General features: G+C 39.1%; 1 protein-coding gene, 1 long non-coding RNA gene and 1 pseudogene across 2 annotated transcripts; 1 reads left to right on the forward strand and 2 right to left on the reverse strand.

Moving 5' to 3' along the window:
- Positions 1–11,478: 11,478 nt before the first annotated feature.
- Positions 11,479–14,631, reverse strand: LOC142175525 (uncharacterized). The gene is made up of 3 exons (XR_012704638.1): positions 14,554–14,631; positions 11,716–11,781; positions 11,479–11,603 (listed from the first exon to the last, which is right to left on the reverse strand). It is a non-coding gene; the product is annotated as an uncharacterized LOC142175525 (long non-coding RNA).
- An 8,009-nt stretch (positions 14,632–22,640) lies between these two features.
- On the forward strand, positions 22,641–59,470 carry LOC107817997 (transcription factor UNE12-like). Its single transcript, XM_075242384.1, has 7 exons — positions 22,641–22,842; positions 27,574–27,613; positions 57,087–57,186; positions 57,859–57,978; positions 58,102–58,167; positions 58,564–58,642; positions 59,172–59,470. Exons 1-7 carry the CDS (start codon positions 22,641–22,643, stop codon positions 59,468–59,470), a joined length of 906 nt encoding a protein of 301 aa, XP_075098485.1.
- Positions 59,471–62,065: 2,595 nt separating this feature from the next.
- On the reverse strand, positions 62,066–65,240 carry LOC107817996 (terpene synthase 9-like; annotated as a pseudogene).
- Between the last annotated feature and the right edge of the window lie 78,939 nt (positions 65,241–144,179).

The raw sequence follows: 144,179 nt of genomic DNA on the forward strand, positions 1-144,179 counted from the left end.
ATGATGGTAAAGCAGTAAATAGTTTTGTATTTCAGTAAGATCTCAATAGTATTTCGTGTGTTTACAGATGGTGAGTTCTTCTCCTTTTATAGCTAATTCTAGGAGAAGATGTAATGCCTTTGTCTAAATGAGGCAATTATGAGCAATAAATGACATTAAAAGAAACGTTACACAATCATTTCTTTTTAAATAAAATATTCTAACGTATTTGATATTCAATGCTGTATTTAGACTCTTTTACGTCATCAAATTCGTATCTTCAATTTCTTCCAATCTTTGGCCTTGGATAGGTACGAGACTCGTACCTATTTTAGTAACGGTCCGCACCTATGTTGCGTTCTTTTTCCCTTATCTGTTGTTGCCCGTGCCTCTTGGCTATTTACTGTGTTTTGACCGTTTGACCAGTCCACGTGTCATGCCACATCACCTACAATGTAAATTCAGTTATTTCCCAATACAGATAGTCCCCCCACTTTCCATTTATTTATCAAGTAAATAATTGGGAAGTGGATTTTCATAAAAAGGGAATTTTTGCCGTAATTAATATTATGACAAATACTGACGCTTCAATTGTCCCTTCCATTTAATGCTTTACATACGTGTCACCTTATGATTGATTCTGCAATTCTACCCCCTTTTTCCGAGACTTCTTCATTCACACTATTCACGAAATGATAGTTGCCTTTATTATAGGCTTTCCTTCATTGCACTTCTAAGTTTGACGGTTGTCATTATAAGCATTTTTAACCCTCTTTCATTTACCTTCTTCTTCATAGATCTTCAACAAGCAATTTCTTACTTACTTGTATTTTCTCTCCCTTTTAGTACATTCTTCTTCAACAATGTCATCTCCAAACCTTAACCCTAGAAAAGTTCCAATTCTTGATCACTTCCCCAATGCCCCTACAAGACATAGGAGAGGCAGAGGAGGTAGGCTTCGGAGCTTGGGCCTAGGGTCCGCTCGTGATGGTTTATCTGGTCCTGCTTCTTCTTCTCTTAGTATCAAGAGTTCTATTCCGAAGACCCTTTCTTCTAAAGGTAAAGAAATCCTTGATTCTTCTCAAGAACCTTTAGTCGATGAAATTGTTCCCAGTGATTTGTCTTTTGGGAGTGATAGAACGTCTCTTCAAAGGCAAATTGCAAATTTAGAAAAAGCTGACACTTATCCTTCATTAGTAACCGAGCTTACAATCCCTACCATCAGAAGGGATTGTAACTGGAGCAATAGTCTACGAATGTCAATTCCTTCCCCGAATCAAAGAATTTCTTCCTTTAGAAATGGTTATTCTTTCGTTTATACTTACCCATTTACTTTGGTTTTTAATCCTCCAGTTGACCCAGTCATTATTAACTTTTGTCGTTTCTTTAAAATCTGTTTGGCCCAAGTCGGTCCCCTAGTGTGGAGAGCAGTGGCTTGTCTGAGATACTTATCTGCCAAAGCCAATGTCGACTTTACCCTTTCTCACCTTATTCATTTATACCATCCCAATTTAATGCGCCATGAGGTTCTTACCTTAACTGCAAGAAGCAAAAAGGTTTTGGTAAACCCTGAAGATGACAGGGATCGTGGATGGTACGCCCGTTACGTTGCTGTACGTACGGTGGACTTTCTTGGTGAAACAAATATTCCTTTCCCTGAGAAGTGGAATTTTGCACGTAAGTTTCCTTTTATTTACCGCACCTATTTTTGAGAATTCTGATTCTTTTTCTCACTTCGTCTCTTTTTGGTTTTTTGTAGCAACCATGGGAGATGTGGAACTTATTCCTGACTTCCGTGGTTGGGTAGATTCAATTTTGAAGATTGCTCCTAAGGATCAAAGAACTTGGAAATCGATTTCTTCTTTACATGGCTGGAAGTTGAAAACACATGGTATGTCCCTTTTTACACGTTTTTTTTACATGCCAAGCACCTTTTTCTCAACGTTGATTATGTATCCTTCTTTTGTTCAGGATTTGGTGTTAGAGGAATGGCAGCTGAAGTAGATATGGCCATTCGCATGTCTGCTAATGCTGCACTTGATTTGAACAAGGCTCGAGCTTCGCTTCCCAAAAGGAAAACTATAGGAGAAAGTTTTGAGAATGAGGAAGAGGAAGATACCTCTTTAATTGCCAGGCCAAGAGTTAGGAGACGAGTCATTGATAGTGATGAAATTGAGGATACCCCTGCTCAAACTTCGTCCACCGAGCCTGTTTTGATTCATTCTGACGAGGACACCGTGCCAAAAGATACTAATGAATTAACTCAGCGTCTTTTTGATAGTGGTTTTAAGAGTGGCGAGCTTGGCCCTGTTTTTGATGAAGCTCCTCTCTCCTCATTCGTTCCTATTTCCTCCATTCATTTGCCAGTTTCAACTGCACATGCTTCCGTTCCTGTGTCGGTTTCTTCATCTTCTCCTTCCATCCCTTCTTTGACTCCTATGGCTCCTGCTGCTGTGTTTTCCTTTTCTACTACTCCTCCTTCCATGGCTCCTCCTCCCTTCATTCAGCATACAGAGGCGGGTTCTAGCAGTAGAACCATGGCTATGAGAAGTGTTACTCTTGAAGTTCCTGCCAACCATAGCCTTTTGAGAAAAACTGGTAGAGCTGATGTTTGGCTCGAACCTCTAATCGGTGATATTGAGAAGAAGAAGATGGAGAGCCACAACTGCCTAACTCTGATGAATGACATAGTTCATTCTACTTTGAAGGTATTTTTCCTTTACCAACAAGTTTTTTGTTTTTGATCTACAAATCCTCATTTCTATGAGTTGTCTTTGTAGGCTAACCTTATTTGTACCGAATTGATGGGAAGAATTCCCCTTCTAGAAAGAAAAACCCGTGAGTCTGAAAAAACCATCCATGAGGCCGAGGAAATAGCCAGGGGAGCCCAGCTTGAAGCAGCTAATTGGAAAGAACAGTTTGAGAATGCTCAGGGGACCATAGAGGAGTTGCAAGAAAGTAGAAATCTCCTGGAGCAGCAAAAGCGTGGTTTGACTTCTGAACTAACGACTGCCAAGGCTTCTTCAAGCCAATTTAAAAGAGATAAAGAGCTTTTGGAGTGCTCAATGTCAGAACAATTATCAAAGGCTAGTGAAGAAGTCAGGGAGCTTAATACACTTTTAGCCAAGAAAGAAGAGTATGTAGGAGAATTAGTGCAAAGCTTGACTCAAGCTCAAGCTGACTTACAGACCTCCTCTGACGAGATTCGAGCTTTGAAGAGTTCTCATGCCTCCCTCGAAGCTTCCCTTGATTCCCATTTAGTTGAACATCAAATATTGAAGAATGATATTGCTATGTGGGAAAGGGAGTATGGACTTCTGGACGAGAACTTCAACATAGAGGTAAGTTGGGCTTTCCTGAAATCTCGCCGTGATGCTTTGATGGAAGCTTCTCAGGAAAGCTTCGATTTGCAATCTGAATTAGCCAAAGTCTTAGACACTATCGAGAAAAGTCAACAACCTGTTGATACTCCTTCTCCTGCACTTGAAGCTCCTGGAACGGAAGAGCTTTTAAATGAAGAAGTGGCTACTGCAGCAATTGGAGTTGCAATTCCTGCTCCCGAGGGTGAAACTTCTATGACACAGTCCATAGAAGCTGAAGCTCCTGTGACTCTTGCTTCCCTCGGTGATTTCAACATTCCAAGCCCAATTAAAATTGCTCCTGAAAATGAAATTGCAACTTCTGATGTTCCAACCCCTTCAGTGACTAGCTGAAAATGAAATTGCTGTTTTTGTTTTTATTAATTAGTGGTGTTATCCCTTGGCAACTTTAAGGGATCTTTTGACGAAGTCCCCAGTTATCATAATGGGGCATTTGTAAAAACAAATATTTTGTTGACTAAGTTTGTACTTAGTCTTTTATACTAAGAAGTTTTTATTGGTACTTCTGTATATTTTATTCTTGCCCATTTATCTAGGGCATATAAGATAGCTTAGCATTTTTATCCTTTTAAAATGCTTTATGATTCTTCTCATGGATTATCAACATGAGGCTTATAAAAGAGGTCCCTTTTATTTTATCGACACTTAATGAAGAAGACGTCTCAACTTTATAATGGTGTTATAATACGATGAAATAAATAGGAATACACACATTTTGTATGAAACAACTTTGGGAAGTTTTTATTCATGAACTTTAACAAGTGTTTGACTATTACATGTATTACAATACATCTACAACTTTCTCGTAACTGTTTTTCTTGTAACAGATTTGTACATAACATAGAATAAACAAGGTTTTTCTTCATAACTTGTTTCAGTACATAGTCATGACCCTATCTTTATATATTAAGAAGGGTTTGAGAGGTGACTTTGTTTATGAGTTTGAGAGATGACTCTGTTGTTCTCATGAATGCTGAAGACTTCGTAACTTTTTTTCAACACTTGCCTCTTTGTGGCCGACTTTTGTTCGATACTCGTATCTGTTTCTCTACACATATCTGTGTATAATATGTAGTCCCCCAAGTGTTTGAGCGGTGAAGTATGAAGCCTCGAGCACTTGTTTATTTCTTTTACTTTGGCCCTTTTCCTGAAACAGAAAGATATACGGGACTCAGAGGTGCGATTATAGATGAAGACTGCCTAACTCGTGTGTATTTCCATCAGATTAATTGTAACCCTGGGCTAGGAAATTAAGAATACTCCATTTTGCCTTGTAGGTTGTGACTCATCATTTGGCACGAGTTAGGGTGTTTGCCTAGCATCTAAAATCATTAGTAAAACATTAATAATTCAAGAGAGAAATTTTAACATGGTGATACCTGACCGTGGGTACTTTCTCAGAAGTAATATCTTTTTAAATGGACGACATTCCAATGTGAGGGTAAAACTTTGCCGTCCATTATCTCCAACTCGTATGCTCCTTTTCCCGCAATGTCACAGACTTTGTATGGTCCTTCCCACGTTGTACTTAGCTTTCTTGAATTAGCAGCCTTTGCCGATTGGAACACCTTTTTAAGCACAAAGTCCCCAATTTTGAAAAATCTGAGGCGTGCTTTCCTATTGTAATATCGTTCAATTACTTGCTTTTGTGCTGCCATTCTTATCAATGCAGCTTCTCTTCTTCCTTCAAGCAAATCAAGGTTGACCCGCATCTCTTCATCATTAGATTCCTCCGTTGCCCGATCGTACCGTGTGCTTGGCTCTCCTATTTCAACTGGAATTAAGGCTTCCGCACCATAAACCATTGAAAATGGTGTTTCTCCAGTGCTTGTTTTCGTCGTTGTACGATAAGCCCATAATACTCCAGGTAACACCTCATGCCAATTACCTTTTGAATCCTGTAACCTCTTCATCAAGTTGTTGATAATGACTTTGTTAGTGGATTCCGCTTGTCCATTACCCACTGGATGGTATGGCGTAGACGTTATCCTTTTAATCTACCAACTTCGAAGAAATTCTGTGATTTGAGCTCTAATAAATTGTGGTCCATTATCACACACGATCTCCTTAGGTGCTCCAAAGCGGCATATTATATTTCGCCATATGAAGTCTTTAACTTCCTTCTCTCGTACCTGTTTAAATGCCCCTGCTTCTACCGATTTAGTGAAATGATCTGTAAGTATAAGTAGAAACTTTACCTGACCTTTTGCTTGTGGAAGTGGACCTACGATATCCATTCCCCATTTCATAAAGGTCCACAGGGCTATAACAGGATGTAGTAACTCAGCTGGTCTGTGCATATTATTGCCGTATCTTTGACATTTATCACATTTGGACACGAAACTGGTTGCCTCTTCTTCCATCTTAGGCCAATAATATCTTGTGCAAATTAACGTTCTTACCAGTGACCTCCCCCCTGCGTGATTTCCACAATGTCCTTCGTGCACTTATCTCATCACATATTCTGTTTGAGAGGGTCTGAGACACCTTGCTAGTGGTCCACCGAACATCTTTCGATAAATATTTCCTTGATATAAACAATATCGAGCAGCTTTTTTGCAAAGCGCGTGAGCCTTTCCTTTGTCATTAGGCGCGGTACCATGCTGTAAAAAGTCAACAATTTCGTTTCTCCAATCCCATGTTAAATGATTAAAATTTACCTCATTTTTATCAGGTTTGAGAACGGATTGAAATAAATGTATGACTGAAGCATTTGTATCGTTTGCTACGTCTGCTGTAGATGCGAGATTAGCTAAAACATCTACCTCTACATTCTCATCTCTTGGTATGTGTACTACTTTCCAAGTTTGGAATTGCTTTATCAACTCCCGTACCTTTGCAAGGTATTCTTGCATTCGCGTCTCCCTGGCTGTATAAGTCCCCATCATTTGATTGACCACGAGTTGAGAATCACTCTTGATTATAATCTGTGTTATGCCGAGTTCTCGTGCCAATTCTAGACCTGCAATTACAGCCTCATACTCTGCTTCATTGTTAGTTATAGAGTGACATTTTATAGCCTGTCTAATAGTCTCACCCGTAGGTGGTACGAGGACTATCCCTAGGCCTGCCCCTTTTACATTAGATGAACCATCAGTGAATAAAACCCAAGTCCCCGGGTTTGCACCATTAAAAACTAGTAATTCTTTTTCTGCTTCTAAATGCATCCCCTGACTAAAATCAGCCACGAAATCAGCTAGTACTTGAGATTTTATAGCGGTCCTGGGTTGATAAATGATTTCGTATTCACTTAGTTCTATAGCCCATTTTGCTAATCTTCCTGAAAGTTCGTGTTTATGCAAAATATTTCGAAGCAGAAAAGCAGTAACTACAATAATGGGATGACATTGAAAATAAGGTCTTAATTTTCTAGATGTCATGATCAAAGCTAATGCTAACTTTTCTAGCTGTGGGTATCGTGTCTCAGCATCCAATAAGGACTTACTTACATAATAAATAGGAGATTGTTTACCTTGGTCCTCACGGACTAAAACAACACTCACCGCGACTTCAGATACAGCTAGATAGATGAGAAGCTTTTCCCCCACCTTTGGTTTTGCCAATAACGGTGGTTTTGACAAATAAGCTTTCAAATTTCTAAGGGCTTGTTGACAATCTTCATCCCATTCAAAATGATCTTGCTTTTTGAGTGCAGAGAAAAACTTAAAACACTTTTCTGAGGATTTGGAAATAAATCTCCTTAAAGCTGCAATTCTTCCCGTTAATCTTTGGACTTCCTTTTTATTAGTAAGAATATCCAGGATTTCTTCTATTGCTTTGATCTGAGAAGGATTTACTTCAATACCACGGTTAGAAACAAGAAAACCCAAAAACTTACCTGATGCAACTCCAAATGCACATTTTTCTGGGTTGAGTTTCATATTAAATTTTCGCAAAATTTCAAATGTAACAGATAGATGAGAAATATGATCATGAGACTGCTGGGTTTTCATGAGCGTATCGTCTATATATACCTCCATTGTTTTCCCTAAATGTTCTTGGAACATTTTGGTGACCAACCTTTGATAGGTTCCCCCAGCATTTTTGAGACCAAAGGGCATTACTTTATTATAGTAAGTCCCTCTGTTTGTGATGAAAGAAGTTTTTTCTTCATCACCAGGATCCATTTTAATTTGATTATATCCCGAATATGCATCTAAAAAGATTAAAAGTTCATGACATGCAGTTGCATCAACTAGTTGGTCTATATGCGGTAAAGGAAAAGAATATTTTGGACAGGCTTTGTTTAGATCGGTATAATCCACACAAACGCGCCACTTACCATTTTTCTTAGGTACGACCACCGTGTTAGCTAACCAATTAGGATACTTTACCTCACGGATCGATCCGATTTTTAATAATTTTTGGACCTCATCTTGAATTACCTGGTTCTTGAAAGCACATTGCTTTCTTTTCTTTTTCTTTATTGGTGTGAAAGAAGGGTCCTCATTAAGTTTGTGAGTCATCACATCCGGTGGTATCCCTGTCATATCAACGTGGGACCAAGCAAAGCAGTTTAGAGTTACCTCTCCTTTTGTTACCATACTTGAATTGTCGAAGCCTGACAAGGTGTGCGCCTTGGGTATCACTTTGTCTTCAGCTTGCATTTCACGTAATACCCTTAGTAGTATAATATTTACGGAACTCCCTGGATCAATCAAAACTCGTTTTACATTAGTATCGTGTACAAGTAAAGATATTACCAGAGCGTCATTATGTGGAGTTATCACTCCTTCGGTATCTGCATCATCGAACGAAATATTTTCATTTTTTAAGACCTGCCGCACCCGTTTCCCGTGTGTAATTGTTACCTTAGAAACCTTGTTGGAGGCTGTGTAGGTTATGCCGTGAATATCTTCTCCCCCACTTATCACATTCACTGTCCTCTTTGGTGAAGGAGGCTTTGGTGGCTCTTGCCTATTTTTCATATAGGTTTGTTTTCCTTTTTCACTAAATAACTCAGTGAGGTACCCTGCTTCAATAGATGATCCACTTCACTCTGCAAGAATCTACATTCTAAAGTTTTGTGCCCGTGATCGTTGTGAAATTCGCACCAATGATCCAGATTGCGTCTATGTGGATTTGACCGCATCTCTTTTGGCCACCGTACCTTATCTCCCATGCTTCTTAAAACAGCCACGATCTCGGAGGTAGAGACATTAAAATTATATCCACCGAATCGTGCCTTTAAACTTCTGTCATCATCTCGTGATTCTTGTATGTTCCGATCATTCCTGAATTTCGAAGAAGAACCAGAGTCCCTGTTCCTCGATTTTTGATCATATTGCTGGCTATCTGTTTTGACCATGGGTCTTTTCCGGCAGGTCCCAGTTTTTACCTGATCTTTTTTCGGCTTTTGATCTTCGGGGACCACCCCTTTCTTCATGATGAAACTTAGGTACGGTATCTTCTTCAATTCGCAGCTTCGTACTATACCTGTTATAAACATCATTCCACGTGGTTGCAGGAAATTCTTGAAGGCTTTCTTTGAGTCATCTCGTGGCTTCAGAACTTTCGTCATTTAAATTACTTGCAAAGGCTATTGCAGCCCAATTGTCAGGCACATGGGGTAGAGTCATTCTTTCACGCTGGAATCGATCAACAAAATCTCTAAGCAACTCCGAATCCCCTTGTTTGATTTTGAAAATATCATCCATTCTTTTTTCAACCTTTTGTGCTCCCAAATGTGCTTTAATAAAAGAATCTGCAAGCTCAGCAAAAGAATTTATAGAATTTTCAGATAAAAGAGAATACCAGGTTAATGCACCCTTGGGGAGTGTTTCTCCAAATTTCTTGACCAGTACTGATTCAATTTCTTGTTTGGTCAAGTCGTTGCCTTTCACGCCTATTGTAAAGGCAGTCACGTGGTCACGTGGGTCTGTAGTACCATCATATTTCGGGATGTTAGGCATTTTGAACTTTTTAGGAATTGGAAGGGGAGCAGCACTTGGCTTCCAAGGTTGTTGTGAGTATTTGTCTATGTCTACTCCTTTTATTACAGGCGGAACTCCAGGGATTTGCTCAATACGCTCATTTTGTTCCTTAATCTGTTTCTGCAAGGTTAGTACTAAATTTTGCAAATATGAATTATTTGAATTACCTGGTCCCCCTTCCTGTGGTTCACTGGTGGTTTCTCCATTTCCAGAATTAACAAGACCAGAACGGGGATTCTCCAATGTATTATTATTAGGAGTTGGTGTGGGTGGTGCAGCAGGCAATCGACTAACTAGAGGCTGAAGAGCTTTGCCGACCTGAGCATCAATTAGCTTTTGTAAAGCTTCATTTATTCCTCCTTCAAAGTGTTCAGATTGGTCTTGTTGATCAGCACGAGATTCAGTAACAATAGTGCCTTCACGAGATTGACGTGGTGAATCTGGAGGGGAGGGAACCACGTCACCTTGATTTTGATGGATTTGATTTTCATGGTTTCCCAACGTGTTATTACTGTTATTGTCGGTGTTGTTGTTTGACATGGTGATAACAATGGATAGGATATAGCTTAAAAGAAAAGATTATCAGTTTCCCGGTAACGAAACTAATTTGTTTAAACAAAAATCTGAGTCTTTGGTCAAAACTAAAAAGAAATTCGGGTTACTGATAATCAGGAGACGAAAATAAAATAATTTTGAGAATGATGGTAAAACAGTAAATAGTTTTGTATTTCAGTAAGATCTTAATAGTATTTCGTGTGTTTACAGATGGCGAGTTCTTCTCCTTTTATAGCTAATTCTAGGAGAAAATGTAATGCCTTTGTCTTAATGAGGCAATTATGAGCAATAAATGACATTAAAAGAAACGTTACACAATCATTTCTTTTTAAATAAAATATTCTAACGTATTTGATATTCAATGCTGTATTTAGACTCTTTTATGTCATCAGATTCGTATCTTCAACTTCTTCCAATCTTTGGCCTTGGATAAGTACGAGACTCGTACCTATTTTAGTAACGGTCCGCACCTATGTTGCGTTCTTTTTCCCTTATCTGTTGTTGCCCGTGCCTCTTGGCTATTTACTGTGTTTTGACCATTTGACCAGCCCACGTGTCATACCACATCACCTACAATGTAAATTCAGTTTTTTCCCAATACAGTAATGGCACTGAGCCGATGAAGTAGGTGTGTTTTGCAGCTAAGGGAAGAAATATATTATTCGTCATAGAATATGATTTTTACTATTCAATCAGATTGGCTCCCTTTTTTTAAGTTAATTTTTTTCAGATTGGTCCCTTTTAATGAGACTCAAGGTTAGGGGTGGGCGTTTGGTATTTCGATTCGGTATTTAAGAATTTCGGTTCGGTATTTCGGTATTCGGTTTATCAATTGTGTATACCAAATACCATACCAAAATATTTCGGTACGGTTCGGTATTTCTTATTTTGGTTTAGTACGGTTTCGGTTTAACAATCAATGAATAATAAATGCTAACAGTGCACATGCACAATTGAAATTTTTACTCTAAAAGAATCTGTTTTCCAATATATAACAATGCACATGGCTGATTTGATGGCACATGCACAATTGAATAAGTGAAAAGCAAAAGCTGAACAAGACAACAACTTCTTTACAATATGCAGTTGCACGCCAGTATATCATATTATACAATATTACAATCTGCATTCTGCACGCCAGTATTAGTATACAAGTGAAAAGCAAAAGCTGGCCAACTGCACAATGCACATTACACAACTATATTAAACAACTTAAACACAGTGCAATACTGCAATCAACTGGCCAACTGCACATTACACAACTTAACACTTAACACAGTACACAATTGAATCTGTACACAACTACACAACACATTACACAACTTAACACTTAACACAGTGCACAATTGAATCTGTACACAACTATACATTACACAACTTAACACTTAAACACACTGCAATAAAAACACAGTGCAACAAAAACAGTCTTAACACTTAAACACAGTGAAACTGGCCAACTACAATAGTCTTAACAGTCTTAACACTTAAACAGTTAAACATAGTGCAAAAAAACAGAGAGGGCATCCCTCAACAAACAGTCTTAATTCTTAAACATGAATTCCAGGAAGACACGCAAGACAACACTTAATATGCTTCCTTAAACCAATTGTTCCATTCCTCTTTGGATTAACATTATATACTTGACCACAATGTTTGCACTCTACTTTGCGAACTTCTCCGTTATCTTCTTTCACCACAAAGTATTCCCAAATATCGGAGCGTTGAGCAGTAGCACGGGGCATGATTGCACTTGAACCTAAAAAAAATATAAATCATAAGTTAGAATATTATATTTTGATGATAATAAAACAAAACTACAAAATATTAAGTATATCATTATCACCAAACAAATAGAGTATTAAACTTACCACTCAAGATGCAAGTTGCAACTATACATCAAACAATGCTAGTAGTGCTTCCATTATTTTCCATATCTAAAGATAATACGACCAAATATGTCATACAAATGAAAAAACATGATATATTATTTTGAATTAAAAAGCTTACCAAGCTCGAGTTCTTCAAGATACTTCAAGTCTTCTTCAACACTAATAGGATTCTTCTCTTCTCTAAGCCAATCTTGAACACAAATAAGAGCTTGCACACATTTAGGAGTCAATGAACTCCTAAATGAATCAAGAATACGGCCACCAGTGCTAAATGCGCATTCCGACGCCACACTAGAAATTGGAATTGCCAACACATCACGAGACAACTCCGAAAAATAGGAAATATAGGAGCATGTGTTTTCCACCAACTCAAGATATCAAATTCTTCACTAAAAGGCTCTTGTTCTTCACTAATGTATTTATCCAACTCCGATTTAGCACCCCCACTTCCATTGTCTTCCTTTTGTTTCTTCAAGCTAAGCTTAGTCCTTATTTTTGATGCACTTATAACACTCCCACTAGGTGTATTAGATGTGTTGTTAGATGAAGTAGAACTAGATGGAGATTGAGGACAAGATTCGGTTGAATACTTTTTTAGATACTCTCCAAACAAAGAATTCATATAAGCATATACCTCAGCATTTATTTTCTTCCCTTTTTCCTCCCCAAAAAGTTCTTCAAGTGCTCCCTCAACATATTCAAATTTGTTACGTGGATCCATGACGGAAGCAATAAAAATCATTTTATTCATCTTTTCAGGCTCACCCCATTACTTCTTGAACTTTTCTTGCATTTGCTGAGCCATTTTTCTCAAATGCTCATCCTCACTAGCTAAACACATTTTCAAATGACAATAAAGTTCAGATACATCCTCAAAATGAGAATTACAAGTGACATAACGTGAACCTGAAACTTTTTTAGTTAGCTCGTGAAATCTTGCAAGAAACTCTATCACATTCCTCACATTCACCCAATCATCAGATTCAAGAGGACCTGCATTACCACCATCTTCACAAAGATGAGAACATTGATAAGCAGAAAATCCATCATATGCAACTTGTCAAAGGCCTTTTCAAAGTGTTGTGCTGTATCCAACATCAAATAGGTGGAATTCCACCTGGTAGGAACATCCAAACACAACGTTTTGGTACATTCTACCTTTACATGTGCACAACACTGTTTAAACTTTAAGGTCCTTGCAGGCGAAGATCTCACATACCTCACAATATTTCTAACACGTGTCACAGAAGCATCAAGTTCTTTCAAACCATCTTGCACAATTAGATTTAGTATATGAGCCATGCATCTCACATGAAGATGTTTACCACTCATCATATTAGTTTTCCACATATCTAACTGTTTAGACAATTCTTTGTCAGTGACATCATTTGAAGAAGCATTGTCCACAATAATAGTGAAAACCTTGTCTAATTTCCATTCAAGCAAACAATCCCTAATAACTTTAGCCATCTCTTCACCCTTATGACTAGTGATAGGGCAAAAATTTAGTATTCTTTTATGCAACTTCCAATCCCTATCAATGAAGTGGGCTGTCAAACACATATAATTTATTCTTTGTAATGAAGTCCAAGTGTCTGTTGTTAGGCAAATTTTTGATTGTGCTTCTCTAAAAGAACTTCTTAGATTTTGCCTCAATTCACCATAAACTTCATAACAATTCCTTGTTATTGTTCTACGAGAAGGAAGACGAAATAGTGGTTGAGTTTTTCTCATAAACTTCATAAAGCCTTCATTTTTTACAAAGCTAAATGGTAGTTCATCAGTAACTATCATATCAATTAAGGCCCTCCTAACCACTTTTTGATCAAATTTCCAAATTGTTCCTTCATCATTTTGGCAAGATTGAAAATTTATCTTTGTTTGACTATTATCTTCTGCAATTTTAAGTGGGTATTCTTTGCATCTAAGAAAATGATTCTTCAATCCTGTTGTTCCATTCTTAGATAAATTAGCAGCATAAGCTTGTTTACAATATTGACACCGTGCTTTCCCAACCCCATTAACCTCAAATTTATCAAAATGGTTCCAAACGTCATACCTAGGTTGCATGGCTTTCCTTTTCTTGGAATCTTGAGTATCAATGGTGTTGGTGTTACTATCTACCGTAATAGGTAAACTTTCACTAGAACCAACATCACTTACTTTACTTGTATCTTCCATCTATACAAAATTAAACAAATATAAACATAAATTAACAATCAACAAATTAACTACCTTGCTATCAGTAATGCTGAGAGAATGTAAATATGAGAGTGCACTTTTAGATTTTAGTTATTTCAAACTAGCTATAAGTAGCTTCAACTACCATGTTTCTGCTATAACAAATTAACAATATCTTTCCAACAGATGCAGCAACAGTCTAATGTAACTGCAGCTAAGCAAAAGCTAAAAAGGCTAAAGAAGCCATTAACAATATCCTTTTCTAGCCATCTATAAATAAATAAAAAACCATGGCCATTACTACTCAAGTGACAAGTCCACAATTATTTAAATCTTTCCAAACTAGCAACCATAAGAATGTCACAACAAAGAAGACTAACAGTGAATTAACTCAACTGTCATCATCCTAAAGTGTCTATCACAAGAAAAATGCAAGGAAAGTTCTAAAAATCAGACCTAAACAAAGTAATCATATGGTAAACCTAACACATAGTCGTGTACTCACAACTGTTATTATACAAGCAAATGAATTAAACAGCATGAACGCGATACAGATCATATTTTCCTACTAAAGGGAAAAGCTCAAAACAACAGTTCATTCAATCAGCAGTACAACCAAAAGAAAACGAAACATACCTTTGAAATTGAAATTGAATCGAGCTCGGAACACTGGAACAGGACAGCAGCGTCTTCGACACTTCGTTTTCCCGGAATTTGTGAGGAGTGAGGAATCAAATCGAGCTGGAAATCGCCGCCTATAACCCTAAATTAGTTTGATGCAAAAAATCAGATATCAAAAAATTTATGCGTCTGAACTCTGAACTAAAAAAGTTCAAAACTTAAAAATATAAAAACTCAGAAGAAACCTCAGAGAGTACTGGGATGAAAATGAGATGAGATGAGACTTACAAAACTTACAATAGTAGTCAGTTAACCGGTGAAGATGAGATGAGACTCGAGCTTGACTGTTGACTGGTCGTAACTCGTAAGTAGTAACTCGTAGACTCGCAGTCGATTCTCGATGATATCCTAAGCCCTAATGCCCTAATTTGATTCAGATGGTCTAAGAGAAGAGAAGAGAAGAGATTAGACTATTAGATTTAGAGAGGAAGAGTAATGGGCTTGGGTATTAACTGACTTGGGTAATTGGGCTTGGGAGTTGGGGGAGCTGAGTGGGACGCCGGGACGGTATGGCCGTAGCCCGTATGGGCTTAGATATAGTAATATATATTATATAGGCAATTGGGCTTAGATATAGTCATATATATTATATAGGTTCACCAAATTTTCGGTATTTCGGTTTACCAAAATTGTAAAATTATAATACCGAGAACCGAACCGAAATACCGAAAATCCAGTACCGAATTAGACCGAAATACCGAAAAAATCGAAACCAAAATACCAAATTAATTTGGTTCGGTTCGGAATTAGATTTTTCGGATTTTATGCCCACCCCTACTCAAGGTACATATATGTTGGCTGAATAGATAATTAAACACCTAAAGTCATTACTATTTTCATTTAGACACCTTAAATAGCTCTTGTTCGGATTGAACACCTATAATAAGCCTAAAATTGACTGTTAAACATTTTTCTGATAGTTGTGACGTGTAGAACGCTCTTTGACTTTTGACTTTTGACTTTATGTTCCTAAATGTAGTTTGCCAATAAATCTACCACAATTAGTAGGTTTTTCTAAGAAAAAATATGAGATGAAAGTATGTATGAACTAAGGGTGTCTAATTGGTGGGCCGGACCGGGCTGGATAGGGAAAAGTTAAAACCGTCTGAGTTTCGAACCGGGCTGGTTACGGGTTAGGGGTTATGGGCTTAACGAGTTTGGGTTCATCCGGGTAAAAAATAAACCGTAAGGGTTACGGGTCCAATTGGCCGGGTTAGTGTTTTTTTATATATTTTATATAACTATTGTAATTTATATTAATATAAAGTAAAAATATAAAGAATACAATAGAGATGAAAAATATTTGCACTTATAAATTGCAATTGCTACATTTATTATAAAATTCAAACTTACAAATTGAAATGTTTATATTTAACAACAAGTAAATTAACGAAAAGAGTAAATTCAAAGGTTTTACATTGCCTTAGACACTAGAACCTTTAAAAAAAATTGAAATCTAGCCTTTAAACTGGGCCGGGCCGGTTAACCGGTTCTACTGGGATTTTGGTTGACCAATAACTGAATGAATTAAAGTGAACGGATTGACCCCCTAACCCCAGTAACCCACCCCACCCTGCCCCTAAGTGTCAGGCCGGTCCGGGTTTCAATCGGCCTGGGTCGGGCCGGCCCTGGGTCTACCCGACCCGTTTGACACCTCTAGTATGAGCATACATTTATGTGTCAAAGATACTCCTAAGGGTTATTTTCTATGATGGATAAAAAAAATTGGGATAAAAATTTAGTACCACTTTATCATTTGTTTGGTTACTAATCTTGGAATAAGTTATACTTGGGTGGAATTGTACTAGGATAACTTACCTGCCATAGGGTGAAATAATAATCGCATGATAAAGCAATAAAATTGACAATCTCAAAATTAATATAACATATTAAACAATCAATAAAAAATAATGCTAATAATGCCACAACAAGTAATCTCAACAAAACTAGTCTCAACATAACTTGTCTTCACTAGAGGACGATGATTTAAAATTTTATCCTTTGTAAAATGAGAAAAGTACCGGGTTTGTTGTTGTTGTAAAACGAGAAAACGAGATTTTGCAAGAAATACAAGTCTGGGACGGGGGCAAATATACCAATTACTGTTATAAAACAAAGACTGTAAAGTAAAGACAAGTATAGAGAGAAACTGATATATTATTCGAACTCAAACTAATGTACATAATGAACTGAAATCTCTTCTACTTATAGAAGAAAGGAAGCTACTCTGTAAGCTGCTACTACAAGCTGCTGTGTAAGCTGCTACTACAAGCTGCAGTGTAATTAAGCTACTATAAGCTGCTGTGTAAGCTGCTACTACAAGCTGCTGTGTAAGCTGCTACTACAAGCTGCTACAAGCTGCTGTGTAAGCTGCTGCTGTACCAGATATGGATAATCTTCTACTGAGAGCAATATTTATCCATAACAGAGTACTGAATGGATAAGATTATTATATCCGGTATGGATAATCTTCTACCGAGGGTAATGTTTATTCATAACTGGGTACTGAAAAGATAAGCTTATTATACCCGGTATGAATAATCTTCTACCGGGGGTAATGTTTATCCATAACTGGGTACTAAAAAGATAAGCTTATTATACCCGGTATGGATAAACTTCTACTGGGGGTAATGTTTATCCATAACCGGGTACCGAAGTGATAAGCTTTTTCAGGAAGCTTATTTCCAATATAGTACTAAATAGATAAACATATTTACGGTGGAATCCCATATGGATAAGCTTCTTTAGGAAGCTTATTTACAACGGAGTACTAAATGAACATCCATAATATAATATATTTATAACACTCCCTCTTGGTTGTTCATTAAAAGATAATGTGCCTCATTAAAACCTTACTAGGAAAAACCACGTGGGAAAAAAAATCCAGTGAAGGAAAAAGAGTACACATATTTAGTAAGATGCATTGCTAGGTGCCTCATTAAAAACCTTATAAGAAAAACCCCATGGGAAAAACCTTAGTAAGGGAAAAAGAGTGCATCGCATATTTTACCCCCCTGATGAAAATCTTGTTTCAAATATTTGAGTCTCCGCATTCCAATCTTGTATACCATCTTCTCAAAAGTTGAAGTTGGCAAAGATTTAGTGAATAAATCTGTTGGATTATTACTTGAACGGATTTGTTGCACATCAATGTCACCACTTTTCTGAAGATCGTGTGTGTAGAATAATTTTGGTGAAATGTGCTTCGTTCTATCTCCTTTTATAAATCCTCCCTTCAATTGGGCTATGCATGCAACATTGTCTTCGTATAAAATTGTGGGTCTTTTCTCACATTCCAAACCATATTTTTCTCGAATAAAATGAATTATTGATCTCAACCATACGCATTCCCTACTTGCTTCATGAATAGCTATTATCTCAGCGTGATTTGAAGAAGTAGCAACAATATATTGCTTTGTGGAGCACCATGATATGATAGTACCTCCATATGTAAATACGTAGCCGGTTTGAGATTGAGCTTTATGGGGATCAGATAAATAACCTGCATCTGCATAACCAACAAGGTCTGCACTATCTTTGTTAGCATAAAACAAACCCATATCAAGAGTTCCCTTTAAATATCACAATATATGCTTAATCTCATTCCAATGTCTCCGTGTAGGAGAAGAACTATACCTTGCTAGTAAATTAACAGAAAATGCTATGTCAGGCCTTGTAGCATTAGCAAGATACATTAGTGCACCAATTGCACTGAGATAAGGTACTTCGGGACCAAGGAGTTCCTCGTCCTCTTCTGGAGGTCGGAACAAATCCTTATTCACTTCAAGTGATCGAACAACCATTGGTGTACTCAATGAGTGCGCTTTGTCCATGTAAAAGCGTTTTAAGACCCTTTCTGTATAGGCAAATTGATGGATAAAGATCTCGTCTGCTAAATGTTCAATTTGCAAACTAAGACAAAGTTTTGTCTTTCCAAGATCTTTCATCTCAAATTCTTTCTTAAGATATTCAATTGCCTTTTGGAGCTCTTCTGGAGTTCCAACAAGATTTATGTCATCAACATAAACAGCAAGTATAACAAATTCTGATGCCATTTTCTTTATAAAAATACATGGACAAATAACATCATTTATGTAACCTTCTTTTAGCAAATATTCACTAAGGCGATTATACCACCTGCGCCCAGATTGCTTTAAACCGTACAAAGATCTTTATAATTTGATCGAGTACATTTCTCAAGACTTTGAATTATATGCTTCGGGAATTTTAAATCCTTCAAGGATCTTCATAAAGATTTATCCAAATAAGTCATATAGGTTAAGACTTGTATCTAAATAGTACGATATCTTCAAGTGTCTGGACTGCTAGTCCGATCCTCATAATCGTTTACAATATTGTGCACTATATTGTATTAAATGTATCGTCGACGATCATTTTGTGTCAGTTCCGAAGTGACATAACTTGTGGAGATCTCATCACTTTCTTTATTTTCAGGTACCTGAACTTTTCCGGGAGTTTCATGAAATGTTATGTTGTGGGCTCTTCTAGAGCATATTTCCTCCTCATTATGATCATTTTGATCATTAGCTCCTACTATTTTTCAAGGATTGTTACCTTTGGAACCGATTGGTCTACCACGCTTCATGCGTAAAGTAAACTCTATCCTTCAGGGACTTTAATTTTAATAGGAGCATTTGCAGCTGAAATATGATATTTAATTTTAAATCAGCAAATGCTTCTGACATTCAACTTGAATTATCTTCTAAGTGAGGATCAGGATAATTCGATTCATATAGCATATTTTTCAACTGCTTATTCCATCCCCCAAATGTTAGAAAAACTAACATATATCCCCAATCATCTTTGGGAAACATATCTTTGTGTATTATGGTAGAGAAATTAATCATATACCACGCAACAAAAGATAGTAAAAATATTTGGTTTCTGATCCTAAACCAATTGTGAAGGGAGGACTTATCATATATTGTTGATCTGATGCATACAAGTGCTGCTATATGCAATTTAGAAAATCTTAGACCAACACATGAAGCTTTGTTCTCATAAGCAATGGTTTAGACATTAATAGGCGGTATTCAATGCTAAACCAGCTTGGATATAAACCAGCATTATCAAGATGAACTGTCTTGATTTCATAATCTGAAAATTATGCTCTTAATCGAGAAAAGCAATTCCAAATGCCAAACTGCAGGTTGACAATAATCACACATGTAACCATCTCATATATGCACCTATAAGTGGTTCACATGATAGGTGAACGGGTCCATATTCACCTTTTATATATTTCAGAATCAGGGGTCTTAGTCCCAACTTTAGTTGGTATAATCAATTCATTATGAGAACAAGCAACACATGAGAATTCCTGAAGAATCTTCTAGTTCTTTAGTATATGCTTATCTGAATTCTCAAATAGCTCATTTAAAAATGGCAAATGAAAACTTCAAGTTTATCATGTCATGTTCTATCTCTTAGTAAACTTCTGGTTTACTATGACATAAACTTTTGCTTTAGTAAACTTCTGGTTTACTGTGATGCATGATATAGTACAAATTAAAGAATAAGGCAGGTAACTTCTCACATACATATTATTAACTCTTCTGGAGGTGAATTGTAATGTATTCACATCAAGAGCGCGTTCATATTTACCCGACTTATTAGTATTGTCACATTCACTTCAGGGAATGGATTAATGTTATCAAAAGTTCTCATCATTCAGGAAATCGAACATAATTATCTGAATGCGCATTAATCACATCAAATTGTGATGCCTCAACCTCTTCTAAAATATTTACTATTTCAGGAGCAAATCGAGGCGTGCATTTAATATAGAGAATATTTATGTAGCTTATCTTCAATTGTAACTATAGAAAGCCTAAATTATCACTTTTGGTGATCATAGACATATACCACTTCTGGTGGTTAACAAAATATAATTACAATGAGATATAGGAAATATAACTACTTCTGGTGGTTGTATATTTCTTGCAAACTCTGCTAGAGTTTAAGTTGATCTAATAATATTATCCATATTCTTTAAAATGACATAAATAAGATATATTATAGTAAACATCATTATCAAATCATAATTTTTCTTTATGTACAACAATTACATAACCATACTATCTATTACAAATAACAAAAATTAAAATATTTACATTTCTACAGATTCACCACCGATTACATGACTTGTTTCTCCTTCTGGGAGTGCAAAGTAATCAGCTACATCCAAATGCATGAAGTCTAAATTATCTTCAGAAATGAAATTTGCTTCAGCATTTTTCTATGTCTTCTTCAGGGAAGCTTGATAAAGCTCAACCAGGTGCTTTGGCGTACGACAAGTACGTGACCAGTGCCCTTTTCCTCCACATCTATAGCATGCATTTTCTACATTTGGCGTTTGCACCGCTTCATGCTTTTGTTCCTTCCTTTTCCACTGCTGGTGGTGAGGAGGCTTCTTTGGTGCATTATTATTACCATGATTGGGGTTTCTTCCCCGACCACGGCCATGACCACGACTGGGGCCACGACCTCTTCCACGTTTAGCTTGGTGGAAGTTCGTCTCATTCACTTCAGGGAATGGACAAGAACCAATAGATCGACTTTCATGATTTTTCATTAATAGCCCATTATGTTGCTCTACTATAAGAAGATGTGAGATAAGTTCAGAATACTTTTTAAATCCCATCTCTCGATATTGCTGCTGCAGGAGCATGTTCGAGGCATGAAAAGTGGTGAAAGTTTTCTCTAACATATCATGATCAGTAATATTATCACCACATAATTTTAATTGGGAAATAATTCTGAACATAGCAGAATTATACTCACTGATAGATTTAAAATCTTGTAGCCTTAGATGAGTCCAATCATAACGTGCCTGTGGAAGAACGACCATCTTCAGGTGGTCATATCTATCTTTCAAATTATTCCACAGTATGACTGGATCTTTAATAGTGAGATATTCCATTTTCAGGCCCTCATCAAGGTGATGGCGTAGGAATATCATTGCTTTGGCACGGTCTTGGTTTGATGCCTGATTTTTATCCTTGATGGTGTCTGCCAGACCCATCGCATCAAGATGAATTTCAGCATCAAGCACCCAAGACATGTAGCTTTTGCCCGATATATCCAGGGCTACAAATTCAAGTTTAGAAAGATTTGACATTATTTAGGAAAAGAAAGTTCTTACCTCAGATACTTTCAAAATATTTGCTCGAGATGATAGAGCTTCGTGCTGATAACGTGTTATAAAACAAAGACTGTAAAGTAAATACAAGTATAGAGAGAAACTTATATATTATTCGAACTCAAACTAATGTACATAATGAACTGAAATCTCTTCTATTTATAGAAGAAAGGAAGCTACTCTGTAAGCTGCTACTACAAGCTGTAATGTAAGCTACTATAAGCTGCTGTGTAAGCTGCTACTACAAGCTGTTGTGTAAGCTACTATAAGCTGATGCTGTACCAGATATGGATAATCTTCTACTGAGAGCAATATTTATCCATAATGGAGTACTGAATGGATAAGCTTATTATATCCGGTATGGATAATCTTCTACCGGGGGTAATGTTTATCCATAACTGGGTACTGAAAGGATAAGCTTATTATACCCGGTATGGATAATCTTCTACCGGGGGTAATGTTTATCCATAACTAGGTACTGAAAAGATAAGCTTATTATACCCGGTATGGATAAACTTCTACTGGGGGTAATGTTTATCCATAACCGGGTACCGAAGTGATAAGCTTCTTCAGGAAGCTTATTTCCAATATAGTACTAAATAGATAAACATATTTACGGTGGAGTCCCATATGGATAAGTTTCTTCAGGAAGCTTATTTACAACGGAGTACTAAATGAACATCCATAATATAATATATTTATAACATAAGAGTCTTTTTTTAGGTACACATATAATAAACTTTAGTGGGGCAAAAGAAGAAAAACAAATTTATCTAAAAAGCGTATCACTTTTAAAAACAAAAGAAGCAAAAAGCCAAAAAGCAAGAAAGACCATAACAGACATAAATTCCATTTTCTAGTTTCCTCTGAAATCTCCGGCATGGCTGGCAATCCACCGGAGGGCTGCGCCGCCGGCGACAATTTTCTCGAGCAAATTCTGGCTATTCCTTCTTACTCTAGCCTCCCGGTAACTGATATTGGTGCCTGTGCTTCATCGGAAACGACGTCGTCCGATTCAGTATCTAGTGCCTCTCAGCTCCAGCAGCCGCCGCAGCCGTTGGGGTTAAGCTTAGATAATGGCCGTGATGACTGTGAGCACGTGATTTTTGTTTCGCACGACAATCGCTCCAAAAGGAAATAAAAAATAATAATTGGCCCTGCTGTACAATTTTCGGATTTCTGTGCTGCACTTTGTTGATTTATTCATGACTTTTACCCATTTTCATTTTTTCTTATTTATTTATTTAAAATACAAAATGTGTGTGTCAGGCGTAATTCGAACCGTAATCCGGTCGTTAAAAAAAAAAGAGAAATCATAAATAGGCATCTTCGTCCGTGATTTTGATTTGTTTGATTTTACCTGTTTTGAAATATTTTAGTGTGTGTGCAAATAATTGTATTGAGTGTGTATTTAATTTTTAATTTTGATTTTTTGCTTAGTTTTGTTTTTAAAATAAAAAAAAAGAAGAAAAAAAATCAGCAATTATTCCGGATTGGGCCAATTTTAATAAATTGGCCCAAACAAACAACGTTCAAACCAAGCCTGCCCGGTCCAGGCCACCTGATGCCCAGGACGTCCAAACGACGTCGTTTGAGTCATGCCTGATCTGGGCCGTTGATCTCAGATTGATCAATGGCCAAGATCAATTCCCCATAACCCACCAATAAACCCGACCCGTCTCACCCAGACTGACCCCAACCCTCAACCCTCAAAACGACACCGTTCCATTTAAGCCTTCAGATCCAGACCGTAGATCTAGATTGATCTAACGGTCGAGGTTCACCCACCCACTAACTATATAAACCATTCACCATACCCTGCCCCCCTAGCCAACACCCCCGCCTTCGTCTTCACCAAACCCATCCCCTTCAAACCCTAGCCGCCCCTGCACACCTTCACCAGAAACCCGGCGGCCTGAACGCCGGTGACCTCCACCTGAACACCATAGAACCCCCATGCCATCCTGAACCTAAATCTACCAACCACACACTTCGAATCCTACCCCACCTGCTCGAATCTTCATTTGAAGATTCGAGTCGGAACCTAATCTACACCAACCAACCCAAGCTTCACACCAGACACTCCCCAGACCCCCCTCGTGACCAAACCATACTTGGTTTGGTCCGAATCTGATCAGGGAAGCCTGAATCCCAGATCTAAGTTTGAAAGTTTTGTGTCCTTCGTCACTGGTTCATACCGGTTCAACCGAAGAGATTAAGGTCTAATGGACTTTAATCAAAGTGTTTCTCATCTGAGAAACACTTCGATTAAAGTCCATTCAGCCTTAAGAAAAGTTTGTCCAAATCCGAGTTCAAACTTTTAACTTTGCAAGCCTTAAGGTGAGTTTGTTTTCTTTCCTTTATTTGTTTTAGTCCGTGTGATTTGTTTTAAATATCTGGTCATGTTTTGTTTCAATTTGTGTCTTTAAATTTTACCACCTTCTGATTGACCACTTTGCCTGAACCACTGTGTTTTGTTTGAACCACTCCTATTCTGATAAGACATGTGTATTGGTTGTATTCCAAATTTGTACTGACTAACTGATTCCTCAAAGTATAATCCTGCTTAATCAGTATAAGTGGAGTCATGTGTCCCATGCTTTTGAATGTCTGATTTGGCTACGTTTGTGTATGTTAATGCTAATATAGTCGAGTCGACATGTGTCGTCAATTAGTTTCAACTGTCTGAACAAAGTTAAATCGATTTGCTTCTATTGAACATTTGCCTGAATCAATTAAGAGCCAGTTTAGTTCACTTATAGCTGTTGGATTGTTTGTGTTTAGATTCTGAATTGGAAGGCATGTGCACTCGTGCACAGCATGTGCATTGGTGCATCTCATGTGCTTTGTGCACAGCCTGTGGCCTGCATAAAGGTCCTTTGTTTAATTTTAAATGGTTTGACAGCATATGCTGTCAATATATTCTACTGCCCATACCCTGCTTTAAGTTTAAAAAGTATTAAACCCTTTAAAAGTAAGTCTGCCAGGGAATGTTGATGGAAGTTATATACTTAAATAACTAATTGGGATCTAAAAAGGTAAAAGACACATGGGAGGGGTACTGTGACATTTTGAAAAACAGGCTGTTAAAAGAGATGGTGTTGAGGCTTATAAAAGGAGGAGGACCTGGGAGATAAAGAGGGAGAAATGGAGGGGAGATAGAGAATTAGAGGCAGAGGGATTAAAAAAAAAACACACACACACTGTGAGGATAAAAAGAAAAGAGAGAGTTGACAGAAAGAGAAAGAGAGCAAGAAAGAGATAAAACAGATTAGGAAATCAGAAATTTGGTCTCGTTTGTCTGAATTTCATCTATTGTCAATACATTAGGCAGTGTTGCTTCTTCTCAAATTCAATCGAGATTATTGTTAGTGTTTTGTGGCATTTGGTATATTCCGGAATTGGATTGTCTGGAGCATTGTTGCCATCACACTGTGTGCTATTGCGTTTGGCTGTTATTTTCCTTCAACTCTAGTTCCACCTCGCATCAGAATCCTTTTCTTTTGTGCTGTTCTGATTGTTGTTGCTATTCTGCTCACTGTTGTTGCTGCCCTGTCCTGCTGCTACTACTAGTCCTGCTTCTTTCTGCTGCTGATTTCCACATCTTCTTCTTCTTCTCCTTTGCATTTTCAGCATTTCCGGGTACACATTTCAAGTCCCATATTGATGTAATTAAAACAGTTGGAAAGTATGAAATGAAAAAAAGGTTGAAGAAGTTCAAGTATTTGTTGTAGTATTCATAATACATTAACAGGCCTGTGAAAGTTGATTTAGTTTATGATTCAACAGTTCGAAAGTATGTATTGATATTTGACTGAGTTTACCCTGTTGTATTTTAACTCTGTAGTTGTTTGTCAGTAGGGGCATGTATATTTCGACTTTATACAATACTGTTTGTCAGTTTAGTTCAACTCAAGAAATGTTCGGATTAGGTATTGCATTTCATCAATCTCATATGTAGTCTTTTGTTCGACTGAAACGTCCTCGCAAGGCATGGCGTTTTTACTTTATAAGTAGTTAATCAGAAACTGACAAAAATCCGGATTAGGCAAAAGCCTATAATTGAATTAGCATGCACCTTTTTCTTCTAGTTTTAAAGACAAATGCATTAGAAATGTAGCCATTTTAGGATATCCTTTTCTAAAATAGAGATGAGCCTCGCCAAATAAAGATGCAAAATTGTGGGGCCCTCAATAAATAACCATGATAATTATTTAGAATTCAAGATAGGCCATTTAATAAATTTCATGGCCTTCTACAAAGATAATAACGCGTTAGACTCTGTTGGCGCGGCTTAATTAAATCACATTCTTAAATTCGGGTGCACATTGATGTGACCCAAATCCGAATCTCAACGAAGTCCAAATGTGTCGACGATCACGGGTGCATTGATTGTGACGTGGTTCGAGATGCATTTTCACGACGTTGCAATTCTATAAAAAATAAGTAATAATAATAAAGCGGTTTAAACTTAATAAAAGCACGTAAGTCATAACATGTATTTAAATCAGATATTTAGCCATTATAACAATTTAAGCGACCGTGCTAGAACCACGGGATTCGAGGGTGCCTAACACCTTCCCTCGGGTCAACAGAATTCCTTACTTAGAATTTCTGGTTCGCAGACTTCATTCGGAAAAGTCGAAAATTTCCTCGATTTGGGATTCAAGATAAACCGGTGACTTGGGACACCAAAAGCCAAACCTTTCCCAAGTGGCGACTCTGAATTAAATAAATAATCCCATTTCGAATATTGTCACTTAAATTGGAAAAACTCCACCCGCGCATCTAACCCTTCGGGGTGGGGGCGCGCAAAAAGGAGGTGTGACAGCTCTGGCGACTCTGCTGGGGATATTTCATAACCCAGAACCACTGGTTCAGGGTTCAAGAATTCGAGCTTAGAATAATTGTTATATTTGGCTTTATTATCTGATCTTTATTACATGTTTTTGCATAACGTGCTAAATGTTGTCTTTTACCGCTTTGATATTATCTGAACTGTATATAAACTGTGCCGAAACCCTTCTCTTCTTACCTCCGGGGAGAAGCTCGCTGGTCGAGACTCCCTATTCTGTTAGTGTCAATGCCCGAAATAAGAAAGAGGACTGATAAGTTACGAAGCCGGACGACCTTTTGGTTCCCGGTAAGTTGCCCCTCCTCGACTCGAGTTGTCCGCTCGGGTACATAGTCTAGAACAAATACCAAGGTTTAAACCTAGTATAACTCGACTTCATGCCGGATCCCTAGTAGGAACGCTTATTTGCATCATGTTGCATTTGACTTAGGGGGCTCAACACAGGGGTTGGGTCCGTCTAGGACAAGCAACCTGAAATGAAAAGACCACCCTGCTGCATCCTATTTGTTTTGCGCATTTATTTGCTTCGGTTCCGCATGCTGACCGGTTTCTAAAAAAAAAGAAAAATAGAAGCGTAGGGAGATAATTACTTATTTTGGAAAAATAAAACCAATGTCCAAGTAGTTGTCGAAACCTCGTCGGAATTTTTCTAAAAAAAAAACTAAAAAAAAATAAAACCAAAAGTCGTCTTTTAGTTTGATTTTAAAAAAAAAATATCTAGATAATTTTAATTTTTGAGTCTAATAAAGTTTATCGCCTTAAATAAATGTGCAGGATGAGCACGATACAAAATGAATCGTTTTCAATAATGACCAAGATCCCTTTTGAGTTGCGATTATGGTGGAACGACTTAGGCAAAGAAGGGCAAGGCAAAGTAAGGAAATATCTACAAAATCTCCCGGATTTACTAGACATTCAACCGCGGGGTGATATTATCAGATCATTGGTCACTTACTAGGATTCGGCGCACAATGTATTCCATTTTTCAGACTTCGAACTCACCCCGACGTTGGAGGAAATAGCGGGATACATTGGGAATGATGAAGCTCCTTTAAGATTCAAGTACTTGATTGCACCTAGGGCCGTCACGGTACACCGATTTTTGGATTTTCTGAAAATACCCCGAACATTTCACCATCCAGATTTTGCCAAAGGTTTCTGCAGTCTCCATCTCATGTATGCTAGATACGGTCATGAGGGCGGGTTCAATAAGCCGGATTTCAAACTATGTAGTAAAGGCAACCGACAAAAATGGGACGAACACAGGCAGTCGACTTTCATGACGGCCTTCTTAGGTCTTATAGTGTTCCCAAGGAAGGACGGCCACATCGATCTAAGAATAACTGGGGTTGTCAGTACTTTGCTTACCCAAGATAAAAGTACTCTGGCACCTATGATTATGGCTGACATTTTCCGGGCTCTCACTGTTTGTCGAGCCAGGGGTGACTTTTTCGAAGGATGTAACCTACTGTTGCAAGTGTGGATGACCGATCATTTATGTCATCGCTCCTCACTTTTGGGTTATGGTTCGCCAGAGAAAACTTGTATTGGAGAATTCTACACGAGAATCAAAGGGCTCAATTTACCTGAGGGAGTCACATCATGGACCTCATTTCTCCGAACTCTCACCGCCAGCCAAATCCAATGGACGCTCGGATGGTCACCTATCGAGGAAATCATATACATGCCGGCAACCCGGCCTCACTTTCTGTTGATGGGACTGAAAAGTATCCAACCCTATGCACCGTATCGAGTTTTGAGGCAACTTGGGAGGTACCAAGTGGTACCGAAAGATGAAGATTTGAGTACCCAGGTGATTGAAATCAGTCCGAACGGCCAGTTCCCTGAAGAAGAAGTTCGCCAAATCTGGAGTGAATGCCAACATCTGACAGCAAACACTTGTGTGATCGATACGGCAAAAGGGGAAGTCGCCCCAGGATATCACGCTTGGTTTAGAGGTAGCCTGTCTTACGAAAGACCGGCTAAGAGGCCGCATCTCAAAGATTTCGTAGAATCATCCCAAGGGTAATGGAACTGGTTAGCAAAAGAGAAGGGTTATCGAGCAGAGATTGGCGATTTGAAGTTACAAATAGATAGTTTGAAATTCGATAACAGCGTACAAATCGCGGCGGATCGAAGCGAAAAGAATAGGTTGATCCAAGAGAATGAAGAACTTAATGCCCAAGTCCAAAAATTGAGATTGTCTCTTGATGAGCAACCCAGAAGTCAATCAGACCAGCGGTTGATAAAGGGTTTGAAAAGAGAGACCACGGAATGGCGAGACAGGTTAGAAGAATCCGAAAAGGTCATGACAGAGTTCAAGGCACGGTGGGAAACAAGAGTAGATAAGCATCGCCAATGTCTGAACCAATTGAAACGTGACCACGAGAAGGCTGTTTCCAAAATAAAGAGGGAGATGCATACACTTGAGTTTAAAGCAGTTAAGCAGGCCAGGGATCTCCAAATGGAGAGTAGATACTGTTACGACTTGTTGGCCCAAATGAAGGAAGAAGTGCGGCAGCTGAGGGATCAGCACGTACAGGACTCACAGGTATTCAAGACGTGCAGTGATCAGATAAGGCACCTACTCATAGAGAAGAAGCAAACCAGAGATAGGATCAAGGCCATTGCCCATGCTATCACCAGACGATGTCTACGATGTGAGAACATGTCCAGCGCTACCGTCCTCTCAGCAGTAATAGGTTATGTCAAGCAGACTATGCACGAGCTGGAGCAACTTGAGAGGGATCTCACGCCTAGGACCGCGGCGAGGCCGAACGATGCCCCGCGGAAACCAATTTTTAAAACCATAATGCATTCATAGGTCAAATCTGTATTTTAGCATCTTCTGCCTGTTTTTTCATCAGGGTGATTCTTAGTCTATTTTTTGAGTCTAGGTTTATTTTCAAAGTTTACTTTTTCTTTTGCAAAATGTAGTTTGTAATAGACTGCTTCAATAATAAAGAGTTTGCTTCTTTTACGCTCATTTGTGTTTTTTGAACTACGTAATGATCTGATTCACGTAAGCATCGTGATACGTAGGCAATCCTCATCGGATTCGGACGCATTTTCTTTTACTACAAAAATAAAAAAATAATAATAAATAAAATAAAAGGAAAACAAAAGAGAAAAAGAAAAGAAAAGAAAAAAAAGAGAGAAATAAGAGGAAAAATACCGGAATGACGCATGCTCTCGTAGCAGACATATAGTAATTCACTTAACTGTATAGGTGCATCATGCCCAACGTGAGATTAACTATCTGTTATTTGCTGCAAATTAACCGTGCGTTGGTCATTGAGCATTTTTCCAGGGTTTTTGAAAAGACGGTTGGTTTGGTGAAAGTCTGGCCTCGCACTCATACTTCACGAGGTCAAGGAAAGGTGTTCAACTACCTGTTGTTAGGACCAGAAGCAGTACTCACACTTACTTCACCAGGTCAAAAGGAAGTTTGGAAATGTCTTCGGAAATTCCATTGCAAACAGTCCCCGTCTCCGAGGAAAGCTCAATCTCAGCCATCCTCACACCTGAATCCACGACTGCGGAAGAAAATAGAATCCTACGGCTCCGCATGTTGGAAATGCTGGATGACTGGAACAATGGGAAAGAGCCGCCAAGTGTCGTCCCCGGATTCCCTGAATTATTCTCCAGGTCAAGTGGTACTTCTAATGTCCCCATAAATTACCCTGCTACCCCATTTGGGTACCCAACCACCTTCGCTTTCTCCGCAGGATCACCTTCTGAGCCTCATCCCCGAATGTCGGCCACTGATGCAAGCATGAACATCTTTACTGCATCGCCTTTCCCAGCTACGGCACAGCCTGCCACATACAAGCCAAGCTTTGACTCATCCTCTTTTACATTCCAAGCACCATCGTTCTCAATGGAACCAACCAGGTTCCTTACCAACACTAATCCTCTACCGCCTCAGTGCGAGCTTGCACCCGGGCAGGATCAGAACTCCAAATTTGCAGAACAAAATGAGATTGCCAAAAGGATGAGAAGCCTTGAACAAAGTCTGAAGAATATGCAAGGATTGAGCGGGCAAAAGAGCGTCTCTTACGCCGACCTGTGCATGTTTCCTCACGTGCACCTGCCAATGGGTTTCAAGACCCCCAAGTTTGAGAAATACGATGGGCACGGTGACCCCATCGCACATCTTAAGAAATACTGCAACCAATTGCGGGGAGCCGGCAGAAAAGAAGAACTGCTAATGGCATATTTTGGGGAAAGCTTAGTAGGGATAGCTTCGGAATGGTATATGGATCAGGAAATGTCCCGATGGCATATATGGGATGATCTCGCTCGAGATTTTGTAAAGCAATTCCAGTATAACATCGACATTGCGCCAGACCGAAACTCTCTGTCGAATTTGAAGAAAAAGCCTTCGGAAAGCTTTAGAGAGTATGCTATTAAGTGGCGTGAACAGGCGTCGAGAGTGAAGCCTCCCATGGATGAAGTGGAAATGGTCACTACCTTTCTCCAAGCTCAAGAGTCTGACTATTTCCAAAACATGATGTCGGCCATGGGTAAGCCATTCGCGGAAGCGATCAAGATTGGAGAGATGGTGGAAAATGGTTTGAAGACGGGAAGGATTTTGAGTCAAGCAGCCATAAGGGCAACCTCTCAGGCCGTCCAAAGCGGGTCTGGAGGAACGACAAGGGGGAAGAAGAAAGAAGAAACGACTATGGCAGCCTCTGAAGCAAGGGAGTATCGTCATCCCAGGCCCCATTTTCCGGAAAGAGCCCCGCGCCACTACTACCCCCACTCAAATTTGGCATATGCTCATCAACCTTACATGGTCATGAATGCCCAACCTTATAACCATCCACCACAACAAACCAACCGAGGCCCAGCTCCACCTCCCAGAAATCAGCCTCCTTACCGCAACCACTATAACCCACAACCCCCACAGAATAACTACCGCCCCCAGGAGCCACCTCGACGGCGGACTTTCACGCCCATCGGTGAACAATACTCTACATTGTTCCCTAAGCTAGTCCAGTTGGGTTTCTTGCAACCAATTCCCCAAACGAGGCAAAACCCGACATCTCCTTCTTACAAAGTCGGAGTCAGATGCGCCTATCATTCAGGGGCCGAGGGACATGATACAAACGACTGCTGGTCATTGAAAAGAGTGGTCGAAAATTTGATAGAGCAGGGGAAAATAGTGCTAAGGGACGAAGAGATCCCGAATGTGACTAACAATCCATTGCCCGCTCACAATAATGGGCTGCTGATCAGCATGATTTGTGAAGACAAAGAGTTCGACCCTGCTTTGAAAGCCATAATTGCCATTGTCGACACAGGGAAGAGGCCTGAAATAGACCAGAAATCAGAAAAGGGGGAGGAGGCCAAGGTTGCAGAGAGCAAGCCTGAAAAGAAGGTGGAGAAGAAAGCGGTACCAGCAAAGGGTGGAATTCTTTACATACCGCGAGGTCAAGCCAAGAAGACGCAGAACTTCGGGATCAAAAAGACAAAACCTATGTACGTGCCAAAAGGGGCCTATGTGGTCCGGGGGACGATTCAACCACCTCGGCTGAATGAGCCAGTGGTTATCGGACGCGTGCCACAAAAGCCAATGACCAACCCGTCCACAGTGCCGTGGAATTATCAAAAGACTTTGGTAATGTACAAAGGTAAGGAGGTCATGGAAGAACTTCCAGAAAATACTTTCGTTAGAGGGTACTCAAATACCCAAGAACTGAACAACGCCACGCAAAGGCGCTTCCCTCCAAAGAAGCCCGTGAGTGTTGAAGAAGCGGAAGTGTTCTTCCAACAAATGAAGATGCCGGATTACGAAGTGATAGATCAGCTGCGCAAGCACCCTGAGCAAGTATCCATGCTGTCGTTATTAATGAAGTCAAACGAGCATCAAAAGATCCTGCTGAAAACCCTGAATGAAGCATATGTACCGGTCGAAACCTCGGTGGAGCAACTAGAGCGGATGACAGAAAGATTCTTCGCCGTCAACCAAATCTCTTTCAACAAGAACGATTTACCCCCGGAAGGAGCAGCACACAACAAGGCCTTGCACTTAACAGTGAAATGCGAGGACTACTATGTCAAGCGGGTAATGCTGGATGGGGGATCAGGTGTTGACATTTGCCCGCTCTCCACGCTACAAAGAATGGAAATTGGGGCAGGAAGAATCCGACCCAACAACGTCTGCGTGAGAGCTTTCAACGGCATCAAGAGAGATACCATGGGAGAAATAGACCTGTTGTTGGTCATAGGACCAGTCGAATTTCGAGTAACCTTCCAGGTGATCGACATGGACACATCCTACAATTTCCTCCTTGGCAGACCTTGGATCCATGCGGCAGGAGCCGTGCCTTCCACTCTTCACCAGATGGTGAAATTCGAGTACGAAGACCAAGAAATCGTTGTCCATGGGGAAGACGAGCATGCTATTTATCGGGACCCATCCATCCCATATTTTGAACCGAGAGAAGGGAGCGAACATACAGTCTATCAAGCTTTCGAGGTTGTGCTGGCAGAGCAGCACGAAGAGGAAATGCCTTGCCCCCAGCCTTTCTTGTCTAACGCTTCGGTAATGGTGGCCAAAGAGATGATCCGGCACGGATTTAGGCCAGGGAAGGGACTTGGACGAACCCTTCAGGGAATAACAGAGCCCATTACTTTACCAGTCGTCAAGAAACCTTTTGGACTAGGTTTCAAACCTACTCCGACAGACGAAAAATGGGCAAAGAAAAGGAGAAATGAGGGCTGGAAGTTGCCTCAACCACTGCCGGGTTTATATGCGACTTTCGTCAGGCCAAGGTACGCTGAAGAAGAAGATGATGAGGTCTTCACAGCTGAGGAAATCGAGGAAATATGTGGGGCAATGAGGGAAATGCTTTACGAGGTCCACATGGTTCAACCAGGCGAAGGCACAAGCACTGCTGAGATGATGTACATGGGGCCAAACGCCAAACTCCAAAACTGGGAGGCCACGCCATTCCCGACTAGACGGAAGTCCGGGTAGACCTGTCCTGCCACCTTTCCTGTATCACAAGTTATCTCCGGGACATAACTTGAACGTTTTCTTCTTTTTAAATTGTTGTTTTGAATTCCTAGTTGTAAACATAGTTGTCTTACAACTTTCCAAAGAAAATATACAAAATACAAAAAAAAATCATCATTGCTTTCCTATTCCTTCTTTTGTTCTGATTTTTATTACTTTTCCTCTTATCTTTCTTTTCAGTCCTAATAATGCGGCTTTAAATATGACATGCTTGCGGACTTCACGCCCAGATCACAATGAGTTATTTAACTGCGAATTAATGAACCCAGAACCAGAATATGATGCGGAAGAGGCTTTTAGGGAGATAAACCGAGAGTTGGAATATTTTGAGAATAAACCTAAGCCGAATCTGAATGACACTGAACCGGTAAATTTAGGAACCCCGGAAGAAATCCGGGAGACCAAGATAAGCATTCACACGGACAAGAAAACGAGAGAGGCGATAATTCAACTTCTTTTTGAATTCAAAGACGTGTTTGCTTGGTCATATGATGACATGCCGGGACTAGGTGTCGATCTAGTGGTTCACAAATTGCCGATTCATCCTGATTGTCCTCCAGTTCAACAAAAGCAACGAAAGTTCAAAACCGAGGTCAGTGACAAGATTAAAGAGGAGATCACCAAGCAACTGAAAACATGAGTGATCCGGGTAGTCCAATACACAACATGGTTGGCGAATGTGGTTCCAGTACCAAAGAAGGACGGGAAAACTCGAGTATGCGTAGATTACCGAGATCTGAACAGAGCAAGTCCTAAAGATAATTTCCCGCTGCCCAACATCCACATCCTCGTTGATAATTGTGCCAAACACGAGATACAGTCTTTTGTAGATTGTTATGCTGGGTATCATCAGGTACTGATGGATGAAGAGGACGCCGAGAAAACCGCCTTCACCACGCCTTGGGGCACCTACTGTTACCGGGTCATGCCATTTGGTCTGAAGAATGCTGGGGCTACTTACATGAGGGCCATGACTGCCATTTTCCATGACATGATGCACCAGGAAATAGAGGTGTACGTGGACGATGTAATAGTCAAGTCCAGGACGCAGGATAATCACATCCAAGACTTGAGGAAATTCTTCGAGAGGCTAAGGAAGTATGACTTGAAGCTAAATCCGGCCAAATGCGCTTTCGGAGTTCCGTCGGGCAAACTTTTGGGTTTCATCGTAAGAAGGAGAGGAATTGAGCTAGATCCAACTAAGATAAAATCCATCAGATCTACCTCCCCCGAGAACGAAGAAAGACGTGATGAGTCTGTTGGGCAGGTTGAACTACATCAATCGGTTTATTGCCCAGCTGACAAGCACGTGTGAGCCCATATTCAAGCTGTTAAGGAAAGATGTGGCGATTAAGTGGACAACGGAGTGTCAAGAAGCCTTTGATAAAGTCAAAGAATACCTTTCGAATCCCCCAGTCTTGGTCCCTCCAGAACCAGGGAGGCCACTTTTCTTGTATCTAACAGTCTTGGAGAACTCTTTCGGTTGCGTCCTCGGGCAACACGACATAACCGGAAAGAAGGAACAAGCAATCTACTACCTGAGCAAGAAATTCACCAGCTACGAGGCCAAATACACTCTGCTGGAAAGGACATGCTGCGCTCTCACATGGGTTGCTCAAAAGCTGAGACATTATCTCCAAGCCCACACTACATTCCTCATAAGCAGGTTGGATCCCTTGAAGTATATATTTCAGAAACCAATGCCTACTGGGAGACTGGCTAAATGGCAAATCTTGCTTACGGAATTCGACATAGTTTATGTCACTCGCACGGCAATGAAAGCCCAGGCGTTAGCAGATCATTTAGCCGAAAACCCGGTCGATGAGGAATACCAGCCATTGGATACCTACTTTCCAGATGAAGTGGTAAACACCGTAGAAGTGATCTCGGAGGAAGCTCATGTTTGGAAGATGTTCTTTGATGGAGCCGTGATTGCCAAGGGTATAGGGATTGGGGCAATTTTGATCTCGCCTTCCGGTCAGCATTATCCCGCCACAGCTAGACTTCGTTTCTTCTGCACAAATAATATAGCTGAGTATGAAGCCTGCATTATGGGCATGCATATGGCAATCGATCAGGATGTCGAAGACTTACTGATTATGGGAGATTCTGACCTGATCATCCGGCAAGTCCAAGGTGAATGGGAAACTCGGGATGTCAAACTTATCCCATACCGACAACATGTGGAGGACCTCAGCAAGCGCTTTACCTCAATAGAGTTCAGGTATATTCCGAGGTGTCACAATGAACTGGCAGATGCACTTGCTACTCTGGCTTCTATGCTACCCTACCCGGGCAACGCCCACGTCGATCCTTTGGAAATCCAAATCAAGGAAAGACACGGTTACTGCAGTGTAATCGAGGCGGGATCAAATACGCAGCCTTGGTACCATGACATCAAGAGGTTCCTGAAGACGCAAGAATACCCCGAGCACGCTACTGGAGATCAAAAGAGGACCATTAGGCGACATGCAAGTGGTTTCTTTTTGAGCGGTGAATTGTTATATAAGAGGACTCCGGACCTCAATCTCTTAAGATGTGTCGATATCGAGGAAGCAAGAAAGATCATGCACGAAGTACACGCAGGTGTGTGCGGACCTCACATGAACGGGTATGTCTTAGAGAAGAAGATCCTTAGAGCAGGTTATTACTGGATGACCATGGAAAAGGATTGCTTTAGCTTTGTCCGGAAGTGTCATCAGTGTCAGGTGCACGGTAATTTGATTCATGCACCTCCCACGGAACTGCATCCCATGTCCGCACCTTGGCCATTTGTCGCTTGGGGCATGGACGTCATTGGACCAATTGAACCAAAGGCTTCGAATGGACACAGGTTTATACTGGTTGCCATCGATTACTTCATAAAATGGGTAGAAGCTGTCACTCTCAAGTCGGTCACCAAGAAAGCTGTGGTGGATTTTGTACACTCAAATCTTATATGTCGCTTCGGTATTCCTGCGACTATCATTACGGATAACGCAACAAACTTGAACAGTCACTTGATGGGAGATGTGTGCGAGCAATTCAAGATAACACACAGGAATTCCACTCCTTATCGGCCAAAAGCCAATGGTGCCGTGGAAGCGGCAAACAAAAACATCAAGAAGATTCTAAGGAAAACGATCCAAAGTTCCCGACAGTGGCATGAGCAGTTACCTTTTGCATTGTTGGGGTACCGCACTACAGTACGCACATCGGTGGGAGCGACTCCTTATCTTTTGGTTTATGGGACCGAGGCTGTAATACCGGCAGAGGTAGAGATTCCTTCGCTTCGAATCATTGTCGAAGCAGAAATCGAAGACAGCGAGTGGGTTAAGGCTCGACTGGAGCAATTGACGTTGATTGATGAAAAGCGAATGGCCGCAGTTTGTCACGGACAGCTATACCAACAAAGGATGGCCCGTGCTTACAACAAGAAAGTCCGACCCCGAAATTTCGAAGTAGGTCAGCTAGTACTGAGGTGTATTCTGCCGCATCATGAAGAAGCAAAAGGAAAGTTTCCCCCAAATTGGAAAGGTCCATACATCGTAAGGAAGATATTGCCGAGAGGAGCACTGTATTTAGGTGATATCGAAGGAAATGACCCCGACACAGCAGTGAATGCAGATGCAGTCAAGAGATACTACGTCTAGATCATACTCCGAGTGGTCCTGACACATTCGAGAATGGCGAAGGTTTTATTCCCCACTACTTCCAAACACTACCCAATCCTCTCTATATATAAAAAAAAAAGAGAAAACAAAAACAAAACAAAATTTGATTGAGGCCTGAACTACGTTTGACTTGATTCCGAAAGGATACGTAGGCAGCCTCTCCCTGAGGTTCAGTCACACCAACAATAAAATCCCATCCACCCTGAAATTGAAAACCGGGGCACGTCGAGCAGTTGAGAAGTTAGTATCACTACCTCTCTTTACCAAGCACAAGCCTTCAAATCAATTACCAAATATGGTGGGGAATCAATAAGCGTCACAAACGAAGACCATCACACTCTAAATTGAGAGAGATAAAATGAGAGAGTCTCGGCGGTGAAAACCTTCGGGCACCACGAGGCGACGGGAGAAGAGAAACCAAAATGAGAGAGCTTGTTTAGTAAAAACTCGCAAAGAGTGCTATCAAGCGATGACAGGAAGAGAAATGAGAGAGGTCAGCCAGCGAAAACTCGCAAAGGGCGCTGTTGACCGAAAAAGAATGATGCCATCCCAAGAAAGTTTCGGCAGAGTACCGCCATTTTGGAATCACAGATCCGTTCTGGTTCAGGAAAACGCAAGCTCTTAGAAGGTCAGACGTCCAGTCCAAAAAGCATGTCATGTCATTTAAAGCCAGCGTTATCTTCCTCAGATAAGTCTTTCTCATCCCGAAAAGGGTATTCCTTTTCTGATTTGTTTTCCCCTTTCTTTGTTTCTTTTCGAATCCCTTTTGCATTTTAACCCCGAGTTCAGGACACACCGGAAAGGACAGGTGGCAGGTTTGTTTGCACGGAATCCCGTCTCATGAAGGAAAGCACCTCATCTCGTTGATATGATTACCCAAGCATGATGAATCATGACGTTTGATGGTGTTCCGGAGTAAAGAAGAAAGAGAGGAATCTTGAAATCTTCCCCCAGCAAGTCCACCTTCGGACAAATCCCCACAGAGTCTCCCCCTGTACAAAACCCCACAGAGTTTCTCTTTTTGTACAATTTCCCACAAAGTCTCCGGTATATATATATATATATAAAAAAAAATCCCCGTTGGAATTTCATCAGCACATCCCCAGCGAGTCCTTCTGTAAATATTCCCCAACAAGCTTACCCCAACAAACCCTGGGAAACTCATTTTTTGAAATAAATCCCCAGCCCCATTGTACAAAAAATCCACACAAAGAATCCACTTTGAAAATATTCCCCACAGAGCTTCCGTTGTTGTACAGAGCTTCCTTACGAAGCAAGTCATCACAGAATCCGGAAATACAAGCCTGTGCAGTCTAAAGGTTTCACCATTCGAATCAAATCAATGGCGGGACTTCGCAACAGAAGTAAAGATGCAACGAAGCAATTGGGAACGATCAAGGTCACCGAACCGACCGTCATTTCCGAACTAACAATTGTTCTTTGTCTGAGAAGTTGAAACAGGTTTTAATCCAAGACAACCGTGCAAGAAGCAGGTGTCGCCCAAAGAAGAAGGTACACGGGTATACGAAACATTTTGGCAATAAGGAATTCACTCAAAAGGTAAGTTCCCGCAAAACTCTCTTTTATCTTCTATTAAAACAAGAAAACTCAAAAATAGATCATGTAGTATTCTCGAGCTTTATCCCCAGCCAATCAGCATTAGGGTTTTAAACCCTAAACTGAATTTTTCTTTTGGTCAGCATTAGGGTTTTAAACCCTAAACTGAACTTTTTTCTTTTAGCCAGCATTAGAGTTTTAAACTCTAAACTGAGCTTTTCCATGCAATCAGCATTAGGGTTTTAAACCCTAAACTGAATTTTTCTTTTGGTCAGCATTAGGGTTTTAAACCCTAAGCTGAACTTTTCTTTTCAGCCAGCATTAGAGTTTTAAACTCTAAACTGAGCTTTTCCATGCAACCAGCATTAGGGTTTTAAACCCTAAACTGAATTTTCCTTTTAGTCAGCATTAGGGTTTTAAACCCTAAACTGAACTTTTTCTTTTCAGCCAGCATTAGAGTTTTAAACTCTAAACTGAGCTTTTCCATGCAATCAGCATTAGGGTTTTAAACCCTAAACTGAATTTTCCTTTTAGTCAGCATTAGGGTTTTAAACCATAAACTGAACTTTTTCTTTTCAGCCAGCATTAGAGTTTTAAACTCTAAACTGAGCTTTTCCATGCAATCAACATTAGGGTTTTAGACCCTAAACTGAGTTTTCCTTTTAGTCAGCATTAGGGTTTTAAACCCTAAACTGAACTTTTTCTTTTCAGCCAGCATTAGAGTTTTAAACTCTAAACTGAGCTTTTCCATGCAACCAGCATTAGGGTTTTAAACCCTAAACTGAATTTTCCTTTTAGTCAGCATTAGGGTTTTAAACCCTAAACTGAACTTTTTCTTTTCAGCCAGCATTAGAGTTTTAAACTCTAAACTGAGCTTTTCCATGCAATCAGCATTAGGGTTTTAAACCCTAAACTGAATTTTCCTTTTAGTCAGCATTAGGGTTTTAAACCCTAAACTGAACTTTTTCTTTTCAGCCAGCATTAGAGTTTTAAACTCTAAACTGAGCTTTTCCATGCAATCAGCATTAGGGTTTTAAACCCTAAACTGAATTTTCCTTTTAGTCAGCATTAGGGTTTTAAACCCTAAACTGAACTTTTTCTTTTCAGCCAGCATTAGAGTTTTAAACTCTAAACTGAGCTTTTCCATGCAATCAGCATTAGGGTTTTAAACCCTAAACTGAATTTTCCTTTCAGTCAGCATTAGGGTTTTAAACCCTAAACTGAACTCTTTTCTTTCAGCCAGCATTAGAGTTTTAAACTCTAAACTGAGCTTTTCCATGCAATCAGCATTAGGGTTTTAAACCCTAAACTGAATTTTCCTTTTAGTCAGCATTAGGGTTTTAAACCCTAAACTGAACTTTTTCTTTTCAGCCAGCATTAGAGTTTTAAACTCTAAACTGAGCTTTTCCATGCAGTCAGCATTAGGGTTTTAAACCCTAAACTGAATTTTCCTTTTGGTCAGCATTAGGGTTTTAAACCCTAAACTGAACTTTTTCCTTTCAGCCAGCATTAGAGTTTTAAACTCTAAACTGAGCTTTTCCATGCAATCAGCATTAGGGTTTTAAACCCTAAACTGAATTTTCCTTTTAATCAGCATTAGGGTTTTAAACCCTAAACTGAACTTTTTCCTTTCAGCCAGCATTAGAGTTTTAAAATCTAAACTGAGCTTTTCCATGCAATCAGCATTAGGGTTTAAAACCCTAAACTGAATTTTCCTTCCAGCCAGCATTAGGGTTTTAAACCCTAAACTGAGCTTTTCCATGCAATCAGCATTAGAGTTTTAAACCCTAAACTGAATTCTTCTTTTGTTCGGCGTTAGGGTTTTAAACCCCAAACCGAACCTCTCCCCAGCTAGCCGGTGTTAGGGCTCCAACCCTGAACTGAGCATGCATATCCTCTTTCATCAATTTTATGAACTTCTTGGTGAATAATTAACGAAATTTTCCTAGTGAAACTGGGGCAGAAAATTTTGTTCGTTTGTTTGTTTTTCCCGCAGGTCTAACCTCGAGCCACACGGATCGAAATGACCCACGAGATGAGTCTCAACTCAAAATCAAAGAAGAAAAAGAAATGTCCCAAGATTCGAAGTAAATGGAAGGCGGATTGACTCCAGCATTTAATTGAGGTCTTGAACCCTGCCAATCGCGCCTCACTCAGTATCCCAGAGATTAAACAGGTCACCACAACTCGCAAGCATCAAGATTTAGATCGGAGTCTACAAGCAGAATCAGCTAAGACCCAAGATCAAGTCGTAAAAGAATCATAGATAGGAATCTTGTAACTAGCAGTTGACATACACATAAGTAGTTAGCTCAGTTTCCAATTTCCATTTGGTTGTAATAAGGCGGTCAGTAACGTAGCAGTGACAACAGCAGCAGCAGTAGCAGCAAGCATCGCAATCCCGTGGTAGTCCCAGCTACCAAAACTTCTCGAACTACATTGACCTGATTCCTGTTTAGCCCAGGATATGTAGGAAATCTTTGAAGCAAGATTCGGTCAGATCTTTCAAAAAAACACATGCTTCATACGGAGTGGTCTATAGGCAAAAATCGCTCATACACGCTCACTTTATCGCTCTTTCCGAACAAAGAGGGGTAGCTGTGAGCACGTGATTTTTGTTTCGCACGACAATCGCTCCAAAAGGAAATAAAAAATAATAATTGGCCCTGCTGTACAATTTTCGGATTTCTGTGCTGCACTTTGTTGATTTATTCATGACTTTTACCCATTTTTATTTTTTCTTAATTATTTATTTAAAATACAAAATGTGTGTGTCAGGCGTAATTCGAACCGTAATCCGGTCGTTAAAAAAAAGAGAGAAATCATAAATAGGCATCTTCGTCCGTGATTTTGATTTGTTTGATTTTACCTGTTTTGAAATATTTTAGTGTGTGTGCAAATAATTGTATTGAGTGTGTATTTAATTTTTAATTTTGATTTTTTGCTTAGTTTTGTTTTTAAAATAAAAAAAAGAAGAAAAAAAATCAGCAATTATTCCGGATTGGGCCAATTTTAATAAATTGGCCCAAACAAACAACGTTCAAACCAAGCCTGCCCGGTCCAGGCCACCTGATGCCCAGGACGTCCAAACGACGTCGTTTGAGTCATGCCTGATCTGGGCCGTTGATCTCAGATTGATCAACGACCAAGATCAATTCCCTATAACCCACCAATAAACCCGACCCGTCTCACCCGGACTGACCCCAACCCTCAACCCTCAAAACGAAACCGTTCCATTTAAGCCTTCAGATCCAGACCGTAGATCTAGATTGATCTAACGGTCGAGGTTCACCCACCCACTAACTATATAAACCATTCACCATACCCTGCCCCCTAGCCAACACCCCGCCTTCGTCTTCACCAAACCCATCCCCTTCAAACCCTAGCTGCCCCTGCACACCTTCACCAGAAACCCGGCGGCCTGAACGCCGGTGACCTCCACCTGAACACCATAGAACCCCCATGCCATCCTGAACCTAAATCTACCAACCACACACTTCGAATCCTACCCCACCTGCTCGAATCTTCATTTGAAGATTCGAGTCGGAACCTAATCTACACCAACCAACCCAAGCTTCACACCAGACACTCCCCAGACCCCCCTCGTGACCAAACCATACTTGGTTTGGTCCGAATCTGATCAGGGAAGCCTGAATCCCAGATCTAAGTTTGAAAGTTTTGTGTCCTTCGTCACTGGTTCATACCGGTTCAACCGAAGAGATTAAGGTCTAATGGACTTTAATCAAAGTGTTTCTCATCTGAGAAACACTTCGATTAAAGTCCATTCAGCCTTAAGAAAAGTTTGTCCAAATCCGAGTTCAAACTTTTAACTTTGCAAGCTTTAAGGTGAGTTTGTTTTCTTTCCTTTATTTGTTTTAGTCCGTGTGATTTGTTTTAAATATCTGGTCATGTTTTGTTTCAATTTGTGTCTTTAAATTTTACCACCTTCTGATTGACCACTTTGCCTGAACCACTGTGTTTTGTTTGAACCCCTCCTATTCTGATAAGACATGTGTATTGGTTGTATTCCAAATTTGTACTGACTAACTGATTCCTCAAAGTATAATCCTGCTTAATCAGTATAAGTCGAGTCATGTGTCCCATGCTTTTGAATGTCTGATTTGGCTACGTTTGTGTATGTTAATGCTAATATAGTCGAGTCGACATGTGTCGTCAATTAGTTTCAACTGTCTGAACAAAGTTAAATCGATTTGCTTCTATTGAACATTTGCCTGAATCAATTAAGAGCCAGTTTAGTTCACTTATAGCTGTTGGATTGTTTGTGTTTAGATTCTGAATTGGAAGGCATGTGCACTCGTGCACAGCATGTGCATTGGTGCATCTCATGTGCTTTGTGCACAGCCTGTGGCCTGCATAAAGGTCCTTTGTTTAATTTTAAATGGTTTGACAGCATATGCTGTCAACATATTCTACTGCCCATACCCTGCTTTAAGTTTAAAAAGTATTAAACCCTTTAAAAGTAAGTCTTCCAGGGAATGTTGATGGAAGTTATATACTTAAATAACTAATTGGGATCTAAAAAGGTAAAAGACACATGGGAGGGGTACTGTGACATTTTGAAAAACAGGCTGTTAAAAGAGATGGTGTTGAGGCTTATAAAAGGAGGAGGACCTGGGAGATAAAGAGGGAGAAATGGAGGGGAGATAGAGAATTAGAGGCAGAGGGATTAAAAAAAAAACACACACACACTGTGAGGATAAAAAGAAAAGAGAGAGTTGACAGAAAGAGAAAGAGAGCAAGAAAGAGATAAAACATATTAGGAAATCAGAAATTTGGTCTCGTTTGTCTGAATTTCATCTATTGTCAATACATTAGGCAGTGTTGCTTCTTCTCAAATTCAATCGAGATTATTGTTAGTGTTTTGTGGAATTTGGTATATTCCGGAATTGGATTGTCTGGAGCATTGTTGCCATCACACTGTGTGCTATTGCGTTTGGCTGTTATTTTCCTTCAACTCTAGTTCCACCTCGCATCAGAATCCTTTTCTTTTGTGCTGTTCTGATTGTTGTTGCTATTCTGCTCACTGTTGTTGCTGCCCTGTCCTGCTGCTACTACTAGTCCTGCTTCTTTCTGCTGCTGATTTCCACATCTTCTTCTTCTTCTCCTTTGCATTTTCAGCATTTCCAGGTACACATTTCAAGTCCCATATTGATGTAATTAAAACAGTTGGAAAGCATGAAATGAAAAAAAGGTTGAAGAAGTTCAAGTATTTGTTGTAGTATTCATAATACATTAACAGGCCTGTGAAAGTTGATTTAGTTTATGATTCAACAGTTCGAAAGTATGTATTGATATTTGACTGAGTTTACCCTGTTGTATTTTAACTCTGTAGTTGTTTGTCAGTAGGGGCATGTATATTTCGACTTTATACAATACTGTTCTTGTTTCATTTAGTTTTTTTTTGTTTAGTTAAGACTAGTCCACATAAGTTTAGTTAAGTTCAACTCGAGAAGTGTTCGGATTAAGTGTTGTATTTCGTTTAGCTCGTACATGATTCCTTGCCAAACTAAAGTATTTTACTTTGCCAGTTATCCTCTAATCTAGTCCAAATAAGTTCAGTTTAGTTCAACTCAAGAAATGTTCGGATTAGGTATTGCATTTCATCAATCTCATATGTAGTCTTTTGTTCGACTGAAACGTCCTCGCAAGGCATGGCGTTTTTACTTTATAAGTAGTTAATCAGAAACTGACAAAAATCCGGATTAGGCAAAAGCCTATAATTGAATTAGCATGCACCTTTTTCTTCTAGTTTTAAAGACAAATGCATTAGAAATGTAGCCATTTTAGGATATCCTTTTCTAAAATAGAGATGAGCCTCGCCAAATAAAGATGCAAAATTGTGGGGCCCTCAATAAATAACCATGATAATTATTTAGAATTCAAGATAGGCCATTTAATAAATTTCATGGCCTTCTACAAAGATAATAACGCGTTAGACTCTGTTGGCGCGGCTTAATTAAATCACATTCTTAAATTCGGGTGCACATTGATGTGACCCAAATCCGAATCTCAACGAAGTCCAAATGTGTCGACGATCACGGGTGCATTGATTGTGACGTGGTTCGAGATGCATTTTCACGACGTTGCAATTCTATAAAAAATAAGTAATAATAATAAAGCGGTTTAAACTTAATAAAAGCACGTAAGTCATAACATGTATTTAAATCAGATATTTAGCCATTATAACAATTTAAGCGACCGTGCTAGAACCACGGGATTCGAGGGTGCCTAACACCTTCCCTCGGGTCAACAGAATTCCTTACTTAGAATTTCTGGTTCGCAGACTTCATTCGGAAAAGTCGAAAATTTCCTCGATTTGGGATTCAAGATAAACCGGTGACTTGGGACACCAAAAGCCAAACCTTTCCCAAGTGGCGACTCTAAATTAAATAAATAATCCCATTTCGAATATTGTCACATAAATTGGAAAAACTCCACCCGCGCATCTAACCCTTCGGGGTGGGGGCGCGCAAAAAGGAGGTGTGACAATGACGTCATCAACTCCGGAGCTTTTGCAGTGAAGCACGTAAGTGTAGTAAGTACTAATTTGTTAGTGGAGTTTTAGAATTTATGCTTCTTCCATCCTAATCTGTATGGCAGGTGTACTTAGCTGATTTTAGGAACCTACATAAAACTTTAACTTCAGACCTGAGGTCTGGTGAAGTATACAAATATCTGTTTTAGAACCTTATTTATAAATTCTTTAAAGTTTAGTTGCCGCATAATCAACTTCAGACTCGATGGTCTAAATTTGAAATCGCGCCTGTATTGGGAAAAAACTGAATTTACATTGTAGGTGACGTGGCATGACATGTGGACCGGTCAAACGGTCAAAACACAGTAAATAGCCAAGAGGCACAGGCAACAACAGATGAGGAAAAAATAACGCAACATAGGTGCAGACCGTTACTAAAATAGGTACGAGTCTCGTACCTATCCAAGACCAAAGATCGGAAGAAGTTGAAGATACGAATCTGATGACGTAGAAGATTCTAAATACAACATTGAATATCAAATACGTTAGAATATTTGATTTAAAAAGAAATGATTGTGTAACGTTTCTTTTAATGTCATTTATTGCTCATAATTGCCTCATTAAGACAAAGACATTACATATTCTCCTAGAATTAGCTATAAAAGGAGAAGAACTCACCATCTGTAAGGACACGAAATACTATTGAGATCTTACTGAAATACAAAACTATTTACTGCTTTTCCATCATTCTCAAAATTATTTTATTTTCGTCTCCTGATTATCAGTAACCCAAATTTCTTTTTAGTTTTGACCAAAGACTCAGATTTTTGGTTAAACAAATTGGTCCCGTTACCGGAAAACTGATAATCTTTTCTTTTAAGCTATATCTTGTCCATTGTTATCACCATGTCAAACAACAACACCGACAATAATAGTAATAACACGTTGGGAAACCATGAAAATCAAATCCATCAAAATCAAGGCGACGTGGTTCACTCCCCTCCAGATTCACCACGTCAATCTCGTGAAGGCACTCCTGTTACTGAATCCCTTGCTGATCAACAAGACCAATCTGAACACTTTGAAGGAGGAATAAATGAAGCTTTACAAAAGCTAATTGATGCTCAGGTCGGCAAAGCTCTTCAGGCTCTAGTTAGTCGATTGCCTGCTGCACCACCCACACCAACTCCTAATAATAATACATTGGAGAATCCCCATTCTGGTCTTGTTAATTCTGGAAATGGAGCAACCACCAGTGAACCACAGGAAGGGGGACCAGGTAATTCAAATAATTCATATTTGCAAAAATTAGTACTAACCTTGCAGAAACAGATTAAGGAACAAAATGAGCGTATTGAGCAAATCCCAGGAGTTCCGCTTGTAATAAAAGGAGTAGACATGGACAAATACTCACAACAACCTTGGAAGCCAAGTGCTGCTCCCCTTCCAATTTCGAAAAAGTTCAAAATGCCTGACATCCCGAAATATGATGGTACTACAAACCCACGTGACCACGTGACTGCCTTTACAACAGGCGTGAAAGGCAACGACTTGACCAAATAAGAAATTGAATCAGTACTGGTCAAGAAATTTGGAGAAACACTCACCAATGGTACATTAACCTGGTATTCTCTTTTATTTGAAAATTCTATAAATTCTTTTGCTAAGCTTGCAGTTTCTTTTATTAAACCACATTCGGGAGCACAAAAGGTTGAAAAAAGAATGGAAGATATTTTCAAAATCAAACAAGGGGATTCAGAGTTGCTTAGAGATTTTGTTGATAGATTCCAGCGTGAAAGAATGACTCTACCACGTGTGCGTGCCTGACAACTGGGCTGCAATAGCCTTTGCAAGTGATTTAAATGACAAAAGTTCTGAAGCCACGAGACGACTCAAAGAAAACCTTCGAGAATTTCCTGCAACCACGTGGAATGATGTTTACAACAGGTATAGTACGAAGCTGCGAATTGAAGAAGATACCGTACCTAAGTTTCATCATGAAGAAAGGGGTGGTCCCCGAAGATTAGAAACTGAAAAAAAGATCAGGTAGAAACAGGTACGATCCATATATGGGACCTGCCGGAAAAGACCCACGGTCAAAACAAGATAGCCAGCAATATGATCAAAAATCGAGGAACAGTGACTCTGGTTCTTCTTCGAAATTCAGGAATGATCGGAACATACAAGAATCACGAGATGATGACAGAAGTTTAAAGGCACGATTCGGTGGATATAATTTTAATGTCTCTACCTCCGAGCTCATGGCTGTTTTAAGAAGCATGGGAGATAAGGTACGGTGGCCAAAAGAGATGCGGTCAAATCCAAATAGACGCAATCCGGATTATTGGTGCGAATTTCACAACGATCACGGGCACAAAACTTCAGAATATAGATTCTTGCAGAGTGAAGTGGATCATCTATTGAAGCAAGGGTACCTCACTGAGTTATTTAGTGAAAAAGGAAAACAAGCCTATATGAAAAATAGGCAAGAGCCACCAAAGCCTCCTTCACCAAAGAGGACAGTGAATGTGATAAGTGGGGGAGAAGATATTCACGGCAAAACCTACACAGCCTCCAACAAGGTTTCTAAGGTAACAATTACACACGGGAAACGGGTGCGGCAGGTCTTAAAAAATGAAAATATTTCGTTCGATGATGCAGATACCGAAGGAGTGATAACTCCACATAATGACGCTCTGGTAATATCTTTACTTGTACACGATACTAATGTAAAACGAGTTTTGATTGATCAAGGGAGTTCCGTAAATATTATACTACTAAGGGTATTACGTGAAATGCAAGCTGAAGACAAAGTGATACCCAAGGCGCACACCTTGTCAGGCTTCGACAATTCAAGTGTGGTAACAAAAGGAGAGGTAATTCTAACAACTTTTGCTACGGGTATTGTTAAAGAAACTAAATTTCAAGTAGTTGATATGGAAATGGCCTACAATATGATCATGGGGAGACCATGGATACATGATATGGATGTTGTCCCATCAACTCTATATCAAGTTATTAAATTCTCATCACCATGGGGAATTTGCCAAATTCGTGGGGATCAGCAGACGGCTAGAAGTGTCAACGCTGTAACAGGTACGAGCACCGTAAATAAAGAAAAATAGCAATTATAGGAAACAGTTGAAGGTGCAAAAAATCAAACTTCAGCTGAACAAGAAAAGACAGATTTGGACTCGAGGCCTGATACAATTTAGGAACCTGAAGAAAATGAAAGCATCAAAACAACAATTGAAGAGCTCGAGGCAGTGATATTATTTGAGCAATGGCCTGAACGGAAGGTTTATGTCGGAGCCAATTTAAGCTCAGACATGCGAGGTATGATTATTGAATTTTTAAAAGCTAACATAAACTGCTTTGCTTGGTCCCACGCTGATATGACAGGGATACCACCGGATGTGATGACTTCCAAACTTAATGAGGACCCTTATTTCACACCAATAAAGCAAAAGAAAAGAAAGCAATGTGCTTTCAAGAACCAGGTGATTCAAGATGAGGTCCAAAAATTATTAAAAATCGGATCGATCCGTGAGGTAAAGTATCCTAATTGGCTAGCTAACACGGTGGTCGTACCTAAGAAAAATGGTAAGTGGCGCGTTTGTGTGGATTATACCGATCTAAACAAAGCCTGTCCAAAAGATTCTTTTCCTTTACCGCATATAGACCAACTAATTGATGCAACCGCAGGTCATGAACTTTTAAGCTTTTTAGATGCATATTCGGGATATAATCAAATTAAAATGGATCCTGGTGATGAAGAAAAAACTTCTTTCATCACAGACAGGGGGACTTACTGTTATAAAGTAATGCCCTTTGGTCTCAAAAATGCTGGGGCAACCTATCAAAGGTTGGTCACCAAAATGTTCCAAGAACATTTAGGGAAAACAATGGAGGTATATATAGACGATATGCTCGTCAAAACCCAGCAGTCTCATGATCATATTTCTCATCTATCTGTTACATTTGAAATTTTGCGAAAATTTAATATGAAACTCAACCCAGAAAAATGTGCATTTGGAGTTGCATTAGGTAAGTTTTTAGGTTTTCTTGTTTCTAACCGTGGTATTGAAGTAAATCCTTCTCAGATCAAAGCAATAGAAGAAATCCCGGATATCCTTACTAATAAAAAGGAAGTCCAAAGATTAACGGGAAGAATTGCAGCTTTGGGGAGATTTATTTCCAAATCCTCAGAAAAGTGTTTTAAGTTTTTCTCTGCACTCAAAAAGCAAGATCATTTTGAATGGAATGAAGATTGTCAACAAGCCCTTAGAAATTTGAAAGCTTATTTGTCAAAACCACCGTTATTGGCAAAACCAAAGGTGGGGGAAAAGCTTCTCATCTATCTGGCTGTATCTGAAGTCGTGGTGAGTGCTGTTTTAGTCCGTGAGGACCAAGGTAAACAATCTCCTATTTATTATGTAAGTAAGTCCTTATTGGATGCTAAGACACGATACCCACAGCTAGAAAAGTTAGCATTAGCTTTGATCATGGCATATAGAAAATTAAGACCTCATTTTCAATGTCATCCCATTATTGTAGTTACTGCTTTTCCGCTTCGAAATATTTTGCATAAACATGAACTTTCAGGAAGATTAGCAAAATGGGCTATAGAACTAAGTGAATACGAAATCATTTATCAACCCAGGACCGCTATAAAATCTCAAGTACTAGCTGATTTCGTGGCTGATTTTAGTCAGGGGATGCATTTAGAAGCAGAAAAAGAATTACTAGTTTTTAATGGTGCAAACCCGGGGACTTGGGTTTTATTCACTGATGGTTCATCTAATGTAAAAGGGGCAGGCCTAGGGATAGTCCTCGTACCACCTACGGGTGAGACTATTAGACAGGCTATAAAATGTCACTCTATAACTAACAATGAAGCAGAGTATGAGGCTGTAATTGCAGGTCTAGAATTGGCACAAGAACTCGGTATAACACAGATTATAATCAAGAGTGATTCTCAACTCGTGGTCAATCAAATGCTGGGGACTTATACAGCCAGAGAGACGCGAATGCAAGAATACCTCGCAAAGGTACGGGAGTTAATAAAGCAATTCCAAACTTGGAAAGTAGTGCAGATACCAAGAGATGAGAATGTAAAGGCAGATGCTTTAGCTAATCTCGCATCTGCAGCAGACGTAGCAAACGATACAAATGCTTCAGTCATACATTTATTTCATTCCGTTCTCAAACCTGATAAAAACGAGGTAAATTTTAATCATTTAACATGGGATTGGAGAAACGAAATTATTGCCTTTTTACAGCACGGTACCGTGCCTAATGACAAAGGAAAGGCTCACGCGCTTCGCAAAAAAGCTGCTCGATATTGTTTATATCAAGGAAATCTTTATCGAAAGATGTTCGGTGGACCACTAGCAAGGTGTCTCGGACCCTCTCAAACAGAATATGTGATGAGAGAAGTGCACGAAGGACATTGTGGAAATCACGCAGGGGGGAGGTCACTGGTAAGAACGTTAATTCGCGCAGGATATTATTGGCCTAAGATGGAAGAAGAGGCAACCAGTTTCGTGTCCAAATGTGATAAATGTCAAAGATACGGCAATAATATGCACAGACTAGCTGAGTTACTACATCCTGTTATAGCCCCGTGGCCCTTTATGAAATGGGGAATGGATATCGGTGGTCCACTTCCACAAACAAAAGGTCAGGTAAAGTTTCTACTTGTACTTACAGATTATTTCACTAAATGGGTAGAAGCAGGGGCATTTAAATAGGTACGAGAGAAGGAAGTTAAAGACTTCATATGGCAAAATATAATATGCCGCTTTGGAGCACCTAAGGAGATCGTGTGTGACAATGGACGACAATTCATTGGAGCTCAAATCACATAATTTCTTCGAAGTTGGCAGATTAAAAGGATAACGTCTACGCCATACCATCCATTGGGTAATGGACGAGCAGAATCCACTAACAAAGTCATTATCAACAACTTTAAGAAGAGGTTACAAGATTCAAAAAGTAATTGGCCTGAGGTGTTACCTGAAGTATTATGGGCTTATCGTACAACGACGAAAACAAGCACTGGAGAAATACCATTTTCAATGGTTTATGGTCTGGAAGCCTTAATTCCAGTTGAAATAGGAGAGACAAGCACATGGTACGATCGGGCAATGGAGGAATCTAATGATGAAGAGATGCGGGTCAACCTTGGTTTGCTTGAAGGAAGAAGAGAAGCTGCATTGATAAGAATGGCAGCACAAAAGCAAGTAATTGAACGATATACAATAGGAAAGCACGCCTCAGATTTTTCAAAATTGGGAACTTCGTGCTTAAAAAGGTGTTCCAATCGACAAAGGCTACTAATTCAGGAAAGCTAAGTCCAATGTGGGAAGGACCATACAAAGTCTGTGACATTGCGGGAAAAGGAGCATACGAGTTGGAGACAATGGACGGCAAAGTTTTACCCTCACATTGGAATGCCGTCCATTTAAAAAGATATTACTTCTGAGAAAGTACCCACGGTCAGGTATCACCATGTTAAAATTTCTCTCTTGAATTATTAATGTTTTACTAATGATTTTAGATGCTAGGCAAACACCCTAACTCGTGCCAAATGATGAGTCACAACCTGCAAGGCAAAATGGAGTATTCTTAATTTCCTAGCCCAGGGTTACAATTAATTTGATGGAAATACACATGAGTTAGGCAGTCTTCATCTATAATCACACCTCCGAGTCCCGTATATCTTTATGTTTCAGGAAAAGGGCCAAAGTAAAAGAAATAAACAAGTGCTCGAGGCTTCATACTTCATCGCTCAAACACTTGGGGGACTACATATTATAAACAGATATGTGTAGAGAAACAGATACGAGTATCGAACAAAAGTCAGCCACAAAGAGGCAAGTGTTGAGAAAAAGTTACGAAGTCTTCAGCATTCATGAGAACAACAGAGTCATCTCTCAAACTCATAAACAAAGTCACCTCTCAAACCCTTCTTAATATATAAAAATAGGGTCATGACTATGTACTGAAACAGGTTATGAAGAAAAACCTTGTTTATTCTATGTTATGTACAAATCTGTTACAAGAAAAATAGTTACGAGAAAGTTGTAGATGTATTGTAATACATGTAATAGTCAAACACTTGTTAAAGTTCATGAATAAAAACTTGCCAAAGTTGTTTCATACAAAACATGTGTATTCCTATTTCTTTCATCGTATTATAACACCATTATGAAGTTGAGACGTCTTCTTCATTAAGTGTCGATAAAATAAAAGGGCCCTCTTTTATAAGCCTCATGTTGATAATCCATGAGAAGAATCATAAAGCATTTTAAAAGAATAAAAATGCTAAGCTATTCTATAAGTCCTAGATAAATGGGCAAGAATAAAATATACAGAAGTACAAATAAAAACTTATTAGTATAAAAGACTAAGTACAAACTTAGTCAGCAAAATATTTGTTTTTACAAATGCCCTATTATGATAACTGGGGACTTCGTCAAAAGATCCCTTAAAGTTGCCAAGGGATAAAACCACTAATTTATAAAAACAAAAACAGCAATTTCATTTTTAGCTAGTCACTGAAGGGGTTGGAACATCAGAAGTTGCAATTTCATTTTCAGGAACAATTTTAATTGGGCTTGGAATGTTGAAATCACCGAGGGACGCAAGAGTCACAGGAGCTTCAGCTTCTATGGACTGTGTCATAGAAGTTTCACCCTCGGGAGCAGGAATTGCAACTCCAATTGCTGCAGTAGCCACTTCTTCATTTAAAAGCTCTTCCGTTCCAGGAGCTTCAAGTGCAGGAGAAGGAGTATCAACGGGTTGTTGACTTTTCTCAATAGTGTCTAAGACTTTGGCTAATTCAGATTGCAAATCGAAGCTTTCCTGAGCAGCTTCCATCAAAGCATCACGACGAGATTTCAAGAAAGCCCAACTTACCTCTATGTTGAAGTTCACCTCCAGAAGTCCATATTCCCTTTCCCACATAGCAATATCATTCTTCAATATTATATGTTCAGCTAAATGGGAATCAAGGGAAGCTTCGAGGGAGGCATGAGAACTCTTCAAACCTCGAATCTCGTCAGAGGAGGTCTGTAAGTTAGCTTGAGCTTGAGTCAAGCTTTGCACTAATTCTCCTGCATACTCTTCTTTCTTGGCTAAAAGTGCCTTAAGCTCCCTGACTTCTTCACTAGCCTTTGATAATTGTTCTGACATTGAGCACTCCAAAAGCTCTTTATCTCTTTTAAATTGGCTTGAAGAAGCATTGGCAGTCGCTAGTTCAGAAGTCAAACCACGCTTTTTCTGCTCCAGGTGATTTCTACTTTCTTGGAACTCCTCTATGGTCCCCTGAGCATTCTCAAACTGTTCTTTCCAATTAGTTGCTTCAAGCTGGGCTCCCCTGGCTATTTCCTTGGCCTCATGGATGGATATTTCAAACTCACGGGTTTTTCTTTCCAGAAGGGAAATTCTTCCCATCAATTCGGTACCAATAAGGTTAGCCTACAAAGACAACTCATAGAAATGAGGATTTGTAGATCAAAAACAAAAAACTTGTTGGTAAAGGAAAAATACCTTCAAAGTAGAATGAACTATGTCATTAATCAGAGTCAGGCAGCTGTGGCTCTCCATCTTCTTCTTCTCAATATCACCGATTAGAGGTTCGAGCCAAACATCAGCTCTACCAGTCTTTCTCAAAAGGCTATGGTTGGCAGGAACTTCAAGAGTAACACTTCTCATAGCCATGGTTCTACTGCTAGAACCCGCCTCTGTATGCTGAACGAAGGGAGGAGGAGCCATGGAAGGAGGAGTAGTAGAAAAGGAAAACACAACAGCAGGAGCCATAGGAGTCAAAGAAGGGATGGAAGGAGAAGATGAAGAAACCGACACAGTAACGGAAGCAGGTGCAGTTGAAACTGGCAAAGGAATGGAGGAAATAGGAACGAATGAGGAGAGAGGAGCTTCATCAAAAACAGGGCCGAGCTCGCCACTCTCAAAACCACTATCAAAAAGACGCTGAGTTAATTCATTAGTATCTTTTGGCACAGTGTCCTCGTCAGAATGAATCAAAACAGGCTCGGTAGACGAAGTTTGAGCAGGGGTATCCTCAATTTCATCACTATTAATGACTCGTCTCCTAACTTTTGGCCTGGCAATTAAAGAGGTATCTTCCTCTTCCTCATTCTCAGAACTTTCTCCTATAGTTTTCCTTTTGGGAAGCGAAGCTCGAGCCTTGTTCAAATCAAGTGCAGCATTAGCAGACATGCGAATGGCCATAACTACTTCAGCTGCCATTCCTCTAACACCAAATCCTGATCAAAAGAAGGATACATAATCAACGTTGAGAAAAAGGTGCTTGGCATGTAAAAAAAAACATGTAAAAAGGGACATACCATGTGTTTTCACCTTCCAGCCATGTAAAGAAGAAATCGATTTCCAAGTTCTTTGATCCTTAGGAGCAATCTTCAAAATTGAATCTACCCAACCACGGAAGCCAGGAATAAGTTCCACATCTCCCATGGTTGCTACAAAAAACTAAAAAGAGACGAAGTGAGAAAAAGAATCAGAATTCTCAAAAATAGGTGCGGTAAATAAAAGGAAACTTACGTGCAAAATTCCACTTCTCAGGGAATATTTGTTTCACCAAGCAAGTCCACCGTACGTACAGCAACGTAACGGGTGTACCATCCACGATCCCTGTCATCTTCAGGGTTTACCAAAACCTTTTTGCTTCTTACAGTTAAGGTAAAAACCCCATGGCGCATTAAATTGGGATGGTATAAATGAATAAGGTGAGAAAGGGTGAAGTCGACATTGGCTTTGGCAGATAAGTATCTCAGACAAGCCACTGCTCTCCACACTAGGGGACCGACTTGGGCCAAACAGATTTTAAAGAAACGGCAAAAGTTAATAATGACTGGGTCAACCGGAGGATTAAAACCCAAAGTAAATGGGTAAGTATAAACGAAAGAATAACCATTTCTAAAGGAAGAAATTCTTTGATTTGGGGAAGGAATTGACATTCGTAGACTATTGCTCCAGTTACAATCCCTTCTGATGGTAGGGATTGTAAGCTCGGTTACTAATGAAGGATAAGTGTCAGCTTTTTCTAAATTTGCAATTTGCCTTTGAAGAGACGTTCTATCACTCTCAAAAGATAAATCACTAGGAACAATTTCATCGACTAAAGGTTCTTGAGAAGAATCAAGGATTTCTTTACCTTTAGAAGAAGGGGTCTTCGGAATAGAACTCCCGATACTAGGAGAAGAAGAAGCAGGACCAGATAAACCATCACGAGCAGACCCTAGGCCCAAGCTCCAAAGCCTACCTCCTCTGCCTCTCCTATGTCTTGTAGGGGCATTGGGGAAGTGATCAAGAATTGGAACTTTTCTAGGGTTAGGGTTTGGAGATGACATTGTTGAAGAAGGATGTACTAAAAGGGAGAGAAAATACAAGTAAGTAAGAAATTGCTTGTTGACGTTCTATGAAGAAGAAGGCAAACGAAAGAGGGTTAAAAATGCTTATAATGACAACCGTCAAACTTAGAAGTGCAATGAAGGAAAGCTTATAATAAAGGCAACTATCATTTCGTGAATAGTGTAAATGAAGAAGTCTCAAAAAAGGGGGTAGAATTGCAGAATCAATCATAAGGTGACACGTATGTAAAACATTAAATGGAAGGGACAATTGAAGCGTCAGTATTTGTCATAATATTAATTACGGCAAAATTCCCTTTTTATGAAAATCCACTTCCCAATTATTTACTTGATAAATAAATGGAAAGTGGGGGGACTATCTGTATTGGAAAAAATTGAATTTACATTGTAGGTGACGTGGCATGACACGTGGACTGGTCAAACGGTCAAAACATAGTACATAGCCAAGAGGCACGGGCAACAACAGATAAGGGAAAAAGAACGCAACATAGGTGCGGACCGTTACTAAAATAGGTACGAGTCTCGTACCTATCCAAGACCAAAGATCGGAAGAAGTTGAAGATATGAATCTGATGACGTAAAAGAGTCTAAATACAACATTGAATACCAAATACGTTAGAATATTTGATTTAAAAAGAAATGATTGTGTAACGTTTCTTTTAATGTCATTTATTGCTCATAATTGCATCATTAAGACAAAGACATTACATCTTCTCCTAGAATTAGCTATAAAAGGAGAAGAACTCATCATCTCTAAGGACACGAAATACTATTGAGATCTTACTGAAATACAAAACTATTTACTGCTTTACCATCATTCTCAAAATTATTTTATTTTCGTCTCCTGATTATCAGTAACCCGAATTTCTTTTTAGTTTTGACCAAAGACTCAGATTTTTGGTTAAACAGCGCCCAGCCAAAGCCTAACTTGCCTAACTTCAGAGATCAAGTCTAAAGTTTGAATGTAGTTTTCTGTCTGAATTTAGGGATTTTTACATAAATTGTTTTTCAACCAACAACCAACAGAATAGAAGTTCCGTTCTTGCAAAACTACTGTTTGGTTATAAAACAGTTTTTGGCAAAAAATTGGCATCACTTTTTTGGCTGAAACTCTTCTTCAAATTTTGAAGCAAACGTCACCTAAATAGTTCTAATTTAAGAAAAGTATCATTTTTTTGGATGGACTAAAAAGAAATAAGTGCTAATCAAAATTGGGACTGAAAGAGTAGTATGTATGATGGGAAACGAGGAACTGGATATTTGTGTCAATGGGGCTAAGCTTGAAGTGTAATATGGTCGTTTTGGTATTCATGTTCATTTACGGGAACGAGAAGCAATGAACATGGGAAATTTATATCCAGGTCTAGAACATTTGCAATCTCATGCAGTTCGCCACACTGTCTCCCAAGTTCACCGAGTTCAGGTTACATATTCCTGTTTTTTCACTTAATTGAAGGTGAACAATGGAGCAACAATAAAGTTGTCTCCATGTGACCTAGGTCAAGCCTGATAAGTTTGATTTAAATACTTTATCTAAAGTAACTGTTAAGATTTAATCCCTAGTATATTTGCATGAAACTCAGTTTTGCCGGTGATTTGATATAGGCCCTTGTAGTAAGATTACTATTGTTTCTGACGTTTTAATTCGATGATGACGAAGGAAACAGAGTGAGTTGAACAACATAATAACTTGGCAAATATGGAAATGGTGGAATTGTCTTTAACAAGCATCAACTCGCTCCTGAATCTTTTTTCGCCTTCCTTTATCATATTCTTTTGTTGTTCGCTGTTGCGCATATGCTAGTTTTTATAATCTTAGTAGTGGTGCAACTTCAACCCAAAATTGGTTGACTCGCCCAACTCTCATAGTAAAACTGTAGTTAGATGGGTTAACATCAACCCATTGAGAATGCATACTGTTTCTGAATATTTTTATGTATATCATTTCAAAATCCAGTTTAATTGCATGCCGCTGGCTTCATATAACTTATGTGGATATGTTTTTTTTTTTGAAAAAAATGCCTCTTTGTCAGATTAAGGATTTACTACCTCCTATTCACTAATCGATCTCCTAACTTCTCTTTGGTACTTGCAGCCATTTCAAGGCCAGCCAACATCAAGCACAGCGGTAACTGTACCACACCCACCTGCAATTCGTCCTAGGGTTCGGGCACGAAGAGGACAGGCCACGGATCCACATAGTATTGCTGAGCGGGTAATATGATCGGTATAAGTAGATAAGTTTGTTAGGACAACTGTAAATTCTGTTGTAAAATGCAAGGGCTGTGGAAAAGGCTCTAGAAACAAGTGCCTGAGTAATGTATTGTCTCTTTTACAGTTAAGAAGAGAAAGGATATCAGAAAGAATAAAGGCTTTGCAGGAACTTGTCCCCAGCTGCAATAAGGTGTGTTCTATTTTCTTGTTGCCACAAATTCTTTTGATGAGGATTCATTTTTTTGTTGCGACAAATAACAATTCAGGCACATTAGTCTTAAAGTTGCATGCTCAAAATAATGGGAATATTAACTTTATTCTGACCCATCACTTCATGATGATGTTAAAATGCCAATGCTTCAAATTGAAAATAAAAAGTAGTAATCTTCTGTATGCTAACTTTCTGTTGCAGTTGAGTGTTGCCTAATGGATTCTAGTTACTATTTATTAGAAATAGTTGTGATTTTCAAACTAGTAGTTACGAAACCTCATTGAAATTGGTATTTTTAGGAATGCCTCTGTAATTGATGCAACTCAAAACATGTCGCAGCTTGCGGTATTGATGTATTTCTTTCTGTCTTGCCAGACCGACAGGGCTGCGATGCTTGATGATATATATGTGAAGTTCCTAAGGCTTCAAGTTAAGGTAATAAGACGGTCAACTAGTTTTTTTTTCCCTTTCCTGTGTGATTCCGCTCTGGTTTTGGATCATGGGAACGGGTCTAATGGCATGGAAACACAATAAGCCACTAGTCCCACCCGACAAATAAATAAAACAAAATACAGTAAAAAAATAGTACTGTTTTAGTTTAAGAGTATTATTAGCTGATTGTAAATAACTGATAAGTTTGAAGGGGTGAAAAACATTTTTAAGTGCTAAAACTAATTTTTTAAATAAGCATTTACGTGTTTGGATAGACGTGCTGAAATTGATAATAAACAGTTGATGTGTTTGGTAGAAAAGTGCTGATAAGCTATTTTTTTTGTTAAAATGACCAAATTAGCTGTTAAGAATTAATCACTAGTATATTTGCATGGAACTCAGTTTTGCCGGTGATTTGATATCGGCCCTTGTAGTAAGATTGCTATTGTCTCTGGAGTCTTAATGTGATGATGACGAAGGAAGCAGAGTGAACACAATCACTTTTTCTTGCTTCTTACTTACTGAACATCATTGAAAATACCTTTATACAGTCTCTGATAGCTCAACTGTAAGATTGTTTCATTTGCTCCAAGACTTATTTATTTCGTCAATATCTATGGGGGACAGTGGTGAAAGTCGATCCAACCAGCATGTCTGGGAAAAGTGGTCCAATGTCGAAACAGAAGAAGAGGTAGCAAAGTTGATGGAGGAAGATGTTGGAGCAGCCATGCAATACCTTCAATCCAAATCACTCTGCATCATGCCCATTTCACTTGCCATACTTATCTATCCTACTCAGCAAACGGATAACCAATCAGTGGTCAAGCCGGAATCATCAGCCCTACCATAGACTCCAAACTTATTGCACGTGCCATCGCGAACTCCTTATGGCTTTGCGGCCAACCCTCCTTTATATCTGTACCTATAATCTCTTGTATTACACTCTAAAATCCATGGCAAATAAAATCAAAGTCAGATGCCACAATTTTTGCTTTTACCTCAACCATTGGCCCCTTTATCAACTTTCTGGAGTTTTGTCAACCAAGGCATGATGCCATACCTTGAACAAAGGCAGCACTTAAGAAAGCATTCAGTCCATTTGTAACATTTTAGGGCGAATGTAGTTTGACTCGACACGGAATTTAAGAAGAAAAAAAAGACTTTTGAAATTTGTGGTTTTAAAAACTTAAGGGGTAAAAGCTTTGTGGGGGCATGACATTTGCACGATAATAAAAGTTTCTCATTAAGGGTAAAATGAAGAGTTTAAAATTGAATTATTTTTACAAATTTAGAAATATGTCATTTATTTTGGACCAGACTAAGTGGCGATAGTTTGTTCACCGTAAAGTCCTTTTACAGAGTATGTTGGTGAGAGATGAGACCACTTTTCCATACTCCTCGATCTGGATTCCTAAGGCACCCATGAAGGTGTGGTTTTTTTACATGGCTAGCGGCGAGGGGAGTGATTTTGACTGCTGAAAATTTGCGAAAGAGAGGAATTACACTTGTTAGTTGGTGCTACATGTGTAAAAACTCAGGGGAAGAAGTTGATCATCTTTTGTTGCATTGCCCTGTGTCCTCGGCTTTGTGGAGGGCAATCCTGAATCTTTTTGGTGTTCAATGGGTGATGCCAAGCACTGTAAAGGAGATGTTATATAGCTGGGCAGGTTTTCGTAGAAGAAGAAAGCAAAATGCGTGGAAGTTCACCCCGTTAGCTTTCATGTGGATAGTTTGGGGGGAGAGAAATATGAGAGCTTTTGATGGGATTGAGTCTCCTTTTTTCTGATAAGGTAAAAGTAAAGGTAGAGGATCTGGTATGAATCGGGAGGATTGAACCCGGCGAAACATTTCATAGCATCAATTGATTCTCCTTTTTCACATCTTAAGAATAATATTTTATCTTTGATCGCTTTTTGGTGCACTCATATAGTCCCTTCTTGTATAGAAGATTGTGCATCTTTTGTATACTTCCTGCTAGGGGTGTACATGGGCCGAGTTGGTTCGGTTTTTATCAAAACCAAACCAACTATCTCGGTTTGGATTGGTTCGGTTTTGTCGAATTTTTCGAGTTTTTCGTATTTTTTGTTACTTAAATATTATTTCAATCTTACTTTGTTAAATTTTTGATAAGTAAATATATGTTTAGTAAAAATATAAAAAATTGACAAAAATTATCTATTAAAATATTTTATGAGAGAATTTTCTTAGTAACATATATTAGTTATTTTTTTAGTCGTCTGATAATAATGTTTCGTTAATGTACTCTTTCAAGGTTAACCGAATTTAGTAATTAAACATAAAAATCAATATGATACCTAAATAATAATAATAATAATAATAATAATAATAATAATAATAATAATAATAATAATAATAATAATAATAATAATAATAATAATAATAATAATAATAATAATAATAATAATAATAATCACTTTACATTCGAAAAAGATATAACAATTTAGTAGATCTTAACATATGATACGAATATGGAAGAACAAAGAGATTGACGCATTTCAGTAACACTTGATGAGAAAGTGATCACACAATCCATTATTTAAGGTAAATAAATATGGAACACTTCATATACTATTAAATATTATATCCCGCAAGATAATCCTAAATATTTCTAGACATTTTTTAAAGAAAACTCTATATAAAATCTTAAAAGTATATATTTATATGTCAGTTTGGTTCAGATTTTTTTACTCAATACCAAACCAAATCAGACCAAACCTAATCGGGTTTTTAGTCGGTTTGGTGCGGTTTTCCGGTTCGGTTTGTACACCCCTATTTCCTGTTCCTGTATACAAAAGTTTTCTCTTTTTTGATTAATACAATTTACCTTATCAAAAAAAATGGACCAGACTAAAAAGGAAAGTACCTCATCTAATTTGAATCGGATGAAGTACGATCTATGCCTCTGCTATGCTTTTTGTCTCGGGTGCATTCGAATAGCACATGGAGGTTTGAGTAAAATGATGGAACTCAATTGTGTAATTTGGAAAACAAAACAATTGCAGAAATATGATACTTTTTGGGTAGTTTTTAACATTTGACCCCGCTTGCCCTGTAGGTAGAATAACGTTCAAAATCACACTTTTGGCCTAATTAAATGTCAAATGTGTCAAGTCAAATAACATAGGAATCAAACCTGGAAACAAGACTCATGAATCAAATCAAGTATTGTCCCTTCTCAACATAACTAACAGCGAAATAGTAAAAAAAAGGCAGCTGAGCGCACAAAGCATCCTGCATTCATGCAGAGTCAGGGGAAGGGTCGCACCCTAATAAGTATGATATAGACAGCCTACCCTAATGCAAGTATTAATGGATGCTTCCATGACTCGAACATATGACCTATAGGTCATACAGAACCATACAAAATGCTTCCATATTTGCTCTGAATACTCGGTTGAAGGTGCATCTGCATTGTTATATATCATCATATGTCGATAGATTCGACAAACAACAAAGCAATCATGTTTTTAACTTTGGATTTGGGATTTGTGTAACCATCATCATCTTTGAAAAATGTATCAACCAATCTTGTATAATTTAAAGTTCGTTCGAGGACAAACATTGGTACTGCAGTAGAGCGCGCAGGAGTTCCTTATTTATGTCTTTCCACGCATTTGTGATCTTTTTCCACATCTCAACATATGCTTCTTGCTTTGAAGTTCCATATTCTTTCATGTAGTACTCAACAAATGAAGCAACATGTCCTCTTTGTTGTTCAACCTACAACATAATATATTTCAATATCTTCATTAATATTATACAATATTTTACCATTTTAATCAGTCGTTTCTAAAGTTCCATAAATCACTTTATGTAAATGTGCTCATTGAAGTTGTAATTTATCAAGCATGTCTATTTATTATATCATGCAAAAGTGCCACCTAGACTCGAAATCAGATTGAGAAATGTTTTTTTGAGTCGAGGGTCTATCGGGAACAACCTTTCTACCTCCACAAGATAGGGTAAGATCTTCATACACATCTCTCTGCCCAGACCCGTACTATAGGAATACACTGGATATGTTGTTTCTGTTATTGTAGTTGTTTTTGTATTGTATTTAGGGACAAAATTTGCGAATTAGGATGACTAATTGTTATATAAAATGGAAATTATATTGTTATACTTAATTCATGATCAACAATATCATCCATTAATCTGCGGATTGTTGATGAAGCTCGAAGAATCAAAGGTTCATTTGCCAACCATTCAAAAGTCTCTTTTGTTATAATTTCCTCCATAACAACCAAAGAAATTGTTCCATACATCATACCGGTACAACTTACAACTCCATTTTTCATATACTCCTCACATTTTGGAATGTAGTTAGCATTCAACCATTCAACTTCCTTAAAATAGGCTGCCACCAACTTTTTCATCTAAAAAAGTAACAGAAAAAGTACTAATAGTTCAAAATTGTGATTCTTCCCTACAACTTGGTTTACTTAATTAACTTATTAAGTAGTAATTAATGTAACTTAATCAAGGATTACCTCTTTTTTTTTTTGCATAGTAGATGCGATCTGCTTTACCTTCTTTGGCCATTACTTCTTCCATTTCATTGAAAACGTCGAGAAGGCCTTGATAAATAGGTCTCAAATATGCCGGTAATGAATCCATGGCACCTACATCCCATCTGCAAAGTCTAAGTTGTCATAATATATTTCTCTATAACAACACTTCAAATAGCATCTTAAAAAATTATCAGAACAAATGACGTTGTTATAGAAAGATTACCTTTGGATCGCATCCGTGAAAAGCATAAGCTCATCAAAAGTTGCAAAAGCATCATAAGTGTCATCAATGATGGAGTTCATTTTGACTACTTGTGTTATCATTCTTCTTGAACGACTATATTGAGGTTCAAAATATATTCCCACCATCCAAAAGTAAGCTTCTACCAATCTGCCCTTTGCATATGGAAATTTGTTTGCAAAATCCAAATCTTTCCACCAGCTATAGATAACACAACAACATTAACATACTTAAACTTTAGGTGTTATTAATTAGCGCGAGTTACCATCAAACATCTCTATAATAGTCTCAATTGTTTCGAAATTTTTTGGTAACATAAAAGATTAGTTCTAAAGAAAACATGACCGTTATGGTGAACCGTTGTTATAAAGGATGGATTTTATAGAGAGATCTGACTGTACCATAACTATGAAGATGATAAGAATAGTAGATGTACCTTGTTAGCTCGTTAAGCTCTTTTCGATGAAGCTTTTGTAACATGTTAAAGTCCAACTTTGCAAATTTCAAAAGCAAATCATTATGTGTTCCAATGTTTTCATATATGTATATGTATTTCCTTGATCCCACCCTCGGTATAGTTTTGCGAATAGGTTGGTTTAAGGCTTCAGTAACTTGTACCTTAAGCGAGTTGCTCAAATTTGGGATCATGGACTCGAGATGAGTGGTGGTAAAGATAAGAGCTTCTCTAGAATTTCCTCGTCGTGCACTCTCATATGTGTTGCTTCATACAAACTTAGTAATCCTTGAATATCATTAATATGATTTTCCTTGAATTTTCCGTCATGGTTAGTGAATTGCTTGAACACATCTGGTTGAACACCATGTTTATAGTTTGAAAGAACTGAATTTCATCAGCATCAAGAAACTAAACCCTAAGTTATTACAACAACAACAACAAAAAAAAAAATTCAATGAAATCCTACAAGTGGGTCTGCGGAGTATAGTGTATGTAGACATGTGATTTTTGACCCTCCCCAAGATTTTTCATTTTTTAGCGCGTAAATATTTAATTTAGGCATAATATAGATATTTCAAGTAATTTTGGCTCTTTTACTTTATTTTATTACAAGAAACAAAAATCAAAAAATAGGTTCATTAATGTTTTGTAGTCATTTTTTATCTAAAAAGAAAATCTAAAAACAATATATGCAAAAATAGTATCGTATTTTTATTTTAATATGATATTTGAAAATATCAAAAATATATTTGTTTTGATGGTTAGTTTTATTTTAATAATTATTTGAATAGTAGGAATAATTAATAAATGTGCTCGAATTTTTAATCTTGTTCGCAGCGAAAAAATAGAACTTGGGCTCGAGCAACCCATTTTTAGGCATAATTTTGGACCTAGCCCACAATTGCCAAGCCCATAATTCCTAGGCTCATACCCCTTAACCTAAAAACCCTACCAAAACCTACAATATAAAAAGAAGGATAGACTAAAGAAGAGAAAAAAACGGACAAAAAAGGCTAAAAAAGGCTGCGCCAAAAGGACCCCCCATCGGATCTCTTTCTTCACCAACAAAGAAAGCTTCTTCGTTTAAGAAGCTGGAACGAAAAGCAGCAAAAGCTGCTATGGAGGATAACGAAGGAGGCTAAAAAAAAGCACAAAAGCTGCGCAGTTTTCAGAGAACAACCCCGAGCCCCCTTTTTGAACCTGGAACGATCATCTTCTTCATGAAGATTGAAGACGTTAGCTCTTCATCTGTCTAACACCAAAAACGACCCCCCTTGTATTCCATCTCCTTCACAACCCTAGTTCCAGTCGCAACGCCAACCAAAAACACCTCCTTGACCAAGAAAGCCCTCCATCGTCGTAGCTTCCCATCTACAACACACACGCACATAGCTGCAACGGGAGGGCAGCAACAGCGAAAGCAGCAGGAGTGAAAGGGAGGCGACGAGTGGCGTTCGAAAATTCGATGAAATAGTAGTCTCGATATAGGTTCATCTAAGCTGTCCGTCTGCGAATCCGAGGTGCCGATGCAAGGTCCGTCGCTGAATGTTGTCACGTTTCCGGCGAAGTTTCCGGCGAGGCTTCGATGTCGAAGCTCTAACTCATAGATTCAGTTTTTAGGTCTGTTGAATCCTTTTCTGTTCTTGTACGTGTTGACTTTGATCATCAATAAAATTTGTTCGACAATTGTATTTTCTGGTGTTGAGACTCGAAGAAAATTTGAAAAAAAAAAATTCAGTATCTGAGATTGATTTCGAAGCTGCGTAGCCTCGTTTCGCTGTTGGAATTTCGTTGGTTTGAGTCCATTTTGGAACTTGCTCGTGAGATCTGCTCTGAGCCAGTCATTGAAGTCTCGAGGTCGTTTCATCGAGGGCCGGTCATGGTTCGATTTTCGTACAAATTTCCATCGGAGCTTGCCGTTGCACTTTCATTTGGCTACCGTGAAAGGTCCGTTTTGATTCATCTCATTTACATGACTTTAAAGTCTCATGTGTTTTGGCTGAAATTTCTCTTTGGTTTCATAATCATACTTTCTTGTTGTTGTTTCTAAAATGAAATCTGGCATGGATTAATTTGAATATTTGTTTAAATTGAAGCTCAAAACCTTTGAAATCAAAAAGGGCACGTGTAATTGAGCAAGATATATATACATGATATTAGTTGCTGTTTCCAATTGACTTTGTATGGTATTGAAGTTTAGTTATAAGTTTCTTTCCCTCTGTTTCGTTTCATTGGATAGTTATTTGGCATTTTGGTTCCTTCTGTTTTGATTGATGTTTGTCTTAATAGGTGTTTATACTTGTTCAACGATTTTGTTAATTTTAATTCCTCAAGTATTTGGTCCGATTGATTCACATGTTAATGGGTTGTGATGGATGTGCCGATTTGAGCATTAAATGGGCTGAACTATAGTTTTTGTTGTTTAATCAAACTATTATAATTATGGACACGTTCGCGTGACACAATTATGATTTCTTTAAAAATAAATCGGAGTATACGTTCGTGTAACTTCGACTAAACTTTCTTAATAATAATAATGCGTTATTAATTGTGAACACGTTCGCGTGACATGATTTTTTGACGCGCGAAATGGATGGGTACACATACGCGTGACTCATTTCGAGATAATTTTTCTTTATTAAAGCGTTGTATAAGGTAAAAGCACATAGGTTCCGAAATCAGTAATTAGACAATTTAGTCAAGCCAAGTATAATCAAAGTGACCTGCTAGAACCACGGAGCTCGGGAGTGCTTAACACCTTCTCCCGGGTTAACAGAATTCCTTACTCGGATTTCTGTGTTCGCAGACATTATTACAGAGTCATTCTTTCCTCGATTCGGGATTTGAACCGGTGACTTGGGACAACATAAATCTCTCAAGTGGCGACTCTGAATAATAAATAAATAATCTCGTTTCGATTGTCACTTAAATTGGAAAAACTCCCCTATACCCCCTCGGGTGGTAAAAAGGAGGTGTGGCAGCTCTGGCGACTCTGCTGGGGATCGAACCCAGAATCTCTGGTTCAGGGTTCAGAATTCGAGCTTGTTAATATGATTTTATTTAGCTTCATTTATTCTGTATTCTGTGAAGTTTTTGTGCTAAATGCTATCTGTTTACCACTTTAATATTATTTGAATTGTATATAACTGTCTTCTTACGCCACCCATCTGACTCTTCTGGAAATGGTGCATATGTTCGCGTAGCCCGCTTTTTCTGTAGAAATTATACCAAATAGAACGAGGCTGGGCAAGCGACAAGGTCGGGTAGACTTCAGTGCTCCCGCTACGTCGCCACCTCCTCGGCCCCAGTTGTCCGCTCGGGTACCCCAAGTCTAGACCAAAACCCTAGGATTTAAACCTAGAAAAATACAGCCTCATGCTGGATTACTAGTAGGAACGTTTGTTTGTATCATGTGCATTTGACTTAGGGACTCAACACAGGGGTTGGGTCCGTTTAGGACAGGTGTGCCCAAAATAACAGACCATCCTGATACATTTTATGTGCTATGTGAACATTTATTTGTTTCGGCTTGCATGTTAACCGACTAAGGAAAGAAAAACAACAGAAAAAAAACAAGAGTGAGGTAGGATAGAGAATTCACCTGGTTCTGAAAAACCCGGTATTCGAAAATGCCTTGAAACTTTGCCCAAATTGTTTGAAAAAAAAGAAAAGGAAAATGTATTTCAAAAAAAAATGAAAGGGAGACAATATCATGTTTTTCCAATTATGTCAAAAATGGCGAACTACGCGAGTCTGATTCTCACCGGATGTGAGATACGTAAGCAAATCTCATCGGTTCCGGCCCACCATTTTCAAAAAAAAAATATCCAAAAATATTTTCCTTTACTTCATTCTTTAGAAAAGTCTTTCTTTAATACCCCAATTTTTTAAAAAAAACAAAAATACAAAAATATTTTTATTTAATCTCTCTCAAAATCCAAAAATATTTTCATTCTTCTTTCGATAATTGAAAAGAAATTTTAAGATTCAAAAATATTTTCTTTTTTCTTTAGAAGTATTTCTTTCATAAATTCAAAATAAAAGTCCGAAAATCCAAAAATATTTCCTTTCTTCTATAGAAGTTTTTCTTTCGAAATTCTAGAAAAAAAAGAGGAGTCGAAGTTCAAAAATATATATATATATATATATATTTTCTTTCTTATTTAGAAGTTTTTCTTTCCAAAATAAATAAATAAATCGAAATCCAAAAATATTTTGTTTCTTCTTTTTAGGTCTTTCTTTCGAAAAGTCCAAGATCCAAAGAAAGAGTTAGTTTATTCACTTTATTCCCGATCTTCCCGAACTACGCAAGATCTGATTCATGTTCCAACATGATAAGTAGGCAACCCACATCAGGGTCGATCACCATTAAAAAGAAGTGAAAAAATGAAGAAATGAAAAAATATTGATTATAATAAGGACCGACTGAGTCCATTCTAACATGTTTTGTTTTGAATTATGAAGAAAGTTGAGGTGGTCGGTTTGTGGTAATCCGGAAACACAAGATCCAAGGAAAAATGATAACTGACATCGAAGCTATTACAAGTGCTCAAGAGACTCAGGGTGATAGGGTTCAACAAGAGTCTACTGTGTTTGAGAAAAATAGAATACTGAAACAGCAAATGACCGAAATGTGTCAAGCATGGGCCGGTGGTCAAGGACAGCCTCGTCATGAGTCACAATTCGCTACACAGCAAGAGCAGTACCACTCTCCTGAGTACCACTCGTACTCGTTTGATCTTCCTGCAAACATTGAGAAGCCTGCCCGAAAGATGGTACAGGAAGAAATGACCCAAAGAGTGAAAAGCTTAGAACAACGGTTAAAAAACATGCAAGGGTTGGCAGGTCAAAAGAGTGTTGCCTTCAAAGATCTATGTATGTTCCCCGATGTCCACTTGCCACCTGGTTTCAAGACTTCCAAATTTGAAAAGTATGATAGACATGGAGACCCCATAGCCCACCTGAAAAGGTATTGCAATCAACTGAGAGGTGTGGGAAGAAATGAAGAATTGTTGATGGCTTATTTTGGGGAGAGCCTTACGGGAGTAGCCTCCGAATGGTTTATGGATCAAGACACGTCTCGCTGGTATGTCTGGGATGACATGGCACATGACTTTGTCAAACAGTTCCAATACAACATCGACATTGCCCCAGACCGCATTTTCCTTTCAAACCTGAAGAAGAAACCAAGTGAAAGTTTCAGGGAATATGCCATTAAATGGAGAGAGCAAGCAACTCGAGTTAAGTCATCCATGGATGACCACGAGCTAATCACTGTCTTCCTTCAAGCGCAAGAGCCAAATTACTTTCAAAACATGATGTCCGCAGTTGGCAAATCCTTCTCGGAAGCAATCAAAATGGGAGAAATGGTAGAGAATGGTCTTAAGACAGACAAAATTATAAGTCAAGCAGTTTTTAAAGCCGCAACTCAGGCTGTCCGGGTTGAATCTGATATTTTTAGCGACACAAATGAGAAGGTTGAAGAAATCATGATGACATCAGGGTCGAGAAGAGGTCCCAGGAGAACATCTCGAAGGTATGAGCAACCTCCTCAAGTTTTCCATGACTCCCCTGAGCATTTTTATCCACCTCAGAACCCACGATACTCTGTCGCTCCACATCAGTATGTTGTCTAGCCACCAAAACACCCCAGAAGGCGAGCACGAGCATCACAAAATCTCCACCAGCCTCTACAAAATTTTCAAACGCCCTATAACCCACATCCAAGCCAGGGGTATAGAAGGGAACAAAGATTAAAAGATAATTTTACACCAATAGTAGAGTCCTATGCAAACTTGTTTGAGAAATTAAAGTAGTATGACATGATTGCACCTATTCCTCCAAATCATGTGGACCCACGTGCAAGAAGCTTTGACCCTTCTAAAAGGTGTGAATACTATTCCAATACCCAGGGGCACAATGTTGAAAGCTGTCGGGATTTGAAAAGAGAAATAGAAAGGATGATCCAGGAAAAACGGATTGTGATCCAAGACAGTGGCGCCCAGAATATCGTGCAGAATCCTTTACCTGCACATGATGATGCACACTTTGTGGGGATGATGCGCGGTGACATGGAGTATGAGAATCCTCTCGGGAATTTGCTAACTGAAGTTAATGATTTTGAAATTGGAGAAGGCTATGCTGATCCTGATGAGCAAATTTGTGGCTAAATGTCAAGCTAAGCAATTGAAAAGTCATTCTCTCCTCACTAGGAAGGAATCTTGGTAGTTTGTTTTGATGTTTTTTCTATTATCTGGGTTATTTTAGGGTTGTGATCCAGATTTTATTTATGTTATTGAGTCAAACCCTTCTATCCCTCCATTTTGTTTGTGTTAGTCTTGTCTTTCCGTTCTTTTGCTATTTTCATTAGTCGGGTTATTTAGGGTTGCAACTCAGATTTTAGATTGTTTGTCTTGTTGTTTACTTAATGAAATATAGTTGTCCTTTTGTGTCATTCCATGCTTAGATCTTTTCCCGCTAGTCTTAATGACATGATATGCATGCGGAAATTTTGGCCAAATCTTATGAACTGATTTAATCTAGAATTTGATAACTAAAAAAAATAATACTTTTGAGGCTGAATAAAGAGTTGGAATACTTTGGAACTAAGGTCGAGTAAAATTCACCTTCAAATTATTGTGAAGATCGGTCTTGAGGATGTTTAATCAATTGAAGTTTGTTGGAATGTTTGTCACTAAGGTATGGAGAAATGTCTTGTGACCACGACACACAAAAGGGACATACATGTTCGTCAATGCTGTGATAGCGAAGGATACTATGTTTAGCGTTCTCAAGGCTGGGAGACCCTTTTTCATCTACCCAAACACTTTATACCCTTTGTCACCCCTTTTGAGCCTGTGTTATTTTCTTCGACTAACTTATTTTGGAATCAAGTTTAGAGTCAAAAAAAAGAAAAAAGAAAAAAGTCTATGTCCCAAGTGTACAAACTGGGGCAACTCTTTGAAAGTACAAGTGCAAAAAAAAAGAAGAAAGAAGAAGAAAAAAGAACTGTCAAAGGTTCATGCCCTCAAAACTAGAAGCTGGGGCAAAAAAAAAGAGAAAAAAGAAAAAGAAACAGAAAGAAAGATGAAAAATAGTTTAGGTCAGATGTTTGAACTACGTTAGACCTGATTCCTTTAAAAAAAGGATACGTAGGCAACCTCACGGTTCGGTCCAACCAAATAAGACCAAAAAAAAATAATCCAAACATCCCCAGTATCTAAAACTGGGGAAAAGATTTTATTTCATTTTTGAAAGAGTCGATTCCAAGAGTTGTTAGTCTACACCCCCTCGTTCCGAGTTTATTTTGAGCCTTCATGCTGTCCTTTTTGTCCAACCCTATCCAGAAACCTTCCAAATAAAGACCCCCAATATGCCTTCAAGAATGACAAGAGAAGCATGCAATGAGCAACAGTTGTCACATGACGTAGAACACTGTCAAGTTGCCCACACAAGAAAGCAACAGAAAGAAAAAGAAAAGAAAAATGAGAGAGTCTTATTAGTGAAAACCCTCACGGGCACAGTAAGACGACGGTGAGCAGAGATGAATAAATGAGAGAGTCTCGTTGGTGAAAACCCCTCGGGGCACCACTAGTCAAAAGTGAGTCGTGAAGCTGATGCAAAGGATTAGCACGGATAGGCCCGACTTCAAAGGTCATAAGAATAGTAAAAGGGAAGAGTGAATTAGTTTGATAGATTGGCCACTAAGTCCAATATGCATGTCATGACCATTAAGGCTAGTTAGTGAAAAAAAAAGTGAAAAAAAGAAAAAGAAAAACTCTTCCTTCTGTCCTTCCAACAGGGGCATTTTTTGTTAATAATTGTTTCTTTGCATCATTTTGTCCTTCACTCCGAGACGGTCCTTGTCAAAACAAGCAAGAAAAGATTTCAAAATCTGCTAACAACTTTTCAGTTGTACAAAGTAAATTTGTCCAGCACACTCGGTTGTTACTGTCTACGAGCCTTGAGGATTCATACAAAGGTTCCCCCTAAAAAGACTCTTGTCAGCCTACTTGACGCAAGCAAAGATGAATAGTGATTCTCTTTGACAGACAAATTGCTCAAAAAGCAGAAAGTCATTCAAGATATCGGAAAGGATCACCTAGGCAAAGATCTCCAGTTGACATAAGGCTGATTGAGCCGCAAGTACAAATGATACTAGTTGTGAAACAATTAGGGTTGATGTATAGCAAAAGTCTCTTGAGGCCGACTCAAGCTGATTGAGCAGAAGCCAAGCTGCCCAAGTCTCAAGGCCACAAACCGAACACCATTTTCAAAACTGATAAATTTTTCTTTGTATGAAACAAGAACAAAGCGGTGCAAGGAAAGTGATTCAAAAAGAGAAAAAATGAAAAAGAAAAAAAAACAAAAAAAGGAGAAGAAAAGGGAAGACGAGAGGAGCCGACATAGGGAAGTTTCTCAAATTTTTGCCTTTTTCTATCTTGCTCATGTGCATAAAATTTTGTCATTTGGTCGTCACATTTTGCCTGCTAGGATAAAAAGTCCTAGTCTAATGGATTTTTCTCCCAATAAAATCTTAGTCTGATGAATTTTTCTCCTAAGATAGAAGACCTAGTCTGATGAACTTTCTCCTAGGATAAAAATCTTAGTCTGATGAACTTTTCTCCTAAGATAAACAACCTAGTCTGATGAATCTTTCTCCTAGTATCAAATCTTAGTCGGATGAATCTTTCTCCTAAGATAATAAATAAAAATCTTAGTCGGATGAATTTTTCTCCTAAGATAACAAAAGGGACCTAGTCTGATGAATTTTCTCCTAGGATAAACGTTTTAGTCTAATGAATCTTTCTCCTAAGATAGAAGACTTGTCTGATGAGTTTTCCCGTAGGGTAAACGTCTTAGCCTGATGAATCTTTCTCCTAAGATACCAAAAATAAAAAAAATAAAAAAAGATAGAAAACCTAGTTTGATGAATTTTCTCCAATGATTAACGTCTTAGTCTGATGAATCTTTCTCCTAAGATAGAAAACCTAGTCTGATGCATTTTCTCCCAGGATATTTTGAAAAAAAAAAGAAGAGGAAGTTTGGATTTGAAAAATGGGTCAATTTTTTAGTTTTCTTAAGAATATCAATGTTTACTTTTCCTAAAATCAAGGGGCCCCGCCTGGAGAATAGGGTTAGTCTTTACTTTGGTCAAGCTTAGTTTATAGTTTTCCTTGTCTATTCTTTAGTTTACTCTCACCATTGCATCAATAGTACAAGTGGTTTACAATTTTGCTAACAACTCACAAATCTTCCTAGTGCAAACTAGGGCAGAAAAAATCTCTTTTGTTTTGTCTGTTTTGTTGTAATCAGGCGCCCACCTGGAGAACAAGGGAAGACAACTCGAGTTTCAAGGGAAAGCAGTTTCGAAGGAAGACAGTTCAAGTTTCAAGGGAAAATGGTTCAAGGGTGCAAGAGAAAACAATGTCAAGTAACAAGAAAAGACGGTTAAAGTTCAGCAATCAGACGCCCGCCTGGAAAACAAGGGAAGTTATTTCAAAATTCAACTCAAGTTAGAAGTAGCAGAAGCTCGCTGCAAGAATGCGAGTCAACAATCCAAGATGATCAACATAAGTTAGTCACAATCCAAAATAATAATAATAATAATAAAGAAAGACAAGAAGTGAATCCGAATGCAGAAGTTAATAAAAGGTGAGCTGCTCAAGACAGGGCTGAGGTCACAAGCTCTGCATGTCCCGTTTTGGTCTGAAAAGTTGAAGAAGAACGAACTAGCACATGCAACTAGCAAGCGTCAAGGTTCAAATCCAAAGTCCGTATGAAGAACCATTCAAAACTCAAGATCAAGCTTCAGAAGACTTATAGATAGAAATCTTGTAACTCTTAGTTGGTAGGCTTAGCTAGTCTTTTCTAATTCTTGATTTTTTTGATGTAATAATGGGACTGCGGACCGGAACCTCGCCGGAACGACACCTCAACCGGCTCTTCAACTCGGCATACTCCATCATCTCACCCACCTCTGAACTACACATGGCCTGATTCTTTTATAGCCAAAGATATGTAGCCAGCTCAAATACCAGGGCTCAGTCACATTCCCCTTTTCTCTTAGTTTTAGTCTCTCCAAATAAGGGTCGGGTCAAAAAACCTGTCTAGCTAGTTTTTGTCTGAAAACTCTGTACGTTTCCAGTCAAAGAGAGGCAGCTGTATACATGTGATTTTTGACCCTCCCCAAGATTTTTCATTTTTTAGCGCGTAAATATTTAATTTAGGCATAATATAGATATTTCAAGTAATTTTGGCTCTTTTATTTTATTTTATTACAAGAAAACAAAAAAATCACAAAAATAGGTTCATTAATGTTTTGTAGTCATTTTTTATCTTAAAAAAATTCTAAAACAAATCTATGAAAAAATAGTATCGTATTTTTATTTTAATATGATATTTGAAAATACCAAAAATAAATTTGTTTTGATGGTTAGTTTTATTTTAATAATTATTTGAATAGTAGGAATAATTAATAAATGGGATCTTATTTTTATTCTCGTTCGCAGCGAAAGAATAGACTTTAGGCTCGAGCAACCTATTTTTAGGCTTAATTTTGGACTTAGCCCACAATTGCCAAGCCCATAATTCTTAGGCCCATACCCCATACCCCTTAACCTAAAAACCCTACCAAAACCTACAATATAAAAAGAAGGCTTAAGACTAAAGAAGAGAAAAAAATGGACAAAAAAGGCTAAAAAAAGCTGCGCCAAAAGGACCCCCCCATCGGATCTCTTTCTTCACCAACGAAGAAAGCATCTTCGTTTAAGAAGTTGGAACGAAAAGCAGCAAAAGCTGCGCATGGAGGATAACGAAGGAGGCTAAAAAAACGCACAAAAGCTGCGCAGTTTTCAGATAACGACCCCGAGCCCCCTTTTTTTTAACCTGGAACGATCATCTTCTTCATGAAGATTTAAGAAGTTAACTCTTCATCTGTCTAACACCAAAAATCGACCCCCCCTGTATTCCATCTCCTTCACAACCCCAGTTCCAGTCGCAACACCAACCAAAAACACCTCCCTGACCAAGAAAGCCGTCCATCGTTATAGCTTTCCATCTACAACACACACGTACATAGCTGCAACGGGAGGGCAGCAACAGCGAAAGCAGCAGGAGTGAAAGGGAGGCGACGAGTGGCATTCGAAAATTCGATGAAACAGTAGTCTCGATATAGGTTCGTTCGAGTGTCCAGTGTTGGGGAAGCTTACACCAATGTTTGGGAACATTGCTCAGGCCCACAAGGGTGACATAGGAAGGACCACCTGCATTGGTGGAATATATTTGGAATCTATGCTGAAAGTAGAGGATTACAAAGCCTATCTTGGCGACATGCAAATGAAGTTGGTGGCAACAAGAAAAGTTGCGTGAACATAGTTGAAGAGGATGGCGAGTTACAAGTGATCGCATGCTATCGAACTTAGATGACGAACCAAGCAGAGGGGTCAAGTTTGCTAGCAAGGCTGGGACCACAGAAGGCAGCCAAATAGGGAGTGGAATCATGGGCTCGATGCTTTAGAAGCTGCTAGACTTGGTCGACTCATCGGGAGATTCAGTCCAAGAGCAAGGAGAGGCATCCGATGGGCGGAGGATCAAGGCCATCATTACTAGCTGCCTAAAGTACAAACGGGACGGGAAGAAATGTGACCCGTACCTTCTGACATGAGAAGATGAATCGCTTCGTACAACATCATGGCTAATGGACAAAGATCTCCAACAATGTCAAGGCGAGATGCACATATACGTGTCGATGCTTTGTGTCAAGGGCGGTAAAAAATTAGGTGGGGGGAAGTGTCATGGCCCTTCACATCATGATGCCACGTAGGTGCCACTTAGCATATATATTTTCCATATGGAAAGCTTACTTATGAAATAGACTAACAATTTAAGAAGGTTCTAGAGAAATATGGAGATTTCTAATGGAACACCTTTGAACCCTATGTAATTGTTAGGAAAGTCCTCAAAAGATTCTACCTATATGGAAAATTCTAGAGAATGGACTTACTTGTAAATAATAAGGGCCTTGTATAATAATAATTATTTACTCACTACTCCCAGGAGACTAGTATATAAAGAGGGCAGTTCATTCGTAACTCATCAAGCAAAACAATTCAAGTTCTCTCTAATACAAAGCTTCTTTTAACAATTCTCTTGTGTTGTTTCTAACATTCCCTTAGCGATCTTGAGTATAGTAAGACTGACTTGATATAGCAATAATATGAGCAAATTATACTAGATCGTGAGCGAGTTGCCAAGTGCCACACATGTACTTAGTTAACAACTAAGGACGTGACATAATACTCATAAAATGAGGGGTCAATTGGTTGGTGAGCCATTATTGTTTTTAGTTTTATTTTAGTGCATCCAAGAGATACACAAAAAGAAACTTAAAAAAAATACAAAAAATATTTGCAGGCTCATTTTTTTCCCTCTCCCTATAATTCAGTTTCATATCATCCCAAAATATTTGAAACCAAATGAAATCGAGCATATAGTAATTTTTTATAAGATTATAGATCATCCCTAACAATTCTTTTCATTTCTTTGTGATTGAGTAGTCAATATTGAGCCAATGTTGTTCTTGACTAAAACATCGTCACACAAATTAATTCAAATTCTTAATTAATTATATTGTCAATAAAAAAAAAGATACACTATGATATTCACATAGTATAAAGTTAAATAAAATATTTAAGACCTATTTGGCAATAGATTTGCCAAAATATATTTGGATTTGTTTTGGGTAAATACATGTTTGTTCACAAATTTTATCCATATTTTGGCAATTTCCCAAAACCTTAAACTGGTTTTGGACCAAAATATTACTATTACATTTTTTAAAAATTGCTCCAAATTTTTGTATTTTATAAATGAGCCCACCATTTATTATTTTGTAATAATGCTGCTTCGTTTTCTTGGTCATCTGATAGTGCATTATGTAATTTATTATAAAAATGATAATTTTGTACCAAATTTATTTATGTTCAAGACTGTGGTTTACGATAATATACTAAATGTTATTGATGAAGGTACTGTTGGGTATTTGTGATAGTTTTTGCACTTGTGGGTATAACATATGTTTCATCTTTTTTCAGCAAAAAAAAGTGATATATGTTATGAAAACTGATGTCCAAACACATTTTCATCTTCAAACCAAACTTCACCCAAATCAAATTTTTTAAAACAAAATTTGGGAATTTATGGCCAAACACTAGCTTATCGAACGTTAAAAGTATATTGAAATACAAACTCGCACTTTGATGAACTTAAACTATCTCAACACTTTCACCTTAACCTGTTAATTAACCACTATCAAGACTCTACATATTCTATTATGTTTGTTTACCCTCAAAATTAGATAACAATTGAATTTATAAGTGGTTTTAGGATACATAAATTAATTTGACACAAAGCGATAAATTGAATTATAAATAAAGCAAACAATAATAAAGTAAATCCAAACCGTGTGACTTGAACATTTATAACCTTGGATAAGTCTCACTCGAACTGGGTATGATTCAAATGACGTCAAATACAATACAGCAGTAGCTTGCAGAAAGAAAATAATATTATAATGCTTTGGGATGCGTGTTACATTGTGTTTTGCAAATTATCAGACGCTTTATATAGTAGGGGAGTCCTACTTTAGGTACAATTCTATAAAAGGAAGAAAATCCCATGATTTGCTAATGAGTCGGCCTCTCATTAATATGTGCCGAGATTCCTACTGTGATATCCGACCGGTTACGAATATTTCGGCCTTCCGTTATTTTTTCTTACAATGTTTCCTCGAACTCATTTGGAATTGGGGTCGATTCCGGAGTCACAGACTCGATGATCTTGAAGACGTATGTTCTAACCTCGTACCTTGGTTCGATAGAACTCGGGGTCAATCTTCAATCCTTTACGTTTCAGTCCCGATCTGCTATGCAATAGAAAAGCTCGACTTCAACTGTATACAGATAGTCCCCTTATTTTTCAGAGAGTAAACGATGAGAAATGATATGAGCCTTCGATCCTCGTCGCGATGCTTCGTGTCGGAAACAACAAAATGGACAAAATATCGCCAGTCACGTCTTAATGGCATTAAATGTTCGTCAGTTACTAGTCAGCCACTACAAGTTTTGAACCATCGTTTGAAAATTATAGATGCCTCTTCCTTCATTCATTCAAACTTTACATCCAATATTTTCCTACTCTTTCTCTTAAAGAATCTTTGCATTTTCTAGTACTTATACCCAAATTTTATGAGAGCTTTGTAAGGATTGTCCTTTGTTTGAACTATTAAGCAAACTCTTTTAACTCCTTCTTATTTATCTATATTCAAGAAATGGTGAAGACTTCTAAAATAGTTCCTCAAAAAAGAAACTGCTTCTTCATCATGGTGGGCCATTGAGGAACAACAGCGGAGCCTCATCTTGAGGCATTTATTCCTGGCAGGTGCTCGGTGACCGCCGATTTTAAAGTTGAAAAACTTTCACTGGTTCCGGCCCGGGGTGAAAAGGTATCGAGATATATTTGCTCGATCACCTAAAAGACCCTCCCTACAGTCGTAAAGGACTGCAACTGGGCTGGAAAAGACGTGGTGGTGCCCGGCATCGAAGAAGATATCACTACCCACGTTAAGGGATACTTAAGTGCTTACACTTATCCCTTTACGTTGGGCTTGTTGGACCCAGTGATCATCCAGTTCTGCAAAAGGTATGAGATATGCCTTGTTCAGATCCACCCCTCATTTTGGAGGATAGTCATTCTCCTCCGATTCTTCGTGAGCAAGATCAACGGATGCTCATTCACGGTTGACCATCTGATGCACATGTACAGTCCCCGATTCTTCCGGGGGGACTGATTAAGCTTGCGCACCGGGCCTCTATAGCCCCGTTCTCGAGCATCGATGAAGATCGAGACCGAGGTTGGCTAGGCCAATTTTGTTCGAGCGAGGACCTCGAACCTGATCCCGACCAAAGACATGTCGTTCCTCGAGGAATGGAACACAAAACGAAAGTAAAGTTCCGTTTTTTCCTAGAATTTTATTTTTACTCTCTTTTCCCCTTTCTAATCGATGTTCGATGTTGATACAGTTGTTGCTCGGGTTCCAAATACGGTTCCTCAACTCAAGGAATGTGTTAAGGACATTATTTCATAGAAAACATATTCCGAGCATGCTTGGCATAAACTTTCGAAGGGCCGGTGGGAGGCCCGTTGATAGGTTACAAGTACTTTGGGTATACGTACTTTAATTTATGTTTTGATGATCTAACAAACTTACCATGTAGAACTAGATACAGATCCTGTTACACATTTACATGGACCTTTAGATCACAAAGTTCCAGGTTGGGATCCAGCGTGGGATATAACTCAACTTTTAAGAGTGGAAGGAACAGCTGAGGGAACAGGTCCCTAGCAGTTCCTGAGGAGACTGTATGAAGTCAACTCTCCAGCTAGAAAGTTGCTGCCTGTACATACTACTGTACAAGAACAATGCAGCAGTCAATTTTCTGTGAAAGACTTTTTACCTACCTTGCCTACATCATTGTAAGTGATGTCACACATGTATAAATACAATCAAGGAAGGTAAAACAACTTACTTCATTAGAGAACAAGATAAGCAATCTGATACAATTAAGTTCCCTTGCATTCCGAATAACTAGTCAGATGTGTCTGGTTTAATTCTCAATTAAATCAGACAAGAAAATAGCAGAGGGACCATATAGGAATCAATTTATCTCATCATTGTACAGTCAACTCTACAGCTGTAAAAGCTGTTGCACTGTACCTTCTGGCAGACTGCTGCATTGTACAGTCCAGTAGTAGTACAGCAGCACAACTGTAGCTTACTAAGGCCAAATTAAAGGGCACCTTTATTGCATCATCCTTTGTGACATCACACACATATATTATTAACATGAGGTAAGGGATTTCATCTCTCTAACACTTGCAAAAAAAGAAAATATTCTCTCAAGTGCTAGCCACAACCTCTCTCAAGAACAAAGTTGTTGCAACCTCAAGGACCAGATCCAAAGATTGAAGATATCTTAAGTCCTTAGTTTGTTGAGTCTTTGTTATTTGTTCTTCATTTGTAACTCCTACTTAGCTTAGTTAGAAGCATTGTGTAGGAACCCCTTTGTAAAGCCATAAATTTTTTGAGTTTGTGTTGTGACTAGAGTTAGTCATAAGTTGAAGTCTTTGTAACTAGTGAGTGAAAAGTGGCTTGTGGTAAGTGCATCACAAGTTAGTTAAGTTGAAATCTTTGTAACTAGTGAGTGACAAAGTGACTTGTGGTAAGTGTATCACAAGTTAGTTGAGTTGAAGTCTTTTTAATAGAGTCATTACAAACTGGCTTGTAATAGTGTGTTTACAAGTTAGTGAAGTTGAAAGCCTACAAGTGTAGGTCGTGGTTTTTGTCCCCTTGAGTTGGGATTTTTCCACGTAAAAATTCTCTGTGTTCTTTATTTACTGCCGAGTTACTATGAGAACAATTAGAGAACCTGATTCCCTATACTGGTTGGTTTTACAGTCTATTGCTTACAGCGGGAACTGATAGAGAATCTGGTTCTCTATACAGTCTAGTGGACTCTTAGTTTCTATTACCCGTTCTCACTGTGAGATTACTTTCTTGAGTGAGCAACACTCGGGTCCCCTTTATGATGTTGAGTTCTTACTTTTTTTCTTTGCAGGTCTTTCCAAGGATGTTGTTATGAGGCCTCCATTTGGTGACAAAGACGTACCCGCCGAGTCCCCTACTCCGAGTTAGGGTGATGAGAAGAAAAGGAAGAGGGCCCCGAGTTCCCCGAGCTCGGAAAAGAAGAGAACAAGAAGAAGCCTGGTGCGAAAATCTAAGGGTAGCACCAATGCTCGGGCACCCTCTTAGCACTCACTTCTTCGGCTGAGGGATGAGTTAGAAGAAGAAGAAACCTCCAAACTGGTGGCCCGCATGCGGTTAGGGTTTGAGGTATGAGGGGCTTCCGAGTTAGAGAGAGGTGGGGACAATCTGCCTCGAGCTAGGGACATCAACAAGGAGATTGTGGCCAAGGCCGGTGTTGAGTCCATGATTGAGGCCGATGCGGAGGCCGGGGTCGGGGCCTCTCGGGATGAGGGCAGAGCCTCGAAAGATGTACTCGGTGTGATAAACATCACCGAGTCGCCTTTATTCACTGAGTCAATGATCAACGAGGCTCAGGCAGGGAAACCTCTCCCTAGCGATGGGCCCCATGGGGTGGAAATGTTTTTCAATGATGTAGACTCTACCGCTTCGGAGGACGACATCGGGCTGGCGGACTTACCGGTACCAAAGAAGAGTCCATCTTCGAGAACCAGTGGGCTTTCTCCGAGTCCGAAACTAATAAGCTGATTCCCAGCTCCCAATGCAGACCCTGGCCGGAAGTGAACAATTATTATGTCCATTCTGGAGGATGCCCGAGTCCTCTCAGCCCCTGTGAGGGTTGCAAGTTACCTTTAGTGCTTGGTAACCGAAGAGGATCAAGTGAAGATGAACGGGGTGGAAGCGCCTACCTATTTAATGAAGCCCAACATGCGTTAAACATGGATGTTTTTAATTATGTACTTAGATTAAGTCATAAAGAATCATGACCCTTTCCTTTGTGCTTGTAGGCCTCGATGCTCTATCATGAACCTTTTCTTCGATACCGAGAGAAATTAAACCACCACTAGGCCAAGATTCGGGAGCTCATCAAGAAGAGGGACACATACAAGCTTTTCAGTAAACAACATGAGGGGGATGTCAAGAAACTCCAAGCTGAGCTGGAGGCGGCCCGGAAGGAGTATGCTGACCTGGTCAGGTAGGTATGAATAGTCTTTGAGGATAGTGACGATGAGTCAGATATGGTGGCTAATGGCTCGAACATACAAGTCCAACAAACGCTTGACCAGATCGGACAAATTCAGGTAGAGGTAGACTCGGTAAAGGATGAGCCAGAAGAATGGAAAAAGAACATGGACCACATAGCCTCAGAAAAGGAGACCGCCCGAGCACAACTGGCTTCGGCTGAGGTTCAACTTGAGGTGTAAAGGAGAAGTCCTTGACACGGGCCAAGAAGATCGGGGAGCTCCAGTCCCAGCTGAACTCGGCCATCTCTGATCAGGAAAATCTATCCAAGGATCTCTAAACGGTCAAGTTAGAGGCCAAAGTTATTAAAGTTGATGCTGAGGAAATGGTGGCCGTTTATAAGACCGACGCTGAGGCAGCTCAGGTCCGGGCAAAGGTCATCATTGAGCATGCTAAGTGGTAGTCTGGAAGGGAGTCCCTCGAGGAAATTCACGCTCGAGGTCTCGACTTGTCGGTTGAGATCAAGAGTGCCAAAGAGATCAAAGCCGAGGCCAAAAAACTGGCCTATTCCAAAGACGACGAGGAGTTCGAAGATTTGGGCGAGTTCGAGGGCGGTAGAGACCTCGGAGGTGATGATGTTTCTCTTAACGAAGACCAGGACACTTAGGCCTTTAGGTGTTTTCGTTTTTTCTATTTTTGTTGAGGCCTTCTGGCCTTTGTAAAAATTTTCTTCGAGCTGTTTGGCCCTTGTAAAAAGAAATTTTTGATCGTGAATATAAGGCCTTTTCCCTTCAACAACCTTCGAATTTTCTCTTTGCCTTATTTACTTTTATTTGTAAAGATCTAAATGCCTTAAGATGAAATAGATGTGTTTTGTCAGAGACTCGAAGAAACCTTGCCTTCAACTTTATTTTGTTTTAAGGCATTGTGGAGGTTCGGTGTGACCGATAGTTTTTTCCCCAAAGTACAGAGACTTTTTTAAGTCGTAGTCTGCCGAGGGTAGACTTTACAACCGATTTAGAAATTTTAAGGCCTTGTTGTCTTTGTTAAGGGTCCTCAGACGCCTCTGAGCCATAATTTGGCTGCAGCCCTTTTAGTTTCGGTGTTGCCACGAGTTATCCGGGATTTCCTAGGATAAAAGTTCCCGAGTGGGGATGGCCGTGGCCTTTAAGATTCGGGCATTGCCTGATAGGTCTTATGCCATCGAGCTCTGATAGCCCAGACCATCCGAGTTTGTTTTCCGACGGTAGTCCCTGAGTGGGAGTGATTGTTCGAACTCAGATTAAGGTGGCCCTTGGGCTCGATACCTTTAGGGCATTGGATATAGGAAATTCCTTGATAAATGTAAAAAATATTTTAAAAGGACAAAACATTTATCCGCAAGGGAAAGACTTCTTTTTATTCTTGTATAAAATAGATATACATGCGTACATGCTTTGTGCTATGGCTCAAGCAATCTACACGGACACAGTTCTTTTGACCGCTTGACCCTTACAATATATTCTACCTATCGAGATGCTTCCATTACAAAGTTTCTTTCCTTGCTATAGCCGATATCCGAGGGTAATGCCCCCAGTATTCAAGGTTGATCATAGAGAGAAGCCTCAGATACTATTGATGCGATCCTTAACACTGATTCATGATCGGCCTTCTATTCGAAGTTAGCACGATCCATTATTGCCTCGTTAAAAACCTTGCTAGAAAACCCATTTGGGACAAAACCGGTTCAAGGGAAAAAGAGTGCAACACGTGCTTTCAGACCTAAAAATATGTACCGCTTCTTGTTGGTTACCTGCAAGTGTTAGTTTAAAAATAAGTAAAAAGGAAATGAATGGGCTCGTACCTTATCAATAGTATCACTTCAAGTGATTTATGTTCTAGTTATTCAGTAGCCTTTCACTGTTCGTTGCTTCGAGTTTGTACGATTTTTTTTCGGCGATCTCAAGAATTTAGTACGGTCCTTCACAGTTAGGCCCTAACTTCCCTTCATTCGGGTTCTGGGTGTTTAGTGTGACCTTCCTTAGTGCTAAGTCCCCAATATTGAAATGTCAAAGGTTGGCCCTTTAATTGTAATACCGCTCGATCTGTATTTTTGGGCGGCCAACTGGACGAGGAGGATTCACGCCTTTCATCTAATAGCTCCAGGATCGTACTCATGGCCTCGTCATTCGTTTCCTTTGTTGCATATTAGAGTCTGATACTTGGTTCACCGACTTCGACCTGTATTAGAGCTTCGGCACCGTAAACTAGCGAGAACAGGATGGCCCCGATGCTGGACTTTGAGGTCATGCGATATGCCCATAGGACTTCGGGTAGAATTTCCTTCCATTTTCCTTTAGCGTCGGTTAACCTCTTTTTGAGGTTGTGGAGTATGGTTTTGTTGGTCTATTTTGCTTTTTCTTTCCCACTAGGATGATAATGTATTGACATGATCCTTTAGATATTATGGTCTGGTCACTTTGCTGTCGACAAATTGTTTCCCATTGTCACATAATATTTCGGACGGCATTCCGAATCGACATATGATGTGGTCCCAAATTAAGTCGATGACTTCCTTTTCCCTGACTTTCTCATATGCCTTGGCTTCAAATCACTTAGAAAAATAGTCAATCATAAACAATATAAATTGAGCCTTACCGGGTGCCCATGGAAGAGGGACAACGATGTCCATTCCCCACTTCATGAATGACCATGGTGACAAGACCGAATGCAGTAGCTCATCGGATTGGTGAATCATCGAAGCATGTCTTTGGCATTCATCACATTTACGTACAAACTCCTTTCCGTGTTTTCCCATATCAATCCAGTAATAGCCGGCTCTGATTATCTTTCGAACCAATGATTCGGCACCTTAATGATTTCCGTAGGTGCCCTCATGGACTTCCCTCAGAATGTACTCGGTATCTCCTGGTCCTAGATGTCTCACCCCCTTTTAACCCTTTTTGATGGGAATTTCGGGTTTCGATTCATGGGGAGAATAACTCGTTTCCTTTTGGGAATTGGGTATTTAAAGAGTCGCCACCTAACGGATTATGGTGCGTTAGGGCACCTTGAGCAATTAACTCGTGGACTAGTTTGCATTACCAGAGATCTAGGGTGAGGGCTAGAAATAACCTTGAAGGAAAGGTGTTAGGCACCCCCCGCGGTCCATAATGGTGGGTTCCGACCAAACTTAAACTATGTGAATTAGTCATTTTAACAAATAAACACATACTAGCAAGTAAAGACATGTCTTGACATTCTAAGCACATGTATGATTCAAATAATTAAACAAGGAAAAAGGTTTGAAAAAATTTCACATATATAAAGAAAAGTAAATTCATTTAAACAATGGGAGTTGGGAAAAATGGGTCTTAGGTTGATTAGCCTACAAGATCATACCCACACAATGTATGGTAAACACTCCTCAACGAGGGTCTACACGTGACATTAGCGCGTAGTCATCATATTCCTTACTATCCAATCCCCTCCCTTGGTCATAGCCTAAAGCGTTTTAGCAACCTTGAAAGATATCTTATGCGTGCACTATCCATCCCTTCCTTGTGGTCCTGAAGGTATTTAGGACCTCCAATTTAGGTAGTTCTAGACTATCCTGAGGTATTTAAAGGAGAAAAGTATAAGCATCAATGAGGGAACAATTAAAGGCTCACATTTTACCTCCACAAACAGAACAAATAAGTACATGTCTCAAACAACAGTTTTAGGTATTTAAGAGAAAACTTTAGAACATAATATCTAGGTAAACAGAAAGTAGACATTATTGAATTAGGCCAAAGTGTCAAAAACTAAATCCTACTTGCCTACTGATTCCTTTAAACCTGTTGAATGTGAGTTGTCTCAAATAACAAGGTGCAGTTTTATAGTTTGCAAAATTTTAATTGCCCAACAGGCTTGCCTAGGAGTATAACAGTAATGTCCTATAAGCATGATATCTATTATTGATTAAGAATGTAACTAAACAACAAACAGTTTTAGACGGCAGTTTGGGTCCTATAGGTATGCTTTCTAGCAATATTATTTAAGGCAACGTTGAAACTTATTAAAGAATTGGTCAGATTAGTTGATTAAACCAATTCAGAATAAATAAACATGAATTAAACTGATTTTTTAACAAAACTAATTTTAGCCCTATAGGGATGATTCCTAGATAAACATAAGGTGGAATAAACAACATTCATTTAATCAAAGTGAAACCCCTGTAGGCATGATTTCTATTAAAGCTGATTTGAACTCCTATATGCATGATTTCTAATTGAGAATAAGGTGAAACAAACAATATTCATTTAATCAAAGTGAAACCCCTATAGGCATGATTTCTATTAAAGCTGATTTGAACTCCTACAGCATGATTTCTAATTGAGCATAAGGTGAAACAAACAACATTCAGTTAATCAAAGTGAAACCCCTATAGGCATGATTTCTATTAAAGTTGATTTTAACTCCTATAGGCATGATATCTATTTGAGCATAAGGTGGAACAAACAACATTCATTTAATCAAAGTGAAACCCCTATAGGCATGATTTCTATTAAAGCTGATTTGAACTCCTATAGGCATGATTTCTAGTTATTAAAAGCTGATTTAGATCCTATAGGCATGACTTCTAATTGTGTGGAAGTAAAGCAAACTGAACTTATTTTAAACTAAAGCAGATCCTATATGCATGTTATCTAACAAACACATTTGAATCAACATGGATCCTATAGGCATGGTATCTATCCAATTTTACAATATATAACTACCCTCCCCTTTTCACTAATCACCCTATTATTTGTTTATAATAATTATTACAGATCGATGAATTGAATAAAAATTACATAAACCGAACAGAAATTAATCTATAGGGAGCCTGAAGTAGGCCCAAATAATTTCCAATACTCCATTAGTCTCAAATGCCCAAAGTTCATAGCCAATTTTATGTATAGGTGTGTCAGAGTTCCCTAAGGACCTCAAGGATCCCAGGCAGTGCTCACACCTAGACCTTTCTCAAATAATAACTGATTTAGTTGCAGTGTGGAAATGCCTGCCCTAACATGCCAGAGTTCAGAGAGATCTCAAGGGTCTCAAGGCAGTACACATATCAAAGGGGCAGGACCTAGTATTCTAAGAGTAAGTAGAAGTGCATGATAGTTTGAAAGAGTTTAATAGAAAGGTCTTAGGACTAAAAATAACTTCTGAAAACCATTAGTGATAAAACAGTTTGAGGGAAATTGTAAAGAAATAATTTTGCAATCAGAACACAAGACAGAGAACAAATAAACTTTAGGAAGTAACTTTGGCAAGCAGCTTTCACACAAGGGAAGAGAGATTAGGAACATAGAGAGTACACCTTATTGGAGCACACAGACAATAAAATACATAGAGTTTTGAGGTGGTTCTATAGAACCAGTAGGTAGAATGCGGGTCATGCAGCAAAGATCACTACAGAAACATGTTGAAGCCATTCTAGGGAGAGTAATTAACTTAGCAGGAGTGAGGCATAACATGCAAAGACTTAGGTGCTAGGCAAGTATTAACAGGTGAAGGCATGCTAATTACACAAAGGCAGAGTCTATGGATGTTATATAGACAGAAGTTAGTCAAACAAGCTTAGTTTCATAAGTAGACATAGAAAACATGCAATTAAAGTGGAAACATGCTAATTACAAATTTGAATAGGCAGTATTAGGCATGCTAGGTAGGCTGTAAATAAAAAATCAAGAATGGACTCAGGCCACATGAACTAAAGTAGTAAGTAAACACATAGGTTTTGATTCTTAAAATTAATCAGAAGCATACATAGTTTAAAAAAAGAAACACAAGATGTGAGCAAGGTATTGTGCAATTCCTAGCCTTGGCTTGAAGCCGGCTAGAATAACAGGGATCACAAGTAGCAAAGAGAGCAGAGATAGCAAATAGAGAGCCTTTTAGTTTGTAAAGTGATAGTTTTTGAACTATTGTTCTTGTCTTGCAGTTAAAATAAAAGGGAGTTTATATAGTAACCAAGAGTTAAACAAAATAAGTCAAGGGATCAATTATGTAGCAATTAGGGAAATTCACAGAATCAGTCACATACGTAAAATCAGTAAGTCTTCCCCTTAATCAAGGGGTAATCAAATCAATGGTAAAAGCATGATAGATATTTAAGGGAAAGAATCAAGTAAGGTTTGGGTATAGAGTAGGTAATTAGGGGTAAATGAACAGAATTTTCAATTAAGGAAACAATCAATAAGAATCAACAAATAACAAATAAGGCAAGGGAAAAGCTAATTAAGACAATGAGTTCAATCAAACCGAGTAAAGTAGTAAGAATCAAGGACTTTGTTAGGGAAAAAGGCTCAATTCAAACCGAAAATAAGAACTTCAGAATAATCAAGGGTCTAACTAAAGAGAAAATCACGTAAAGAGTAAGCAAATATCGCAGACAACTTAAATAAAGCAAGAAAAAATAGGCAGAATGAACATAAACATATAGAATCAGTAGAAAAGTTGAACCAAGAACTTAGGATAAGAAAATCACGAGACATCTAAATGGCTAAAGAGAAATCACCAGAACCAAGGCAAGAACAAAGGCAGTACGGAGAAGTAACTCAGAAACCAAACAAAAGAGTCGAAAACATCAGGGTTTTTTAGTATAAACGAGTTGAAGTTAGGGCAAACCTAACGAGTTGAAGTTAGTGCAAACCTAACGAAATCGGTTAAAACATATAGAAATAGAAGATTAAACACCCAAATCATCAAATGTTTTTGGAAAAAGGAATTTCTGAAAACCCTAGTTTAGAGAAAAATGAGAGATCGTTAAAAAATCAGGCGATTATCGTAAAACATCAAAAGGTTATTGTAAAACTCATACGAAATAGGTCCAAACCATCTTAGATCTGTACAGATCTAAGATGTTCAGACTGAAGAAATTAGAGTTTCGAGAAGAACAATCACATAGATGAAGAAGCAAGCATAGAAACCCCTAGATTCATGACGATATAGGAAGATCTTACTCGGAACCAAACCAGAACAACCTGAAACAGGAGAGAAAGGGCCATAGATGCAAGCGGACTGACCCTGGTTCCTCGAGGACCTTAGAGATGGCAATACCAGCGTGGGGGAGGCCATTAGAGGCCTGGTGGTGGTGGGGAAACACCATGAAAGGCAGCAATCGTCCGACAATGGGGGTAAATTATGGTTAGGGCTTGAGAGCTTTTGGAGAGGAAAGGGATTTCAGGGCGGCGGATGGTGTGGAATGAGAGGGTTTGGGACTAAAATAGGAAGGGGCTAATTGTGGCCGTTGATCTCTATGATCACGACCAAGATTAAATGAGATTGCGGCCGGGTCGGACATTATGGTTTGGGCTAGGTAGGTTTAGGTTGAGATTGGGTTGGGTATTGGGTCAAAATTAAGGCCAAAATTGAAATAAAATAAGGCCAGATTTTAAATAGTCACTTTTAATAAGTAAATAATTTATAAAAAATAATAAATGAGTAAAAAAAATATCTTTGGGTACTAAAATAATTTAAAATAGTTATTTAATATTTTAAAAATATAAAATACCATTTTGTGCATAAATAATGTAATTATACATTAGTAAGGGCTATTATTGCAAAGATTTACAATTTAGCTTTAAAAATGTAAATATAATTACAAAAGATGCACTAAAAATATTTAAGCACTATGTTGGCATAAATAATAAATTTAAATGGCTAAATCACCACAAAAGTAATTTGAAGGATAATTATTGGACGTTTATATAATAAAAAGAGAAGAAATAAATTGATTTGGAGCTTTTAAAACTATAGAGAAAAATTATAAAAATACTTATGCATGCTTATAACTGCATATGTGCTATTTTGAAAGTATATATATGTGTTTAAAATATGTGACGAAAAATTGGGTATCAACACCAGACATATTGTTAGTGGGCTATCGAACATTCTTCTAAATAAGGTTTCGTCTTCGGACAAGCTGAATCGGGCTGCCTTTGTGCGCAGGGTCCTCGATTCTTTTGGATCCGAGGGTAGTTTCCTAATCTTCAAATATTCTACATATTTGTTTCTCCAATCCCAAGTCAAGCTTGTAGAGTTTATTTCGGCGTGACCTTCTTTCACTACCGACCTCATGAGTTGTACGACTGCCCCTGAGTTGAGCTCATCATATTTGACTGATGACCCTAAGTATGCAAGGGCATCGACCTTGCTATTTTTATCCCAAGGTACGTGCTATAAAGTCCACTCCTTGAACCGATGTAACGTCACCTGCAAGTTATCTAGTTACCTTTGCATTCGTTCTTCTCTGACTTCGAATGTCCCATTAACTTGGTTTACCACAAAGAGGGAGTCACACTTAGTTGAGCTCATGAGTTGTACCGACCTCCGCCCCCAAGCTTTTGGCTAGTTCGAGACCTGCAATCATAACCTCATACTCGGCCTCGTCGTTAGTCAATTTTACAACTCTAATAGATTGTCTAACTATATTACCTATGGGTAGTTTCAATACGATACCAAGTCCGGACTCTTTTGCATTCAAGGTACCTCCGTAAAGAGTGTCTGTATTCCCGAAAATGTCCCCAAGTTTACCAACAATTCTCTTTCAACCTCGGGTATTAGGACCGACGTAAAGTCAACCACGAAGTCTTCCAAAATTTAAGATTTATTGGTTGTTCGGGATTGATATTCAATATCATACCCGCTCATTTCTATGACCTACTTGGCTAACTGTCCTGAGAGTTCAGGTTTGTGCGTTATATTTCACAATGGTTAAGTAGTCACAACACATATAAGATGACACTGAAAATATGGTTTCAGTTTCCTAGAGGCGCTTAGCAAAGTGAGCGCTAATTTTTCTGGGTGAGGGTATCTAGTTTCGGCCTCACCTAGATCCTGCTAACATAGTAAATTGGAACTTGCATACCGTTCTCTTCCCAAACCAGGACTCCTCTTACCGCTATCTCCGATACTGCCAAGTACATGTATAGTTGTTTGTCTGCCTTCGGCGTGTAAAGCAAGGGCAGGCTTGGTAAATATTGCTTGAGTCCTTCTAAGGCCCGTTGGCATTCCAGGGTCCATGAGAAGTTGTTTTTCTTTTTTAGTAACGAGAAAAATTGGTGGCTCTTATAATAGGACCTCGAGATGAATCGCCCCAAGGTGGTAATGCGTCCGATTAGCCTTTGCATGACCTTTACATTGTCCACGACCATGATATCCTCGATAGCTTTGATCTTATCGGGGTTGATCTTGATTCCTCAGTTGGTTATCATGAACCCAAGAAATTTACCTAATCCGATTTCGAAGGTTCATATTTCCGGATTCAACTTCATGTTGTACTTCTTCAATATACTGAAGATTTCCTGCAAATGCTTTAAATGATCCTCTGCTCTCAAGGACTTAACCAACATATCGTCAATGTAAACTTCCATGGATTTCCCTATTTGTTCTTTGAACATCCGGTTTACTAGGCGCTGGTGCGGCGTTCTTTAACCCAAATGGCATCATGTTATAACAGTATGTGCCATATTTAGTGATGAAAGAGGTTTTTTCCTGATCATCCGGGTTCATCCGTATTTGGTTTTACCCGGAGTAGGAATCAAGAAAACTGAGGATCTCGTGACCGGCCGTGGCATCGATCATGCGATCGATATTGGGCAAAAGGAAAGAGTTCTTGGGACACACATTATTTAAATTCTGATAGTCTACGCATATTCTTAATGTGTTCCCCTTTTTTGGGACTACCACTACATTTGCTAAACATTCTGGGTATTTCACCTCCCGAATGGACCCTATTTTAAGTAGTTTAGATACCTCGTCTTTGATGAAAGCAAGGAACTCTCGAAGATGCCCGTTGTTGAATAATCGGGATACTTCCTCCCTTAACTATCGAAAATCCTCGATTTTGTGGTCGTGAGTTCCATAATATTTGCACATCCATTTCGGATCCCTTTGGGCTGGGTCAGATTGTAGAGGTCAAGGCCATTTGGTGTCTTTGATGCATCCGATAGCTTATACAATGGATGCAACATCGACGTTAAAGTTATATTCCGATAACCTTGGTGCTTCCTTAGACCCGATAGGCCTGTCAAAACCATTATTGCTCATGAGTCCCCGGCTATTTTGACCACGATCACTTCTCCTTTCACTTCACACAAAATTTTGCCTGGATCCATTGCTTCTTCGATCTTCATTGTAAGGCTGATACTGGTACTTGTTCGACCTTGGTTCACGGTTGATATCTCTCTTGACTCTATCGGCAGATCTAACAGCATAAACGAACCTAGAAGGAGCCCCCAATTAATCATCTTCGACTCCAATTTTCGATTGATATCGATTATGCACATCAACCCAAGCAATGGCCGGATACTCTATCAGATTCTGTTTCAATTTATGTGAAGTCACCAAACTTCGAACATTGAGTCCTTGGGTGAAAACTTGAATGGCCCAATCATCAGAGACCGGTCGTAAGTCCATCCGTTCCATTTGAAATGAGACACGAACTCTCTAAGCATTTCATTATCCTTTTGTATTACTTTGAAGAGGTCAGACTTCCTGGTCTTGACCTTGATGGCCCCAGTGTGCGCTTTCATGAAAGAGTTTGCAAGCATAGCAAATGAGTCAATTGAATTAAGAGGTAAGTTGTGATACCATATCATTGTCCCTTTGACAGTGTTTCTTCGAATTTCTTTAGCAAGACAGACTTGATCTCATCATTTTCCAAATTGTTTCCTTTGATGGTGCATATGTATGAAGTGACATGCTCGTTCGGGTCAGTCATTTTGTTGTACTTAGGGATCTCGGGCATGCAAAATCTTTTAGGGATCGACTTTGGAGCCGCACTTGAAGGGAAAGGTTTTTGCACTAACTTCTTGGAATCCAAGCCTTTTCGTATCGGCGATGCTCCGAGGATCTGGTTGACCCAGGAATTGTAGGTTTCCACCTTTTTGTCATTTGCTTCGACTTTCTTCTCCCCTAATTCTATCTGTCTCGTCAACTCATCGAGCATTTTTATAATCTCGGGGTTAGTCCCTGACTCATCTCCATTCGACCTCTCCCTACCGGTTCTTCCCTGCGGGTGATTTCCCGGGATGAATTGGGTTCAATTCTGCTCAGTGTGTAATTTTGGTTTTGTAACTGAGCTAACGATGCATGTTGAGCCTGTAATATTTTAAAGATCATCCATAGACTGATCCAGTCTTCTCTATTGTTTTGAGTATTTTGCGCTGTCGATTGGGTTCAACCACAGATGCTATTCTCGGGGTCGGTAGCCAGGTTTGTATCGATAGCCATATGCGAGTTGGTGTCCAACAGGTCTGCGACTGGAGTTCTGATGGGATCTACGGGAAGTACCTCGTTAATGGGCGCTATGTTGTTATTTTCACCGTAATGATCAGACTCATTGTCAACAGGTAGGAGTGAAAATTGTGAGTTTGACATTTTGAGCTTTAACCTGAAATCAGAACACTTCAAAGAACAAGTGTAAAATAGTGTGTGTTATGAAAATTTGTATCAAATAACCACTATTATCCTTAGACCTACGCTGGACGCCAAACTGTTTACCCTCGAAATCAGATAGCAATTGAATTTATAAGTGGTTTTAAAGATTTGTGGATTAATTTGACACAAAACGACAGATTGAATTATAAATAAAGCAAACAATAATAAAGTAAATCCAAACTGTGTGACTTAAATAGTTATAACCTTGGAAAATAAGTCTCACTCGAACTCGATTTGATTCAAATGATGTCAAATACAGAAGAACAGTAGCCCGCAGAAAGAAAATAATATTATAATACTTTGGGATGCGTGTTACAATGTGTTTTGAAAATTATTAGACCCCCTTTATATAGTAGGGGAGTCCTACTTTAGGTAGAATTTTATAAAAGGTAGAAAATCCCATGATTAGCTAATCAGCCGGTCTCTCATTGATACGTGCTTCCGTGATATTCGACCAGTTACAGATATTTCGGCCTTCCGTTATTTGGTCTAACAATATTTTCTCGAGCTCATTCGGAATCAGGGTCGGTTCCTGATTCACAGACTCGATGATATTAAAGACGTATGTTCTAACCTCGTACCTTGATTCGATGGAACTCGGGGTCGATCTTCAATCCTTTACGTTTCAGTCCTAATCTTCCATACAATAGAAGAGTCCTGCTTCGACCGTATATAATTAAAGTTGTTTTTGTATTTTTTCTCTGTTATATATTTACATATTTTTTGCAGATTTACCCTATTACAAACGACATTCAGGAGGGAGCTTAGCCTCAGAGACAAATACCAATCTAAGATTTCTGTAGTATGGGTTTACCACTGAAGAAATGAGAAAAAAAATATTAAGGGAGAATTGATCCGTGTTCCTCTAGGTAAACAATTTTGTATTCAACCAAGTGCACCATTCAATCTTTTTAGAGCAGAGGACCAACAAATAATATTAGATTAATTTTATAAAATATGTATATATCAATTTTAATTATATACATAAAATATTTAGTTTAACGGAGAGACTATGGGTCACATATCCTATATTTATGCAGTAAATTCGCAGTATCATGGAGTCTCCTCTATCTTTTGTCTATTATTACTTCAATTCCGACAGTATTTGTATTGTGATGCAGACAACTATATTGTTTATTCTATCTTAGAAGCTCATGATTAATTTTATTAGTTCCCGGGGGATTTGTATTGATTTATTTTTGCATTCTATTACATTTAGTACCACCTATTTATCCTATTTTGTCAGACTTTATTATTATTATTATTATTATTATTATTATTATTATTATAATATATATATATATATATATATATATATATATATATATATATATATATATATATATATTTCCTTCTTCCTGGGTTTCGATATGAGGGGTTCCTGGCCTCGGTTATAATCACGACGATCCATGCTTCCTCTTCGTTCTCTCATCGAAAAATCGGGAAAAACTTTACCCCTGATTTTACCCGTACACAGATAGTCCTCTCATTTTTCGGAAAGTAGATTTATAAAGTGACAGGAAGCGACAAATTAACCCCGATTTCTTCTTCCGTACGTTACAACTCAGTTGATGGGTCATCGAAACATCACATCAGATGTGTTGTTCTGACTTTGGACACGTGTCAGCCGCCGATTGACTGTCCTTGAATGCAAAATGTCACGTATTGATTATCTTTCCTCTATAAAAGCTCCGACCTCTTTTTCACATTTTAATTTCTGACTCCAGAGCTCTTTGATTTACCCTCGAATTCTCCACTTAACTCTAACCCCTTCAAATCTTCATACATTGCTTTCTAGATCTTCATATCTTCATCTTCAAATCTGCATATTTCTTCTTCAAATGTGACCTTCATACCTTCATCCCCACCTTCAAAAATCTTCATCCTCATCATCAAACCTCCTTATTATTCATTAAAATTTCATATTTTCCAGAATCTGATGGCAAAAACTTCCAAATTCGTGCCACAACAAAACGCCTATCCAACTTCCAACCCGGCCACAGATGCAGAGATGACCGCTTCTGAGGTAGTCCTCAAGCCTCATTTAAAGAGTTTCGTTCCCTGGGGCTGTTCTATTGAAAACGACTTCAAAATCGAGAAGTCCTCCAATCAACTGGACTGAGGCCAGGGAGTATGAAGGTACATATGCTCCATTACTGAGGACACACTCCTAACAATTTGGGTGGACTACAACTGGGAGGGAAAGGAGGTGGTCGTTCCCAGACCCAAAGAAGACATCTAAGTGTTTACACTTATCCCTTCGCGCTCGCCCCGGTGGACCCTATAATCCTTGGCTTCTACAAAAGGTACAATGTTTTTCTTGGAAAATTCACCCGTCCTTTTGGAGGATCGTAAATCTCTTCCCTCACTTCGTAAACAACACCGAAGCACCTCAGTTCACCCTTGACCACCAGCTTCATCTTTACATTCCTTGAATCTTCCCAGGGGGGCTCATCAAGCTCGTTCGTCGAGCAAGTAAAGCTCCTTTCTCGAGCATCCATGAAGATCGAGATCGAGATTGGCAGGGGAGGTTTGTTCGGGTGAGAACCGAATGTCACGACCCAAACTGGTGGGCCGTGACGGGTGCCCCAGTCCTACCTGTCAAACACCCCTAAGTATGCGTCTAAGATATAAACTTGAATAACATCTACTGAATTACGAGAATAATGTACATGAAAGAAATCTGTCCAAAAAGGCATACATACATATACGTACAACATACGTAGGGCGAGCCGACAAGGCTGCTATAGAAAACTATACATCTCAAAACTGGAAGCCGGCAAGGCCACATACTATCCAACTAGACATAATGTCTACAGACCTCTAATAGTAACATCACTGTACAAAGACGGGAATGAGCCACGTAATATCCATATATAAACATATCGTACTAAAATAAAAAAAAACTCCAGATCAAGTGGAACACACCAACTCTCACTGATTAGGGATCCTAACAAGGGGGATCGTTATCTTGCCTACCTGCACCTGCAGGCACGAAATGCAGGCCCCATGAAATAGGGCATCAGTACAAAAAATGTACTGAGTATGTAAAGCACAAAAATTAGTACGTAAAAGACATAGATGAAACATGGAATAAAGAAACACGTCTTTAAATCTGAATAACTTTGTAAATTCTGAAACATTTATAATGTCAAGCACGTGCATATAAATGTCTTGCCATGCATAGGTATGGGTGTACATAACATCGTCAAGCTACTGAGGGCTTCCCATCATATCGTCTCGGCCACTGTGGGCAACATCATCAACATATACTAACTGATCAGGTGGTGGTGTGTATATAACGCCGTAACCTTTTCCCATATCCCATGTGCATATATTTACATATATACGCATATATAACGCCATCTGGTCATGGGTTAATGCATATGTATAAATGGGTGAAATGCATGAAAAATACGTAATAATCCCAATATTTCTTTCGGATAAACTTTTTCAACTGCGTATTATTCTGAGACCCATGAAGAGAAGATAATAAAACTTCTCATGGGGAATCAAGAATATAGACACCCCTAATATCTCTATGAGTAGAGTAATTTATGGAAACTATGTGTTTGCTCGTTTCTTCAGTATATTTTTGACCATGCCAAAAGAAAGAAGGGATGACCTTAACATACCCGGAGTAGGAAAAACTCCATACAATATTTCGTTGGAAACCTTCGTGGATTGCACTTAGAACCAAAAAATGGATTAAGCTTCTGCGTTTTGAAATTGATGAACGAAATCTTGCTTTTGATTCTTTGAAATTTGAACGAAATTGCTTCTGATGAAGCTTTTTGTGAAACGAAATCTTGCTTCAGCTTCAAACGTTTTTTGAAGAGAAATGATATATCACGAATATTATCCACGTTCTTATCTTAACTAGTAAGACTTATAATCAAGCCTTACTTGGTTGGGTTTTTAATGAACCCTTACATGGCCACATGGCATAATGACTAATGAATCATTTTTTTGTCATGGTGGCTTTTTGCCATATTTTAGATGGGTATATTTTACAAATTTTTATCCATTTATTAGTTAATTGGGTAATGTCTTATTACCCGGTAATTAATCAATTACCCGCATAATTTAAAAATTGTCTCAAATTACTTAAAATTCTATTTATTTTTAATATACTTTATACATCATACTACCGTGGTCATATAGTACCTTGCATGGTGCTAGTCAATAATTATCGGATATATCGCTCAACTCATATTTTATATCAAATTGGCCACTTTCAACGAAACTCGTTTTCTTTAATCCCTTTATCCTTCATGACACTTCTTCGCTTGTTATAAATAGAGTAAATGTTTTAATGTCAAGATAATCTCATCCCTAAGTCTACGTCAATTAATTGAAGAAGAAACTTTTGGTAGGGTAACATCCTTCCCCCTTTATGAAAATGCGAGATGTAACATCCTTCCCCCTTTAGAAACATTTGTCCTCGAATGTTCAACTCCCCGTGATCTATATAACTTTGGTAGGGTCGCCTTTGTAACAACACTACTACTAACTCTCCCTATAGAAGCTTAATAATCCTACGCCATACAGGACCACAATTATCAATAATGACAATGGCCTCACACGACCAACGACAATAACAATAAAAGAATTTGTACACGTACCTTATGGTTATAATGTCTCGGTTGGACCCTTTTCTCGAAGAGGAAATACGTAGGGATATCTAGAGCTCATGTATTCCTCGGCCTCCCAAGTCATTTCTTCCACATTGTTGTTCCTCCAAAGTACTTTCCATAGGCTACCTCTTTATTTCGTAGCTTGCAGATTTGTCGGTCTATGATGGAAACCTGAATTTCCTCATATGACAAGTCCTCTGTAATCTGTACATTATCTGTGGGCACCACTCGGGTAGGATTTCCAATATGCTTTCGTAACATAGATACGTGAAAAAATGGATGGACATACTCCAACTCCAAGGGAAATTCTAACTCATAAGCTACTTGGACCACTCTCCGAATGATCCTATAAGGCCTAATATACTGTGGGCTAAGTTTGCCTTTCTTGCCAAATCTCATCACACCCTTCATAGGTGACACCTTTAAGAATACCCAGTCATCAACCCCAAACTCTAAATGTTGTCGCCGTACATCAGAATATGACTTCTGACGACTCTGAGCTGTCAATAGTCGATCCCGGATCAACTTCACTTTTTCTATGGCTCGCTGAATTAGGTCTGACCCATGTAATTCAGATTCTCCAACATCGAACCACCCTATAGGAGACCTACACTTCCGTCCATAATGAGCTTCGTATGGAGCCATCTGAATGCTGGAATGGTAGCTATTATTATATGTAAACTCAATAAGCGGCAGATGATCATCCTAGCTACCTTTGAAGTCTATTACATAAGCTCGTAACATATCCTCCAGTGTCTGAATAGTACGCTCAGCCTGTCTGTCTGTCTGTCTGGGGATGAAATGCTGTATTAAGACTTACTTGGTCCCCAATCCTTTTTGGAAGGACCTCCAAAAGTTAGCTGTAAATTGAGCTCCTTTATCCGAGATAATAGATAATGGGACACCATGCAGTCAGACTATCTCCTTAATATAAAGCCTTACATAATCTTCTGAGGAATATGTAGTTCTAACGGGCAGAAAATGGGCTGACTTTGTAAGCCTATCAACAATCACTCATATTGAATCGAACTTACACTAGGTACGAGGTAAGACTATGATGAAATCCATATTGATTACTTCCTATTTTCAAGTTGGAATCTCCATAGCTTGCAATAACCCACCAGGTTTCTGATGCTCAATCTTAACCTGCTGATAGTTAGGACACTGAGCAACAAACTCCGCTATATCCTTTTTCATTCCATCTCACCAATACACTTCTCTGATATCATGATATATCTTTGTTGCTCCTGGATGGATAGAATAATGAGAATAGTGAGTTTCTCCCATAACCTGCCGCCGCAGCCCTACAACATTAGGTACATATAATCGCCCTTGATATCTAAGGACCCCATCTTCTGTAGTTTTAAATGGTGTTTTCTCCTTCTAAAGGGTGGTATCCCTATAATGAACTAATACAAGATCCTCGTACTGGAGTTCCTTTACTTCAGTTACTAAAGCGAATGTTGCCGTATCCTGAATAGTGATTCTCATATCACCTGAGTCCAGTAACCGAACTCCAAGACTAGCTAGATGGTGAACCTCATGGGATATTTCCCTCTTTTCTAGCTGTAAATATGATAGGCTACCCAAGATTTACGGCTGAGGGCATCAGCTACTACATTCGCCTTCCCCGGATGGTATAAAATATCAACGTCACAGTCTTTAAGTAGATGCAACCATCTGCTTTGATGTAGATTCAATTCCTTTTGCTTGAAGATGTACTAGAGGCTCTTATGATCCATATAGATATCAACATGAATTCCATACAAGTAGTGCCTCCACATCTTTAGTGCATGAATTACCGCGGCTAACTCTAAATCGTGGGTCAGGTAGTTCTTCTCGTGCTTCCTTAGTTGTCTAGAAGAATAAGCCACAACCTTACCATGCTACATCAGCACACAACCCAACCCAACACCTGAAGCATCACAATAGATAACGTAATCATCGGTCCCTTCTTGAAGCGTTGGAATTGGTGCTGACATTAATCTTTCTTTTAATGCCTGGAAACTCCGTTCGCAAGAATCAGTCCATTAAAACTTTGCTCCCTTCTGAGTCAACTTTGTCAAAGGTGCCGAAAAGGAAGAAAATCCATCTACAAATCTCCTGTAATAACCTGCCAAACTGAGGAAGTTACGAATCTCCATCGGTGTTATGGGTCTAGGTCAAGTCTTCACTGCCTCAATCTTTTGTGTATCCACCCAGATGCTTTCACTCGAAATGATATGCCTAAGGAAAGCTACAGAGTTTAACCAGAATTCTTATTTAGAGAATTTTGCATACAACTTCCCTTTTTTTAGAGCTGTGAGCAAAGTACGCAAATGATCTGCATGTTCAGCCTCTGAATGAGAATACACCAATATATCGTCGATAAATACAATTATGAACAGATCTAAAAAGGGATTGAACACACGGTTCATCAAATCCATGAATACCGCTGGGGCATTGGTCAAACCGAATGACATAACCCGAAACTCAAAGTCCCCATATCTAGTCCTGAATGTTGTCTTCGGAATATCTTCATCCTTAACCCTTACATGATGGTACCCGGACCTCAAGTCTATCTTTGAAAAACACTTGGAACCTTGTAACTGATCAAATAAATCATCAATTCTAGGGAGCGGGTACTTACTCTTGACCGTCACCTTATTTAGTTGCCTATATTCAATACACATTCGTAAGGAACCATCTTTCTTTCTCACAAACAATATAGGTGCTCCCCACAGTGACGTACTAGGTCTGATAAAACCTTTTTCAAGCAAGTCTCTTAGTTGTTCCTTTAACTCTTTCAGCTCTTTAGGGGCCATTCTATAGGGGTGAATAGATATTGGATGAGTATCTAGTAGTAGGTCAATGGCAAACTCAATTTCTCGCTCTGGCGGAAGATCTGAAAGTTCATCGGGAAAAACATTAAGAAACTCATTAACCACTAGGATGGACTGAATGGTTGGTAACTCCACTTCCACGCCCTGAACCTGAACTAAGTGATAAAGGGGTTACCTTATTGGAAGGAACACTAGTTATGTGCGTGCCACATAAGCACATAAGGCCCTGAACCCGAACTATGCTACTCAATGGAGGTCAGAAGCAGCCAAGGTCAGAACAACATTAGACAAGGAACAGATGATTAAGTTCTTCATCCAGGAATAGAACCTACAGTATTACGAAAGGCTAATGGTTATTGACATTCATAAGTTCTCCGACATCATTAAACTCAAAGAAATGATTGAAAAAGGCATTAAAAGTGGGATGGTAACAAATTTTGAGGCATTGCAGGCCACGAATAAAGCATTGCAGTCAGGGGGTATATCAAAGAAAAAAGACGTAGGGGCAGTAATGGTGGCCCAATGCCCAAAATCTCCACTCACATACCAAACCCCCCCACCAACATACCAAACCTCACCTCCCAGACATTCTCAACCCACCACCGCCTATCACACCTATAACACCCAACTAGCCTACTATCATTCACCTCCAACCCATCCAAATTACCAGAAACCCAGACCCAACTTTGATCGCAAACCTCCCAGAAAATACACTGCCATTAGTGAACCCATCGACTAGTTGTACGAAAGATTAAAGGCTGGTGGCTATGTCAACCCTATTATCGTTGTGGTCATGGAAAACCCATCACAATGGGTCAACCCAAACAAACATGTGCATATCATTCCGATATGAAGGAGCACACCGTTGATGTGTGCCGGACTTTGAAAGATACGATTCTGACATTGATTGATAACAAGGTCATTCAGGCGAAGGAAGCTATACCCAATGTACACAATAACTCCCTCCTAGATCATAGGGTGAAGGAGTACATGTGATAGAAACTGTCGAAGAGTAGGATCCCGAGGGATTAATTGGATTTATCAAAGAGGGTGACAACCATAAACCTACAGTCACGCTCAATCCTATCGTGGTGCAGGTACATCCTCCAGCTGAGGTTGAGGTAACTGCTTTGGTTCCATTTGAGGTAGAAGTAACACCACCTACAGCCACACCTATTCCATTTGAGTTAGAAGTGGCCACACATTTCATAATAACAGTAGCGACCACACCCTCTTTCCAGTCCAACACCATATCCTGGAACTATGTTGCCGAAGCCAGGAGAAAGGGAAAAGCAAAGATGGAAGAATTTGATGCTGCACAGGGGATGACCAGAATTGGAAGGGTCTATAAACCTGAAAATTTGGGAGGATCAATCAAGGAGACCGCTACCAAATAGCTTGTCATTGAAACTAGTCCATATGACTTTTGGAGGAAAGTACAAGCAAGAGAATACTATGTCATCGATCATTTGAACAAGACTCCCACTCAGATATCCATCCTGTCACTATTAAATAATTCTGAGATGCATATGAGTGGTCTGATGAAGGTATTGAGCGAAGCTTATGTACCCAACAATATCACCAGTGGAAAAATGGCCAATATGGTAGGGCAGGTACTAGAGTCTCACAAAATCACCTTCCACGAGGATGAACTGCCACCTAAAGGATTAAGCCACAATAGGGCACTGCACATCACAGTGCAGTTTAAAGATAAATTCATTTCTAGGATCTTAATAGAAGGGGGTTCAAGCCTCAATGTTTGTCCACTGACCACTCTGAACTGGTTGGGCAAAGGTTTCCATAAGATACAAGCAGGGAGTATGAACGTGAAAGCATTCGATGGGTCTCAAAGGGTCACAATTAGGGATATTAGCCTCTGCCTGCAGATGGGCCCGACTTGGTTTGACGTCGAATTCCAGGTGCTAGACATATCTGCCTCTTATAATCTGCTATAGACCTTTCTAATCATCTTTCTTGACTTGATATGGTAAATGAATCTTCCTCTCGGCGATGCCGTATTACCTTTCCACTCCAAAAGTGGCTCCCCTGGAAATTGAAATCGGACTATCTTTGATCTACAATCAATGTTGGCATGACAAGAAGCCAACCAATACATACCCATTATAACATCAAATTTTACCATATCTAACTCGATTAATTCTTCTACGGTAGATCGATCATGAACTACTATTATACAACCCCTATATACTTGTTTAGCTATCACTTAGTCCCCCACAAGAGTAGACACCTCAAAAGGTTTAACCAATTCAAGTTTATTTCAAACTTACGAGCAACTAACGGAGTAATGTATGATAATGTGGAACCTGGGTCAATCAATGCATATACATCATATAAGGAGACGGATAATATACCTGTAACAACATCGATTCTGAGGATTGCTCGAGCTAGATGCTCCGCCTCTACCTCTATCACGACTCATTGATGCTTGTGGACCTTGCCCGGGGGGCATATTGATGATGACGAACCAGCTGCAGATCCCGCTGGCTGAGCTATGCTTGCATCACCTCTCATCGGACAATCCCTCATCACGTGGCGTGGGTAACCACAAGTATAACAAACACCTAATCCCATATGGAATTGCCCGGTATTCTGCTTACCACATTGAGCACATCATGGCAAGGGCGACCTCATCTGATTTGACTCACCCCTATACTGAGAACCTGAGACCCTGAAATTCTGACCAGACCCTGAATATGTGGAACGATCAAATCTCTTACTGCCAAACTAAGGGGGTGAGCTAGCGAATGGATGGGCTGGATACCTCGGGTACTGCTGCCTCTGACCACCTCGAAATTCACCAGAAAAACCCGAAGACCTCGCTCTCTTATTCTGGGCCCTATCATGCTCACGATCGACCCTCTATTTCTGTTTATGCTCCTCTACACCCTAAGCGTATGCCTGAATACGAGAAATATCCATGTCTGGCTAAAGTGAGACTGACATACAATTGTTAAGCAAGTGAGGCTCTAATCCCATCACGAACCGGTGAACCCGATTATCCATCTTAGATACATTAGTGGGTACATACCTAACCAACGAATCAAACTGAAGACTATACTCCCGAACACTCATGTTACCCTGCCAAAGGATCAAGAACCTATAAACTCTGGCCCGTCTAAGCTTTGGGGGTAGATAATTACGAAGAAATGCTTTTGTAAACTCTTGCCATACTACTGGAGGGCATCCTCACCTCTGGACAATTCCCAAGACTCGTACCAATTAACTGCAACATCTCGGAGTTTATAGGAAGCTAGCTCAACCGACTCAGTCATAGTGTCCTTCATTAACGTCCTCTGCACTCTATCAACAAATACTTGAGGGTCCTCGTTCGGATCTTCCCCAGTGAATACTGGGGGGTCTAAATAATGAAGTCATAAATCTTCGCACTGAAGGACCTATCTGCATGACCAATACCTATTTCTTGATACCGAGCCTGCTCGACTACTAATCGGGTTAATAGCTGAATAACAACTATCATCTCCTGACCCAGTGCATCCGGCTGAGGTGCTGAATGTACATGAGCGGGCGCTGGAGCTGGTGCCCCTCGGAGCTCTTCTGGAAAAGGTGGGGTATGTGAAGTCTGAGATAGAACCTCAACATGAGACTCTCTGAAAGGCCTAGTAACTCGTGGCGCTCGACTAGTAGTCTCACCAGCCACGGACTTTCCCTTCTGGGCGGTCGTACTCTTTGGAGGCATCGCTGAAAATATAACATATCGTTTGGAACATCAATTCTTGTATCTCACGATCTGAGATAAAAAGATAGGATAATATCCTATATGTCTTGTAGCCTCTTATCTATAAGTGTGGTGCACTACACACCCATAAATAAGACTCTACTAGACACGGTTTGTAGACATCCCTAGAATAGAACTGCTCTGATACGACTTTTGTCATGATCCAAATCGGTGGACCACGACGGGTGCCCGAGTGCTACCTGTCAAATACTCTTAAGCATGCGTCTAAGATATAAACCTGAATAACATCTGTTGAATTACCATAATAATGTACATAAAGGAAATCTGCCCAAAAGGCATACATACATATACATACAACATACGTAGGGCGAGCCGACAAGGCTGCTATAGACAATTATACATCTCAAAACTGGAAGCCGGCAAGGCCATATACTATCCAACTAGACATAATGTCTACAGACCTCTAATAGAAACATAACTGTACAAAGACGGAACTGAGCCAAGACATACCCATATATATATATTTATAAACATATCGTACCAAAATCAAAAGCAGCTCCAGATCATATGGAGCACGCCAACTCTCGCTGATCAGGGATCCTAAGAAGGGGGACCATCAGCTTGCCTACCTGCACCTGCGGGCATGAAACGCAGGCCTTGTGAAATAGGACATCAGTACAAAAAATGTATTGAGTATGTAAGGCACGAAAATTAGTACGTAAAAGACATAGATGAAACATAGAATAAAGAAACACGTATTTAAATCTGAATAACTTTGTAAATTCTGAAACATTTATAATGTCATGCACGTGCGTATAAATGTCGTGCCATGCATAGGTATGGGTGAACATAACATCATCAAGCCACTGAGGGCTTCCCATCATATCGTCTCAGTCACTATGGGTAACATCATCAACATATACCAACTGATCAGGTAGTGGTGCGTATTTAACGCGTAACCTTTTACACATATCACATATACATATATTTACATATATACGCGAATATAATGCCATCTGGTCATAGGTCATTGCATATGTATAAATGGGTGAAATGCATGAAAAATATGTAATAATCCCAATATTCCTTTCAGATAAACTTTTTCAATTGCGTATTATTTTGAGACCCATAAACAGAAGATAATAAAAATTCTCCTGGGAAATCAAGAATATATACAACCCTAATATCTCTATGAATAAAGTACTTTATGAAAACTATGCGTTTGCTCGTTTCTTCAGTATATTTTGGACCATGCTAAAAGAAAAAAAGGATGGCCTTAACATACCCCGAGTAGGGAAAACTTCGTATAATATTCCGTTAGAAACCTTCGTGGATTGAACTTAGAACCCAAAAATCAGATTAAGCTTCTGTATTTTGAAATTGATGAACGAAATCTTGCTTTTGATTCTTTGAAATTTGAACGAAATTGCTTCTGATGAAGCCTTTTTTGAAATGAACGTTTTTGAAGAGAAATGATATATCACCAATGTTATCCACGTTCTTATCTTAACTAGTAAGACTTATAATCAAGTCTTGCTTGGTTGGGTTTTTAATGACTCCTTACATGGCCACATGGCATAATGACTAATCAGTCATTTTTTGTCATGGTGGCTTTTTGCCACATTTTAGATTAGTATATTTTATAAATTTTTATCCACTTTTTAGTTAACGAGATAATATCTTGTTACCCGGTAATTAATCAATTACCCGCATAATTTAAAAATTATGTCAAATTACTTAAAATTCTATTTATTTTTAATATACTTTATACATCATACTACCGTGGTCATATAGTACCTTGCATGGTACTAGTCAATAAGTATGGGTTATTATAGCTCGACTCGTATTTTATCTGAAATTTGTCACTTTCAACGAAACTCATTTTTTAAATTCGTGTACCCCTTTATCCTTCATAACACTTCTTTATCACTTGTTATAAATAGCGTAAATGCGTTAACATCAAGATAATCTCATACCTGAGTCTACATTAATTAAGTGAAGATGAAACTTTTAACGTACGAAAACGCAATATGTAACACCGAAGACCTCATTCCCCCCAAATTTCTACCGTTCCCTGAAAGTTGTGTTGGGTCCAAACGCACACACAAGTATACACAGTCGTCAAGTAATAAAGTGACTAAAAGTTGAATGTCGAACATATGAGGACTTGTGACTAACTATTAACTAAATTAGATAAGCAAGAATTAAACCTAGAAATATATGGCTCTAATCTGATTATATTAAACCTAATATGATAAATCAAAATCAATATACAAATAAAATAGTCATGAAAGAACCACAACCCTAGTACGTCAAGTTTAACTTCACATAGACAGGCTAGCCAAACAACAAATCATACAAATAAATATAAAAATTACTAAGATTGGTGGAGTAAAGATAGAATCTGATGAATTCCGGCCTCCACGGCGGCTTCGTATTCTCTTCTCGTCAAAAGTTACTCTTAAAAACGTCCTCTCCCCCAAAAATAGGTTTAGCACCCCTTTTATATGAGTTGAAACCGTCTTGGGTCAAAATAACCAAGTCCCGGGTGAAATAGGACAAGTTCCCATTACCAGCGCCCAGGGTAACATGAGGCGCTAGCCTTGGTGCTGGGAATTTTGAGATGCTGGAATTTGGGCCATAGTTAGCGCCCCATGCTAGCCTGGGCGCTACAATGTGCCAATTTTCTATTTTGTTCCCTTTTTGCTTCAAATCATGTACTTTTGTCCCACATTACCTCCGGATGATTCCTACACATAAAAATACCATGAATTAGCACAAATTATTACAATACACATTCTAGTTTTACGAAACACGAGTAAAATATGAGGCAATATACACATAAATATACATATTTTAAGCCGAATATTAACACCCCACACTTAACTTGCTCGCCCTCGAGAAATGAAACTATAAGCTATGCCCAAACAACGTACATCTCAACTAGGGAATAGCAATTCAATTTTTCAATCATACACTCTACCTTTGACGATAATCGATATCGACAATAAAGCATGGGCACACAAAATTCACATTCTTCCCATTTTAAACATGCCCAAGTATACACAATGCAATTTAAACAATTCAAACAACCTATCCACAACCACCCTACCTCAAGAGCCGACTTGTACTACTAAACACCCTCAATTCACGCACTCACCAAACAAGAGAAGTTCACAACATTACCAATCCGTCATGAGATCATGTTACCTCACCAACAAACAAGAGAGTGAATATAGAAATAGTCAACACACTCAAATATGACTTTGAACATAAATTAAGGACATCACACAATTGAACAAAAGTCGCTCACTCTCACAAAAAAAGCGTGCGCTTCCGTGGTCGTACCATAAGCTTTCCCATAGCGTACATCTCTACTAATCTAAGCTAGCCAAGTCTAGAATCAATTAGGACTTTTTTGGGTTGTAATGTAGGCTAAGGGATGAGTTAGACACAATTAGGAATAATGACTAACCCTCCTAAGAACTTTAATACACTACAGTCAATAATCGAACACGTATTCTTCTCAATCAATTCATTCGCCACAAACCATACAAAATATAGTCCTTTCTTCAATTAAGCACTTCTACATCCCCATTGGCACAAATTAGTAAGATTAGGAGGTATGCGTTTTTCTTCTTTTTGACTATCAACATTATTTGTCTATTTTTTTTTCTAGTAATTTTTTTTCTCTCTTTTTTTCTACACACACTCCATACATTAAGGTTCATCGACTAGTGATATTTTTTTACAACTTTAGTGTACCTTATGGGCGCTTCCATGGTTCCACTCAAAAGCTATTTCCCAAATTTCTCACCTTACTTCTTTTAGCGCCTAAGTCCCTTCGGAGGTAAAGGTTCAACAATCTCAAATTAAGAATAAAATAGGGATACGACATGTGTATGGGTGCCAAAGAAAAGGTCTATAGGCTCAAAGGGGCTAGAAACGGGAAAATTTTATTTGTAAGTGATAAGAACATCTACGATCAAGCAAGAAATGCCTACGTCATCTCCTAGACTAACACAAATTAACGATTTCACTACGATTAGCACATAGGGCAAGTTCTAGACTACATAGAATAGTACAGAACAACACAAATTCTCTCTCACACACACACATTGCATATGACTCAATCAAGACGGTTCTATTCAAATCTCAAGTCAAGTAAGCACATATAGTTGATAACTTTTAAGCAATAATGAACTAAGTGACATATAAGTGAAACAACTGAGAAAAAAGGTATCACAAAGTAGGCTATTTGTTTTACTTAAGCATCACAATTCAAATCAAATATAACAGGAAAACAGAGCACATGCCATAGCCTAATGTACCAACACCAAATATGTCAACATGTATCTCAGAGAAACTCCATTTTCTTCCTATCCTACTCCCAAAAAGAAAATATCCAATTCAAGCTACACCATTGGAAAAGAGCTGACGTCCAAAGAAAAACCAAGGGATACTACCTAACTATCCAAAAAAATAAAAGAAAATCTTTTTGGTATTTCTAATCGGACTTTAATCCCTCAAGAAAACTATCCAAAAGATCCATCATCGGAAAAAGTCTGAGCTTTTTCTGATTTTTTTATTTTATTTTCGTTTTTATGTCTTCTACTCTAAACTAGACTATTTCTAACTATGGGTTCTAAAATAAAACTAATAAAAATTAGTTTTATACAATTACTAGTCAGAAACCCACCCACAATTATGATATGCATAGTCCTCGATGCATGATCACATAGAAAAATATTAAAACAAGGATAAAAAATACTCCATGAGACCCTCTAGGGCCTAGCTAGAACATGATCCTGAATATTAAGGGTCAGGATGACCCCACACTTAAGCTCAACTTGCTCCTCAGCTTCAACTTCCAGTACTCAGATTTCCCCTAATCTGCATAATAAAAACAAACAAAACACAACACTAAAATTAATGCATGCTAGGTTGCCTCCTAACAAGAATCTTATTTATAGTCGTGGAATGACTCTGCTACTCTTCTCAGACTGGGCGCTTTTGCTTCCTTATCTTTCCATGGAGTTTTGCCTTCTTGCGGGATCTAGGAGGATCTCCTCTTTCCTCTATTATCCATTTCTCTTTTACCTTTACACATTCAGCTTGCAAGACCACCTCTTCTAACTCGATATTCTTTTCCATGCCAGTAGGATCCATATAAGAACCTTGCTCTATCAACTTTAATTCTACCATGGAGATCATGCACAAATCCTTATAATGCTTAGGAAGGTTGAGCGCCTTGTACACATTAAATGTGATTTCTTCATCACGCACTCTCATCTTTAGCTTGCCCTCCCTTACATCAATAATTGCTCCTCCAATGGCCAATAATGGCCACCCCAAAATAATTGGAACCTCCTCATCGGCCATGTAGTCAAGAATAATGAAATCTGCGGGAAAGATGAACTTCCCTACTCGCACCAGAACATCTTCAATAATTTCTTAAGGCACTACTAATGACCGATATGCTAGCTTTAGAGTTATAGTAGTAGGTGTGGGGGATAACATTGATAGTGACATCAAATTAATGCTTGCTCCCAAATCGCACAAGGCTCTACTGACCTCATGTTTTCCAATCTCTAAGGGGATTGTAAAACAACTGAGATCCTTTAACTTAGGCGGGAGCTTATTCTGTACCCTAGCACTATACTCCTTAATAAGTGTCATTGTCTTAAACTCTGTCAACCTCTTTGTTATCCACAATATCTTTGATTTACTTAGCATATTTTGCGATTTCACGTAACACATCAACCAATGGGGGATTCAATTGACTTTGGCTCAGCATATCAAGAAATTTGTTGAACATCCAGTCATCACTTTTCTTCTTTAATATTTGTGGGAGAGGAGGTAGTGGCCTTGCAATTAGAGTCTTTTCACTTTCTTCAATTTCTTTCTCAGCTTCTCCCATTGTTTTGGGGAGCAGTTCACCCTTACAAGTGACTTTTTCTTTCTTTCTTTTTGGCACTTTTTTCTAATTTTCTGTCATTTCTCAAAGTTATAATATTTACCTGAGGATTATTGTCTGTATCGCTAGGAAGGGAACCTATAGGTGAAGTATTTTGTTGCGCAACCAACTGCCCAATCTGCCTCAATATATTTCAAAATTCAGTCCTCAATTACTGATTATCTATTCGAAGTTGTTGATTATCAAGTAACGACTTTTTCAACATATGTAACGACCCAACCGGTCGTTTCATGAGTTAATGCTCCATTTCCCCTAATTCTGCTTCTTTATTCTTTGTTTATCCGTGTTATGTGGTATAGGGTTAGTCGATTCAAATCCGGAATGATTTTGGTAAGGTTTGAGACACTTAGTCTCTTTTGAGTAAGCTTAAGTTGGAAAGTCAACCGGAAGTTAACTTGTGTGGAGGAGGGCTCGGATGAGAGATACGATGGTTCAGATAGCTTCAGGAGATGATTTGGGACTTAGGAGTGTGATCAGAACGTGTTTTGGAGGTCCGTAGTAGATTTAGGCTTGAATTGACGAAATTAGAATTTTGACATTTTCTGGTTGATAGGTGAGATTTTGATATATGGGTCGGAATAGAATTTCGAATGTTGTAGTAGGTACGTTGTGTCATCTAGGATGCGTGTGCAAAATTTCAGGTCATTCAGACGTGGTTTGATAGACTTTTTGATCAAAAGTGTAATTCGGAAGATTTTGGAACCTTAGGCTTGAATCCGATGTGTTTTGGTTGATTCGGTGTTGTTTGAGGTGTTTGGAGGGTTGGTATAAGTTTGAATAGTAGTATATGGCTTGTTTATACTTTTGATTGAGGTCCCGGGGGCCTCGGGGTGATTTCGGATGGTTGACGGAGAGTTTGAAGTTTTGGAGAAGTTGCAGAATTTTTTGATTCTGATATTTCCGCACCTGCGGATTGGGGACCGCAAGTGCGATACCGCAGATGCGAATAAAGGACCGCAGATAAGGTCAAGGACTCAAAGGGCAGGAGCCGCAGATGCGGCAGGCTAAGTGCACATGCGATGGCGCAAGTGCGGTTATTCGATCGCAGATGCGGAACTTGGGACGTTAAGTGAAAATCGCAGATGCGGTGTCTTGGGTCACAGAAGCAGTAAGGGGATCGCAGGTGCTAAAAGCCTGGGCTAGAAGGTATAAAAGACTTCCTTCATTATTTTTTAGTTATTCTTCATTATTTTCATACGTGTTTGAGCTTGAGGGAGTTGTTTGAAGAGGGATTTTATTGAGGCAAGGATTTTGGACCCTAAACTCGTTTGTATGATGTTATTTCACTGATTTGACTTGAAAATTAAGGGTTAAATATTGGTAAAACTAGGGCTTGATATTGGACACCTTTGAGCAAGGGTTTGGGGGGTTATTTGTGGTTGGATTTTAAAACTTTTGATATGTATGAACTCGTGGAGAGAGAAGGAGTCTATTGATGTAAATTTTGTCAAATTCCCAGACTTGAGCCCGGGGGTCGGGTTTGGTTAATTTTGGGATTTGTGTGGTATTTTGATTACTTTTGAGTGGGATTTGTTCACTTAGGATATTTTGATGGTTATGTACTAATTTTGGCTAGATTTGTAGCATCTGGATGACGATTCGAGGGGCAAAGCCGCTGCGAGCTAGAGCTTGGACCGGATTAAGGTGAGTAATGGTTGCAAATGTTGTCCAGAGAGTATGAAACCCCAGATTATACATCGTTGTGCTATTTGGAGGTGACACACACACTAGATGACGAGCGTGGGGTCATGCAACGTTGGGGATTGTGACTTAGTCCATCCCGAATGACTGTTTTAACTAAGTATTTGATTTAAAACTGTTTGCTATCATCATGTTTTGGGATGAATGCCATATTTGGGCCTCGCGCCAACTGTTTGGTCCCTTAGGGGATCTTTATTGCTATTTTCTCACTGTTTTAATTTTTGTATTTGTACTTAGTCATGCTATGTTCTACAGTTTTCATAACTCAGCCATGTTTACTCTGTTTTAACACCTTAAGTGATATTTTGGGTTTAGAATCATATTTTACTATGCTCGAGTGGCTTTTAGAGATTTCTCACTAAGTAGGGCTGAGGGCCTGTGTTGTGAGGATTATTATGGATGGGGTTGTACGCCACAACAATATTGTATGAATTTATGATTATGAGGTCAAGGGCCTGAGTTGTTATGCCATGAGGTGGCTTGATATGAGGCCAAAAGCCTATTTAATTATACCACGAGATGGATTGATATTGCTCTTGGGTCGTAAGGGGCCCCACCTTGAGTCTGTACACCCCTAGTGAGCACGGGTACCCACTGTGATATGTGATATAGCCCGAGGTGCTGATGTTGTTCTATGTTATTGCCCGAGGGGGTGATTCTATTGATATTATGCCCGATGGGCTGATTTTATGTGTTTATATGTTCTCGTTGTTTTATCATTCACTTGTTTAACTGTTAAAAGATTCTTTAAAGAGGTTTTCACTAAAATAAGGTGTTTTCTTACAAGTTTCACTGTTTTATTGTACTGTATTGATTTTATACTACCTCTGTGTAGCATCTTGTTGTATTTTACGTGTTTTCTTATTACTCAGCTACCTTTACTTTTATTACTCACTAAGTTGGTGTACTCACATTACTCCCTGCACCCTGTGTGCAGATTCAGGAGCCTGGGGCTACGCTAGTGAGGGTTGATTGCTTCCAACAGGCCATTCGGAGTCCACTAGGTAGCTGCTCGTCGTTCGCAGCCCAGTGTTTCTCCCTCCTATCTTACTTTCTATTTCTAGTTCTATAATAGACTATATAACCTTTTTCATACTCTTAGACTTAAGTTTGAAGCTCATGACTGGTGACACCCGATGTTGGGCTGTGTTGTTTCCGCAAATTGTTCTATTCCACGTATATTTTGGGTTTTATTGCATGTTAATGACTTGAATTATTATTATAGCTGTTAAATTAATATTGGGGGTTTGTGTTGGGTAGCTTTGTTTCACAATAGGTGCCATCACGATCGTGTCCGGATTTAGGGTCGTGACAAGTTGGTATCAAAGCCTAGGTTACATAGGTCTCACGAGTCATGACCAGGTTTTGTAGAGTCTCGTGGATCGGTATGGAGACGTCTGTATTTATCCTCGGGAGGCTATAGAACCTTTAGGAAACTTCATATTCATGAAATTCTTGTCGTGCAAATCTATTGATCCAAGTACTAAACTTCTATTATTCTATTCTCTCACAGATGGTGAGGACACGAGCGACCGGTCAGGATGGATGACCACCAGTACCACCAGCTATGGCCACTAGAGGCCGAGGACGTGGTCTAGGCCATGGTAGGGGCAGGGGTGTGTCCCACACAGCAGCTAGTGCAGCACTTGCAGATCTACCAACCGCCCCATTTCAGGATCAGGTCGCTATTGTGGATGATCCAGCAGCACCAGCTGTGCCCATTGTGATTCTGGGTCTTCAGGAGGCCTTTGCTCAGATTCTATCAGTATGCACTGGCCTAGCTCAGGCAGGTCTTAGTACTACATCCATAGCTATTTCTCAGGCCGGGGGAGGCACTCAGACTCCCCCCGCTCACACACTTGAGCAGGTCATGTAGAGACTTCAGACATTGGAGGTGCATCCATCCCAACCAGTTACAGCTGTTCAGGACTATATAGCTCCTATTATGCCAGAGGATGAGCATCGCATGTTGGAGAGGTTTGGTAGACTTCAACCTTCAACTTTCAGTGGTGCAGAGGCCGAGAATTCCCAGGGTTTCTTGGACAAGTGTCAGAGGATTCTTCGTATAATGGGTATTATGGAGACCTACGGGGTCGCTTTCACTACTTTTTAGTTTTTTGGAGCTGCCTTTACTTGGTGGGATACTTATGAGAGGTGTAGGCCTGTTGGTGCAGCACCCATTACCTGGCAGCAGTTATCCGTTCTCTTTTTAGAGAAGTATGTGCCACAGTCTTGTAAAGAGGAGCTGCGTAGGCAGTTCGAGTGGTTGCGACAGGGAGAGATAACTGTGATGTAGTATGAGATGAGGTTCTCGGAGTTAGCTCGTCATGCTGTTTGGTTGGTTCCTACGGAGAGAGAGAGGATCAGAAGGTTCGTTGATGGCGTCACATATCAGCTTTGTATTCTCATGACCATGGTGAGGGTGTCTGGTGCTAATTTTGAGGAGGTTGTTGACATTGCTTGCGAGATTGAGTCAGTTCGTCGCTAGGAGCGAGATGAGACGGAGGCCAAGAGGCCTCGGGGATTTGGTAGTTATGGTGGTTCTCCTTCGAGAGGTCAGTTTCAGCATGATAGAGTCCATCCATTTAGACATGCTCAGTCAGCTCGCCCAAGTTATCAATGGGCGTCTTCAGGTCATGGTTCTCACAGTTCTCATCAGTGCCAGTGATTACTCAGTGCCCTTTCTAGCGTAGAGTTCGTCCCGTGCTCCAACAGTTCAAGTTTCTTCTATGCTAGGTGCATTTTCTAGTCATTCTGATGCTAGGGGTTCCCTTCAGTCCCCGTGTCCAGCACCTAGGAGTTGCTATAAGTGTGGAGAGTTAGGTCATATGTGGAGGTAGTGTCCTCGTCATCTTGGGGGTTCATCTCAGCAGAGGAGTTAGCCATCGGCTTCAGCGCCAGTTACTTCACCACCACCCATCTAGCCAGCTAGGGGTAGAGGTCAGTCATCTAGGGGTCGATCAAGTGGCGGTCAGACCCGTTTCTATGCACTTCCAGTTAGACCCGATGCTATTGCTTCAGATGCTGTGATCACATGTATTATCTTAGTATGCCACAGAGATGTATCTGTATTATTTGATCCCAGTTCCACTTATTCTTATGTGTCATCATACGTTGCTCGTTATTTGGATACGCCCTGTAAGTGTCTTGTTTCATTTGTTTGTGTATCTACTCTGGTGGGCGATACTATTGTTGTAAACCATGTGTACCGATCATGTATGATGACTATTAGGGGTCTGGAGACCCGAGTGGATTTGTTGTTGTTATGTATGGTAGACTTTGATGTGATATTTGGCATGGATTGGATATATCTGTGTCATGCTATTTTGGACTGTCATGCTAAGACCGTGACTTTGGCTATGCCGGGTGTGCCACGGATTGAGTGGCGAGGTTTGACCGATTATGTTCCCAGTAGGGTGATTTCTTTTTTGATGCCCAGGGTATGGTTGGGAAGGGTTGTATTTCATACTTAGCATTTGTGAGGGATGTCGGTGTAGAGACTCCCAGTATTGATTTTTTGTTCCAGTTGTGAGGGATTTTCCCAATGTGTTTCTTGCATACCTGCCAGGCATGCCACTGGACAGGGATATTGATTTTGGTATTGACCTGGTGGCGGCCACTCAACCTATTTCTATTTCACCGTATCGTATGGCACCAACGGAGTTGAAGGAGAAGCTTCAGGAGCTCCTTGATAAGGGGTTTATTTGGCCTAGTGTGTCGCCTTGGGGTGAACCAGTTATATTTGTGAAGAAGAAGGATGGCACGATGAGGATGTACATTGATTACAGGCACTTGAACAAAGTAACAATCAAGAACAAGTATCCTTTCGTATTGATGATTTGTTTGACTAGCTTCAGGGAGCGAGAGTGTTCTCTAAGATTGATCTTCGTTCAGGTTATCACTAGTTGAAGATTAGGGAATCAGATATACTTAAGACAACTTTCAGGACCCGATATGGTCATTATGAGTTCCCGGTGATGTCTTTTGGGCTGACCAATGCCCCAACAACATTCATGCATTTGATGAACAACATGATCTGGCCATATCTCGACTCGTTTGTCATAGTTTTCATTGATGATATTCTTGTGTATTCGCGTAGTCAGGAGGAGCATGCAGAGCATTTGAGAGTTGTGTTGCAGAGATTGAGGGAGAAGAAGCTTTATGCAAAGTTCTCCAAGTGTGAGTTTTGGCTCAGTTTAGTGGCATTCTTGGGGCATGTGGTGTCCAGCGAGGATAATCAAGTTGATCCGAAGAAGATTGAGGCTGCTCAAAGTTGGCCCAAATCGTCCTCAGCCACAGATATTTACAGTTTTCTTGGTTTGGCGGGTAATTATCGCCGGTTTGTTCAGGGATTTTCATCTATCGCATCGCCCTTGACCAAGTTGACTCAGAAGGGTGCTCCTTTTATGTGGTCGAATGAGTGTGAGGAGAGCTTTCAGAAGCTCAAGACTGCCTTGACCACAACTCCAATGTTAGTATTGCCATCAGCTTCAGGTTCATATACCGTGTATTGTGATGCTTTAAAAGTTGGTATTGGGTGTATGTTGATACACCAGGGTAGAGTTATTGCTTATGCTTCTCATCAGTTGAAGCCTCATGAGAAAAACTATCCTGTTTATGAGTTGGAGTTGGCTGCCATTGTTCACGCGTTGAAGATTTGGAGGCATTATTTGTATGGTGTGTCTTGTGAGTTATTTACAGATCATCGTAGCCTCCAACACTTATTCAAGCAGAAGGAACTTAATTTGACGTAGTGGAGATGGTTGGAGTTGCTAAATGATTATGGTATTACTATTTTGTACCATCCGGGGAAGGCCAATGTGGTGGCCGATGCTTTGAGCCAAAAGACGGTGAGTATGGGGAGTTCAGCATATATTCTTGTTGGGGAGAGACATCTTGTAGTTGATGTTCAGGACTTGGCCAATCGGTTTGTGAGGTTAGATATTTCGGAGCCCAATCGGGTATTGGCTTGTGTCATTTCTCGATCTTCGTTATTTGATCGCATCAGTGAGAGCCAGTATGATGATCCTCATTTGCTTGTCCTTAAGGACAGAGTTCAGCACGATGATGCCAGAGGTGTGACTGTTGGTGATGATGGGGTATTGATGATGCATGGCCGAATATTTGTGCCTAATGTAGATGGGCTTCGGGAGTTGATTTTGGAGGAGGCCCATAGCTCGCGGTATTCCATTCATCCGGGTGCGGCAAAGATGTATCAGGTTCTGAGACAACATTATTGGTGGAGATGAATGAAGAAGGACATTATGGGATTTGTAGCTCGATGTCTTAATTATTAGCAGGTGAAATATGAGCATCAGTGAAAGTGCAGTGAAGAGGTCGGCCCATGGAGGAGGCTACCTGGGAGACCAAGTAGGAGATACAAAGAAGATATCCTCACCTATTTGAGGTTTCATGTATGTTTCTTAAACTGTTCGAGGATGAACGTTTGTTTAAGAGGGGGAGGATATAACGACCTGACCGGTCGTTTCATGAGTTACCGCTCCGTTTCCCCCAATTTTGCTTCTTTATGCTTTGTTTATCCATGTTATGTGGTATCAGGTTAGTCGATTCGAATCCAGAATGGTTTTGGTAAGGTTTGAGACACTCAGTCTTTTTTTGAGTAAGCTTAAGTTGGAAAAGCCAACCGGAAGTTGACTTGTGTGGAAGAGAGCTTGGATGTGAGATCGGATGGTTCGGATAGCTTCGAAAGATGATTTGAGACTTAGGAGTGTGATTGGAACATGTTTTGGAGGTCCGTGGTAGATTTAGGTTTGAATTGGCGAAATTGGAATTTTGGCACTTTCCAGTTGATAGGTGAGATTTTGATATATGGATCAGAATGGAATTTCGGAAGTTGCAGTAGGTCTGTTCTGTCATTCGGGATGAGTGTGCAAAATTTCAGGTCATTCAGACGTGGTTTGATAGACTTTTTGATCAAAAGTGTAATTCGGAAGATTTTGGAACCTTAGGCTTGAATCCAATGTGTTTTGGTTGATTCGATGTTGTTTGAGATGTTTTGAGGATTGATATAAGTTTGAATAGTGTCATATGGCTTGTTTGTGCATTTGGTTGAGGTTCGGGGGCCTCAGGATGATTTCGGATGGTTGACGGAGAGTTTGGAGTATTGGAGAAGTTGCAGAATTTTCTGCTTAATGATATTTCTGCACCTGCGGATTGGGGACCGCAGGTGCGACGCCGCAGATGTGAAGAACGAACCACAGATAAGGTCAAGTGCGCGAAGGGCAAGAGCCACAGATGCGGCAGACAGAGCGCACTTACGATGGCGCATGTGCGGTTATTCGATCGCAGATGCGGAACTTGGGACATTAAGTGAAAACCGCAGATGCGGTGTCTTGGATCGCAGAAGCGGGACAACAGAAGCGGTAAGGGGACCGTAGGTGCGAAATGCCTGGGCCAGAAGGTATATAAGATTTCCTTCGCGATTTTTGAGTTATTCTTCATCATTTTCATACGAGTTTGAGCTTGAGGGAGCTATTTGAAGAGGGATTTCATTGAGGTAAGGATTTTAGACCCTAAACTCGTTTCTATGGTGTTATTTCATTGATTTGACTTGAAAATTGTTGGAAGTTAAGGGTTAAAAATTAGGAAAACTAGGGCTTGAGATGTGAGACCTTTGAGCAAGGGTTTGAGGGGCATTTGTGGTTGGAGTTTAGTACTTTTGATATGTATGAACTCGTGGAGATAAGGAATCTATTGATGTAAATTTTGTCAAATTCCGAGACATGGGCCCGGGGGTCGGGTTTGGTTAATTTTGGGATTTGCGTGGTATTTTGATTACTTTTGAGTGGGCTTTGTTCCCTTAGCATATTTTGATGGTTGTGTACTAATTTTGGCTAGATTTGGAGCACCCGTAGGCCGATTCTAGGGGCAAAGGCATGGCGAGCAAGAGATTGGACCGGATTGAGGTGAGTAATGATTGCAAATGTTGTCCCGAGGGTATGAAACCCCGGAGTACACATCGTTGTGCTATTTTGAGGTGACACACACGCTAGATGATGAGCGTGGGGTCATGCACCGTTGGGGATTATGACTTAGTCCATCCCAAATGACTGTTTTAACTGCGTATTTGATTGAAAACTGTTTGTTATTATCATGTTTTGGGCTGAATGCCATATTTGAGACTCGCGCCAATTGTTTAGACCCTTAGGGGATCTTTACTGCAATTTCCTCACTGTTTTGATTTTTATATTTGTACTTAGTCATGCTATGTTCTATTGTTTTCATAACTCAGCCATGTTTACTCTATTTTAATACTTTAAATGATATTTTGGGCTAAGCATCATATTTTACTGTGGCCGAGTGACTTTTAGAGACATCTGACTGAGTAGGGCCGAGGGACTGTGTTGTGAGGATTATTATGGATCGGGCTGTATGCCGCAACAGTATTGTACGGATTTATGATTATGAGGACGAGAGTCTGAGTTGTTATGCCACGAGGTGGCTTGATATGAGGCCAAGAACCTATTTTATTATGCCACAAGATGGCATGATTTTGCGCTTGGACCGTAAGAGGACCCTCCCGGAGTCTATACACCCCCAGTGACCGCGGGTACCCACTGTGATATGTGATATAGCCCGAGGGGCTGATGTTGTTCCGTGTTATTGCCCGAGGGGCTGATTCTGTTTATATTGTGCCCGAGGGGATGATTTTTTGTGTTTATTTGTTCTCGTTGTTTTATCATTCACTTGTTTAACTGTTAAAAGATGCTTTAAAGAGGTTTTCACTGAAATAAGGTATTTTCTTACAAGTTTCACTATTTTATTGTACTATGTTGATTTTATACTGCCTATGTGTAGCATCTTGATGTGTTTTACATATTTTCTTATTGCTCAGCTGCATTTACTTTTATTACTCACCGAGTTGGCATATTCACATTACTCTCTGTACCATGTGTGTAGATTCAGGAGCCTTGGGTCACGCCAGTGAGGGCGGATTGCTCCTAGCAGGCTATTCGGAGCCCACTAGGTAGCTCTTCACCATTCGCAACCTACTGTTTCTCCCTCCTATGTTACTTTTCCTTGTTCTAGGTTTGTAATAGACTATATAACCTTTTTCATACTCTTATGTTAGAAGCTCATGACTGGTGTCACCCCGTTGTCGGACTGTGTTGTTTCCGCAAATTGTTCTATTCCACTTATATTTTATGTTTTATAGCATGTTAATGACTTGAATTATTGTTATAATTGTTAAATTTATATTGGGGGTTTGTGTCATCTGGACTTGTTTCACGATAGGCGCCATCACGATAGGATCCGGATTTAGGGTCGTGACACTGTTGTGGTGGCCTTTTGGGCTGATTGTAGTTTCCTTGGGGGTCTATATTGATTGTGACTAGCCTGATTTCAACCCCAAGAGAAGTTGGGACGATTTCCTAGTTTTAATTGTAAGTGTCCCGATACTGAGTATTCTGGTTAATCAAACCCTTGTTGTGCTTCCCCACATGATAAATGGATTCAAGATTCAATGGACAATAGTTACTCGTGTGGCTTTTTCTACACATCTCACAATATGTATACATTTGTTGCACCTGCTGCATTTGCTGTGCTTGTTTCATCATCATCTTATTTACCTGCTTGGCTAACTTTGTTCTATCTTCTCTCATGGTTGAGAGATAATCAAGCTCAATAACACTTGCCGCCTTCTGTGTAAGTGCTCTCTATGGTTCCCCGTCTCTTTGCCAATTGTTATCGTTAGCTGTGAAATTGTTCAGCACGATTTGGATTTCAGTGTACGGCCTAGCCATTCAACTACCTCCATATGCTGAATCAATATTCATCTTGGATGCTTCATCTAACCCATCAACAAAAGTATGACCCGTGACTTCATCAGTCTGACAGTGATGTGTGCAATATCTGTGTAGCTTTTTATATCTCTCCTAGGCTTGGCGTGGAGTCTCAGCATATTTTTCTTAAAACCCCAGATTTGGCTTTTCAGTGACTTTGTTTTCTTTGTGGGAAAGAATTTGATAAGGAATTTTCGTGCTAGATCCTTGTAACGACCCGACTGGTCGTTTTGAATATTTGCACTTCGCTCGGTAGTTTGGGGGCACGAGTAGCTCCGTATAATGTATTAGAACTTTTTTACAATATTTGAGTTCATTTCGAGTTGATTTGATATGTTTCGGCGTGCGTTTTTGGAAGTTGAAAGTTCGAAAATTCATTAAGGTTGATTTGAGGTGCGTTTCATCGTTTCGATGTTGTTATGCGTGATTTGAGTCATCAAGTAGGTCCATGTTATGTTATGGGACTTATTGGTATGTTCGTACACGGTCCCAAGAGGCTCGGGTGAGTTTCAGATAGGTTTGGATTGTGTTGCGCTCGTTTTTTCTTATATTTCGACGTCGTTTCTTCAAGCATAAATGGTACCACATTGAACAAATGAGCTCCGTTTTATATTTTGATTGAAGTATTAGGTCTGTATCGTAATTACGGAGCCATAACAAAAGAATCGTCAAATTTGAACATTGTATGAGGATTTTATGGTCATTTTACCAAGAATTGGATTGGCAGATTTTTCAGATTAATTACAAAATTTTCACTCACTTCGTATTTAAAAATCTGCACCATTTCCAAATATTGAAACCAACATATCTCCTTCAATATAAGGTCAAATGGAGCGATTCAAGAGCTTAACTTGACCAGAATTTTACAAGGAATCCATTGTACGGATCAATAGCAAGTTTCAGGATCGTTAGGAATAATAAACGAGGCAGAACAATGTTAAATCGAGAGTTTTATTCATTTAACATATTTTTAGTTAGAAAGCTCTGATTTAGGCAATTTTTGGAGGCGATTTTTACCATATGGATTGGGGTAAGTGTTCGATACTCAATTTTGGTTATATTTCATGAATCCATCTTCGTCTTTGGCATTTGATTGATGATTTCAAAGTGAAATTTGGGGGTTTTGTCTAACAATTCATAAAATGAATATTTGAATTTTGAACACCGATTTAGAGTCATATTTGAGTGAAACTAGTATGGTTGGACTCGTAATTAAATGGGTTATGAGATATTATGAATTTTGTCGAGTTCTGAGGTGCGGGCCTGAGTTTGACGTTTTGGTCAATTTTCGAATTTTGATTAAAGATTCGACCTTTATCGATTGAGTTTGTTTCCTTTGGTATTATTTGATTTATTTGAGTAGCTTTTGGCTAGTGTCGAGCCATTCAGAGGTCGGTACGCGTGGGGTAGCATTTTTGGCTTGCTCGGTATTGGAATTAGCTTGTTCGAGGTAAGTAACACTTCTAAACTTGATGCTGAGAGTATGAAACCCCGAATTACATACTATATGATTGGTGTTGAGGTGACTCACATGGTAGGTGACGGTCGTGTGAGAGTGCACTATGTGAATTGTGACTGCGTTATTTCTGTGGTATTGTGTAGTTACCTGATCTTACCTGTAATCATGAAATTTCTACGTACTTGAGCCATTGAGCTGTGTTCCATATTAGAAACCATTTCTAGGCTACATGCTTATCCTGTTGGGACCCACTGAGATCATTTCTGTTGTTGAGTTATCTGCTTTCATTGCTTTATATACTTAGTATACGCATTCATATGCATATCATATCTCAGTCTCTGCTACCATTTATTGACACATCATATCATCATTTTGGGCAAGTTTCATGGCATTGTGAGCACAAAAGACTAGAGAAATTGATGACTGAGTGAGGCCGAGGGCTTGATTATGAGTGACATTTATGGGATCGAGCTGCACGCTACAACAATTATATTGATTTATGATAGCACATAGGCTGAAGGAGCCCCTCCGGAGCCTGCACACACCCCTAGTGAGCGCGATTGATTATATTGAGGGATCGATCTTCCCTAGACATGGATCTTATTCGAAGCATTTAAATACCTAAGGATGGATCTTCCCCACATGCTGGATTTGGCCCTACTCAGTACTGAGTGACTAATGGTTAGTTGATGTATATATTCTGGGATGGATCTTCCATGGACCGGATTGGCCATATACAGTACTGAGTGATTGAGCATGATAAGAGGGAAGTGTGAGATAGTGAAATTGAGTACTCTAAGAGTATGCGTACATGAGTTCATCTTTGAGATACATTGCATTGATATGCATACACGACATACAATAATAGAGATACATTCTCCTCATGTTGTACGGTATCACATCTTTCCTGACTTCTAACACATGTTGGCATATAGGCATAGAGATGTATTTCCTCATGCCATTTGAACATGAAACATTTACTTGTTGAAAGATTTTGGGAAAAATTACAGTTTTCAAACTTACTCATATTTTTGACAATTTCAATAAAAGATTTGGATTTTCACTAATTTACTTGAAAAGTAGACCTATTTTCTGAAACTGTGAACCAACTGAGCATTTTATCTCTGCTTTTGTTATATGGTTTTGAATTGTTGTTTGCTATTGGTTTTGGACTCCGGCCTATGTTTCAACTCGTCACTACTTTCAACCTAAGGTTAGGTTTGTTGCTTATTGAGTACATGGGGTCGATTGTACTTATACTACACTTTTGTACCTTGCGTGCATATGTTGGATGCAGATGTTGTTGTGATCGACGTGAGCTGGAATTGAAGACGTACATGTGATCTAGTTGTATCTGCCTCTTATTAATAATAGCCTTTGTAAATTCTACTTTTAGAAGCTCATGATTTGTACTACCAGTCCTTGGGGAACGTATTCGATTTAGATATTTTCTTTTATTTAATTGTCTTATTAATTTCATTGTAATTGGATTACATAGCGGATTGGGTTAGGTGCTATCACGATTAGTTGGATTTTGTGGTCGTTGTCACACCTTCTTTTTCACCCGCGCTACCGTGAAGGGACGTAAAGGGAGTTTTTCCAATTAAAGGACAATCGAAACGAGATTTATTATTTAATTCAGAGTCGCCACTTGGGAGATTTATGGTGTCGCAAGTCACCGGTAGAATCCCGAATCGAGGAAAAGATTAACTCTATTTAACAGTCTACTCACCAGAAATCCGGATAAGGAATTCTGTTAACCCGGGAGAAGGTGTTAGGCATTCCCGAGTTCCGTGGTTCTAGCACGGTCGCTCAATTGTCATATTCGGCTTAATTATCTGATTTTTATACAATTATGAACCTATGTACAAATTTTAACTTTTAACCGTTTTTATTATTATTATTATTTTAACAGAGAATTACAACGTTGTGAAAATGTATCTCGAACCACGTCACATCAATGTACCCGTGGTTATCGACAGATTTCGGCTCCGTTTAAATTTGGATTTGGGTCACATAAATGTGCACCCGAGTTTAAGAAAGTAAATTATTAAAGGCGCGCCTAAAGCGACTAGCGTATCATCATTTTGGGGAAGGCCGTGAACTTTTACTAAACGGCCCATCCCGAAGTCTAAGGAATTTTACAAACACTTATAGAGGGCCCCACAGCTTATGTATTTTGTTTGTTGAGGCTCGTCTCATTCATTGTTTAAAAAAATAATTGCAACGTCATGGAAATGCATCTCGAACCACGTCACAATCAATGTACCCGTGATTATCGACATATTTCGACTTCGTTGAGATTTGGATTTGGGTCACATAAATGTCCACCCGGGTTTAAGAAGGTAGTGTTTTTAAAGTACGCACCTAAAGAGACTAACACGTGATTATTTTGGGGAAGACAATGCAATTCGCTAAACGGCTCACCCCGAAAACTAAGTATTTCAAATATACATTTGATGAGGGCCCCGCGACTTATGTGTTCTATTTTAGCGAGGATCTTCTCATTTCATTTATAGGTCCATTTTAAAGCGAACTAAGATTTTCTAATTAATTTGTCTCTAAAATATGGAAAAATCCTAATCGATTTTGTCAAGGGCCTAAAACAATAATTGCAAACCATATATGTCTTAGGGCTCGAGGATAAGCCCGAAAAATATGAATTGGCACAACCAAAAGCCGGCCTGACGTAATCTTCGGCTGAGGCCCCTGCGAGTATACAAATAAGGTAAAACTCGGGCCATTCCTTAAAGCGCTAAAGCTCAGATGGCCTGGAATTAGGCTGACCACTAGACCGACGCAGCTTCAGTTGAATCACATCAAGTACCCATCGAAATTACTGCGCCCTTTTACTCAAATGAACAGAACATGGTTTGAAGATTAGATTATTTTAACTACTTAACTACTGGTCCGTTTTTACTAAAGGTAAAAGAGCAAATTAAGAGGTAGCTTTGAGTTCGACAACAAGATTGCATATCAAGCCTTCAAGAATTAGACTATTGGTCATACACTTATACCAACGCTAGTTAACACCTATATATTAAGAACTAATTTGCATGATATGAGTTACTGCAATACAATACATGCTCAACTGGACATCAAACTCGATTTCAAATCCAACTGTTTCTGACTTTTCTTTTTTAAACACAAATGAACACTAAACCACACATACACCCATTGTACTGAATTGTAGTAGATAATCACAGATTTGAATTGGTTCGAAGTAGTTTAAAGGCAGTTTATTACAAGCTGTAGATTCAGCCATTCCAAGTTACTTAAATAAACAATCCTAATTACAATTCAAACCATTACATTCAATTATAAGGAAGATATAGTAGCTACTGAAATTTTCCAATGAAGTTAGGTTTCCATTTCATTTTATTTCAACCAAACTCTACATGATGTGGAGATTCAACATGTACCTGGATTGGAAAAGAGGACAAGAAGAAGGAGAAGTCAGCAGCAGGTAAGCAGCAGACAATACAACAACAATGGGATTCAGAACAGCTCCAAAACCAGTTTTAAAAAGCCAGAATAACACTCAACCACAACCCAGAATGAGTTTATCAACCAACAGCAATACAAACACCCAAGACAGAACAAACTGAGCTCGGATAAGTTCATAAGCAGAATCAATAGACTGCCAAATAGATTCAACAATCAAAAAGGGCAAGAACCAGTGCTTGGAATCTAAATTCTTCCTAGAACTCAATGGAATAGTATATTTTCTCTTATACTCTCTCCTAGAACTAATTCAAGACTCAAAAATATTCCGCTCAGATTCACTTTTTCCTCGCTTCAGGCCTCTTTCCAGATTTTTTAGAATCCTCCCTTAAATCTATCCTAAGTAACTCTATTTATAACCAAACACTGACCCTGCCCCCTCTATCCTATCAGATTTTCTGCCCATGATATTCCCTTACATCTCATTATCAAGTGTCATGTGCCCAAAGGTATGGACAACTCATAATATTCAATTAATCCCCCATGCTTTTATATTTTGTTCCCTACTAATACTAAATAATTCATTAGTTTAATGGTACTTTAATACTTAGTGGACAGAACACTCAAACTACCTATTTCTTCATGTTTTCAATTCCCAAATTACCCCCTAAAGCCCTGAAATTACTGTCCTACCCCAACCCCTTTCAATCCGTACCAAATCCATCAGTTATAACCAATTCAACTAAGTTAAGAATCCTAACCATTGACTAAGCTAAGGCTCAAAGGTGAACTCAAGTTCAATTCATATCAGACTCCAAACATTGTTATTTAACTCAGCAAACTCAAACAACAAATGAATTCAAACCAGATCAAAACAACATTGAAACAAAATGAAGGACATGGTGATTCAGGGAATAAACTAAACATAATTCCATGTTAAACCTAAATACGAACAACACTGTAAATACATTAAATGAAAACACTGAATTCATATACAAAGTGATGGGCAATCACAGATGACATACTTTAAACTTATAGTAATAGCGAGCAATTACGGGAATAGCTACAGTTTATACAAATCTTACTAATACTGACGGATTCGAATCATTCAGGAAAACAAAGAAAAAACAAAATACAGAGTAAGCACAAAACATTCGAATTTAACAAAAAATAAGAAAGGAGTAGAGGATGAATTTACTGAACAAAAACTAATAGAAAAAGAAAATAAAACGAACCTATCAATTAAACGGGGCCTGGGTTCGAACATCCGATGCCTTTTGGACTTGGGGCCAAGACGGACCCTAGTCGAGTGTTCCTGAACGAGAACACATTCGACAAAGGTCCATTTTTACCTCAGTCTCTGAACTAGCTTCAGATCGCCATTCTGAAACCCTTGATTCGAGACTTCCCTGGGTGATTCGACGCAGACTAAGGGTGGTTTAGGAACGAGGGAGGTCAGGGGGTGGCAGGGTGTGAGTTTGGTGTCATATGAATGGATTAGGGTTTTGGTCGATTCCTTTGACCTAAGATTCGAGGAGCTCGGGGGTGATTCGAAGGAAACTGAGCATGAGACTGGAACAAGGAAGTCTTGGGGAAGCTGTGGTGTGAAATTGGAGGCTGTTGGACGAGATAGGGTTCCGGCCTGATTTTCGATCTAAGATTCGAAGCACATGGCTGGGATTCGAGGGATAAACGTTAGGGATTCGAAATGGGGAGGTCAAGGGGAATCAATGGTGAAAAGGTGGGGTCGTTTGGACCACCGGAACCGCCATGAGGCGATTTTCGGTGGGCGGTGCACGGTGGCAAAAGGCGGGGGATCTGTTTGGTCTTTGAAGCTCAGAGACAAAGAAGGGTGGGGTTTCGTTTGGGGGGGCTGGGTAGGATTTAGGAATATATACGATGTGAGGAGTTTAATCCCAGCCGTTAGATCAATTAAGATCAACGACTAGGATCCAGGAGCTAATCAAATACGGTGTCGTTTGGTTTAGTGTTGGGGTCGGGTTAAAACGGGTATAGAGAATGGGTCAAAAACGGGTTATGAAAGGGGTGATCTGGACTGTTGATCAAGTGAGATCAACGACCCTGATCAGGGCTTCCCCAAAACGATGTCGTTTGGGGTGTCTTTGAGATGGACTAGATCGGGGCGTTTGGGCCTGTTTGAACGGGTAAAACAGGGTGGGCCTAAGCCCAATCCGACTTTTTTTTCTTTTTCTGGTTTTATTTGTTTCTTTTTCTTCTTAAACTAATTTTCCAAATTAAAAATCCTACATTGATTTATAAATCAAATTAACTTAAAAAAAATGCTAATTAATTATCATACATAATTGACTAACAAATGGGAAAACAAAATCGCACAATTGGACATCATATGCTAAAAATGCACAGTACATCATTTTGTGATTTTCGTTCTTGCAAAGACAAAATAGTTTTAATTAATTCCTAATTGTAACACTAAATCCTAAATGCACATGCAACACATATTTTTGTATTTTTCTTAACTAAAGTAGAAATAAACATGCACAGACAAAAATACAAATAAATCACAAACAACACAAAACCATTTTATTTTGAATTTTTGGGAGTTGTTCTCATAGGGCAAAATCACGTGCTCACAGTCGTGATAAGTTGGTATCAGAGCTCTAGGTTCATAGGTTCTACAAGTCATGAACAAGTGTCTAGTAGAGTCTTGCAGATCGGTATGATGGTGTCCATACCTATCTTCGAGAGGCTACAGGGAATTTAGGATGAACTTCCCATCTTTCTTTCCTTATCTTGCGGTATTGATTCAGCTTGAAGCATAACTCCTTGCGGTATCAGCTGTGCTTCGACGTCTTGTGATTCCATGGATAAGGTGCGAGATGTGATTTCTCTGTGCTGATAATGGGCTAGTCTGGAGGAATTGAGGTCGGGTTTTGGTTGTAGCTTGAGCACAGGTATTTCGGTTGTGTGAGGATGTGCTTTTGGACTTATTAGTTCGATAGTGACCTTACAAGTGGAATTTATGGCTCGATGAGTGGTTTGATGGCTATATGGTGAGTATATTATGATTGCAGGAAGTTTTTAGATGGATTTAATGTTACGAGAAGAGTTTGCTTGAGATGTAGAAAAGGCTATTGGGTGTTTGATTTCTGTCTTGATTTGATGTATAGTCTCGAGTTATGGGTGTGCTGAAGGATATTTCATGTTGTTTAATTGTGGAGTGAAGTATATTTTTATGTTGTGTTATGAGTTCAAACTCAGGAAGATTAAGTGATGACATAGTAGTTGTGGCTGTGGAAGGTTATTAGAGAGATGTCAGTTTGAGACAAAATAGGTGGATTATCTCATGCGGGATGTCCTGAGTTTGCGTGATCCCTATGTTGTTTTTGTAGGGAGTTATCCTTTGCCAGAGATGTATATATGTTCCAATTTGAGTTTGGTCCGCTTGTGGAAGTTGGCTTAACTGTCATGAGGATGAATGTGAGATTTACAGATGATTTGAGGTATTAGATGGTTTGTGTTACATAAGCTTAAGAAGGATTATAGTTGAATCTCACTGCGGTATTATAGCAGTAATGAGGTATGGTTATTGTAAGTTATCAGATGTTTTATTCCATGGCATTGAGCCAAGTGGGGGAGTCTTTTATCGGGGAGTTGATTCCATGGTTTTATGTTGTATTAGTTTCGGTTTGAGGTATACTTATGAATCAATTATGACTTGCAGAGGTTGAGGTCGAGGATGACTCGAGTAAAGGAATTTTTGGATACAGGTTGTATTACACTCTAGGGGTATATGAAAATTGAGTGGTTATTCGTGAAGGATGTAGTGTGCATGTAGTAGGAATTTGTTTGGTTACATTAAAGCTGGGTTACTTCTTTGGGTGTTGGTGTGCTAATGGGGCATAGGTCGTTCGGTCTGTTTGGTCGGTTTAATTGAGATTTGATCGTAGTGGAAGACTCTCGATAATGGTTCTAATGGATGTAAGATTTAAATGTAGCAATTGGGAATTTGTATATGGCTAGAAACTGAGATTTTCATTGGAGGGTGTCGAGACTCGCGGTATTTCTATATCATTATAGCTTCTACATTTCAGTATCAGGAAGGGGAAGAAAGCGACTTTAGATTCACGGAAGGTCTTTTTAGAGTGGGTATCTCGGCTGTGGTACTTTTGGGGTGCTTAAGAGGTCTTCTGAACCTTAGGGTGGTGTGGTTCTATGCTAGATTATGTGGGGCGAGTTTTGGTTAAGGATCGTAGTGTTCTAGCAAGGAGAAGTGTCAATTTGAAGGCAATTCGGGAGGAATTCGGAGAATTAGGACATCTTGGTAATGGGTTGGATCAGCATGGTAATGGATGTGATTGGCTCTTTTGGTTCTTATGATGTGGTGATTCTCTATAGGTAGTTTGTGACAATGCCATTGGGTAGTTGGTGACCTGCATGGCTTGGTTGAGTTAGGGAGATTTAGTTTTGATGACTTGGCTATGTACAAATGGGTTCCAAAGTGTTCTCAATGGTTTCCACCACGGTTCGAGATGTATATTTCCTACTGGTGTGTGTAACATGTTACATATTGGGATTTTCTCCTAGATGAGATCAAATGGAAGGTTTTTGACTGATTGAGTATGTAGTTCACTATGAATCAGCGTGGATTATGAGATTTTCATAGTTTTCATATGATGGTGGTAGATGTGGTGTGTTGTGTGGAATCGATATTTGCATGTGCAAGGTCACAGGTCAGTTTTGAAGGGAAGATCATGAATTATTAGGCAATATGGATGATTGCAGATGATTAGATGAATGATATTACTACTTGGTATTGCCTAAGAAGGGTGCGTATTTTAAAAGGTGCACATATTTTGATTTATAGATACTTCATTGGTATTGTGGAACTCTCCTGGTAGATCCATTGTTGATTTTCAGATATTTCTATATGGCACGGTAGAATTAGATAAGTATTCCTCATGGGATAATCATTCATGAGAGATGTGTTAGGAATCCGGGCGATGGAGTTGGGATCAGATATGGTGATTCATGCATTCTATGGATTTGGAGACTGGGAGTTCTCAAAAGCAGGTTGTTTCGTGGTTGTGGACTATGAAGATGCGGCGAAAGCTAGCCAGATGATAGTGTGTTATGGTTAGGTCATTGCGGACCTTAGAAGGGTTATTTATCTAGTTATGGATGACTAGGGTTGATTTGGGGGCTCATTGGTAGGTCTAACGAGGATGTGTATTCTATATCGGGTCGGATTTGTTGAGTCTGAACTGCTATTGTTGAGGGATGAGCCATTCGGTTAGATTTGATTTTATTTGTATTGGATATGTTCTATGTGTTAATCTTCCATGCTATGAAGGGTTGTGATTCGTTGGTTATATGTACAGACGGTGCAGTTCTATTTGGGCCTTACAGCAAAATTCGAGCGAGATGGTTATTGGGGTGTGGAATGGTTGATTTTCCTTAGTTATGGTATCACACCCCAAACTCGGGGAGCGCGACTGACGGTCAACCGAGTAAACCTGGCCAGGCAAGCCTGTTAGATACTTTCTACCCAAACTCACTTATGAACAAAGAGAAGACATATTTTCATTAATTAGACAATAGGGAGATCGAGTATACAACACCAAGTCATTTTCATTATCTACTTCATTTTTAATGCCTCAAAATACACACTTTCATAGTGCAAAGTGGAACAAGTGATTTACACATAACATGAATTTTTTGACTCTTCCCAACACCGACATCCAACCCACAATATGTCTATGGAGCCTCTAATAGATACAAAAGAGTATAATGATAGAGTCAGACTCCGGCTAGACCTCAAAACGTGATAATATAATGAACAAAAAATACATGACCCCGGAATGAAGTGGGGCTCACCAAGTCTGCTGGGAGGAGGATGTGCTATTATCACTGATCAATGTTGTCTGCTATAAAACCACCTGCATCCATTAAAAGATGCAGCGCCCCCGGCAAAAGGGACGTTAGTACTGTCAAATAGTGTTAGTATGTATAACTAAACACCATCTCAATAGAATGAATAATAATGCAGGCGGAAACATTCATGGAATCAATAGAAGCCTCAAGCAATACCAAAATATCATGTTAAGAACCACATAAGTTTTCTAGTAAATTTCCTTGTTTTTAGGTTTGGAGATCTTTAGTACCAATATACCATCATTCACAATTCCACCATACTATTATACGGAGTCCGATCACGACCCAATCGGCTTGGCCATCTCATTTGAGACATCAACCGCAATCACAATTTTAGTTACAATTTCCAGCACAATCACCACCATGTGTGTGGCATGGGTCCGATCACGGGCCGATCGGCTAGGCCGTCTCACCCGAGACATTACCTTTTTCTATCAATCATTTCACTTCATACTTCTTTCACATCTTTTCAATTCATTGGGACTAGTGGCCAGAATTTTAAAGTCATTCTTGGCTCTTGGCCGTATTTCATAATTCAAGTTGCCTTTTCCACATTCAAACATCATTATCATCAACAACAACAATAAGGCTTTCCATTCAAGACTTTAAATACACATATGAGAAATTGGGAATCTTAGGCACATAGAGACTTTTCATACAATTTGGCATAGCAACCTTCATTCGAACTTGACTTGAAGTCTTAACATTTTTAATGCATTTTCAATATTTTGAACACATCCTCAAAATATAAGATAACATGATGAAATAATTTGGAATACATAATGACATATATCTTTCAACACAAGCATATTTGGAATAACTAATTTTATAATGATCAATTTGGTTCTTACACCAATTATATGAACACCGTGGGATTCAATTCTAAGAAGAAGGGGTTTATCCAACATACCTCAATTGAGCTTCTTTAACTCTAAGAAATTCTGGAATTCTTAGAAACATCAATCTATTATAGAAATATTACAAATTGAACAAAAATTAGGAAGGTGATCATGATTCTAGCTCATTTGAGCATTTTATCAACCACTAGGTGAGCATCAAGGTTTTAAGGTCCGTTTATGAAAGACTTCATCATCCCACAACCCATTCTTTACCATTTTCATCTCACAATCTTCCTACACTCTTTGATAACACATGCATGAAAGATAAAAAAATCTCCCCTACCCAAGAATTGTCTTGGTAATTACTCATTTTTAGTTAATTTTCGAAATTAAGGGCTAAGGTATAGATTCTTACCTCTAGGATGAAGACTTAGTGAATTTTTCCTTGTTATTCTTCAACAATTTGAGCAAGAATTGATGGATAATTGGTTGAAGATCACTCCCTCATTCTAAGAACTCTCTTTCACTCTAAATGTATCCGATTTTATCTCAAGATGGACCATGGCATCTATTTTAACGAAGTAGGGTCAGGTATAAAAATCTAAAAATAAAGCCCTGGAACAGAATCTGCGGTCACATATGCGTGAAATTGGCCGCGAAATGGCCCTTCGGAACTGGGCTAGTCTGCCCCACTCTGTGGCCGTTATGCGGCCCATAGACCTGTTCTGCGGTCATATAATGCGCCGCAGAACCTCTATCCAAAACATTTCAAAGCTGGATATGCGATTAGAGTGCAGCCCACGAAATGGTTTTGCGGCCGCATAATAGGTCGCGAAAATGACATCATAAATAGACCAAAAGACTGGCTCACTCTACGACCATTCTGGGGCCCGCAGAGTGATTATGCGACCGCATAATGGGCCGCAGAAATGCCCAATTCTACAAAACATTTTCCTTCAACTTCCCAGCTCACTGTTTAACCCAAAAAGTCCGTACCGCGGTGAGCTTGCGAGACGCAAAGATTCTCTACTATTCTTAACACCTAATCCTATATCGGCACCACGAAATTCTAGGTTTCTAGGTAAAATTTTATGGGGCCTTACATCTTCCCCTACTTAAAGATCATTCGTCCTTGAATGAGGGTCAAAGTTCACTATTAGCATCCGATGCAACTCAACTGCCATACTACACACCAGCAGTCCCAAATTTTGACTAACTCCCTAAATTTTCAAAATATTCGCTATAGTTTCCTTTGTAACTGGGATTATCCACCAATCAGAGAACCCCAGAAACACATCCTAACAACATATCCATAATCCAATGACGTAACTCAACAAAACATAACACCAACTGTGGCCTCATAAGCAACATGTAATAAAAAAGGAACACCTTTACATCAACTGAACAAGTGATACAAAATTCATATGCGACAATTGCATAAAAAGATTACATAGCTATTCAAACAAGTAAGAATACTTCTTCTTCTTCATCTCTTCCTCGGCCTCCCAGGTAGCCTCTTCAATCTGTTGGTTTTGCCATAGCACTTTCACAGAAGCAATTTCTTTATTCGTCAACATTCAAACTTGCCTATCAAGAATGACAACTGGAATTTCTTCATATGACAATTCTTCATTAGTCTCTATCATCTCGATTAGTACGATAAGTGGCGGATCTCCGATTACCTTTTTCAACATAGACACATGAAATGCCGGGTGCACTAATGACATCTCAGGTGGTAGATCAAGCTTGTATGCCACCTGACCGATCCTCTAAATGATTCTGTATGGCCCAACATACCTCGGACTCAATTTCCCGTTCTTTCTAAACCACATTATACCCTTCATGGGGGAAACCTTCAAGAATATCTAATCATCTTCTTTGAACTCCAACTCTCTGCGACGAACATTTGAATAAGACTTTTGATGACTTTGAGCAGCTTTCAACCGCTCCTTAATGATCTTAACCTTTTCCATAGCTTGATGCATGAGGTCTGGTCCTATCAACTCAGCTTCCCCAATCTCAAACCACCCAATTGGAGATCTATATCACTTACCGTATAATGCCTCAAATGGTGTCATCTGAATACTAGCATGATAGCTATTGTTGTAGGCAAATTCTATGAGTGACAAATGGTCATCCCAGCTACCTTTGAAGTCAAGAACACAAACACGCATCATATCCTCAAATGTCTGAATAAAACGCTCTGCTTTCCCGTCAGTATGAGGATGAAAGGTTGTACTAAGATACACCTGTGTACCCAAACCTTGCTGAAATTTCTTCCAAAAGTTAGCTGTGAACTGTGCCCCTCGAGAAGAAATGATAGAAACTAGAGTTCCATGTAACCTGACTATCTCCTTTATATACAACTGAGCATGATGTTACGCTGTGTCGGTATATTTAACTGGCAAGAAGTGTGCTAATTTTGTGAGTCGGTCCACAATCACCCAAATTGAGTCAAACTTGCACGGAGTGCATGATAGACCTACCACAAAGTCCATCTTAATCATTTCCCACTTCCACATTCAAATTTCTATATTTTGTGCAAATCCACTAGGCATCTAATGCTCGACCTTCACTTGCTAATAATTTGGACATTTTTCCACAAAGTCCTCTACATTCCTCTTCATTTCATTCCACCAATAGACTTCCTTGAGATTATGATACATCTTTGTAGAACCTGGGTACACGAAATACCTAGAAGTGTGAGCTTCAGCCATGATTCTTTCCCGAAGACCATCTACATTTGGGACACATAGTTTCCCTTGGTACCATAGTGTACCATCATCCATGCCAAGATAAAAAGCTGTAGTCTTATGTTTATGAATCCCCTCCTTCAATTGTACCAACAATGGGTCGTCGTATTGCTTCTCCTTGACCTCCCCCACAAGCAATGATTCAGCCCTATTTTGCACAATCAACCCACCTTCACTAGAGTCCGCAAGATGAACTCCAAAACTAGCCAACTGATGAACCTTCCAACGGCCTTTGACATGACTCTAAGTGACCAAAACTATCCATAAATTTCTTGCGAAGAGCATCCGCCACAACACTGGCATTTCCCGGGTGATATTGGATATCAATGTCGTAATCTTTGAGTAACTCCATCCATCGTCTTTGCCTCAAATTCAATTACTTCTATTTTAAAATTTATTGAAGGCTCTTTTGGTCCATGAATACATCCACATGGATCCCATACAAATAATGACGCCAAATCTTCAATGCAAAAACCACCGCCGCAAGTTCTAAGTCGTGTGTTAGATAGTTCTTTTCATGATTCTTGAGTTACTTAGAAGCATAAGCTATAACCTTTCCATGTTACATTAATACACACCCAAGCCCACTCCTTGAAGCATCGCAATATACCACAAACTCATATGTACCCCCTGGTAGGGTCAATACCGGCGCCTGTTGATACCCAATTATCCCTCATATTATTTTTATGATGATTTAATCATCTAAATTCATAATTTACGCCCATATAGTACTTCAATATTTTAATCATATTTTTTATAATTACATTTGCATTTTCATGGCTAGAATTGCACATTTTGCAATAATAGCCCATATATATGCAGAATTACATTATTTAATTAAAAATGACTTTCTATATTTTTATAATGTTAAGTAATTATTATTTATTAATTATTTTACTAATTTAATTGGGTATTTAAAATCTAGCCCTTTTTCTAATTAATTTTGGACTTACCTAGCCCAATTACCCTAACCCAATTACCCCAGACCCATACCCGTCCAACCAGACCCACCCGACCATAATCTCCAATCCTAGCCATTGATCTCAGAAGATCAACGACTCCCAATTGCCCAACCCTTTTTAATTATACCAAACACCCCTAACCCTAAATAATTTCCCCACATCCGTCGTCCTCTAATCCTTTCATATTCTCACCCCTCACCCTCTCAAACCCTAACCCGCCGTCACTATTTCCCTGTGATTCCGATCCAGAAATGGAATCATTCCTTGATTCCTTACCATATCTGGTCTTACCTCTTTACTAGCCACTCATTTTTATGTTACTTGACTGGTTTCCCTCAAATAGCAAGTTGATCTCGAGTGATTTGAACAAGATCTGGTTCAAAATCTCTTATATTTTTGGTTATTTTCATCCGTGTTCATCCCAATATCTGTGAGTACGAATATTTTTCATATCCCTCAGTTAGGTTTTTGGATCTCTGGTTCAAACTAGATTTTGGTTCATTTTTTGGTTCACTTTAATGTTATTATTTACCTTGTTACTCGTTGAATCTATCTATTTTTGGTTGAATCTTTTACTTACCCTAAAATTAGGGTTTATATCTTTCTAGATCTAAAACAATTTTTATTTTTTTAGTATTTTTCCTTTAATGTTTCGGTATCTCTATATTTGTGTTCTATAGTCTCTATACTATTTCTGACCAATTTTATTTACCCTAAAATTAGGGTTTTGATTTTCAAAAACGAACCAAATATGTTGTTTCATCTCTGTGTATCTATTACGGTTTCCGTTATTACTTTTGACTGATTTCACATACCCTAATTATTTCCATCTATATGTCTTTGTATTTATGCTATATTTTAGGGTTTCGATTATTTAATTATTTCTCTTAATGTTTCTGTCTATGTATTTTAAAATCTGGCATTAATTGTTGATTAATTTTACTTACCCCAAATTAGGGTTTGGAAATCTTTGCTATGTTTCCAACCTTTCCTTTCCTGTACGATACTGATACTCCCTTATTTGGTTTGATTTACATGTTCTCATTACTCCCTACCTTATTTGATCCGGCATTTTTTAATATTGAATGATTCTGTATAATACCATCCCCAATCTAAGTAATACTTGCCTGATTTTATGCTATTATGTTCTGTTAATTGATTGAAGCCGACTTTAAAGTGATTCTGGAATTATTCTCAATCCTTATTTGTCTATGATTGACCTATTACCTTATTTGTCTATTTCATTGAGTAATATTTAAACCCCTTCCCTACTTCCCCTAAAAAAGAAGACTCAAACTCTCTGATTCTCACTAAAAACTAAAGACTTAAGCTCTCTCTTGTTCTCTCTTGTTCTAATTTCTGCACTAAGTTATCACTGGTTTGGCCTGCTGAAGGCCAAGGCCAAATCATTTTAGGACTTAACTGTCGTGGCTTACTGGTTTTCTTACTTAACTGGTATGCCCCAACCTTTGCAATTTCATTCTCTATGCTTTGCTTGACTAGCCTGTTTCAATTCTCAGCATGATTTTGTCCTTCACATGATTATGTGATTCCGTTTAGTAACACTGTTAACTTATGACTAATTTGTTTCGAATAATATGAATCCTCCCATGAGTTAGCCTAAGGTTTAACTTGTTTCATGTATTACTTGTTAATCCTCTACCTGTTCTGAATTTTGCACACTATAAACATGTAATCATTTAGCTTGTTGCTTAACTCATATGCCATGTTTGTTTAACTCAAATGTTTCTGCCCAATTGTTACTGTGATTAAACCATGACTATTTTGAATACTTGCATGAGTATTAGCTTAATCAGATTTCAACCTGTTTGAACTATATGCTGAATATGAACTTTGTTTGCTTCCTGGTGCAGTTCTGCATGCAACTCTGTGTTTTGAACTTTCCTTCTTTTGAAATTGAATTGTTTTAAAACTTGCCCTTTATTCCTTTCATGTACTGAACCACTACTCTTAGGCCTCATTTGTTTGCACTTAATGGAGGTCTGAATCTTAATCATTCAGATCTCAGATATTAAATGCGTTTGTTTTAATGTCTGAATCTTAATTATTCAGATCTTAATCATTAAGTGTGTTTGTTTTTTTACTTTACAATCATTTATTGGTCTGAATAGATCTGTATGATTAAGATCTATAACAGAGACTTAATTTCATTAAGATGCTATCACATATTCATTATTAACTACTGCCACCGCCTACTTATCAACTACTACCATGCCACCACTACCACCCCCTCCACCACCACCACGCCACCATCATCCTTAATCATAGCCTCCATTATTGACCATCACCACCTATTGTCCCACCACCCCACCACCATCATCCTCAACCACAATCACACACTCACCCACCTCAACTATCATAACCAGCCACCCCATCACCATCAACAACCATAGCCGGCACCGCCCACCATTATAAACTACCACCACCTAATATCACCTTCCTTAATCACAACCACAATCACCACCACCACCACCCACCATTATTAACTATCACCACCCATACTCTATCATAATCGCCACTACTACTTATCACTACTAGCTACTAGCATGAACCACCATCATCAACCAAAACTACTACCAACCACCGCCTCTAGTCGGTATTCACCCGTTAGTTATCACCACCACCAACTATCATATTTTAAAAAACTATATATTTTATTGATAGAATATTAGATTAGTTAGTATTTCATTTGAATTTTATGTTTATTAATTTTCAAATAAAGATAAATTTTATACATTCGTCTGTTAAAATCAAATAGTCTAAGTCATTTTTATTAAGATCTTAATACACATCTTAATATATTCAGAAGTGTATTCACGTTCAGATGTCTTAATCTTAATACACATCTTGATATTTAGATTGAGGCATCTTAATCTTAAAAAAACAAATGAGGCCTTAGTCCCTTGAGTTCTCAACCACCCCAGTGTAAGCACTGCCTAGGGTCCTAGAGACTCCTTTGAACTCTGACACACCGGGGGGCTGGTTTTCCAATCTTTTATGAACTATCTTCTAAATAAGGTTTTGGTGTGAGCATTTCCCTAGGTCCCCTGAGGCCCTTTAGAACTTTGACACATTGGAAACCTTGTCCTAATATGCAATGAACCCCTATGTTGTACTTCAAAGTGGTTATGGTTAGAAGGATTGGTTCCCAAGTTTATTTGGGCCTATGAAGACTCCCTATAGTATAACTATTACCATTATGTAATTCATTCTGCTATTGTGGTCTATAATAACTATGTAATAACTAATTTGGGGATATTTAGTAAAGTTGGGGGAAGATTTTTCTTATATCTTTTGTTAAATTTGGGTAGAAATCCTGCCTATAGTATTTAATTATGCTGATTGAATTATGTGAGTACTATACTGTTTTTAGAAATCCTGCCTATAGGACATCCATGATCATTTTGATTTTGTATTTTACATTTGCATACTAGAGATCCTGCTTATATGACATTCGTTTAATTATGTATATTAGAAATCCTGTTCATAGGATCTATACATGTTTTCAACAAATGTGCATTAGCAAGCATGCCTATAAGATTTTGTTATTTGAATTAACTGTCTTTCCTGGCAATCTGTTTAATGTTTGTCTGTACACAACTAATAGATATCATGCCTATATGATTAAAGAAATAAGTTTCAAACCTAGAAATCATGCCTATAGGGTTTAAATCAATAGATATCATGCCTATAGGACTAAAGTCAATTTCAAATTTTGAAATCATGCCTACAAAGTCTAAGTCAATTCAACAATTAGAAAGCATGCCTATAGGAAATAAAAATCTATCTTTACGAGTCAAAATCAGTGCTACACCCAGAAACCATGTCTATGGGACTGCAATTAATAAGCTCATAGAAATCATGCCTATAGGATCATGTTGATCGATTCTGAATTCAATTGCTATTGTCATTCACTTAGGCAATGTATTTGTAGGACTTAGCAATGATTCTGGATCTAAATTGTGACATGTTACTACCTGAAGTGCCTACATTCATGCTGAATAAACTCAGTAGGCAAACAAATAGGTCTTAATGTAGCCTTAATAAAACTGCCTTTATACTCTATTTTTCTCACGCAGATATCCTGCCTATATGATTCCAAAGTTAACGAAGTTTGCTGATTCAATTGCGTGATTTTTTTGCCTATGTATGGAGGTCAATATGAGCCCATATTTGTTCTTTATCCGAAAGTCCTATTTATTTTGTTTGTCGCCTAGATTTCACATTTTAAGTAACATAGGTTCGTCTAGAACCATCCCAAATAGAGGTCATAATACCTCCGGGGCCATAGGAAAGGGACGGGTAGTGTACGCATAAGGAACGAGCTAGAAACTACTAGAACACTTAAGTAACAACTTAAAGATAGTAATTGGATAGTAAGGAGATGATAGCCCGTGTGCTATTTATATGAGTAACACCCCGACTTGAGGGAGTTACAAAGTATTGCACGAAATGATCCTATAGGCTAAAAAACTTAGGGCTTCCCCCATATACTCTTGTTTAGAATAAATTGAATATGGTATTTGTCCAAATTGCCTTCCTCCCTTTTTAAGACTTATTCGCTTAAGTTATGTTCGGCCGAGACCTACCATTATGGACCTCGAGTGGTTCCTAACACCTTCCCCTCAAGGTAATTTTGAGCCCTTACCCGATCTCTATTAATGTAAATTGGTACAACATGAGTTATATGTTCTAGGTGCCCTAACGCACCTTAATCCATTAGGTGACGGCTCTTTCAATTCCAATTCCCTACCCTCTCAAAAAAGAGTTATCCTAGAAATGTCGAAACTCGATTTCGTGAGAAAAATGGGGTGCGACAGCATGACGACTCTTCTAGGGAATATCTTTAGGATCTTACCATAATGAACTTGTTTGTGAATTAGTCTTTAAGCATGTCTTTATTATTCCGTTAATACTTGCACACCCCTTCCACTCTATGTGAATTTATTTGCCTATCTTCATTCATGATTTCTCTTCCTTGTTTTATCACTTTTTACTATGGAAACTGACTTGTCTCCTTGTTTTTTTCTTTCTTAAATGTCTTTACAATTATTAAATACCGCATTTTATTATCATGCAAATACTTGGCAACATGTTATTTTCTTTTGCATAACTTCATGCTCAACATCATATTCCACTCGTGCATACTAAACTATAGCGGCACTTGATGATTGTCCGCGATCTTCCTAAAATCACCCTTTAAATTTTGGAAAGGCTTATTTGCGGTAAAACTAGTCGATCAGCGGTGGAGTCGACAATTCCGTGCCTTTCCCTCTCAAGTTGTCCGCTTGAGGGTACCAGTCTAGACTTCTATAGAGACCTTACTCTGATAATAACTGTACATGCATCATGATCAAACCTAGCCTGGGTTAATATGTTGTCCGCATAATAACCCTCTAAGAAAGACTCGTCTAAAGTCTACCGGGATTTCCATAATCCCAACGGGCGCAACCACGATATATGCATTATTTGGAGAAATAAAGTCTGACATGCTAATCGTTAATGTGTAAGTAGTCGAATCCTGAGGGGGCAAGGGTCTAACTCTATTTATTTTTGCAGAAATGAGGCACAAAGTTCCCAGGTTCGGCATGGTCCGAAGTATACCACCGTTGTTGTTCGATTGGTGGGAAAACCTTTCGCCGAGCAATAAAAATCATGTAAAAAGGTTCTTGGAAATTTACCTTCTTTATTGGACATCCAACCAAACAACATGCTAATTGAGGTTGCTACTATGTTCTGGGATGAAGAAAGAGTTGTATTCCATTTTGGCAATATAGAAATAACTCCTCTCTTGGAGAAAATAGGAGGATTTGCTGGATTACCATGGGATAGTCTCCGCTTATTAGTACCGGAAAACCGCATTACCATGGGGTTTCTGAAGATGATGGATCTGAGAAAGAATGATGACTTGGAGTGCCTGAAGAAGTCCTACACACCCTTTGACTTCCTCTATGAACGATATGGACACAACAATTCTTACTGTATCTTTCATGATGAATTCTCCATCACTTCCCTAGGTTGGACTCACCGTAGGATTTTTGTATTCATCGTCTACTTTCTGGGTATGATGGTGTTTCCAAGCCAAGGGAACAGAATTTACACCAGGTTGTCCATGGTAACCGAAGCTTTAATGGAGGGAATCGAAGGACAAACCTATACTATTGTTCTGATGATTGTAGCAGATATATACCGGGCTCTGGATCGTTACAAGAAAGGGTTCAAACATTTTTAGGGTTGCAACTTGCTACTGCAGATTTGGTTGTTAGAACATCTTCAGAGGGGCCAATACCGCCAAGAGTTTTCACAGAGACTATGGAACGATCACATAGCTTTCCACCATCCTAAAAGAATGACCTTTATCCCAGACAGATTTGCACAACCATAGAATGCTACAGAATGGGCATAATTTTTCAGCAATTTGACCGAAGACCAGGTTCACTGGATGTTCAAGTGGTTCCCTACTAATGAATTCATCATCAGATCTAGGGAAGTTCCACACTTGGTATTGATTGGGTTAAGAGGAATATATCCCTATGTTCCTATCATGGTCATGAGACAAGCTGGTAGAAAACAAGTAATACTACGATTCTCTAAAATGAGTCATTATAGAGCAGATTTTCAGGATGACGCCATTCCATACAAATGTGAGGCCCAGCACATGTGGTATTTGAAGATTATCATGGAAAAGGATACCATCAAGCCAGATCTATATCACGCCGGTCATGTGTACTTCTACCCATCATGGTTAGAAGATAACATAGCAGGAATGGTCGATCCAAGGATTTCTCAAGGAAACAGAGTCATAGATGAGGTTACTGAGGCACACATGAAGTATGAGAGGTTGCGCAAAAGAGTCCTCGATTCCGAATCCAGGCATTTGGAACAACATAAGTTAGACATTGAGTTAATTAACGAGTGGAAGGAAATTGCTACAAGGTCTACATAAAGGTTGGAATATTTGGATCATGGTCTAATGGAACTAGAAGGGAAGATGAGGAAAATGGTCGTAGACTGTCAGAATGCAGAAGGCAATGAGGGAGGACACCTAGCGAGGGCATACCTACTGCTAGACATGTACGACCTGGGGAATCTGATCGACGGAGCCAAGAGGGCCAAACATGGGGAAGGTCCCTCTAGGACCAAGTAGATTAGGTTTATATGTTTTAAGTCATTTTGGAATTCGAATGTAATAAGGCATATGGCACTAGTAACTCATTTATTTATTGTCGTTTTAGGTTCGTCTAATTTACTACATTAATGAAATGAGGCATTTATCAACATTAAATCTCTCCGAAACTACTTGTCGCTAGGCCTACCTTGGGCACAACGAGGTTTCCCAAATTAGGACGTGAATTTATATTCCCGCAATACATGTTTAAATACCGCAAATGCTTTTTAGAATCCTTAATGAATTGTTTACCTTTTGCCTTTTTTCTTTATTTTGGTTATTCCCATCTCATAAGGTTGGTTCACACATACTGGCATCGTCATCATATCACACCAGATCCAGAGGCCCTGCACCTCTTCCTCCTCCAAGTAATCTGAAAAACAAGGGAAAGGCTAAGATGGATGATATGAGTTGTATCCGGAAAGAAAATGCTGCGCACATAGAAAATGTTGAAACTTTGGACGGTCGGAGTACTACGACCCAGAATGATTTAGTCCTACAGTTGGAATAGAAAACACTGGAATTGCAAGGGAAACTTGAGCAGGTCCGTAACTTGGCAAACCTCTCCCTTACCCTAAATGTCCCAAACATTAACCACCAAAATGCCCAACACCTAGAACCTCCTCAAAACACACCAAACTAACATCCACAAAATCCTCTCGCACCATATCAATACGCAACTCCTCCCCAAATCCTAATCCTCCACCAATACCCACCACTCCTCAGCATCAAGATCTTCCTACTCAATACCCAAAAACCACTTACCATACTACTCAGAATACCCCACAACCTATCCCTGATTGGAAAAGTTCAACTAATGACCATCACTATACTCCAACCCCCGGCACCCACCAAAATAATCCCATATACGT

Source organism: Nicotiana tabacum, chromosome 21 (genome assembly GCF_000715075.1).
Source record: "Nicotiana tabacum cultivar K326 chromosome 21, ASM71507v2, whole genome shotgun sequence".
Classification (NCBI taxonomy): Eukaryota; Viridiplantae; Streptophyta; class Magnoliopsida; order Solanales; family Solanaceae; genus Nicotiana; species Nicotiana tabacum.

Coding starts and splice junctions, on each gene's coding strand:
- LOC107817997 (XM_075242384.1), top strand. CDS start 22,641: ATGGCTGGCAATCCACCGGAGGGCTGCGCCGCCGGCGACAATTTTCTC. Junction 27,614..57,086: donor CCATTTTTCAGACTTCGAAC/TCACCCCGACGT, acceptor TGTTCATTTACG/GGAACGAGAAGCAATGAACA. Junction 58,643..59,171: donor GGTAATAAGACGGTCAACTA/GTTTTTTTTTCC, acceptor ACCTTTATACAG/TCTCTGATAGCTCAACTGTA.